At 37.1% G+C, this 112,469-nt stretch overlaps 2 protein-coding genes and 1 long non-coding RNA gene across 4 annotated transcripts; 2 read left to right on the forward strand and 1 right to left on the reverse strand.

The window, feature by feature from the left end:
- The first annotated feature begins 3,393 nt into the window (after positions 1-3,393).
- Positions 3,394-83,487, forward strand: zgc:174164 (uncharacterized protein LOC570656 homolog). Its single transcript, XM_039769401.1, has 22 exons — positions 3,394-3,653; positions 8,379-8,488; positions 9,678-9,754; positions 13,222-13,300; positions 15,538-15,614; positions 19,638-19,851; positions 22,153-22,218; positions 22,317-22,388; positions 28,839-29,008; positions 31,696-31,777; positions 34,512-34,642; positions 49,979-50,150; positions 58,106-58,195; positions 60,998-61,193; positions 63,733-63,829; positions 67,419-67,599; positions 72,166-72,246; positions 75,070-75,175; positions 77,094-77,229; positions 79,268-79,337; positions 81,327-81,370; positions 82,764-83,487. Exons 1-22 carry the CDS (start codon positions 3,584-3,586, stop codon positions 82,858-82,860), a joined length of 2,418 nt encoding a protein of 805 aa, XP_039625335.1. The 5' UTR covers positions 3,394-3,583; the 3' UTR covers positions 82,861-83,487.
- On the reverse strand, positions 55,470-85,296 carry LOC120539405. Its single transcript, XR_005635611.1, has 3 exons — positions 84,687-85,296; positions 80,343-80,475; positions 55,470-56,565 (listed from the first exon to the last, which is right to left on the reverse strand). It is a non-coding gene; the product is annotated as an uncharacterized LOC120539405 (long non-coding RNA).
- Positions 85,297-85,405: 109 nt separating this feature from the next.
- Positions 85,406-98,699, forward strand: LOC120539395 (L-seryl-tRNA(Sec) kinase-like). Of its 2 annotated transcripts, none has more exons than XM_039769414.1 (6): positions 85,406-85,876; positions 88,324-88,615; positions 94,435-94,636; positions 95,529-95,604; positions 96,047-96,140; positions 98,158-98,699. In XM_039769414.1, the coding sequence occupies exons 1-6, from the start codon at positions 85,688-85,690 to the stop codon at positions 98,349-98,351; spliced, it is 1,047 nt and encodes a 348-aa protein (XP_039625348.1). In that variant the 5' UTR covers positions 85,406-85,687; the 3' UTR covers positions 98,352-98,699. The 2 variants fall into 2 exon arrangements, with proteins under 2 accessions (XP_039625348.1, XP_039625357.1); XM_039769423.1 differs by lacking the exon at positions 85,406-85,876 and adding an exon at positions 85,883-86,762.
- Positions 98,700-112,469: the final 13,770 nt, after the last annotated feature.

Raw genomic sequence — 112,469 nt, forward strand, 5'->3', positions numbered from 1 at the left:
CACAGTGTCTTGCAATATGGTTTCATCTTGTTCCACTTGTTTTTTTTAGATTTTATTGTAAACTTATACAATTTAAAAGGATAATTTGATAGATATTTTTGTCAGCACAGATCCCCCCCCAAAAAAAAGATATTATTTACTTATTTAACTTCACAGACTCTCTTCCACCAAAGCATTTCAGTTTTCATAGATGACACAAATTACCCTAACAGTGATATAACTGTCTTACTCAAAAGCCTCTGCAATTTTATGACTAATTGTTTTGGATAAGCAAATGCATCCATTTAAAAATCATTGGTAAATCTGAAAGATGAGAATGTACATAAACCCAAAGTGCATTGGAAGGAAGTCCATGGAAAAATCATTAAAAACATACATATTATAGTAAAGAGATATATCAAAGTGTTTTCGTCTTCATTTTTGCATTGTTAGCTCAGTTATGAAGAAATTAAATTTGCATAACAACTGTAATATTCTGGCTCGAGAAGGATGCCTCACAAGTATATTTGTGAGAAAAGGCACTAGGAGAAAGTATATTATAGGGAACATCGTGCTTTGAAATTATTTCTCATCAGCATGAACTGGCAGCCTGGTACAGCTAAAGAAAAATGGAAACATTGCTGGAAATTATAGATGAAGCTGGGGGAGAAACTTTTTAGCAGGACAACTGTCCCAAGGAGAGGGCCAAAACAATACAGGAGTATGTCAAGGAATAAAAGATGAATGATATTGAATGGCCTAGTCAAAGTCCTGTTCTCAACCCAGTCAAGAAGGCCTGGAACAATGTGAAAAAGGTAGGAAACAAGTACTGTTTTTGAAAATGTAGATGAGCCTGAGCAAGTCTGCCAACAAAAATATACAAAAATCATCATATAAAACATACAAAGATGATACAGAGTAATTCTAAAAATGCTTAAAACTTTTATTACATTAAACAAGGCTAAACAACATATGAATTGCTTTTTGTGTGCATATATAAGCACTAGCGCTTTATTTTCAGTTTTGGCAGAATAATGTTTGACAGATAATTTTGTTTTTTTTACATGAGAACCTCAGTGTAGTAAAATTACAAAAGAAAACAAGATTTTTGGCTATCATTTGTAATACACCAACAATTCAAAAATAATAGTCTGAATATTTTTGTATGTCCATTCTGATATGGGTCTACTAAAATACTAATATTGCGTGCTTCATACAGTAATTTGCTTTTTATTTCTCAGTAGTAATACATATATGTTTCAGGTCTATCATCTTGTATCACTCAAAAAATATTATTTGCTGGATGAAGTTATTTCAATTATATGTAAAATGTTCTATGTATAGAGTGCACATATTAAGAAATTCTAGAGAGATTGAACAACAACACAGTGTATGAAATTGTGTTACCGTAACTTATATGAGATAACTAGCACAGTTCAACTATGATGATTTTTACTTTTGGATTATGTGACAATTTTCTGTCCATCAATATTGTGAAACTGTAGCATACAAGTAATAAATCATAAAATAGCAAATTTTAAATTGTAATTGTAGAAGTTACATTTTGAGGTATTATAGCATAATCTAATAATCCTTTTAAACAACTGCTTCATTTTATTTGTGCCCAATTATATGATGTCATTTTAACATAGCATAAACTCTTGTCTGAACATGGAAAAAGAGTGCCCATGAGATGTGAGCTGTATGTTTTCCATTATATCACACACAAATCAGTCCAAAGGCAGTTAGTTTCATAATGTATAGATTTTGTGGCAAATCAAAAAAGTACCATTAGAAGTAGTGTTTAACTTCCTCTCAGACTACAAAAGGTGGTGGGAATCCCCAAAGCTTCTTGCAACATTTCCCCCTAAAGGTGTCTCTGTAATGTATATTAGTTCTCTTTATGCTAATGAAGCTTTTTCACCAAAGTATAGGTGTAAAACAGCAGAAAATGTCCTGAAAAAAAACCCAAAATAGCACCATACACAAATCTTTTTTTTCTTATTGGAATGTGTTAAAAATAATAAAGTCTGGGGGGGATTTGTTGTGTACAGGGCAACACTGCTGTATGACATGTGAATGGATGCCCGAAGACAACTAAAATTGCTTCCTTTATTACAGCATAAATAAAGTAAATAAGTAAATTAACCTGATATCCAGTAAAATTATGTCAACTGTGAAAGGCATACATAAAACCTACCATCATGTTCATTTTAAGTTAATTCAACTAAAGACAGCTGGGAAATGGCAATACAGTATATCTGAAGTTTCATCTTTAAAACCTTATATCATGCTCAGTTTGAGTAAAGTTAGCCTAACTGAAATTAGCAATGGCAGTATACTTCAAAATAGTTTTCTGCCACTATCATCTTAATTTCAGCCTGTTTCTTGCTATATCTACGGCTTTTTTCCTTTTTATTCAATGCAAGATTTATACCTGTTGAAGAATTTTACCAATAGTGATATACAGGATTACCAAAAAAAGGCCTTTTGTCATACATTAAGGCTCACAAAATATTAAGCAAAAGTGGTACAGCACTTCTGCCACATAGTTCCAATGTCCTGGGTTTGAATCCAGGCCCGATCACCGTTTGTGTAGAGTTAATTTATTCTCCCACTTGCAGCATTATTCATTGAGTGCTCCATATCTCAAAGACCTCAGTGATTTCATTTGCAGCACTCAGTTGTCCCAGTGAGTTTAATACGATCTCAAGTTGGTTCATGTTGTACTCCCAAAACTGCCAGGATAGGTCCCTTCTTCAGGAGTCCTGGAAATGATCAAGTGGATGGATGCATCACCTCTTTAGAATGTCTTGTCAGTAAAAATATCACTGCATATACACCAACGTTTAAAATAAGCTTCAAAAATAATTCTTTGATAAAATTGTTAATTTCCATTGTGCTGCATTATTTTCATGTTGCAAATGGCTTATCTTGTTTTGTCGTCTTACCTTCTCTTTTCACCACAAACAGCCACACTTCTCTATATTATATATTATTTTGTGAATTTCCCCTTGGGATTAATAAAGTATCTATCTATCTATCTATCTATCTATCTATCTATCTATCTATCTATCTATCTATCTATCTATCTATCTAGCTTCGTCTAGATATTTTACAGTGTGATTGATCATGTAATGCAACTCACCTCACCTTTCTCACTGATTATCCGTATGTGCAAAGCAAACTGTATGATTATTTGAGATTAAGTAGTATATTTACATTTCTTATTGCCTTTTCTTATGCCGATTTGCGCAACTGTCGCCACGCCTACACCCTTTATTTTTCAAAGGTCTGAATTCTGAAGTTTTTTTTAATATGTTGTAGCACTATAGGAATAGTAGTTTCTCACTTTTTTTATTTTTTCGCGCTCGATAACAGAAAGGTGTTGTATTTTTCAGTGCATTTGTAACAGTTGGTACTTTAAAAAATAACAGAATTATAAACAGTTTATTCGCACTAGAGCAACTCTGGTTTCTGGGGAAGGTTTCTCTACCTTTTTATTGTAGAACAGGTCAGGCCGGTTTCCACTTATTAATAGCTTCAGCTCAGCGACAAGTTACTTACTACCTGTCAAATAGCCGGGCAAAGGTAATCGAAGATCATGACGAAACTCTTCACTCTCCACATTATTTTATTGCTAACTTTGTTTTTTAGTGGTTTCTCCAGAGCAGGTGAGTAGAATTTTAAAGTGTTAATCGTTATTAACCTGCCTCATCGTAGAAATTATTGCAAGTGATTGTGTTCCATGAGGATAGTTAAGATATTACCTGTGCTAAAAACCTTTAAAACAATGCATCGAAACAAAGAAGAACCTTCCCGTCCCGAAGGGGTCGCTTGGGGCTTTTTAAAATAAAGTTTTATAATCTTATTTATTTTTAATGGTTTCTGTATGGTCGTCCTCCTCAGGATCCAGCAATTAACAAAATAAACAAATAAAACATATAGGGTGTGAACTATTTTTTAGCTTGTACATGTTTAGTATTGAACAGGGAAAGGGTTTCAAACTTTTAAAATTAACGGATAAATCAATTCTGATACCATCCCACATTGTGCACAGGTCGTTTTTGCCAGGGGGACTTGGGGGACAGAATTGGATACAACACTGGCAACATCTCAAAAAACGATCTCACTGAAATGTTTTCTTTACACAATATAATACTATAACTTAACCTAAATGATCATATTGGCTGACTTTACGTAACACTTTCAGTGTCATAAATCTACTGCATATCACATTAACACATTTAATTTACGTTGAAATAAAGCCAACGGATTTCATTTCATTAAGCAAAGGGAGTCACGAGGTCTTTTGACATTATACCTTTATTATGTTAACTGTACTCAAAATTAACATCTACAAATGTAACGACTACTCCCTCAATACATAGTAGTATTAAACTGATTTAATATAAACATGTTTTGTACGTTTTATGTACATGATGACGTCACACCATGTCCTGGTGAATTCCACCCCCGGCTTACGCTATCCACTTGGGGATAAACAGGCTGAGACAGATTAAAAAGTCTTAAAAACACAGAGGTCGGGCATTCTTAAGTAATTGTCTTAATTTAACAAATGGTAGTTTTGCTGTTTAAAGGTAATATTTTAGTGTTAAGATAACCAATGGCAGTGTCGTTACAGTAACATTGTTAGCTCCTTTGCTGTAACTAAACTTATTTACGAGGAACCTGTCAATATAACAGTATCAAGGTATTTTTACAGTTTATCTATATTTGCTTGCTTTCCCTAGTTTTATTTTAAATCTGTATATTAGTTAAATGCTTACAGTATCTTCATAAAGACACCTCTATTGTTAAATAGATGCATGGATTCTCACTTATAGTCCTCGTAAAGGCGATCCATATTTTGGATCTGGTCCAACAATGTACTGATAATCTGCCTTTGGAAAGTTATTATTGTCTTGTACGCATGCAGTGCTGCCAGGGTAGGATCTGTCTTATAATTCTGAACTAGGTTAAGTGAGTTCTATGTCAAATTTAATTTTCAGAAGCACTGAGATTTATATTACTATTAACACAATACTGTATGCTACAGAATTATGTAATTTATTATTTAATTTTGCATCAGGTTTTAGAACTTTAACACTTGATTACAATGCTTAAAATTCAATTCTAAAAAAGCATTTATTTCTCACCAAGTACTAAATTAAGATAAATCTAAACTTGGAAGGGGAAGAAATATTAGATACAAATCAATTATTAGTATTCTGAAAAAGTAAGCTAACATCCTATAAAAAGCTATACATAAAAAAAATAACTACACAGTTTCTGTTTTGATCAAAAATATAATTAGACCAGGTGCTGCTTATGAAAGTACTTAATCAGATGATGATCAGGTTGGTTGGCAACTTGGTCTGAAGTAAACACCATGCCAAGGATAAAAGGTCTCTGCAATGATCTCAGAGAAGCCACTGCTTATCAGTCTGGAAAAGGTTAAAATGTTATTTCGAGACAATCTGAAGTCCATTATTCTACAGTGACAAGGATTATTTACAAATAGAGATCAGCCCTCCCAAGATTGGACATATCAACAAGTTCACTCAAAGATCTGAAAAATCGAAAGAATAGAAAAGATATTCTACAGCAAGGGGTTAATAGGATTCTACTAGCATGACATCAAGAGGCTGAACAAGTTTGGATCTCATGGAAGGGCAGACAGGAGAAGTCTATTTTCTAGAAAGCACACAACAGCATAACTTATCTTTGTGAAGATGTACAAAATGTCTGGAACAATTTCATCTGGACAGACAATGGCAAGGTGGAGTTGTCCAATGCTTATTCACAATTCTATGTTTGTTCAAAATCAAATGCAAAATATCACCACAATATCTTAATACCAAATATCAAGTACTAGCAGTGGAGCTATAATTCAAACTTGTTATTCAACCACTGGACCTGAACACCTTGCAAGCACTGGTCCACCATGAACCTCTCTCTATACAAGAGTATTCTACACTTTTAAAAATATTGGTTCCTTAATGGCATTTTATGGTTCTTTACTGGGTTGAGTGGTTCCTCGTAGAACCATTGCTTGACAAAACACCATTTCGTTCTGGGAAGGTTATTTGCATATGAAGCAGGTTCTTTAAAAAACCTCCTAATGTGTAGAGAAAAAACATAAAATCCTTAATGTATGGCAGGCTATCTAGCAGGTCACTAACAGATTAAGAAAAAATAATGTAGATTGTGTTGTTGTATGCTTGAAGAATCCTTTTAAAATAATGACATATTGGTATTTGCAAATCTGTTAGTCTGTTTATTGCTATTTACTGTGTGGTGCCTGTTACAGATCTAAAGGTTCTCTCAGAAACCTTCATGTGTATTTGTATTTTAGGAACCAAATGTGGTTTCCTTTTGGCATTGCTCTGAAGAACCACTCTGGTATCTTTATATTTAAGAGTGCAGAGGGACGTGTGTGGGTGTTTGTCTGACAGCTGCAACTTGGATGATCATACAGCTAATAATGATGCTAGGCAAACCAACAAATGTAAAATTGAACAGCTTTGGAATTCCCAAGTCCTAAGTCTATCAGTAGCACCATACAGAGAATTATACAGTGTATAAATCAATGCCCTCAGACTCCCGTAAACTGAAGCAATATTATAAGCAGGACCTAGTTACTCCAAGTATAATGTAGTAGACAGTAACTCATACAAAAATGACTTCTTCAAATTCTTGCTGTGTAAAAGGGATATCCTTCAAGGGCATATTATGGAGCAACTGCCAGAATATTCTAACACTTTAAAGCAAATATTAGGGCTGGGGCTTCGGGATACTAGAAGCCATAAGGTGAAGCTTAGCCTTCTGTTCCCTGGTCCAAATGAAGACCAGCTCCTGACCCAGAAGTAATTCTGAGGTGAATGAAAGTAATCCCTGGCATACTAATATGATAGGATTTAAAAGCTCATTCTGGCTAGAAAACCACCAAGCCTGTAGAGCATGTGCTAATGGAGTGTAATAAGTACTCTGTAAAATACGGGAAAATGTGTAAGCGAGTATCAGAAGGAGTGATTAAAATCAGAGATATTTTAGAAGCAAAGGAAGAAGCAGTAAGAGAGGGTATGACTTTTACTTAGTTTTTAAAGAATACTATTCTGAGCCTGTCATTACTACTTAACACTCCATACTTTTAGGTGGTGATAATGCACCTCCTTCTTAGGTTCAAGTAGTAAAAAAAAGTCAAAGAAAAAGAAAATGAATTTGTGGGCTTAGAATTGTGAGGACGAGGTTCATCAATAGTTTGACTAGCTAGAGAATGACCAAAGGCGGTGAGAAAAAGGTTGGAAAATGTTAATGGAGTTTTTGGTTTTGGACATTGTGGACATCTGAGTTTGGCATCCCACTGGTATTACAGTCTGTTGGTCAGGCCCAGCAGGGCAGCAGGTTTGTTGTTTCTTTGCACTATGCTGTACTTTTGATCTGTTTTGGTCTTTATATTGTTTTGGGTATTGTTCAAGGGATCCCCTTCAGGACAGAGCTGCTAAACATGATTCTAGAAAACTCTTAATCATAGTACATTTGCAGTAATGGCTGCATTTTGGCTTCTTTTTTGCTGAAATAAGTATACATAACACTGATATGTGTAAGTGTCACATCAATTATCTAATTTTAGGACCTGGTGAAAGCAAGAAGATTGCTGGTTATGTTTTAATAAAATGGGTATGTTTATCAGAATATTGTGACATGTTTGTACTCTGCCCACCACAGGCTATATGTCCTTGGACTCAAAATTTCAGTTGCCAGCAGGTCCCGTAAAACAATATTATGAATGCTTGTTTTACTTGCACGTTTCATTTTTTACAATGCTAATGATCTACACCACAGCATCTCTTCCTCTTTTATGGCCCACATAATGGCAGATTAATTCTTGTCATCCTCTATAGACAATCACACTGAGATTTTAATTACTTTTTTATATATAGCCTAAAACTGTAAATATATCTATGAACTATGAAGACAGAATAAAGTGATATCCTACCATTGGTTCATATAATTAGCATGTTTGAAATTATTCTACTTTCTTGATGGATTTGAAAGTCTAAAACATGTGTAACATTTTACTGTATCAAAATAGATATGGGCTAAAGGTTGTATGGCCTGGCAGCTGAAGTGATTAAATGAAAATAATAAGGTTGCCTTTTTGTCATAATGACTGATCATCTGTGCACAGACAGTAAAAATACATAAAAAAAAGTACTATTCATTTCGATGTGTGAATCACGTTGGGTTGAAATAGAGGTGAATAAGTAACTATTTCCTCAAGCAGAATGGTTATTTCATTATCAGATTATATGTTCATTACTTCAAAAATTAATGACAACAGAGTGACCCTGCATTTATTTTATCACTATTCTAACACATATCTTTATTTACAGAAGCTCTGAAAGAAAATGTATCAAAACTGCTTAAGTACACCATAGTTATACCAGAAATTGTGACTGAGAGGGTGAGAAGGGACACAAGTGATTTTTCAGATTTCTTCAAGGTATGTACCAGCGTTTGTCTATTTCTCCTTAATTTTAATTTTAAAGATAAGACCTCTTTAATACACTAAAGCTCATTTTCTGTGTACCTGCAAATGTACATCTACTGGCAGGGAGAAAAAAACAGAGTTGAATATCAATAATGTCTGTTTCTCTTTCTTTCTATTTCATACATTCATTGGCCCTAGTGTGTGCTTGGTGTGTTTGTGTGTGCCCTGCGGTGGGTTGGCACCCTGCCCAGGATTGGTTCCTGCCTTGTGCCCAGCGGGTTGGAAAATGGATGGATGGATATTTTCTAATGTCCACACTTTGCCAGAATCCAGTGTTCTAGCAAGCATGGTGTTTCACCAATGTAGTATTGTCCATCAATTCTTTCTCTGAATCTATTTATTCACAATAAGAACAGTACTGGGCACAAGGCAGGAACCAACTGTACACCTAACACAAAGGGTATGAATATAACTTCTTAGGTTCTAGATTCTTTTCTTAATGGGGGATAGAAAGAAATGTCACAACCAGTACTTGATCTGGGCTGGTACTCAACAAGTGGATGGACGGTCTTCCTGGCTGGGTTGGTTAGGGATACCTTACTTTTCTAGTGGCACCTGAGAACCCCAACATAACTGCCCTCCAGAACTGCGACTCTCATGCAGCCCTGCAGGAGTCCACACAGGGGCCATACTAGAGAGATGTTGCCATCCAACCTGTTGAGGAAACACATGCCCCCAGAAGGCAGTTTCCTTTTGTCCTTCCACTATGACAACTTCCTGAATGGGGAAGGTATGCCTAACCAACCTAGCCAGGAAGACTGTCCATCCACATCCTTCCATTATATAGGCTTCCTGGCTGGGTAAGGAACCATCCATCCCAGTCTGGAAGCCAACCAATCCATGCTGTTTATAACAAAACAAACATGTTTACTATGGATTAAGTCTGGTGGGTCAAAATTGCTTGCTGTGTGAGTGAGTGTACCCAGCACAGGACAGAAACAGAGCCCAAAATTATTATCTACCTTTACTTGATGCTGCTTGATGGGACTAGATACCTGAATTGAATTATGCAGGTTCATTATGTACATGATGTACATTTTCACTGTTTTTAAATATTTGATGTATTGTGTTTTGTATTTTTCAGTGACAGATGATTAATGACAACTAATGCTAATTTTAGTCTGGATTTGTAATCTTTCAGATACCTGATGAGGACAAGCTGTCGTATTCTCTTCCAATTGAAGATGTTACTCATCTCATTCACTTGGGCAAAAATAAGTATGTTTAATTTTATACCAAAGTAAATATATGCTAAATCTGCTTTTTAAATAAATGCATACATTTTCTGAACTTACTTGTTCCAGTACAAGGTATCAAGTAGCCAATTACTATCCTGGGCACAAGGAAGGGTCCTGCTCTGGACAAAATGCCAGTCCATCAAAAGGAATACTTATACCAATCTATGCACCTGTAATCGATCTGGAAAGTTAAAACACAAATATCATTTCTTATCAAAATGAATTATACCAATCATTTGCAAATTATTTTTGATTAGTGTCATGATATTGATATAGTCAGTTTCTTATTTTCGAAATGTTCTTTTTTATTTAAGGTATAATTAAAATGTGTTTTGGTGGTGTAGTGATTAGTAGTTCAGCCTTGAGACTCAGAGACATGGGGTTCAAATCCAAACCTAGTCAATGTCTGTATGGAGTTTGCACATTCTCACTATGTCTGTGTGTTTTTTTCCTCTGCATACTCTGGTTTTCTCCAGACATCCTAAAGATAAATAGTTTAAGTTAACTGGTGAAATTAAACTGGGTGGTATGAGTGACTGGGGCTTCCTCTTGGGTTGGTTTCTAACTTGTACTTTGCCAGGATAGCTTGCAGTGCCCCAAGATTCTAATTTAAATTGGTGGGGAAAGACATTTAGTGCTGTAAGGGTGGCTACTTGCCTTCAGTCCTTTGCTTTCAATTCAGGAAGTTGTGCAAGTTGTGAAGCTATTATGGATAGATATTATTTAGATTTTGAAAGCTAAGCTACATCAGAAACAAACATATTCCATTATGGTTCTGAGTTCTATATCATAGTTGAAAGGTCCAGCTAAAAATGTCTCCTGTCAATGCTTAAAGTGTAGTGTATAGGAAAAAATACAAGTGTGTTGTGTTCTGTTGATGATTTTAGATAATCAAATTTGTAATAGGTTTGGGATAAAGGAATTTAAAACTTGGATGTTTGTTTTTTAAATTTTTAATTCAGTCTGATTGTTCAAAGCATAGCTATTCATACCAGCTGTTGTGCGCCTTTATACTATCTGGAACTTGTCTATTTTCAATGTTCGTGTGTACAGTTATTTTTTGAGACACTTAGAATATTGTATCATTATTCTGGTAGTACCATTTTGTATTTTATGCTGTGCTTGGCCAACTCCATTTTGTGCTTATTTCCGTATGGCGGTGTCCAGAGTGCTGCTTTCAAAACTTGGGAGTCAAGCGTCATATTGCATCATAACCTCTTGTCTAATAAAGATGGTGATGTGTAGCTTCTGGTATTTTTGGTATCTAATTCAGTTAAAAACGAATTGCCTTTTTAAGTAATTCTTAGGGAGAAATTATCCAAGGTATTTTGACGGCTTATGTCTTCGTTCTTTTTTGACTATGAGTCTGTTTTTGTTTAGTCTTTTCTTTTTCTTGATCCTTAATAAATCACATTTCCAGGTTGCATACTTGTTAAATTATATTCTAGCACTGTCTCTGAGATTACAACACCTGACCTACAGTATGTCTGTCATATGACTATGGAGCCTTAGAGGTAGCAAACCAGATAGACAACTTAACACAGAGGAAGCAAGTATTTTGTAAAAAAAAAAATAAAAAACAAAATAAAGGAAGAAATAGGAATCAAATGTAAAATCAAACTTAAAAAATACAAGTCTTTTTTCATCATTCAGGGTAGATAAAAGTTCATTTATATAATTTATGAATAACAGTTTATGTCAGTTTATTCTAATATAGTCAGGCTGCCAGAGGGGGTCCATACCTCAAACAAGAAACTCATAGTGGTAAATAATTTGCACATGCAAGTAAGAATTTAACTGTGCTCTGTACGTGTGACAATAATGCTCCTATAGACCTATAAACTTGAGATATCCTCAAAGTACCAGTGTAGGTCTAATGCGGCCAGTGCTGGTATGATATTCATGCGTAAAAGTTTGCTAGTAAGTAATTAGGTGGATACACTGAAAAGAGAAAGAGATCACTATGGGTTGTCAAAAGGCAGGATGAGTACTTCCAAATAGTTAGGTGATTGCAAAGGTCTTATGTACTTACAAGATGTGGTAAGTTATACAAGTTATTGAGAGTAGGTGGTATGTCATATCCCATTAATTGTGTATTGGTTAATAGGAATACAGGTATGCCTAGGGTCAGTAGGGGAACCTCAGAGGACATAGCTCAAGGACTTTCATGTGACTTTCCTAAGCACATAAGTGTTTCAAGGGCTTGTCCTGGAAGTAAATATATGGTAAGATTCAAAGGACTATTAAGATGACTCAGGGTGAAGTCTCAACAGGTAGGTGCTGTGAATGCCATGGACGACAGACAGACATCCCAGCTGGACAATGGCATGTCCTCAGGTCAAAATGGAAGGTTCAGTGGATTGACAAGCAGAAGCTGGCAGCCAAGAGCAGTTCCACCCCCCATATGTTAACTGTCAGTGGTCCACTGGAGGCATCCCAAGCTTAGACACCCACAGGGGTTCATGGGAGCTGGAGTCCAAAAGTGCAGCCATGTCTAGGTCCTTGGATGCCTCAACAGGGTGCTGTTGGAGGGGCACTACCCTAACTCTCAAACAACCTAGAAATACCTCCCACAAGTCATTCCGGGTCACCAGAAGCTGTTCCGGGCCCAGTATAAAAGAAGCGTGCTGCCTTATGTCTGGGAGTCAGAGCTAGGAGGCATCAGGCAACACTCAACTGGAGGTGGAAGGACAGAAAAAAACTTTATTGTCTGTATGTTTTTTGGGCTGTGTTTTATTGTTTTGGTGCTTGTTGATTTAAAAAATCCATTTCAATCCATGACTGTTTTAGACATTATTGTGTCTGGGTTTGGGGCTCAGTGGCACCCCATACTGGTTACAGTGCACAGTCTGGATGCAATTGATACTTTTATTTGGTTTTCCCAGTATTACACAGTATACTGTAGGTCTGTTATGAAATAATATACTTTTTATTGCTGCTTCTTTACAGTTGGATGTCACTTGTTTATGACTTTAGACTGAATTCTATCTACTTGCTCTGTTCTGTTTTCCATTGCTGCTATATAATGCTGCATTACATGCAGCTGCTTGTGATATCATGGCAGCCTTTTTATTTAGGAGTAGGCCATATATTACAGGCTTGTTTAATTTTTATTGTAACATGGTAAAGAAAACACTTCTGTCAGTGAAAATGTCCAATCTCTGCTCAATTAAGTGGCTAAGAATTTTAGATTACCCCTTTAAACAAATATACTTATGTCTTGTCATGTACTAACTTCAATTAACCCCATTTTTAATGAAGATTAGTACTGCCATAAACGTTGTTCTAGTGAGTAAGTGTGTCTATTTGTATCTTATTAGACATACCTTATACCTCCTCCTCTAAGGTTTACTTATTTAAAAGCCACTCTATTGTACAGAGAAGCATTTTGTCTAAAACATTCATAAGCAAAATATATTAAAATGCTTTTTCATTTACCTTTATCAGAGGCTTTTTATCAGAAGATTATACAAGGTATACATATGATAAAAATGGAAACTTGCAAACTTCCAATCCAGAATTACAGGTAAGATATTATACAGTATGTACAATAAAGTTGAAAGTCTATCAATTATATGAGGTAGACAAAGATGCACTATGACATACAGTATGTGCAGTAAGCACTGGTAATATATGTTAGCTTTAATTAGTTTTTGAACAATGCAGGATTTTAAACTTTTCATTTGTGTTGCATTGCATGTGGAACCTTGATGTACTTAATAGGGACTTTTTGTCTTTTATTAATAAAAAATCTCTGCAAAATGAAAAATATTTCAGTGGGAATTTGTAAATTAATTATAAGTGAGACAAATAAATAAATAATACCATAAATATTTACAAAATGGAGTCAATCTATGAGAAAGATACATTTGACTTTTTTTAAAGCCACCCCATGATGGCTTTGGAGGTACTTTAGTTCTTTATCCTGCTGCAAGATCAGTCTTCAGTTTAAAGAAGGCACTAGTTCATCTTTAAGGACATAATTTTTAAACACTGTACAGCTGTACAGACTTTGTTGTACTGTAGATTTTATGTATTTTCTTCGTCTTTGAGCTTTTTATATGCCATTGACAAGTTGATGCAACTCAATAAGCTTATATAGTATTTATTTTGGAATGTTTCCTTGACTTCATGAAATATTTTGTTAGATGGGTACGGACCTAGGATGGGACTTGCCAGAGATAGTTGAATGGTAGTTAAATCATTGTGAAACAGCTCTATTGTATGCAGATAGCTGAATACTTATGGAGTTGTTCATTTTCTGTTTTTTTGTGGTCATTTGAAGCTTATATAGAATTTACCTTTCACTTTGACATATTTGTGTCTTATGTGTTTGTCATAAGGAAAAAAAAAAGAAATACATTAAGATTACATATTATAATACAACTAGCTGCATGTGGTCTTTGGGACAAAGTACAACCCAAAGACTCTATAGAAGTTTTATGATATTCATGAACTTGGAGAGGCTTCAACTGACTGTTAAGAATTACCCAGTGCAGAGGATGTGGACCCACATGTGCTTGGTGCCCTACGGGCTTTCGTAAGAAGACACTAACGATATCATATCCTAGCCGTATTGCTGGCATATGAGTCCTATTAATCTTTGTCTTAAGAAAATACCTCCAGAAAGACAATGTTTTTAATGAAAACATCAAGCCTTGCCATCTGTTGCTGAGGTGTTTTACTTGCACGTTGTTGAACCACGCCGTTTGCTTTCTTTTAATATTGTGTCACTTCATCATTAACACCCCCCCACACACACAGAGGTCTTTGGTTTAAATATGTCTAATAATTGAAATAAAATTCTAAATTAATATTTTTAAAGCCACTGTAAAATAAATAAAATAGGACCTGATTGTGGCACTTTTGTTGTGAATTTAACAGTAAGTAATTTAACAAGGCAGGAACCAATCCTGGGCAGGGTGCCAACCCACCGCAGGACACACACAAACACACCCACACACCAAGCACACACTAGGGCCAATTTAGAATCGCCAATCCACCTAACCTGCATGTCTTTGGATTGTGGGAGGAAACCGGAATGCCCGGAGGAAACCCACGCAGACACGGGGAGTACATGCAAACTCCACGCAGGGAGGACCCGGGAAGTGAACCCGGGTCTCCTAACTGCGAGGCAGCAGCGCTACCACTGCGCCACCGTGCCGCCCTAACAGTAAGTAATATTTTTAAAATTTGACATCACCTATTGCAAAATGTCTATCTTTATTTAAAATCTTATACCTCTAATTTTTTAAATGGATGGTAGAGAGGTGGGGTGGAGAGCATAGATGCTACATACCTCTAAGAGACAAAAGTTGGCTATGTCTTCCACATTCTCTCCATGTCCTTTTAGTTTTTTTTTCACATACTTCAAACTTCCTCCCAAAACCCAAAGATGTATGTAAATGACTCCAATGTGAATGAGCGTGGGTATTTGTGTTGTGTTGGGCTGGTAATATCACTTCAAGAGAGGCTCACCAAATTAACAAGGGCAGGCCCTGTTATGGGATACACTCTGGACCCCCTGGAGGTCATAGCAAAGGAGAGAATTAAAACAAAATTGAGCACCATTATGAACAATGCTGCAGACCCTCTCTGTGACATACTAACATTGAGTACTTTCAGCCAACAAATTATTCAGTAAAATCTGTCTATCTAATTCATGTTATGCCATTTTAAATTAGATTAGACATAAAAAATGCACCAAAATATCTAACCATGTCCGGGAATTGTATATTTTTGACATTCTTATTGTATTTTCAGAGGCACTGCCACTATCGTGGTTTTGTGGAAGGTGTTAAAGACTCTTTTGTCATACTAAGCACATGTGCTGGCCTCAGGTATGTTCAAAATGCTTATTTGATTGTCTGATATGTTAATTGTTCCAGCATGATAACCAGTTGACTTCTAAACAATAACAAAAAACACTAACTACTGTATATGACTGTGTAGTGTGTTCCACGATTTACACCTAAAATGCACTACTAATTACAGTATTTTTCCATTTCTTGTGTTGGTGAAAGTCTTCTACTGAGATACCCATGTCAGTTCCTTTAATAATTCTCAAAACCCGAAATAGAGGCCTCTAAAAAACTCTGCTTATGACTGATGGGTTCCCTAGTCTTGCTATAACTTTCTGTCCAATTCTTAAGGGAACTATCTTTTGTGGAAAATAGCCCATATACAATGTCACTTGTGCATGTTTGCCTTTAATTCCTTTTGTTGTGTAACTAGATGAAATATCACCATCACCACTACCCTTTGACAATGTTTATCCTTCCCAACATCTTTATTTTCAGTAGCATTGCAGGATGTCAGAATGTGTCTTAGTAAATGTTATAAAGAAGGATTAAGTGTTCTGTATAGGGGCATATACAGTAGTCCCTCGCTATATCGCGCTTCGACTTTCGCGGCTTCACTCTATCGCGGATTTTAAATGTAAGCATATCTAAATATATATCATGGATTTTTCGCTGGTTCGCGGATTTCTGTGGACAATGGGTCTTTTAATTTATGGTACATGCTTCCTCAGTTTGTTTGCCCAGTTGATTTCATACAAGGGACGCTATTGGCAGATGGTTTAGAAGCTACCCAATCAGAGCATGTATTACATATTAACTAAAACTCCTCAATGATATAAGATATGCTTCCCGCGCGGTGCTTCATTGTTTGCTTTTCTCTGTCTCTCTCACCCTCTCTGACATTCTCTGCACCTGACGGAGGGGGTGTGAGCAGAGGGTCGGTTTGCACAGAGGCTGTTTTCCTAGAGGATACAGACGCTCCTCTATAAAATGCCGCTTTATCGCGGTGCTTCGGCATACTTAAAAGTACGTATTGATTTTTTGATTGTTTGCTTTTATCTCGCTCTCTCTCTCTGACATTCTCTGCTCCTGATGGCGCTCCTTTGAAGAGAAGATATGTTTGCATTCTTTTAATTGTGAGAAAGAACTGTCATCTCTGTCTTGTCATGGAGCACACTTTAAACTTTTGACTAAAGAGTGTTATTTCATGTCTAAAGGGCTCTAATAATGTTAACAGTGTGGGAGAGTTTATATGGGCTTAAAATATATAAAAATAACCATACAAACATATGGTTTCTACTTCCCGGATTTTCATCTATCGCAGGGGGTTCTGGAACGCAACCCCCGCGATCGAGGAGGGATTACTGTATATATACAGTATACTAGTGACTGGGAGCCCGATCGAATCGGGCTATAAATTCTATGTTTGTGAAATCCAAACTTTCTCTGCAAAAAATTATTTGTATTTTTAATTCCTTAAAATGATTTTGTTATCATGGCACTGATTTGTGCTTAAAATAGACCTTTACTATACTCGGCTGTCCAGCGGCGTCACTGTACCATTCAAACATTCTTAGCCAATCATACAATACTGGGTCCGCGTTTGCTACGTCATGTTCTGACTACAAAGACAGAGTCCCATTGCATGATCCTAACTTGTATTGAGTTGAGGTATTGACGTGAACACCATACATACGGATAGTATCAAGTTATATATATATATATATATATATATATATATATATATATATATATATATATATATATATATATATATATATATATATATATATACAGTAATCCTCCTCGATCGGGGTTGCTCCAGAACCCCCGATAGATGAAAATCATAAAGTAGAAACCATATGTTTGTATGGTTATTTTTATATATTTTAAGCCCTTATAAACTCTCCCACACTGTTAACATTATTAGAGCCCTCTAGACATGAAATAACACCCTTTAGTCAAACGTTTAAACTGTGCTCCATGACAAGACAGAGATGACAGTTCCTTCTCACAATTAAAAGAATGCAAACATATCTTCTCTTCAGGAGCAGAGAATTTCAGAGAGAGAGAGAGAGCGCTCGCAAAGAAAAGCAAACAATCAAAAATCAATACGTGTGCTTTTAAGTTTAAGCGTTTAAGTTTTTAGAGGAGCGTCAGTATCTTCTAAGCAAACAGCCCTCTGCTCACATCTCCTCCGTCAGGCGCAGAGAACGTCAGAGAGAGAGAGAGAGAGAGAGAGCGAGATTAAAGCAAACAATTAAAAAATCAATACGTGTGCTTTTGGAAGCACCGGGATAAAGCGGAATTCTTAGAGGTGTGTCCGTATCCACTAGGCAAACAGCACCTCTGCTCACACCCCCTCCGTCAGGCGCAGAGAATGTCAGAGAGGGTGAGAGAGAGAGGCAGAGACAAGCAAACAATCGAGCACCGCGCAGGAAGCATATCTTATAGCATTGAGGAGTTTTAGTTAATATGTAATACATGCTCTGATTGGGTAGCTTCTAAGCTATCCGCCAATAGCGTCCCTTGTATGAAATCAACTGGGCAAACAAACTGACGAAGCGTGTAGCATAAATTAAAAGACCCATTGTCCGCAGAAATCCGCGAACCAGCGAAAAATCCGTGATATATATTTAGACATGCTTACATTTAAAATCCGCGATAGAGTGAAGCCGCGAAAGTCGAAGCGCGATATAGCGAGGGATTACTGTATATATATATATATTATTACACACATTAAAACACTCAAACACAAATGCAATCTCCAGATACAGTTGTCTATTTATGGAGACAAGATGTTTCTGGATATTGGGTGGTAACCAAAGCACTCAAAAGGAAAAAGGTAAGAGTATAACTGGTGTGGAGGCTGGCCTGGACATAGACAGGCAGACACGTTAATGTCACCCACAACACGTTTATTATACATTATTTATAAAAGTGCACCCCACAAGTCCCCAAAGTCCTGGCCAAAACACCAATGCCTTGCTTCTTCAGGCCATCTCCTTGTCTTTCCTCCTGAGCTCCGTCCTACTCCACTCCCGACTCTTGCCATCGTACGAAGGGAGGTGGCCCCTTTTATAGCCACCTGGATGTGCTCCAGGTGCTTTCCAACAATCTCCCACCGTCACGCCCCAGTGTGGTGGAAGTGCCGGCTGCGTACCCGGAAGCACTCCAGGTGTCCCCAGTCTTCTTCCCCCCAGCACTTCCGGGTGTGGCGGAAGTGCTGAGTTCCAGGGCTCCAAAGGCATAGGAGTGCCTCCTGGCGGTGACCACGGGCCCCTACAGGGTGAAGCTTCAAAGGTACCAGGGCGGTTGCCCCTACATGGTCTGAGGAAGACGCAAGCCTCCATCCGGTCCTTCTGGGTGTCCCAGCTGGGTCGCCACCCCAGCCATCTCTGACACTGGTTTCTGCTTCCTCGTCTTATAGTACTGTCTACAAACAAGATGTGCAGACAGCAACATAAATCATAAAACCACTATAATGCTCAGCTACAATCCATCTTTAATCTTTTAGAAAAAGTACCCTTCCTCACTTTTAGGATACATTAGAAACACTATACCTCCTTTTGGCCAACTAGTTAAAGAATCTCCTACTTCAGTGCTGTGTCCTGGCTGTCACATCTTGCTGTTCAGAGAGATGACATCATTGCATTCCAGATGGGTGTTTCCATCGACTGCTATGAGGAAGAATTATGAACAAAGCATATCCTTTGTTGATTTAACCTGTAAACTATAAGGCAAGTAGTGTCAGTTCATTTCAAAAATTAATTCTTCAGAATCCAGAGCTGCCTTGACATTAAACTCCAGTCCAGGGATAGTGTAGCCACTGCCACCTAGTGCCACCCATAATGGATATCAACATTCCTGGATATGGTTCTGAACCTTTTGTTTGCTGTGTTAAAATAATGGACCCAAATCTTTTAGCCAACAGTCTGAGCTTAATTTGCTCCACTGGACATGCTTCAGCTGATGGATTATTGATTACTTTATATCAATTGAAGCATTTTTGTTTAATATTGTGACTGAATAAACATGTTATTATGTGTTTATGTCTTACAGTGGCTTGATTTTCATTGATGATAAAACATATGTGATTGAACCTATAACTGAGTCTTCAATAAATGAGCACCTTTTGTATGAGATGCAGCAAAAGAAGCACAAATACTGTGGGACCACCAACATTAATCCTGAAGTAAAACATAAGGATGAATCCTCAGTGCATGGCACCACAAATTACAAAGATTCATTGGATTTCATTACTGAACATCTCAGGGTACAGTTTATTTCTGTTAAATTTAAAGTATCAGTGTAGGAGGTATTCCTTCGCAGGTTATAACTTCCTAGTCCTGGTCATTGTTTCATTTGCCCTATATTAAATAACGGGTTAATGTGTATGTGTGTGAGTGTAACTGTACCCTTCTTTCAGACAGGGATCTTGTTCATGTGCTATGGCACAGAAGAGAAATATAAGCTTCCCAGTGGTAATTTTACATTAATACATACTATGTGGTAGCTACAGAAATTTGCCAGCCTGTGATGTAATGTTGACTTCTCACACCTTTCAATAGTATGCAATAAATAGGACAACAAAGTCAGTCAGAAATTACCTGTTTGTAGTTGTATTGTATTTGGAATGGCGCAATACATGCTTAATGTGTTTAGTTTGCATTTTATATCCACAAAAAAAAGTTTATTATATTGTGGACCAAGCAACAAATCAACAGTGACCTTATGTTTCTCCTCAAACCCAGATCTGAAATTCAGGTAAAGTACAAAGACCTGAAATTCAGGTAAAGTGCAAAGATCAGTCATCACAAATGGTAACTTTGCAATTCCCATTACATGAGAATTGCCTTCCATTCAATGCTCCCATGACAGGTTCCAGTTCTCCATTACACTGACATGGAGAAAAATGTCTTTGAAAAATTCATTCAAAAGCCTATTTCTCGATTGTTGTAACGATAGGTCACAAAAAAGTCTCAACGCAGTCCAGTAGATCACAGTAGATGTGCACAGCCACTGCATCATGTTACAGCCAACAACACTGTTGCTATATAAACAGTATGACCATAACTATAGTGATTTATGTGAAATGACAGGAAATTTAAATAAATAAATAATAATTCAGAACACAGAAAAAAAATCATACAAATGACATCAGAATGTTCCTGAGCTTGAGGTCACCAAAAGCCTAAGGAAAGAGCAAAGCACTGCAACCAAGCATATAACAAAATATCTCTAGCATGTGCACACACATTCCAATAGTTACTATATAATTTTACATTTTTTTTAAATATTGTTTTTGATATACTTTGTTTCTCTTCTTGGTATCTCACTGTAGTACTTGCTGCCACTGCTCTACATCCAAGCTTTTTTCCACCCCGTGGAAAAGATACCTGAGATACTGGGAGTCAGGGAGTCAATGGAATAAAATATTCTGCTGTCAGACTTCATGGCCCATCACAGACTCAATTGTAGACTGGCCAGGAGGATGTGGCAGGCAGCAGGCCAATGTTATTTGGGCCTGTGACTGTGTCTGACTTCAGCTTTGAAATTTCTGTTATGAGGACTGTGGATCTCCTGGGGGTTTATTCTCTTCAGGGACGCTGCTGACTGGATTATTAATTTTCCTCTACTCCAATGTCAACTAGCCATACTCCAACAATTAATTAATGGATAAATATTGTTGGGTTCCACTATATGTTAATCACATTCTATCTACTCTGTTTTCCTGTCTGGTTAAAAAAAAAATCTGTGCTTTGATGTGCGCTCATTATGCAACTGGGAATTTGTAAACTTTGCATTTGCATTTTACCCAAGGACTTGTCACAGCACTCTGTACCTGCAATCAGTGATGACTGCTATGCTGTCTGTATTTAATGTACATATAAAATGAACCATTTTCAGAAGAGGTTAACTGGCATCATCTAAGTTAATGTGGCTATATATGCAGGTTTGTGTTAGGATGAATTGGTACACATCCAAGGTTTTGTTTCTGCCTTAAGATTGATCCTACCATGATATGCTCTGGATGCTGTGGCCCTGATCTGGACAAAGCATATTTGATAGTGGATGATTAGATGAATGTTATATATATTTAATTGAGAGCTTTGCTGTATTTTTAAAAGAAAGGAGGAGTTACTGTTGTGAGGTTGCAAAACATGTAATTAGGAGTACGATTTGATTGGTGCATAATTGTTTTTACAAAATAGAAAAAACATAATGTTAACTTGCAAAAAATAAAGAGATACAAATAAAAATGACCTAGTTGATACCCAGATTATCAAATGAAAATTTCAAACAAAAATGAACTGAAAACCTCACACGCTTAATAATTCTCTCATAATAAAGAAATGGCAAAAATGTTTCCATGTAGACTATTGTTATACTTTACAGTTTACTGTCTGGGTGCTGGTTGCAGTGCAGGACATGATTAAGCATAAGCTAGAAGTTTTGATTCATAGAGCTTATTTTCACTATTAACTATTTCAATATTTGTTAGAATAAGGAATGTTCATTATTATTCCTTAATACCTCATTAATAAGTACATCATTTTTTCTTTTTGATTTTTAGAAAAAACGTGAAGTCTTAGCACAGACATATTATGTGGAGTTTGTATTTGTGGTCGACAATACAAGGGTAAGTTTATATTGTAACATTTTAAATAAATTAAATCTTTATTTAACAAAAAGCTCAATTTAATTTCCTATTGCTTTACGTAATATTTCTTTTGACAGTATAAGTTTATGAATTCCAATGTGACAGCCGTAGAGAATCAAATGACAAGCATGGCCAATATCCTTGACGGGGTAAGTAACATACATTTTTGTCATGCTGAGTTTGATCTTCTGCATTTCTTAGGCAATGTTATTTGAGTAATATATATTTTTTTTACTCCACCACCTTATTTATATGCTGATTCTGAGTGAGTATTTTGAGGTCCTAGGAGACTAATCAAAGTCTTCAGGCAAGACAAATATCCTGCAATGATTTTGCTTGTAATATCTGGAAATAACTCAGAGGGTAATGGCATATACTTTGTCTTTTAATAATAGACAGGAAGAAATTTAAAACTAGAAACAGCCCAAGATTTTAAGTTTTCTTAATAAAGATTATTTAATCCAATCAGAATATGGTCAATTGATTGGTTAAGTATTGTGTGAGTATACAGCAGAAATAAATGGAAAGGAATCCAGGATTACTTCAGTTTTAAAAATAATAGGATTGTCATAATGACTTATTCTGGTGTGCCATGTCAGAAAAAGTTCAAAAACAAAGGTGTGGTTTGTCTTTAGTGACCACAAGGAGACATTATAACACATGAACAGAAACATAGGATGGTCTTTTGCCCCTATTGCAACATTGCATTTCTAATGTTCAGAGGTTGCTGGCAGAAATACAGAATTTCTGTATTGTATATGGAAATTTGGGCATTTAACCTGAAGTATATTACAAGTGATATAAATTGTAACTGAAGAAGACAACTGAAATTTTTTTTTACAAGGTAACCTAACAACAATAAATATATATATTATTTTTACTGTATTGAGTATTAATCTATTTACAAATTTGACTTTTTCATAAAATGTTGTTTATATTAAGACACTGAAGTTGATACATTTTTCCCAATCAGTTGTGGTTGCCTAACTATACCTACTTTAAATGTCAGTTATGAAGTATTACTTTTACACCTGAACTCAGATGCCCCCTTTTTTACCAATTTGCATTAAACCTTTATATATTTAGTTAGAAATAAAATGAACATGTGTAATAAAGTGCACACTGGTGTATGATGGTGGTTAGTTTGGCTGCCTTACAGATACAGAAATAACTAAGTGCTTCATATTATTTGAACAATTTGGGTTTGTTTTTTATGTACTGCATTATTATTTATTTTTTTTGAAGTTTTATTAATTTTATTGCAATCCATACAAATCAATCAATTTTTATTTTTTATGTACTGCATTATTGAACAATGCATTTATATACACACATGCATAAATGCATTATATATGCATACAATGTAAATATATTCTCAAACCCCATTTATGACTATATTTTTACATTTCACATAAAAAATGTGAAGGGTTAGAAATAAGACAAAGTTAACTTGCATTGGCTGTTCATTTGATTTCACGAGTTAAGAAAAGAGATCAATAAGTTGATTAATTAATTGTAAGACTTATGCATTTATTACAAAATTAATATTTTGTGTACATACAGTATGTAATATTTTATGTACATATGCTTCTATCATACTGTTTTATGATGAAGTGGCATGTGTCTGTCTGGTTAATATGTGAGTCTTATCTCAGTGAGCAACTAAAAAAGCTTTGTTCTTCCATCAATGACCACAGTACAATGGAACTGGTAACAAGCTTCACCAAACTCAGAATGATCACAATGAAGCCAGCACAGCATTTACAGTATCTTTCATGTGTAGTGACATCTATTATTTTCCATTGTTCTCTCCTCTCTTCATCTTATACATTAAATGTGGTAAAAAACACATATACAGTAAACATGAATATGCATAAGTTTTAGTTAGACTGGTGCACTGGCACAACTTGAAAATAGATCAGAAACTTTCAGTTTATCAGGAGGTGCTCAACTGGTAAAAGACTGGCGCAGGGCAATGCTAGGTGTCCTTCAAACCGCCAGGAGAGAGTGACAGACAGACAGACAGTTCTCAAATGCTGGAATGCAGAGCACACAGGGGTAGCATACCCCAGGATGACAGTGTGGTCTGGTTGATAAGGCATTGCAACAGAGCATCTCACTTGACCTTATTGTTAAAAAAAATACAATTACAAATAGACAGTGCAACTGTTTGTAACACATGTTGGGATGATGTTAGCTTTAAAAGATGCTGCATGACCACAGCTTGGTTGAGGTAAAAAAAAAAAACAGAGAAAGAGAGCTGAGCTATGCATATGCATTCTCTCTGATGACACTAGGGAAAATGAAGACCATATTAATGATGTGATGTGTGTGCTTATACATCAGCTTGAAGTGCAGATTACTCTTATTCATAATGAAGCATATGCCTGATGTAATGATTAATAGGCTTCTCTCAGCAAGATGACATGCTTCAGGTTTTCACAGTTGTTTCTGTCCATCTATCATCCCCTTTCAAACCAATTTTGCTCTGACCCATCTAAATAGATTCTGTCTTGACTACAAATGTTAATAAATCACATTATTATTGAAATGGAGTCCACCTGTGTAAAACTAAGTTATTTCACATATGAAAACACCACCTCAAGAAATCTCTGCTTTCAAGAATTTGCTTTCAAACTTAAAGAAGCATATCGAAATAAGCATTTTTTCCTCTCTTTAAGCTATCTTGCTTGGAGCCTCTGAAGTCCCAAAAAGCAGTCTCTTTTTAATCTTGTGCAAACAAGATATTATGGGAAAAAGTATTAAAATTTATAAACTATGAAAACAATATCTTATTTTTAGTACACAAGATATTGTGTCAGATTCTTATAAGCCCAAATACTGAAATGCTAGAGTGAGCCCAGCCATAAAAGTCACAGGTTAACCTACGAAGACAGACTTGTGGTTCCAGAGGGATCTCGCAGCCTGTGAGGGTGAAGGGAGTGACACCAAGGTCTTGCTGTCACCTGTTATGTTAGAGCTAATAAAAGGGGCATCAGCTTTCCTTCAAGCAGAGATAAGTATTTTTTTATTGCAGCATTTAAATTTAACACAATTGACCCATGTCCAGAGCATTCATCAGTAGAACACTGACTCCCCCATTTGTTTGCCATTTTGTTATTTGGTATTGAAGTTGAATTACTGTGTTGTAATATTATTGCCAGTTGCTTTAATGCTTACATGTGGGGGACAATGTTATTCTGTAGAATTTTAAATGGGGTCTGTAGAAATGCATTAAATATATATTATGTGACAACCAAGTGATATACATCTGGTTATTCTGTACAGTTAATAATATACCTTGAGATTAATTGTGGTTAATTCTATAGTATACATGAGTAAACATGAGTATACACAAGGGCTTGAGCAGGTAATTTAAAGATAGAATTGGGTACTAAACTGAGCAAAGGAAATACAGCTTTCTTAAGAGAATTCTTGTTAAACATAAACAATTCTGAAATTGTTTTATTACTATTTAACTTAATAATTGCTTTTCTAAAACCCATCTATAATAAACCAATTGTGTGTTGATCGTCATTCAATTTTTATATTGTGCATTTATTCAGATGATAAGGTTATCAGCCATTCACTTCATTTTTTATTCTTATTTTTATATCTTATTTTATTATTCTTCTCTCTGGAGTAGTGATGCCTCACTTACTGCTGCCAGTATCGCAATAGGGCACAGTGTAAGTCATATCCACACTCACTAGTACCACACTTTCTGGTCGACACCACTGTAGTTATGTACATGATTGCATTTGCATAATTCCTTATTCTTTAGTTAATTACTTTAGCAAAAATATTTTGTGAGTGTTGTTTAAAAAATAAAATAAATATGTTGTTGAGACAAAGCCTTGCATTTTTCATTATTAAAAAATTTACTTTAGGTACTTGAATACTTTTGATTTTTTTTTTACTATTACTCAAGTATTCTTTGACTGAAATACTGATGAAGTACTTTGTCTTTTACTTAAGTATCATTGCTGAGTACTTTTTTGCAACTCTGTCCAACCGATTGACCTTCCTATAATATGGCACCTTGACAACAGTTATACAGGGGTCTCATAAAACTGGGCTTCATATGAGAAAAGTATAATGAAAGTCACATCAAATCTCAGGAACATCTGGCCAGAAAGCATGTGGGAGATTCTGATAAGAGCAAAATGAACCCCTTTTGACATCAGTTTTAATCACAATCATACCACTGCAGATAATTCTGAACAGGCTATCTGTGCCATGTATAGATAGCTATAATAGCATAATGCTAAAAGAGTTGCAAAGACAAAAGGCAAAACAGATGCATTGAAGTACAGAACAACCCTTGACTATTCAGTCTGTAAGCAGTCTGAGAATTTGAAGATTTGTTTTCTGGTAGGAGAAATTCACAGCCACACTGAAGTGTCCTAAATGAACAAACCATTCTGGAAAGGTCTGGTGAGAGCCCAATTTCATTACAACTGAAGATAGTTAAGAGGAGCTAAAATCAGTCATTTATCAACTCTTTCCATTTAACATGAGGGAGTATGGGCAGTTTTGAAAAGACAAAGAATAAGGAATCCAGGGACACCAAATAAATGTTTGAAATTGAGTATTGATGTGAGAAGAAGAATTGATTGATTGTTACTTAATTGTCAGTTTTACCATTGGCAATGCCAGTAATTAATTAAATAATCTGATAAGGCTCCCACTTTGCCTTCCTTACCTTTCTCTGTAGGATGTTACTGAAACAAACTTATTTTAAGAAACAGAATAATAAAATTTATTGATAAACCCAAGGAGTACAGAAATATGATAACTGCATGTATATCAACATAGAAGACAAGGTGCAAGACAGACTAGACAGTCAAATATATAAAACAGACGTGGTTGGCTGGCTATTTAGAGATCTAATTTATCTTGGCACAGTTTTATAATACCAAGGCGTTAAGGATGATGTCTGATGCTGTGTGGAGTTGTGTGTTGTTACTCCGGGTTCAAGTGGAAAATTCTGATTGTGTTGGAGTGCACTCTTTGTGTTTGCAACATGGTCCTTTGTCCATGGTGTGATGTGATTTCGCTTTCCTTACTCTGCTGCTAAGCTCTTTGCTGTGTCCTCTGTAACTTCACAGAAAAAAAGGTTTCTCTTTCTGGCAAAAGAATATAGGCACTGAAGTTCCCTTCTTGAAGTAATGGCTTTTCAGAGAGGGCTCAGTCACTGGCATGGAGCTTTACTTGGAAGAGTGGATCTTAGAACTAGTTCACGGTGTCCAGCTTCAAGGTTCTATGAAGAGTGGCATCCAGGCCAAAGAAAGTTAGTGAGCTTTTTGTTCCAACTCAGTCAGCTTTCAAACTATCAAAGAGAACAGATTGTCAGATTTCAGCTCCCCCCAAAGAGAAAAGGTCATTAACTTTCTGGCCCCACAGATGCAGATTAGATTAATGCAGCTAGTTTTAAAGAAAGGTGTAACCTCTGGTGATTGGATCAAGGTTACTTTGAGTTACAGAACCAGTAGCTACTTAAGGGTGCTTTACCACAGCCATTCATTGTTCAGTTACCAATTACAAGCCTAAAATGATTGTCCATTTGGTGCCTCTTTGTTTGAAGGAGTCTCTAAAGAGGTTTTAGCTCAACCCTGATTTACAACTTTGTTATCAGATTATCAGATTAAGTTCAGAGGTATTGATTCAAACAGCAGTTCTACCATTCACTCTGGAATGTATTTGGGGATGCAGCTGAATTTTTATATCATTGATAAATCTGTTGTCTTAACAAGTTTTTTGTCCCACTAAAAGCGTAGCAAAATGGGAGATGCCTAATTTGTCCTAGACAGAACATGCAAAAATTGAAAATGCTTATAAAATCAAGACACTTAGAAAATCTCTAAACAAACAAAGAACAGCCAGTGTCTTCTATGTTTGTTAGTCGTGTCTGTCTTAAAACCTTTTTTATGTCTATATATGCAGTTATCATATTTCTATAATCCTTATGTTACCAATATATTGTATTGGTGAGATATTTAATTAATTGCTATTGCCAGGACAAGTTTTATAATTAATGGATTAATTAATGTCAAATGATCAAGTCTTCTGACCTACATTTTCCCACACCCATTTAATTACGGAACATGATGCCAGTTGACAGGATAACAGATTAACAGAATGACAGACCCATGAAGTACAATATGTTCCAATACATGAGCATCTTGCACATAAATGTAACTTTAAGAGTATCTTTCCTGGTCAAAGAGAAGGACAAAATTTATTTGGTGGTTAAAATGCTTAATTGGCTAGTTTCCCCATGTAAAAGGAGGAAGTGCACTACCTTAGATCATGCCCATTTTATATCTTATGGTGTGTCTTGTGAGAGGTATTAATTGTTTAGCCTAATAACATACTACCATCAGAACATACCATAAGTCTGTGGTGATAGGTGATAGGGTAGGGGATAGAAACCTAATAGGCTGGCCTGGACCAGGGTTAAAAGGTTTAATAATTGATGAATGGAATTTTTATATGCATGTACATGGACTACCTTTAGCAAATAACAGATTTATGAAGTTGAAACAGCTTAATTCAAATATGTCAATTAAGAGCACTCTTGTTATGTCATCTTTTAGTTGTATCAACAGCTTAATATTCGTGTTGTCCTGGTGGGCTTGGAAATATGGCAGGAACAAAATTACATCAGTGTCACAAACACAGCAGGCAATGTACTGGGGTCTTTTGTCAAGTGGAGAGAGAATGACCTACTACCCAGGAAAAGAAATGATGCTGCACACTTGGTCATGTAAGCTTACTTTATATTCCATGCAAGAAAATCTGTTCCATCAACTATTTCCATTATGTCCCATAAATGAGATTGTGACATTGTTTTCCTCTTCTAGTTTTGCTCTTATCCTATCTTTATCGCAGGACCCTCTCAGGTTGTTGGATATCATGACTAATCTATACACTGGTACTGTGAGTGTTGTGCAGAGTGGAGGCAGAACCTCTGCATTTTCCCCAGTTGATTCTGGGATTCATCAGGGGTGTGTTCTTGCTCCTACACTGTTCAATGCTTGCATGGGTGTTGGGCAGGGTCGTGGGGTTGAGCGACTGTTGGGCATCTGTTGGTGAAAAAAGATTCACTGATCTTGATTTTGCTGACAATACTGTGATCTTCGTGGAGTCAAAGGAGGCTCTGATCAGGGCTCTCAGGAGACTAAGCGAGGAGTCTGAGTGGGCTTGCGAGTGTCCTGAATAAAAACCAAGATCCAGGCCTTCAATTACCTTTTAGGCACAGCTATCAGCCATGTGTCTGTCCGTCTTTTCCTATGAAGTCAGTATACAGATTGGGAGAGCATGGGGAGGTCATGAGGTCGCTGGAAAGGGTTGTGTGGCACTCCCGATACCTATGCAAAAGGAAGAAGGTCCAAGTCTTTTCAAGTCCTGGTGCTTCCTGTCTTGCTATATGGTTGTGAGACATGGATGCTATCCAGTGACCTGAGACAAAGACTGGACTCCTTAGGTACTGTGTCTCTTTGGAGGTACCACTGGTTTGATTTTGGGTCGAATGAGCAGCTATTTATGGAGTCCCAAATCAGACACATTACCTGCATTGTGAGGGAGTGTCAGTTACAGCACTACGGTCATGTGGCGTAATTTCCAGAGGGTGATCCAGCTTGTAGGATCCTCATTGTTGAGGACCCGAGTGGCTATACCAAGCCAAGGGGATGCCCATATAATACTTGGCTGCCGCGGATAAAGGATCATTTCTGGAGGATGGGACTGGACTGCGTGTCTGCCTGGGGGTTGCCAAACAGGATCCCTAGCTGTTTGGTCATGTGGTGGGTGTGGCAACACGCTGTACCAGTGCATGCTCTCCAACCTGACCTGACCTGTGAACGAATAGACAAAATGCAATCTGAGGGTAGAAAGGAGGTCCTTAGTGTGCAAAAATAAATAACATCAAATGATAAATACATCAAATAAAGTCAAAAACAGTCAAAATACAAACAGAGGGTATAACATTATTTATACAGATGATCTAGTTTGTATTTAGTGAAGACAGAAAGAACCATCCATTTCTACATCTGCCTAATCTAATTTATGATTGTGAGGACCTGCACTAGAAACAAACACCTAACAAAACAAAAGGACCATAATTTTAGTGCAAGTCCCCCAATCTCTCAAATAAGTAGAATGAACGTCTCCACTATTAAATGTAAGGAAGATTAAATGACTTGTTGGAATGGGATTGGCTCCAGCAGACCCCCGTAACCCTGTAGTTAGGATATAGTGGGTTGGATAATGGATGGATAAATAATATCAAATAAAGTCAAAGACAGTCAAGATACAAACAGAGGGTATAACATTATTTATACAGGTGATCTAGTTTGTATTTAGTGAAGACAGAAAGAACCGTCCATTTCTACATCTGCCTAATCTAATTCATGATTGTGAGGACCTGCACTAGAAACAAACACCTAACAAAACAAAAGGACCATAATTTTAGTGCAAGTCCCCCAATCTCTCAAATAAGTAGAATGAACGTCTCCACTATTAAATGTAAGGAAGATTAAATGACTTGTTGGAATGGGATTGGCTCCAGCAGACCCCCGTAACCCTGTAGTTAGGATATAGTGGGTTGGATAATGGATGGATAAATAATATCAAATAAAGTCAAAGACAGTCAAGATACAAACAGAGGGTATAACATTATTTATACAGGTGATCTAGTTTGTATTTAGTGAAGACAGAAAGAACCATCCATTTCTACATCCGCTTAATCTAATTCATGATTGTGAGGACCGACACCAGAAACAAACACCTAACAAAACAAAAGGACCATAATTTTCGTGCAAGTCCCCCAATCCCTCAAATAAGCAGAATTAACATCTCCACTATTAAATGTAAGAAAGATCAAATGAGTTGTTAGAATGGGATTGGCTCCAGCAGACCCCCGTGACCCTGTAGTTAGGATATAAGGGGTTGGGTAATGGATGGATGGATGGATGGAATGTATGTCACACTTAAGTACTATACTGAAAATTATATCCTGAGTTTATAGTAAAGTTACATTTTCTAAAAATTTAGTCACTGGATAAACTGAATGGATTTTGTACTATTTTGTACTAATGAAAATGTGAAAAAAATGGTAGTATGTTAGCTTTTTATATGCAGATGTTGACCTTTTGCATGATAAGACATATGGAAAGTAGAAGTACATACAGTACAGGTTATTATACTCACTTATATTTTTTTAATCTGGATGGCCAAATTTACCCAATATAACTAGATACAGTATGGGACAACCTTTTTTTTTAATTCAATTTAATGTCATTGTATCAGTATCTGACCTATATGTTGCAAGTCCTGAAATCTATATAAAATTATAATAAATTAATGGTAACAATGTGTAATTATTCAACAAATTAAAATGTTAAACTTTATGGCAAATATCAATTTTTATGTTTTGAATTGTTTTTGTTTCAGAGCACAGTCATATGGAGGGATTTTAGGAATGGCCTTTGTTAGTTCAATTTGTTCCCCAAGTACCTCTGGAGGGATCACTTCTGTATGTACAGGTTTTCTTACTATTTATTTACAAAAGCCAGTTCTGAAAAGGAAATGGTTTGAAATTGTGTATCATTCATTTTTTTTGTTAGAGTCTTTAGAAGTATTCTTCATTGTATGAAATGTTATGCTATATTAAGGAGAATGTGATTTTATATGTAACAGAGATTAATCATCAAAATACTTTCTGCTTACACCATTAATAAGAATGTTTTCATAGATGTATTTTTTTATTTCAAGGCTGTTATGACATTACTTCATGTCTAGGTATGCTCATATCTTTTTCTAAGAGATATTATATGTTATAGCTTGCTGGAAGCCCCACCTGTCCTTGCAGCGGAAAATTTTTTCCTATCATTGTAGGCTTGTCTCTTTTAATGCCTTATGGTAGTATCCTTTTGTATATGTCTGTCCTAACTCTGGGCTTAGAAAGGAGAGTTCTGAAATTCAGAGATGTGGGATCAGATTCTCAACAAATTCCACCTCATCAAGTATCACTTAGTGACAACTTCAAGAAAGAAATAATTAATTTGGTAGAATCATTAAGGTTAATCTGCTGATAATCACATTAATTATTCTCTATGCATCAAACATGTATTCCTGAAAACAAATGGCAAGTCAAATTAAAAAATGTAAAACTGATGTGTCTGTTTTGACCCTATGAGAATGATAAATAAAAAGAATTTAATTTATAACCTCAAAGTTATGACTAACATTATACAGAAGCCAATCAGCTTGAAAAATACTATTTCCAAACATATACATTACATCTCATTGCATTACAAGATTTAGAATAAAGGCATAATTATTTATGACTTGAAAATGCTGTTAATGGCATCTAGGTTTGGTTCATTCCATGTGTGTCATGGCTGCAACTCTGAACTGGAGTTTATTTCAGAATGTTATATATGTAAATTACCTTATAAAAAATACAGCCAATATTCTGCAGACATTTTAATGTTTTTTAGACACTTCATCAGTCTGATGAGTCCTAACACCGCCTAAAGAATATGCCTCAGCTTTAAAGAGAGATTTGTCTCCGGAGATATCCTAAGAATGTTTGTTTTCCTAGTGTCTATGCGAGTTTTCCTTTGGGTGCCCCGGTCTTTCACATCTTCTTAACTTTCTGCTGAAAAGTACAAGTCAGCAGAAGGTTTCATCGTTTTTTTAGAAAATTGGAAACTTCTAACCAACAGTAAATGGAAAAGATAAGTAATGGTATTGAATTACTCCTTCCCTCATTTGGTCCATAAAGATAGTTGATTTGGAGTAACTGTGTTAAATGATGTGAACTACCAGCTGGAGACCCACATAAAATGCATTTTGTCAAAAGAGAGTATAGCAAGCTTCAGTACAAACGAGGTTCCACAAACGACTGTTATAAACCTGCTCTTAACAGAGTAAAGGAATACTTAATGGATGAACCACAAATAGCAATCGCTAATCTAAGCAGTCTCGAGAACACTGATTCAAAACACCCAACCCCAATATAAAGAATGTAAGTTTAAAATAGGGCTACAGTTAAAGAAATGTTTATAATAAAAAAACCACAACACAAACATTGAAATAACAGCGAAACACAACAACAACAACTGTAGAGATGCCACAAACACACTAGCTTTAAACATATTTACCAGTCCCATGTGATGTCCCAAAAGTACTTTGCCATTGCATCCAATTGTCGCACTGAGGATCATCTTCACAAAACCAATAATAATATTAACAATCCAACTGGTTCCTGAAAAGTCAGCATTTCAGTGCATGTTTGGTTCAGAATGGTCCCTGAAGTCCCCAGAAGCATACCAGACCTTGATCTGATCTTGGTTACCAATTATCTGAGCACAAGATGATTCCCCAAATCCAACCACTGATATTTCCCTCAGATGCAGTAAGTTGCTACTTTTAGGCTAGGTCACCTTTCTGTTGATTACTTTCTCTCTCTCTGTTTATCTCTCTTTCTCTCTCTCTCTCTCTCCCTTTTCTTTCATGGTCCATGTTTATAAAGAAAAGTGTTGAGATGGGAATAAATTGATTGGATAAAGTCACTCTACCTTAATTGTCACAAGGCAAATTAGCTGGTAAGTCACTGCTAATATACACAAAATGATAATTTACACAGACAAACATTACCGCAAAATACTGTATATGGCACCACTATAAAGTGAGCCTACTGCTTTGTAATATCATAACTTTCAAATTGCAATGGACATCAAAGGCCTACTTGCTCACTTGGGCATAACGAGTTATGGTTAAGCTGCTACTTACTGACTTAGAAGTCCTATGTTTGAGACCAGGCTGTCTGTGTGAGCACATGAAATGGAGAGCAAAGAGGCTCTAATTAATTTCTTCCCATTATAGTCATAGAAGAAATCTGAAAAAAATAATGGCTATATTATCCAGTGTATTTAATCAATCTGTTTACAGCTCAAGCTTCAAACTGTGAATCTGAAAGCCATTCAAAAACATAACATGAACTACTGAAACTATCTTAATCCAATTCAGGATCACTGGAATAAAGAGTTTTTCTTAACTACATCAGGGACAAAGCAAGAACTCACTCAAATGGAATTTCCATATGTTTTTATTGCGCCATTGCAGTTTAACAAGAGTAAAATTTACTAATTGATAATATCACAGGTTGTGTTTTACTGTTGTAACTACTTGTTTTAATAATGGTCTTGCTACTAATACAGTTATTAACATTGTGATTTCCTCTTTTTCTTGTTTTTTTACAGTTCACTGGTAATAATGTTGCCTTTACTGCTACTGTGGTTGCCCATGAACTTGGGCACAATCTAGGGATGCTGCATGATAATACTAATGCCTCATCCTGTTCTGGAAGCTATATTATGTCTCCTTATGCAACGTAAGTGTCATTCTAGTAAACTATTTGAATTACATCATTGTCATAGCCTAATAAACACTTTTGTTTGACTAAATTAATAAAAATTAGAAAATAAGCGTAGATAATTTAATTAATTTAACTTGCACTACTAGTCATTAATTGAGCCAAATGTCTCACCCAGTTGCTTTTATGAGCACTGTCAATCACAATGCAATAGGGTAAATGTTAATTTAAGGGTATACTTCCTCAACCAACTACACAAATTCCAAATCCCTTCAAAACTTTTGAAAAATAGTCTTTGTTTTGTTTCTCTGGTTTATGAACTTTGGTTCATAATGGTTTATGGTTTGAGGGATGCCGTCAAGCTGAAGAAGGAGTCCTATAGGACCTTTTTGTCCTGTAGGTCTCTGGAGGCAGCTAATAGGTACCGGCAGGCCAAGCGGAATGCGGCTTTGGTGGTTGCTGAGGCAAAAACTCGGGCATGGGAGGAGTTTGGGGAGGCCATGGAGAACGACTTTCGGACGGCTTTGAGGAGATTCTGGTCCACCGTCTGGCGTCTCAGGAGGGGGAAACAGTTCAGTGTCAACACCATATATGGTGGGGATGGTGCGCTGCTAACCTCGACTCAGGACGTTGTGGGTCGGTGGGGGAAGTACTTCGAAGACCTCCTCAATCCCACTAACATGCCTTCCAATGAGGAAGCAGAGCCTGGGGACTCTGAAGTGGGCTCTTCCATCTCTGGGACCGAGGTCACCGAGGTGGTCAAAAAACTCCTTGGTGGCAAGGCCCCGGGGTTGGATGAGATACGCCCAGAGTTTCTCAAGGCTCTGGATGTTGTAGGACTGTCTCTGCAACATCGCATGGACATCGGGGACAGTGCCTCTGGATTGGCAGACCGGGGTGGTGGTCCCCCTCTTTAAAAAGGGGGATCGGAGGGTGTGTTCCAACTACAGATGGACAGAATTTCTAGGTGCAGCCAGGGTGTTGAAGGGGTCCGGTTTGGTGGACTCAGGATTGGGTCACTGCTTTTTGCAGATGATGTTGTCCTCTTTGCTTCATCAGGCCGTGATCTTCAGCTCTCTCTGAATCGGTTCGCAGCTGAGTGTGAAGCGGCTGGGATGAGAATCAGCACCTCCAAATCCGAGACCATGGTCCTCAGCCGGAAAAGGGTGGAATGTTCTCTCAGGGTTGGGGGAGAGATCCTGCCCCAAGTGGAGGAGTTCAAGTATCTCAGGGTCTTGTTCACGAGTGAGGGAAGAATGGAGCGTGAGATCGACAGACAGATTGGTGCGGCATCTGCAGTAATGCGGGCTCTGCATCGGTCTGTCGTCGTGAAAAAAGAGCTGAGCCGTAAGGCAAAGCTCTCAGTTTACCAGTCGATCTACGTTCCTACCCTCACCTATGGTCATAAGCTATGGGTAGTGACTGAAAGAACGAGATCGCGAATACAAGCGGCTGAAATGAGTTTCCTCCGCAGGGTGTCTGGGCTTTCCCTTAAAAACAGGGTGAGAAGCTCAGTCATCTGGGAGGGGCTCAGAGTAGAGCCGCTACTCCTCCTCATCGAGAGGAGTCAGATGAGGTGGCTCCTGGACGCCTCCCTGGTGAGGTGTTCCGGGCACGTCCAACCGGGAGAAGACCCCGGGGAAGACCCAGGACACGCTGGAGGGACTATGTCTCCCGGCTGGCCTGGGAACGCCTTGGGATTCTCCTGGAAGAGCTAGAAGAAGTGAGAGGGGAGAGGGAAGTCTGGGCCTCTCTGCTCAAGCTGCTGCCCCCGCGACCTGACCTTGGATAAGCGGAAGAGGATGGATGGATGGATGGTGCAACTCTTGCCTGCCATCAGCCTTTACCAGTACAGGCTGGCATCACCACCATGAGATATCATAGCTATGCAACTTATCATTCCCCCTGTAGGCCACCCCTAGGGTTGTTTGCTCACCATATGCGAACTCGCTGTGCTAAACACCTCAGTTCAGAATTGGCCCATTGGTCCTCTGCTTGTACCACAGATGACAACCTCAGCAGGGCTTCCGTATTTTCCCAATTGAAACTATACCTAAACATCATAGCCCATATGTCTTGCAAATGTACCAGCTACACCTGCTTTCCTGAAAGTTCACCAATTTTCTTAGTATACATTTTCCTTAATAATAGTATTAATTATATTAATTATCCCACTTAATTAATTAATACCCAGAATTATACTTTATGAGCCCAAAATTAATCCCCTTATTTTGGCATTCCTAACTGGTTTGTTCAGTTTCCACCCCTTGGAATATAAATTTTCTGCAGTAATGAACAAACCTTTCCTTTTAAACTATAGATATGTGACTAGCCTTATTATTGCATGACTTGTGGACTTATTACTCACTTAAATCCCAGTAAATGTCTTTTTCTTGCTGTCTCTTCAGTTCTTCTTTTCCACTTTCTTTCTTTTTTTCATTCCACTATTGTAGGCAGGTCTGCAAAATGGAAGGTGACAAAGCAGTTTCTGTCCATCTCATTTTCATGGTTGTCGACCTGGTGCCAACACTCAAACTTTGCTTCCATGCATTCATTGGAACAGCTTAGCCGCTAGTGCCATGCCGCACCATTGTGCTAGTTGTAACCCAATCTCCTGCATGGATTTTATTTTGCTAATTGCCTTCACTATTTATTTAAAAACCTTACAATAGAAGTTGCACTATTGCAAAAGGCCAGAAAATGGAAACAGAAAGAACCATTTTCCCTTTCCTGTCTTCCTGCACTACCCTTCTATTTTTTTCATTGCCTGTGTGTCCTTTTTTATTTTATGGTAACTGCTACCTGAAAGTGTGGGCTAAAACCTCTCCAGAATCCAAGTGCCAGATCCAGCATCTCTCCTAAAGCTGACCTGTTTTCTTTACTCAAGACAGCTCATTTTTCTCCATTTTATTGCATGGAGATTCATAGGCTGTCTTTTAAAACAACTGGTCAGTCAAGTTTCGAATTACTGAACCTAAGTGTGTGTACTTTTTAATTACTGCTGGCCCCGGCACAGCTGTTAGGACCCTCACGCCGCTGTGCATTCCTGACTTGCTGGCTGAGCTTCCTGCTGCACCATCCCCTATCCTTTGTTCTTTGGCTTGTCTTGGTTCATTCAAACCAACTCCTAAACTGGTGCACTTTTTTCCAACTCAGTCATTCTTGCACTAGTACTTTCAGACCTTTCACACACAAACACTTGAATTCCCTTAATTTCCATTGTTCTTTGTTTTAATTCCACAATTTCTTTACTCAGTATCCTTAAGCCATCATCCAGTTCATGCCCTCTATTCAACAATTGCCATTCACACTCACCAGCTCCTCTGCCTTCTATCTGATCTCTTTGTCCTAAATCAAACTTCAGTGCAGCACTGGTTACCTTTCCTAACAGTGGTGAAATATCTATCAGTGTAACATGTTCTTTAAATACTGGACAGACCTCAGAATTACCTGGAGATTGTGGTGCAGTGGAGAATAATGAAAGAAAACATCCTTGCTGTTTTCCCTTCCTTTCATCTCCCTCCTTTTCCTCACAGTCACATTCCCACTTTTTATCTGAGCACTCATCTGTCTCATGTAAGTCACCCTCCCATATTTTAGGGTTCCAGTCCGATCTGGTTACTATTGCCCTAACTTTCACCATGGGTGGTTTACATTTCTTTTTTCTACTGCTTTCACTGCTTTCTGCTTTACCAGTGGGTGTTCTACATGCTAACACTTCACAATTATCACACCAACTGTTACATTTTTCAAAACTCTCACACATTCCATAACTTTCCCTTTCATTCACTTTGCTATTTTCTTCCACATCATGATCTTCCTTATTACAAAATAATGCAAGCTAGTAAACCTCTTATAACAACAGCTGTCTTCTTTAAACCTGATCTCTGTTTTCTTGTTTTTAATCCTTCCAGCCCCCTTCTATTTTGTGGCACACTCAGCTCAGCTTCTGCTTTCTCAACCTTAACTACAGGTTTCCTAGCTTTAGCCTGCTTGCCTCTGCCACTCCATTGGAAGATGGCTGACTTTAATATAAATTTAGGCATTTCTGAGTCCACAATGCTACTCTAATACAATTTGCCACCTTCGTTATGGGTTGGCCTACTTTTGGCCCTGTAAGCATACAACATACACATACATACACAAAGATCCTAAACGAATAAGTACTATATGAATGACGCATGCATCTTTTACCACTCCCTAGCACTTTAATTAGGGACTCACTACACCAGCACTAACAAACATGTGGGTGTCCTTGTGATACACATGAAGTCTCTACACTTTGTTGGTTATATTCCATTCAGCAACCAAACAATGTTTTACTTCCACCACATGTGTACACTGGGTGCCCTAAAATTCACATGCATAAACAAACACATACATCAAAACAGTATTTGCAAACAGGGTGCAAAACATGGTTACCCCAATATCCTGCTGACTACACCAATTGTTTTATTTATTGTTTTATATAAATTATCCCCACCTTCCCTTCTATATCTATAACCTCAGGCAATTAGATGTATTAAAAAGACAAGCAGGAGTTAAGTTACACATAAAATAATATATTACTGATAATAATCAGAAATAATAACAAAATGCAAAGTACATTTAAATATTGGAAACCATACAACCTGATAAAATGGTGATGTGTAGTTCAGGTGGCACACAGACTTGTAGTTGTACTTAAAATGTCTCTAGTTAAGGCATCATTGGTGCTCAGCTTTCTTCAGAACAGGCCTCAAGCCTGTTCAATATGTTTGCTGAGGTGTGCTCTTCATTGTGCTGTTCTTGTCAGTTCATGGTGTGATGGTCTTCATCAGTTGTTAACAAGAGAAAGATACTTCTACATCATCACAGGTTAGCAAGAGAGATGGAGTAAGATAAAACAAGCAAATTTCTGGGATTTCTGTCCAACCCCTATAGCAAATAGGACATCATGGTACTTAAAGGCCTCTGAGACAAGCCAATTCCAAACAGCCATGCCTCAGAACAATGGGGGAAATAGAACATCTTAACACCAGCCCCCAAACCACATGTTAAACATCCTGACATCCTTGCAGGGGGTTGAAAGACTTTAGCAGAGAAATACTAACCAAACTGGTTTAAGACACATCCTCTCCCAACTCTGTCGTAAAATTCAAAAACACTCAGTTGTAAAAGGGGGGGTTGGGAGGGGGTAAACACTAATACATTGCTTTGCCTAAATTACAAATAAAGACGTACAAAATATTTATCAAGTTATATGTAAAATCTGACATCACAAAACTAAATTTATTATTGTAGTATTTCCTTCTACTTACCCTTTACCCATTTTCTCAAGGGTAAATGTTCTCGTCAAGTTCGTTATCGGGTTGGTCTACTGTTGCACTTTAAGATGAACACACACACACACAGACCCTAACCACAGTGCCCTATGAATGACACACACACGCTGATTAACACTTAGCACTTTAAATCACACAATAGCCTGTCACTCAGCACTTCAAGAGACTTACTTATTATCGGCACGAACAATATACAATGTTTTAGTGATATCTCAGACCTAAATATTACTTTTGGTCTACAAGAATACATTTAAACATACAAAGACTCAGCACTCTTGACTATTGGGCATTTATCAGCCAAGAATACCTTCTTTATCGTACTGTCCCTAACTATTGAGTGACGCCCTCACTCTCAGCCTTATAAACCCTGCAGCACAGAAATAATGGCAAAAATCCGGCTGTCACCAAGTGCTCAAAGAAATCTAACTTATTACTTCAGTCACTCTAGACATTAAGACAAAGCATAGAAAGTTAAAAGCAGCATGCTATTTATTACAAGAATAATGATAATACCACTGGAAAAAAGAATAATAGAAAAATAGGTACTGATAGGAAAGTCTAAATATATAGTCTAGAAAAAGCTTACGAAAAAGTTACAGATGACAAGGATGAATGTCCCAGGGAGGCGTTTGATTTAGCAATTAATGTTCATGATGCCTTTCTGACGACCAGTGCCATCTTCATCCGTTCCTCTTCTTCTCCTTCTTCTCTTTGCTTCTGATGTTGCTTTCAAAATGAGGCATATTTATTATAAAGTTTCATGCCGTGGTTTCACAACACATGCACCTGATTGGCTGGCTGTCAATATGACGGATGCATTTTGCTCACCAGGTAAAAGTTCTTTAAAATTGCCTCAGTTTTTCCTTTCCCAGGCTGTAAACCCAATTGATGCCCCAGATGTCCATCCGTAAAGTAATCAATAGCCTGAGGCTGTAAACCAAATTAGCACTAAGCTATGAACAACTGTTATAAAAGTGAGGTATAAGGAAGAGGATATGTCTTTTTTATTATAATGCCTCCTACATCTGAATTCATCTTGTTGGGATTGAGCAAAATATAATACAGAATAAGATGTAGATTTTATACACCATAACACCATCTATAGTCTAGTGACCCACATTCTGCTTACAGAGAAACTTAAGCATTACACACATTTGAATTTATTCCTTGGAGAGTCGCAGTCAGGGCGGGTGATGGAACGGTCCTTACGGATGATGCTGGACTGAGCAGATGTTTAAAGCTGATCCTTAGGCTAGGATGTTGGACATCTCTGCGTCCACGGTTCTTGAGGCTGACCTTCCAATTTGCTGTGAACCACACAATCTCACTGAGATTGCACAGGTGATGAACCAGCTGAGGGTAGGGAAGGCTGCAGGGATCTGTGGTATCTTCTCCAGGTTGGTGGTAAGGGTGTCCTCCTTGCATTGCAAGCAATCTTTGCTTCCATTTGGGACACGGGCATCATCCCAACTGACTGGAAAAGAGGACTTATCGTCCCTTTCTGGAAAGGGAAGAGTGATCACCTGGATTTCAATAAATACAGGTGGATAACACCGCCGTTGGTGCCAGGTAAGGTCCTTACTATGGCCATCCTCAATAGGATCCATGATCACTTGCTCACCTACCTGCGACAGGAGCAGTCTGGTTTTAAGCCTAAGAAGTCTGCCATCAACTGCATACTGGCACTGAGGGTTTTTATGGCGCACAAACACGAATATTGGCACATTTTCTTTATAGCCTTTGTCGATTTTTGTAAAGTGTTCAAGCAGTTGATCGAGTTGCCCTGTAGGACATCCTGAGACTTCGCAGGATCCCCAAGGTTGCTGAATATCATGACTGGCCTGTACACTGGTATTGTGAGTGCCTTGCAGAGTGGAGGCAGAACCTCTGTTTTTCCCAGTTAATTCTGGGGTTCATCAGGGGTGTATTCTTGCTCCTACTCTATTCAGTGCTTTCATGGACTGGGTGTTGACCAAGGTTGTGGAGTCCACAGGCTGTGAGACATCTGTTCGTGAAGAAAGATTCACTGATCTTGACTATGCTGATGATGCTGTAATTTTTGGAGAATCAATGGAGGCTCTGATTGGGGCTCTTGAGAGACTGAGCGAGGAGTCTGAGTGTCTTGACTTGTGAGTGTCCTGGATAAAAATTAAGATCCAGGCATTTAATGACCTCTAAGGCAAAGTCATTGGCAGTGTGTCTGTCTGTAGAGAGAATGTCGACCTTGTTCAGAGGTTTACTTACTTTGGCAGTGATATTCATGTCTCTGGTGACTCTTCCTATGAAATCAGTAGACAGATTGGGAGAGCATGTGATGTCATGAGGTCGCTGGAACGGGGTATGTGGCGCTCCCAATATCTTTGCAAAAGGATTTCGAGTCCTGGTGCTTCCTGTTTGCTATATGACTGTGAGACATGGACATTATCCAGGGACCTGAGACAAAGACTGGACTTTGGTACTGTTTTTTTCGGAGAACCCTTTGGTACTGATGGTTTGACTGTGTGTCGAATGAGCGGATGCTCACAGAGTTCCAAATGAGGCACATTACTTGCATTGTGAGGGAGCGTCAGTTACGGTACCATAGCCATGTGACCGGATTCCCGGAGGGTGATCTGGCTCACAGGATCCTCATAGTTGAGGACCAGAGTGGCAGGACCAGGCCAAGGCGACGCCCATGTAACACCTGACTGCGGCAGATAGATGGCCATTTCTGGGGATGGGACTGGACCGCTTGTCTGCCTGGGGGGTTGCCAACCAGGATCCCAAGCTGTTTTGTCATGTGATGGGTGTGGCAACACACTGTACCAGTGCATGCTCACCAACCTGACCTGACCTAAGTTAATAAGCTGAAATAAAATGAGAAATAAGTAAAAGATTACTTGCCTTAATGCTAAAAGTATTAAATATTAAGCAAATGAGTTGGAGTTACTGCATATGCAGCAGCAAATAATTATGATATTTGACATAATTTGACTTTTTTAAAAATATTTTTCAGTCATGTTCTGGCCTCAGAAAATCCTTGGGCATTTTTGACATCAATGAATTCTGTGGACTTATTCATTTTTTGTTCTGATTTGTTTATAAAAATGTTGAATTCAGAAGAAAATCAACCATGGGGTCATGCTGTTTTTATTACGGATATCACCATTTTGCATCATTGTTGTGCCTGGATTCCTGGTGGTTACTACGGATGATACTTGGGTGTGTGCAATTTGTGACGTCATCATCACTTTGGCTTAGGGTTCAGTATTGAGCAGATAGTGATACAGTTCTTAGCGTTTTTATTTTGTTCAAGATTACTGGTTTTGATTTACTTTGTTCAGGCTATGAATTATGTCTTTTTATTGGGCTATGGTTGTGTTTTTTTATCTTACTCTGTTCTGTTTTAATTACTTTGATTTCTGGTTTATAATGCTTGGATTATTGTTTGGTGTACTTTCCAGCTTCTGATTCCTAATTAAAATAAACCAATGATTACTTTCTGTAGTTATTGCAATAGCATTCATTATAATGTTAGAAGCCTGACCAAATCTAAAAAATGGGGAGAATTATAATAAAGTTAACATATTATTTAGGAAAGGTGGATAAAATTGAAAAGCTGTAAATTTACTTTTAACTAAAAGAGAAATTGAATGTGGGTCTTTCTTTAAAATTTTTATGTGAGGGTAATTCAATGCTCAGATAATAAGTAGCTGTGCTATATAAAGTGTGGTGACATACAATATCATGCCACATGATTTTTGTGTCATTTAACCAGCAACTGGCATAGCACCTATAAACAAATGGCTAAGGCCATGCAAACATAGTTATTAAATAGAGGCAATGACTAAAAACAAAACGGCTTTCCTAGAATGACTGCATTTTAAATAAACAAGTAAAACTTTACCTACTTAACACAACTAGGCTGATCCCAGAACTGCGAGGTATGGGCTATGGGGATTGGCTGAAGAAGCTGAACCCTTTCAGTTTAAGCAATCAAACATTAGGTGGTGACATGACTGAAGTGTTCAAAATTAAGAAGAGAAAATTTATATGGTGGATCCAAGTTGTTATTTTAAAAGAAGCTCTTCCACAATAACTTGTTAAGTGCAAGTTTCATACAAACATTGCCCCATAGTGTTATACAGTGGTGTGAAAAACTATTTGCCCCCTTCCTGATTTCTTATTCTTTTGTATGTTTGTCACACAAAATGTTTCTGATCATCAAACACATTTAACCATTAGTCAAATATAACACAAGTAAACACAAAATGCAGTTTTTAAATGATGGTTTTATTATTTAGGGAGAAAAAATCCAAACCTACATGGCCCTGTGTGAAAAAGTAATTGCCCCCTGAACCTAATAACTGGTTGGGCCACCCTTAGCAGCAATAACTGCAATCAAGCATTTGCGATAACTTGCAATGAGTCTTTTACAGCACTCTGGAGGAATTTTGGCCCACTCATCTTTGCAGAATTGTTGTAATTCAGCTTTATTTGAGGGTTTTCTAGCATGAACCGCCTTTTTAAGGTCATGCCTTAGCATCTCAATTGGATTCAGGTCAGGACTTTGACTAGGCCACTCCAAAGTCTTCATTTTGTTTTTCTTCAACCATTCAGAGGTGGATTTGCTGGTGTGTTTTGGGTCATTGTCCTGTTGCAGCACCCAAGATCGCTTCAGCTTGAGTTGACGAACAGATGGCCGGACATTCTCCTTCAGGATTTTTTGGTAGACAGTAGAATTCATGGTTCCATCTATCACAGCAAGCCTTCCAGGTCCTGAAGCAGCAAAACAGCCCCAGACCATCACACTACCAACACCATATTTTACTGTTGGTATGATGTTCTTTTTCTGAAATGCTGTGTTCCTTTTACGCCAGATGTAACGGGACATTTGCCTTCCAAAAAGTTCAACTTTTGTCTCATCAGTCCACAAGGTATTTTCCCAGAATCTTGGCAATCATTGAGATGTTTCTTAGCAAAATTGAGACGAGCCCTAATGTTCTTTTTACTTAACAGTGGTTTGTGTCTTGGAAATCTGCCATGCAGGCCATTTTTGCCCAGTCTCTTTCTTATGGTGGAGTCGTGAACACTGACCTTAATTGAGGCAAGTGAGGCCTGCAGTTCTTTAGACGTTGTCCTGGGGTCTTTGTGACCTCTCGGATGAGTCGCTCTGCGCTCTTGGGGTAATTTTGGTCGTCCGCCACTCCTGGGAAGGTTCATCACTGTTCCATGTTTTTGCCATTTGTGGATAATGGCTCTCACTGTGGTTCGCTGGAGTCCCAAAGCTTTAGAAATGGCTTTATAACCTTTACCAGACTGATAGATCTCAATTACTCATTTGTTCCTGAATTTCTTTGGATCTTGGCATGATGTCTAGCTTTTGAGGTGCTTTTGGTCTACTTCTCTGTGTCAGGCAGCTCCTATTTAAGTGATTTCTTGATTGAAACAGGTGTGGCAGTAATCAGGCCTGGGGTGGCTATGGAAATTGAACTCAGGTGTGATACACCACAGTTAGGTTATTTTTTAACAAGGGGCAATTACTTTTCACACAGGGTCATGTAGGTTTGGATTTTTTTTCTCCTAAATAATAAAAACCATCATTTAAAAACTGCATTTTGTATTTACTTGTGTTATATTTGACTAATGGTTAAATGTGTTTGATGATCAGAAACATTTTGTGTGAGGTTTAAAAATGTTTTACATGTAATGCAGGACAGATACATACCTAAATTTGGAATTAATAGGAAACTAAAAAAAACTCCACGATGGATTAATAAAGATTTAAAAAGAAGTTGCAAAGGAAAAACTGCTGTATAAGGCATATAAGACTAATGACTGCAAAGAGAATCGAGCGCGTATGAGAACATGAGGGCAACCATTAAGAAGGATATCAGAGAGGCTAAAAGACAGTTGGAGAGGAATATAGCAGATAAGGCGAAAGAAGACCCCAAGAGATTCTTTCAGTATTTTAGTAGTAAAAGAACAGTTAAGGAGGAGGTCAAGTTCATCAGGAATAGTAAAGGGGAATTAAAAGATACAGACAATGAAATAGCAGATGCCCTAAACTTACATTTTTCTGAGGTGTTTACAAGTGAGCAAGTGGATAACCACCCAGAGATAAACACGACTACTAAGGAGGTACTGAGGGATTTGGAAATTGTAGAGGGAGAAGTGCTGCTCAGATTAAATAAGATGAAATCAAACAAATCACCAGGCCCAGATAATATTTATCCTCGTGTTCTTAAGGAGGCTAGTGAGTACATATATAAACCCTTGACACATATTTTTAGGAAGTCACTGTGCACTGGAGAGATTCCAAGGGACTGGAAAATGGCAAATATCATCCCATTATATAAAAAAGGGTGACAGGGCAGATCCAAGCAACTATAGGCCAGTAAGCTTAACATGCATCACAGGAAAATTAATGGAAGGAATTATTAAGGATAAGATTGAGCAACACATGGCAAGGACAGGAGTTATTCTGAACAGTCAGCATGGGTTCAGAAGAGGGAGGTCGTGTTTTACTAACATGTTGGAATTCTATGAGGACAACAAAAGGATACGATCAAAGTGGAGCTTATGATATTATTTATCTGGACTTTCAGAAAGCATTTGATAAGGTGCCACATGAGAGGTTGGGCATCAAGTTAAAAGAAGTGGGAGTTCAGGGTGATGTTTTTAGATGGGTGCAGAATTGGCTCAGACACAGGAAGCAGAGGGTGATGGTGTGAGGAACCTCATCAGAACTGGCCAATGTTAAGAGTGGTGTTCCACAGGGGTCAGTGCTAGGGCCTCTGCTATTTTTAATATATATAAATGATTTAGATAGGAATATAAGTAACAAGCTGGTTAAGTTTGCAGATGATACCAAGATAGGTGGATTAGCAGATAATTTGGAATCCGTTATATCATTACAGAAGGACTTGGATAGCATACAGGCTTGGGCAGATTTGTGGCAGATGAAATTTAATGTCAGTAAATGTAAAGTATTACACATAGGAAGTAAAAATATTAGGTTTGAATACACAATGGGCGGTAGGAAAATCGAGAGTACACCTTATGAGAAGGATTTAGGAGTCATAGTGGACTCAAGCTATCAACTTCCCAACAGTGTTCAGAAGCCATTAAGAAGGCTAACAGAATGTTAGGTTATATAGCACGATCTGTGGAGTACAAGTCCAAGGAGGTTATGCTCAACCTTTATAATGCACTGGTGAGGCCTCATCTTGAGTACTGTGTGCAGTTTTGGTCTCCAGGCTACAAAAAGGACATAGCAGCACTAGAAATGGTCCAGAGAAGAGCGACTAGGCTGATTCCAGGTCTACAGGGGTTGAATTATGAGGAAAGATTAATAGAGCTGAGCCTTTACAGTTTAAGCAAAAGAAGATTAAGAGGTGACATGATTGAAGTGTTTAAAATTATGAAGGGAATCAGTACAGTGGATCGAGACTTGTATTTTAAAATGAGTTCATCAAGAACACGGGGACACAGTTGGAAACTTGTTAAGGGTAAATTTCGCACAAACATTAGGAAGTTTTTCTTTACACAAAGAACGATAGACACTTGGAATAAGCTACCTAGTAGTGTGGTAGACAGTAAGACGTTAGGGACTTTCAAAACTCGACTTGATGTTTTCTTGAAGGAAACAAGTGGATAGGACTGGCGAGCTTTGTTGGGCTGATTGGCCTGTTCTCGTCTAGATTGTTCTAATGTTCTAATGTTACAAACATGCAAAAGAATAAGAAATCAGGAAGGTGGCAAATAGTTTTTCACACCACTGTAGATGGAAATGCTTCAAAACTCAACTTAGTCTTATTTAAGTGAGGTGAATAGGATCAACAAGTTTTGTTCAGCTGAAAGGTCTGTTCTTGTTAAAACTATTCAAATGTTGTATAGGACTGCATAGTGTCTGTAATAATAATTTCATTATATTACTATTTTAATGATTTCCACTAAAATGACAAACAAGGAGGAGTGAAACAAGTAAAATTGTGAATATTATTAAACTGCTGAAATCAACAGTGGTATTCATTGAAATTGTGCAGATCCTGTTTATCATGTTGTTGACATTCCTATGTGTATATTAAAAATTCTTGAATCAAGTGTTTTTCTTGTTTGGGTGTGTTTGTGTGTGTCCTGCGGTGGGTTGGCACCATGCCCGGGATTGGTTCCTGCCTTGTGCCCTGTGTTGGCTGGGATTGGCTCCAGCAGACCCCCGTGACCCTGTGTTCAGATTCAGCAGGTTGCAAAATGGATGGATGGAAGTGTTTTTTTTTCATCTTAAAGCACTAGGGAGCTTTGCCCCCTGCTCACTTCGCTCGCCAAACCCCCCGGCCTACGCTACGCGCCAGGAACTTTGCATCTCTGCCGCTCGCGTATGTGGATTTCACTTTCACCAAACAACAAGTCTTTTAATTCTCATGGATAGGCCTCTTCATTGGGAAGAAACACTACTTTTCCCTGATGGCAACACAAATTAGATGATCTACAAGTCTCCGAGTTAAAGTTTAAATCTGAACAATATATTCAATCTCTTTTTGCTATTCCGTTATTTCACAAAGCAATAATTTCCATTTGTTTGCACTAATGTGATCTTTTCTATCATTTTTCTGAAACTTTTGAATTTCAGTACTGTCATTATCTCTAACCTGCTCAGCATGTGTATCACACCATCATTTTTGAATTCTTTATGACGTTCTACTTTGTCATCTACTCTTTATCTTTTATTTCTGGCCCCGGGCATGGTTAAATCTCTTGGCATGTCCAAGTCCAAGTCTTATCTCGTGGGACATGAAAGTATCTCTCTGAAAAAGTCACATCTCGTCCCAGGCTAAAAAGTCTTGTCTCGTCCCAGGATTTTTTATTATAATAGAGAGATGTGAATGTTACTTAGAAAAGTTTTTCAAAAATATCTGTAATCTGATTAATTTTAGTAACTGCAATGAATAGCAACTACAGTACATTTGGATGTTCTGTATTTTAATGTGACCATTGTTATCTAAAATATGTAAGATAATCATATACATTGAGTTATTGCTTAATGTAAAGTTTTTATAGCAGCACAATTCAGTAGCAGATGGCACAGGGAGTAATGTGCCTCACAGGTCAAACATCCCATGATCAGATTCTACAACCATTGGACCCATGTTCATGGCAAGTCTTTAGGTGTGCCATCTAGGGATGTCCCCTGCCTTGCTCTAACTGCTCCTGGGATTGGTTTCATACTCTAAACAAGCCTGAATTGAGTTAAGTAGGTTTCAGAATATCATACACACAGTGATATAACTACAGGCAGAGTGGGGCCCATGGTGCTGAGGGGACCACGGTGACAGGATTATTATTGTTTCAAAAGGCATTAGTTATTATTAACATGCTTGCCTGCTTGGTCTAAGAATGAAAAGGGTTAATGGTGTTAACATTGACACAATTCCATAATGCTTAATTATGACTATTGACTATTTTTTAGCCTTTATGCTTGATATTTCTCTTTGATGGCAGTCCTTTTTTAATTAGATTTCATTTAATTTCACATGAGGAAACCCAATTTATTTATTTATTTTTTTCATCATGTGTCAATGTATTGATTCAATAATTGCTTTTAATTTTGCTGTCAATTTTGCACTTTTACTTTTTAACAAAACTTTGAATTTCCATAGGGTTGGAAAAATACGACAGAAAAATAAAAACATGACTTTGTAGGTTACAAAATAATACATAAAGCAGATTGTTTAAGTAATCCAGGGGCATAGCCAGGAATTAATTTTAGGAAGGTGGTTCATAGAGTGAGAAACATGAATAATATGAATAATTCTCCTGTGTATGATTTATCCTTTGAAACTGACATAAAGTATATTTCAAGGGAGGGTTCAAATCTGAAATCCCCACCCCAACTACTCTTATGAAATAATAAACATATTAGACAATTTAATTAAGCTGTCTAGTTGAATGTACAGTATATCTGGGCATAAATGTCTATGAAGTTATTGTATGAGTTTACAAGAAAATAATGACGAATAACCACTTTTTGTCCATGTGTACCTCTGTTTAGTGGTTCACAGATATTTAGTAACTGCAGTGAAGATTTTTTCCAGACCCTTATAATGAATGGGGGTGGACTATGCCTCAAGAATATCCCCCCACCATCGGAGGTATACACTACTCCTTCCTGTGGAAACAATATATTGGAATCCGGAGAGGAATGTGACTGTGGTACACCTCAGGTACTAATTCCTACTTTCCTAGCACTGAGATGGTAGAAGAATAAGTTAAAATACAATGGTTTGTTGCTAAGGTTCACATAGTTGGTTATTAATTGCAATAAGGCATACCTGTATATATTGTATTTTAAAGTAGTAATTTTAACTTATATCAAATGTGTTTTTTTTGTACTCCAAATTTATGTAGCTCTAAGTTGCGTCGTTAAGATTTTTCTTATTTTATTTGATACATGGGTGTTTGCATGCAATAGAGATATTTAATTAAACTAGAGGGCTCCGCCCCCTGTTTGCTTCGCTCGCCCACCCCCAGGTTTGGTTTACCGCATATACAATTTAAAGAGATTGTTAATTTCATGGGAATTGTTACATAAGCATTATTTTTCACTTTTACTTTAAAACTTTTGTAAAAACAACACTTGTCCTTTATTTCCAGCCCCAGGCCTGGTTAAATCTTTTTCTCGCAGGACGTACAACACTGCTCGCGTTGTCATTTTCGGGGTGCGGCTGAACGCATGCTAAGGAAAAGCCGTTGGATCAACTGCTGTCTTTCTGCTGCTCTCAGCAGCTCTCCTTTTGCTACTTCGCATTTCTGCTGCTCGCGTTGTGAAGGGGGGGTGGTTAGGGTGACTGAATGCACGCAAGGAGAAGCGGTCGGATCATCTGCATGTTTTGCTTGTCGCTTGTTGTTGTTTTAAGAGCTGGGAGCAAGTTAGGCATTTGTGTCGTGCCAACTTTTTTTCTGAGCCTTTCGAATTCCACTGCTTTCATAATCTCTAACCTGCTCTGTATGTGTATAGCGCCAACGTTTTTGATCATCTTTATGAAGTTCTACTTTGTCTTTTACTCTTTGTCTTTTAATTCTGAGCCTGATTGGATGTGCATTTTTTTCAGTTCCACTTGTTCTGGGCTGATTATTCCTTTCTTTATTTTCAAAATTTGCACCTAGATTATTCTTTTTCTTTTTAGCATTTTTTTCTCTCCAGCGCTTTTGGGTCTCTTTTTTCCGCGCAGCTCTTTCTTCTTCATTTAGTCGTCGATGTTTCATTTATAATGTATTGTCCTTATACTCTTTATATGCGCTGAGAGCCCTGGATCTGTGTGATGTGTGCCTTTACACTATGGATTGTTTTACTGGCCGTGGCCATTCTCTTTCATCTCACGTGTCTTTTAAGTGTCTTCCGTGATCTTAATGTGAAGATCACGTATTGTCTCCTAGTCATTCCCTCCCACAGGATTTTTTTTTATAATAGAGAGATTTTTTACCATTTGTTTCATAAGTTTAAAGTCCCACTGTTATTTCAGGTGAATGTTCAACTGCTGTATACTGCATTTAAATAAAGCAGCACGGCCAAAGATAGTTGGTAATAATAATAACTGATAAATATACAATTTATCAGTTCTTCGTAAAATGTTGTTGCAGCAATCATACAACACTGAACAATGTGACAAAAAGCTAAAGTAAATCAATACACTTCATATAATGTTAGAGATCAACACCACCACCCTCACCTCAACTATAAGGATACCAATTAAAGAGTATTATGGCTGGTGGTGGAAATTATCGCATATAGCTTGGATTAGTCTATGTTGAAGGTGCACCTCTGTTTCCCAGAAATAGCAAGTACAGGGTGAATAACATTGTCTATGATGACTAATGGTTTAATCTGTGTTCACCTCTCATCATTGCCACCAGAAAGTCCAAACATATTCCGAGGGCAGAACCTGCCTTTCTTTCAGGTTATTGAGTAATGCTTTTGCTCCAATAGCCTGCTACATATAACATTGCACCCTCTATAACAAATTAATATCTGCAACAGAAATCCAAGAGCATAAATCTTTTCAAAAAATGCAGGTGACCCTAGTCCTCCTGGACTATGACCACAGTGTTGGTTGCCAACTACAGCCCATTGTCTTGACACACTGTAGGTACTGTACTTGTAGGTTCTCACAACCCTTGAAGCCTCTCCACGAATAGAAACAGAGATGGAGGGACCTCAGACCTCCCGAAATCCACCACGACAGTCTCCCTTGCCTTGCCAGTGTTGAACTGAATTTGATTTATTAAGTGCCACTCAACAAATGTCCCACTCAAAGCCCTCTACTCATCCTTCTGCATCTCCCAATATAGACCACTTTTATCATCAGAGAATATGGCAAACTTGTTTGACTGAAAGTGAGGCAGTGTGGTCAACTTTGATCTGAGACGAGGGAATCAACAGAAATGTGCTTGATCTCCCAGGTACTGTTCTATACAAACAATTATTATCCAAAATGTAACATTGTTACTATATGGTTCTTTCTAATTATTTTTAACATTGCATTATTTTCAGATTTATTGGCTTAGAACAGGGTTATGCAACTTCATGTACCACAGGGGCCAAAAGGGAAAATTCCGCTTGCCCAAAAGGCTTCAGTACAAAATAATTTAACATTTCCACAGGCTTTTAAGGTTAATTGCTTTCAAACAATTTATACTGAAAAGTTTTAAAACTAGTAAGACTAATGGAAACCTTATTTTACATTTGGAATTACATTTAAGAAACAATCCAAAACTTAAACGAATAATAAATGTAGCAAATGGCACTTTACTCAAAGTTGAGCTAATTGAAACCTAGTTTTAATTTAAATTCATTTAACTTTTATCATCCACTTACTTTTGTTTTATAAATAACACTTCACTAATGAAAAACATTTGTAAGTCACATGCAGAATATGTCCTTTTATAAATATAAACAAAAACGTAAATGTAATACATCATGATCTTTGTCACCATTTCCTCTTCATCAAATTGCTCACACTGCTGTAACTCTAAGAAACAAATTCTTGGTAGTAATGTTTTACTTGTTGAAATTTAAATTATGACTGTATGCTTATATATCTAGTCCTTTTGTGAATAAATGTGCTCTTGCAGTTGCTATCAATGACAATCCTTTCTGTCTTTTAAAATGCCTTTTAACTTTCAGAGGTAGGAGCTATAAATAACCAATACAAAGCACAACGATAAAGTATAAATGTTTTTAATGCAAAAAGTGGGTTTACATTTTACTAATTAGCTTCCTTATGGTAACTAATGGTATCCAGTTGTTGCAGACAATTAGTAAGGTGCTTGTCAGTGAGGAAATTGTGTTACTTACAGTATATTTCCATTGCGACAACCTATTCTAGCCAAAATGTTTTTTGCATGTTAGGAGAGTGACATATGCTCCATCTGACATATAACGCTTAAAAAAAGCTAAAGGTAATTCCTCTTTGTGCTTTTGTTTTAAAATGCATTTTTTTTGTAAATCACTTAACACATCTTCAAACCTGACCTTTGAAATACCAAATCTGTCTGTGAGCTCCAATCCAGGTTTTACTTCAGTACTAAAAGGAATTTTCCACTTCGTGAATCATCATTATTAGTGACTTTATGTCATTAAAAAACAAGTGTTAAATTCATTTTCAAGTTTAGCCAGATAAATTCTGCACAGGTGACTTTCCTAGGTACTCAGGGAAGAAAAATGAATAAAATACCCTTGGCAAGCCATTATTGACATAGCTTTTCTAGTGAGGCCAAAAGGCCACTCAGTAAAACAGGCAGAACTTTTTTGGTTCCTTGTAGCCCCAGATTTAATGCCTCATGATATCAGTGAAAAAAGTAAAATGTGGCATATATTTTATTATTGAAATAAGCAAGATTAGTGTGCTTTTTCTGTTAAATAAACTCTTGAATTATAAGGAACAAATCAATAAATCTCAGTAACCTTGACCACCTTTAAGAAGTATCTGGATGAGACATTGGGGTAGTTTTCTATATTTCTGCATAAATATGACCTAAAACATCATCAGATTTTCACTCAAGTCCTAAAAGTAGATAAAGAGAAATCAGTTAAACAAATGAGACAAAAATATTATACTTGGTCATTTATTTATTAAGGAAAATGATCCAAAATTACATATTTGTGAGTGGCAAAAGTATGTGAACCTCTAGGATTAGCAGTTAGTTTAAAGGTAAAATTCGAGTCAGGTGTTTTCAATCAATGGGATGACAATTAGGTGTGAGTGGGCACCCTGTGTTATTTAAAGAACAGGGATCTATCAAAGTCTGCTCTTCACAACACATGTTTGTGGAAGTGTATCATGGCATGAACAAAGGGGATTTCTGAGGACCTCAGAAAAAGAGTTGTTGATGCTCATCAGACTGGAAAAGGTTACAAAACCATCTCTAAAGAGCTTGGACTCCACCAATTCACAGTCAGACAGATTGTGTACAAATGGAGGAAACTCAAGACCATTGTTACCCTCCCCAGGAGTGGTCGACCAACAAAGATCACTCCAAGAGCAAGGCGTGTAATGGTCATCGAGGTCACAAAGGACCCAAGGGTAACTTCTAAGCAACTGAAGGCCTCTCTCACATTGGCTAATGTTCATGTTTATGAATCCACCATTAGGAGAACACTGAACAACAATGGTGTGCATGGCAGGGTTGCAAGGAGAAAGCCACTGCTCTCCAAAAAAAACATTGCTGCTCATCTGCAGTTTGCTAAAGATCACGTGGACAAACCAGAAGGCTATTGGAAGAATGTTTTGTGGATGGATGAGACCAAAATGGAACTTTTTGGTTTAAATGAAAAGCATTATGTTTGGAGAAAGGAAAACACTGCATTCCAGCATAAGAACCTTATCCCATCTGTGAAACATGGTGGTGGTAGTATCATGGTTTGGGCCTGTTTTGCTGCATCTGGGCCAGGACGGCTTGCCTTCATTGATGGAACAATGAATTCTGAATTATATCAGAGAATTCTAAAGGAAATGTCAGGACATCTCTCCATGAACTGAATCTCAAGAGAAGGTGGGTCATGTAGCAAGACAACGACCCTATGCACACAAGTCGTTCTAACAAAGAATGGTTAAAGAAGAATAAAGTTAATGTTTTGGAATGGCCAAGTCAAAGTCCTGACCTTAATCCAATCGAAATGTTGTGGAAGGACCTGAAGCGAGCAGTAAATTTGAGGAAACCCACCAACATCCCAGAGTGGAAGCTGTTCTGTATGGAGGAATGGGCTAAAATTCCTTCACGTCGGTGTGCAGGAATGATCAAAAGTTACCGGAAATGTTTAGTTGCAGTTATTGCTGCGAAGGGGGGTCACACCAGATACTGAAAGCAAAGGTTCACATACTTTTGCCACTCACAAATATGTCATATTCGATTATTTTCCTTAATAAATAAATGACCAAGTATAATATTTTTGTCTCATTTGTTTAACTGGTTTCTCTTTATCTACTTTTAGGACTTGAGTGAAAATCTGATGATGTTTTAGGTCATAATAATGCAGAAATATAGAAAATTCTAAAGGGTTCACAAACTTTCAAGCACAACTGTATGTTAAGGAAGGATACATTATGTGATGAAAGGTTGAGACTACAACTGGTTGACCCCATTAAACTTTCTTGCGAAACTGAATGAAAAAGAAGATGGAAACACTGCAGTACACCACCCTCATCAACACCATCACAGTGTTCCAATAGAAACTGATGTTGCAGAAGTGCCGCCTACTGGCCTTTAGGTTTGCTGGTCACCTGGTAATGTCATACGATGATATGGTCCTTTTATTCATCTGAGCCAAAAGGGACAGGGCTGGAGTCAGAACAGAAGTGACACCAATCCTCTTCCTAGTAGCATTTCTCCATTCTAGAGAAGGAAATGGAAACTGCATGAATAATTGTTTTACCCCTCTAATACTACTACTCTTTAGGTATACTCCCTGTAAAGGTCTACATAAGAGACTCATCACACTTCCTTGCTCAATAGTACAAAATAAGTTTTGTTTGGATACTTTATTCTTTGTATGTGTGCACTATCTTGGTTTTGTGTGCTTACTTGACTTGTTTTACATGTGTAGTGTTTACCATGTGACAAGAAAATTTATTGCAAACTCTCTTCACAGATAATTGAATGTGTATGTTTTGGGCATGAATTTAACTCTAAATAGACTCATATACTTAAAGACACTATTTATTGCCAATGCCTGGGTGGCAGACAAAATGTATTCTGTGGCCATAAGCACCTTCTCAAAGTGCATGTTTAAAAGCCTTGGCTTAGAATACTCAAAATACAGTTTGAAATTAAATATTTATCCTAGGCCTACATACTGTTTATGACAATCTCTACGTTTTAGCAGTTGTAAAAAAAGAGAGGGTTTGGGGTTCCACCCTGCATATTAATAACAAAATCGCAAAATGATGAATGTAGAGCAGTCTCAAATGACTGAGTCCAGGACAGAACTGGGAAGGAAAAGGCAGGCGGTTGTTTTTATTGGCTGTGGGAAGGAAGGGGAGGGTCCAGAGGGGGCAAGCAGAAATGAGGTCACTAAGAGGATGTGGCCTGGAAACAGTAGTAGAACTTGGTTGGCTTCAGGTGGGTTTTCCATCAGATGATCTGCAGATGGAGGAAGAAAAGACATTAGTGCTCTTCATCAACCCCTGACCCATCATTCCATCTTTAGTTAAGCCCATTTACTGCCTCCTATGTGCATGTGTGCATTTGCTAACAACATAGGTAGTGTTGGTTTAATTAATTTTACCATACTTTTATGAAGTTAAAAAAACTTTACATTTTAAGTAATTTAGAAATCAGTAACCCTATTTGTGATAGTGATATTATTGCTTTTTTGGTGAAAAGTTGCAGCTTCTTACAATCAACATGAATGTGGACACAGGCAGATATATAGGTACTGAGATTGGAAATCATGACTGCTGAACACTTCATTATTTCATTGATTTAACATAGATATGTAGATGCATTTCAAACTTTTTTTTTTTAATTACAATGGTGTATTATTATTTTACTAGCTATGCAACTTATCTAAGACAAGTTGAAATCTAAGTAATCCAATGTACAGCATTAACATTTGCAGTGCACCATCTATTGGAATATATTTTGTAATGCATGTAGTAATAAAATATGCGGTGGGCTGGCGCCCTGCCCGGGGTTTGTTCCTGCCTCGTGCCCTGTGTTGGCTGGGATTGGCTCCAGCAGACCCCCATGACCCTGTAGTTAGTATATAGTGGGTTGGATAATGGATGGATGGATGTAGTAATAAAATGCCATGCATTTTTCATCTTTTTGGATCACTACAAATGTTTGTGATGTGCCATCTGTTAAAATGGAAAATGCATGATATTACTACAGATGATTCTAATGTCCCACCTGTTACAATGACAGAGACATTGGAACCGGACAGACACACAGACACTTACCCTTTTATTAAGGCAGATTATCCTATGCAAATTTGCATAAGTTTACAATAGCTAAAAGGTGTAGTCTAGTTTGCCATGTATCTGTTTACTTTGAGTTATCCAGTGACCACTCACTTCCCACTATTCACTCTGTGTAATAGGCTGCCTACAAAATACAAAAATAATCTAACTTTTTAACTAGTCTCAAGACAAATATTTCTGCTTATCAAAGGGGGTGAACACACACGTGAAGGACATTATCTCCCCCAAACTGCTGTTTGGCAGTCTCCCTGGGGTGTAACGGTCCCTCAGAGTCCTACCCCTGTTGGGTTCCATTGATGCCACCAGGGGGAGCTGTGGGAGTTGGAGAGACCTACTTTGGGCTTCTGCCACACCTGGGAGAAATTCCAGGTCTCCCTAACAAACCACTCTGGAGGAAAGGGACTGTGTTTAACTCTACTTGTGATTGTTGGTATGGGTTGGGGTGCCTTTCCCTGAATAAAAGGCTTTTAGTTGGACTGAACCCCTTTTGTTGCCTGTTTGTGTTGGGTATATATACATGTATGTTTATATATATATATATATATATATATATATATATATACAGTATATATAAAATGAGTATTTTTCATTTTATTCCTATTAGGTGTTTTAAATTTGTGTTATATATTGTTTTAAACAATGACATTTATTATCATCCATTTTTTGATATTTTTTCTGCTTTCATTTATCTATTTTAGGAGTGCCAAAATGTGTGCTGCAATGCAAAAACTTGCAAATTCATGCCTGGAGCATATTGTGCAGCAGGGGCTTGTTGTCAGAACTGTCAGGTAATACTTCTTAGAGCATACTTTTATTATGTTACATATCTCATGAGTGTATCCGTAACCTTGTAAAATTGTGACTGATTTGATGAAATTATTGTCAATGCATACAGTACAAATATACAGTCCAGTACCACAATAGTTAATAATGCTGTCTCATAGCTCCACAAGTCTTATTTCAAATCCCAGTCTAGCTACTATCTGTGCTGAGTTTGCATGTTCTCACAGTGTCTACTTGGGTTTTCTATGGGTACTTGGATTTTCTTCATTTCGAAGATGTATATATTCATTTGCTATACTAAACTGAATATAGGCATGTGCATAAAGGCTCCCTGTCATGGACTGGCAAACTGTCCCAAGGTTAACTCCAGTCTTGGCCTGCTGCCCAGGACCGGCTACATCTCCCTGGCCTTGAAGTGAAATAAGCAGTTCAGAAGATGGATAGAATGCAAATAAAGCCTGCATGCATTTCAAAAACAAGATAATTACTTTAGCGTATTGTCCATCTAGCTAAATTCTGTCACAGCATTATATCAAAAAAGTAAATAAGTAAAAAATTAACAAAATTTCATTACTATAAAACTCAAAACAAGATACATTCAAATGAATTTGGAATAGCAGATAAGTAGTATGTCACCTTTACAAGTTATATATCACCTTCCACCAAAGACACAAATCACATACAGTACAATTCTGTATGCAGTATATTATTTTTACTATGTCAGTTTCCTAATATCAGCAGGTTAACTGACTTTATGAGTGTTACACAGTCAGAAGTGACGTTTATTCATCCATTATCCAACCTGCTATATCCTAACTACAGTGTCACGGTCTGCTGGACAACCTCCACGTACCCCCCATCCCTGTGCTTTGCGACAGCTACTTCCCGTCTCTGCTGCTCGCGTTGTCACTCCAAGGAGACGCAGTCGCTCCTCTAAATCCCCTTCTTAAATGGTGATACAATGGGAAACAAACAGTTTTTTTTTTTTACCTCCTGGCTTGCTGCTGCTGCCGTGTCAAGTGATCTGCATTTTGCACAGCGCTTTGAACATTTAAAAGCCTGTACAGCAGCTGTCCTTTTGTCTCACTACCTTGTCTCTCTTCTCCCCCAGACATCCTCTGCTCATGTTGGGGGTACCACTACAGAGGCGTGCCCATATGAAGAGGAAGATTTTCAATTCTTTTAATTGAGATACGGAACTAACCCCTCAGACTACACACAGAGCTCGATTCACTCCTAAAAGAGACTTGTATTTGTTTGAAATGTTTGAATAACGTTTCTGTCTCTAAAATCTCCCTTGTATCTGTGCAACTCTGTGGCCCAAGTGTGACAGTGTATATGAATTTCACTTTCATCAAACAACAAATCTTTTAATTCTCGTGGATACGCCTTGTGATAAACCCTGGGTGTCTGAGACCCCCAACACGATCATCAAAACAGAGTTTTTTATCAAATAAATGTTTTTTATTTAAATATCACCAAAATATTACCAATTCTGTTCAAACACTGGTTCTTTTCCTCTGACCCCTGCACTGCCCTCCTCCAGTCAAGTGTTGCCTCTCTACCACCCAGTTCTGACTCGCCTGAGTAAGGGAGTGCGGTCCCTTTTATTACAGACCTGAGAGTACTTCTGGTGCCAGGGCAATTGCCCGATGGAAGTATTTCCAGGTCACACGGAAGTCCATTATTTATTTATGGAGCTTGTTTCTTTGGAACGCCCTCTTGCGGCACCCCGTGACTCCAACAGGGCTGCCTTGCCAGACTAAATTTCCCAGCATGCCCTGCTGGCTCCACTGAGTGGAGATATCTGGGACTGCTGCCATCTAGCGTACTGGGGGAATAACAGTTCTTTAGCAATCTCCCTGCTTTTATAAAGATTTTCTGTCCCTTTCTTCCTTCCGGTTCCACTTCCTTTCCCTCCAGCCTGTGTGGCATCTACAGCCTCTTCATTGGGAAGAAACACTACTTTTCCCTGATGGCAACACGAATTACACGATCTACAAGTCTCCAACTTAAACTTTAAATCCAAACAATATATTCAATCTATTTTCGCTGTTCCATTATTTCACAGAGTAATAATTTCCGTTTGTTTGCGCTAATGCGATCTTTACTATCATTTTTGGAGACTTTTGAATTTTTGTACTTCCATTATATCTAACCTTCTTTGCATGTGTATCTTGCCAACATTTTTTAATTGTTTATGATGTTCTACTTTGTCATCTACTCTTTGTCTCAAGGAATGTGCAAGTGTCTCTTTGAGAAAGCCACGTCTTGTCTCTCTGAAAAAGTCTTGTCTCGTCCCAAGATTTTTTTATACAATAGAGAGATGTGTCTCCTCTCTCCATATGTTTATGAGCCAGTCCCCCAAATACTACACATCTCTAAGAGAACCCCAAGCTCTCATATACTCCCATGCTACTGTCCAGAGCGACACAACACACTATACCCCCCTACCTTCCTCCAAATAAGTACATCTGCTCTTAGCCATTTATTCTCCCATCTATAAACAGTTAAAATACAAAGTGTGGCTCAAAAGGTTTAATAATAAACAGACATATGTTTTTCTCAAAACTGCATTTTGTGAGTATTTGTAATGCTTTCAATACATACCTTGACATGTTCATTTCACGCTGAAGCCTTTTAATATATTACGGTAGAAAATGCCTTTCATGTTACCTGGAAAAACAGCATTTTTGAGTCCCACTTTTTACTCACACTATGTTGTAATGTCATTTTATAATTTTGAGTGTATAATATGTAATTTCACAATAATAAGCAAAAATATTTTTTTTCTGTTGGGTTTGCAGATTTCAGTGGCTGGGACACCCTGCCGACCTGCAGCAAATGTTTGTGATTTCCCAGAATTCTGCAATGGAAGTAGTGCATTTTGTCCATTTAATACCTATGTAATGAATGGATATCCATGTGACAATAACACAACTTATTGCTATAATGGTATTTGCCAGACCTTTGATTATCAGTGCCAACAACTTTTCACAAGTGGTAAGTTAAGTACAAATATTTTATTTACTATTAACATACCAATTTCATCATGGGGAGTGATAGACAATCAGCAGACACAAACAGTGAACCAAACTTAAATGGAACACCAGCCCATTGCAATGTGCCATAATACATAGCAGGCCAATTACTCTTGGGGATTAATAAGGAATACCAAAAAAATATATATATTGTGAACATTCCAGGCTGGATCACAGATAGACACCATGACACACAGAAGTCCCAAAGCACATGTGATTTATTTAGGGTCCCAGCAAGCACAAATACACTTTCTTTACTTTCTTTTCCTTCTCTCATTGTCTGTCACTCTTTCTTTTCTCTCAGTCCTTCTTTCTTCTCCACTCCTCCTCAGCAAGCTTAGTCTTCCTCCTCCAGACTGTGGCTCTCGGAGTAGTGTCTGCTGGCCCGATATATAGGGTGCCCAGAAGTGCTGCAGTTGTCTGATGATGTGTTTCCAGTAGCACTTCGGGTGTAGCGGAATTGCTGTTCTCCAGGGGTCAGTGGTAATTGTAGCCCCCCCGGCAATAATCGCAGATCCCAACAGGCCTACACCAAACTGCAACTCCCATGAAGCCCTGCAGGAGTCTTCTATCTAACGTTCTGGTGGGAGGTAATGCTCTGGCCACACTTGCTTCCCTGGTGCTCCCAATGTGGAGGCATCCCGGCTGGGCAAGGGTCCCAGCTGTCTGCCACAATATAAACACACAAATTAATTGAAACATTTTGTCAAACTAATAATGAGGTAGTTGCACTAAGTTTCAAAATTCATTAGTTGAGCTTGACCATACAAAGTATCAAGCATAATGGCAAATTGAAGCCTAGGGTGAAGCAGAATCAGTTTGTATTTATAAGTGTAGCTTGTAGTTCCCTGTTTTTTTGAGCCAGCACTAACCACTGCAACAAAGTGTTTCCCTGAGAAAACATAATGAAAGAAAATAATAATAATATGCATATAATGTGTTAAATACACGTAAGCACCGAACAATAAAAAATGTAATGGTCTATAGTATACTATGGATAGGTATATTTATGTGTAATATATGTTCTTCATGAAGTTCAGTCAATTAAGCTAGTGCTTTTATGCTTTCAGTCTAGCCTAGTTATTTTTTGCTCCTCTTTTTTATTCATATTTATACTTATTGAAATGACATCCTGTTAATGTTTGGCTATTCTCTTGTGCCTGATGTTTCTGTGATCGATTCAAGACCCTTGAAACCCTGAATTGAATTACTGTAAGTAGGTTTGAACATGAATGGATGGCTATAGGTATTACAAGTATTCCTCTAAAAATATTTTTATATATATTCTTCGTTCATTGCTTCAGAAGCTTCACATGAAAGTCTTCTAGTTATTGCAATCCACTATACTATTTATTTATTGTAAGGGAATTATTTTATATTTATTTTATCTTCTTGTTAAATAAAACAAATAAGGTGAACATGTGGATCTCTATAAATTGAGAGTAATCAGTGCAAATCATAACTACTAAGCCTTTCTGCCTTTTGTCAATGTTAGACTTATCACCTACATACAGAAAAAGTATAACATTTGTTCTCAGAACACTAAGAATGAATAAGTACAGTATAAAAAGTAAAATACATAAAATAGAAGAGATGCAAATTATAACACAACGAAACTTCATTTTGCATAATGAGAAAGCTGGATAATTCTATTCTAGCCACATATTCAGAGATATGTTTCAGATGAGGAAATAAATCTTTTAAGAAAATCAAAAGCCTTCATTCGTCTCCATTTGCCCTTTTCATGAGGTCCTTTGATTTTTTGACATTTTTGTTCCACAGTTTTATTACATGTAGTTGAATCAGAAACCTTCACAACCTTTAAGAAGAATCTGGATGAGATACTGGGACAGTTTGTCAAATTTCTTATGTTCTTATTACATTTCTCACCTTTTGATATATGGAAATAGTAGATCAGGCAGATAAGTCTCAAGATAAAACAAATACTTGATGTGGTAACCTTGCACACAAATTACAACAGTCTCAAAGGCATACAATTATAAAATATGCTATTGTAATGGAGTAATTTGTGACAAAGCTATTGTTGGAGCACAGTATTTTTGAGCACAAAGAGAAAGAAGGCCCATGTGAAATGGAAAGATTTCCAGGATAGGGAAATCCATAGTAACTGTCGTTATTGAAAGAGTATCACTAGAGGATGTGCTTTTTAATGGTGTATCTCAGTATTCAAACTGGTTGTTGCAGGAATTGCTTGAGTAAATTTTAATCAAGAAGTCAGTAGCTCTCCATTATGAACTGGGTCCTCAGAGAAAAGCTGGGAGGAAAGGACCCTTTGTTTGGGAAAGCATGGACTCAAGATTCAGTACCACAAGGTAATGGTACAAATATAAGCACGCTGCCTACAGCTTTGAAGATATGGATAGTCTCAGAAGAGATAAGCCTAGTTTTCATCTTTCACATAGGTGGTAGCAGAGATGCCAAAAATAAACATAAAAATAAATGAATTAATAACTGAATTCCTTTCTATCATTCTTTTACAGCAGCAAAAAAAGCTCCAGATACATGTTACCAAGTTATCAATATAGGAGGGACCAATTTTGGAAACTGTGGACCTGGGAATGTTAAATGTGCACCTCAGTAAGTATTTCCTACATAACGTTTTAATTTATACATTTCTTAAATATTTTTTCTGCGCTTCATTTCCTCTTGCTTGCCTGTGAGGATATTTGGCCTAGTGGAGTTCTTAAATAGCATATTCTTGTTAATATCTTTTGGATAGCTTAGTTTCAGAGATGGGGACAGCATGATGGTATAGTGTGAATCACTTAACCTCAAATCCCAAAAGATCTGGGCTCAAATCCTAGATTGCTTACTTGGTTTGTTGAGTGTGTCTGCTTTCTTTTCTTTTCCTTCACTGATTTTCCGCCACAAGTAAAAGATATGCATTGTGGAAATTTTAATATTTAATTTTTTGATTGGATAAATAAAGGTATTATATTTTAGGTGGCTCAGTGACTAGTGCTTCTGCCTCATATCTCCAGGATGATGGCTTTGAATCCTTGCCCAGTCACAGTGTGTTTATAGTTTTCATGTTCTTCCTGTGCCCTGTGTAGTTTTTTAAGTCTAAACTTATCTGGTAATCTACCATTAAATAATTGTTTTCACCTCTCTAAAAGATGTTTATCTAACATAGAGTTTTGGTGAACAGTTTCTCCAAAGAGGGCACAGTGGATTAAATCCAATATAATGTACTCTTTCTCAACAGTAAGAAGTCATAATCTGAAATGAGAGGCTAAGTGTCTGTTATTAGCATAGCATTCCTACGGATGTCAGAGAGTGCACTTTATATGGGAGTGCTCACAAGCAGCAGCTTATATCCTGTACACCATACACCAAAATTTAGATAAATTACCCAAATTGTGTGAATGGGGTTAGAATTTCTAATATGACAAATGTCACAGCAATGACTACACTATACTAGCCTGTAAAGACTGCTTAATCTCCTTTTTTCATTATTATCTTACAATTTATCTTGATTGTAGTAAGGGGAAAATAATGAACAAAACAGTAGTATGCTCCTTTATGAACAACAAAAAGTGTTAAGTCCACATTTTTTTAATTTAAAACTAATGCATTGATGAAAGAGTACAATCTCTATTATGCCTATCTTAGCAGACCTAAACCAGGTTTGCCTTGCATTCAAAATTCACAGTAGAGACTAAAGAATTTTTTGTAATCAAAAAGGGTAGTTATTTTGTTTACAGAAAGACAATATGGCACAGTGTCTATGACACTAGACCTAAAGCAACAAGGTTAACCAGTTCAATTCTCACCTCTGACTCACTTTGTGTCCTTGAAAAAATAATTTAACCTCTCAGTAGTCCAATTGTGAATAATAATATATGTTAAAATTATTTAACATAATCTGATATTGTAAATTCCATCCGTCATCCAACCCGCTATATCCTAATTGTCTTGCACTATGTCAGTATGCATTTTATGTTGTATGTTGCAGCTGGATCAAGTCAGTTTCCCCTAAGAGATCTGTCAACCAATCAACCAACCATTATCCAACCCGCTATATCCTAACTACAGGGTCATGGGGGTCTGCAGGAGCCAATCCCAGGCAACACAGGGTGCAAGGCAGGAAACAAACCCTGGGCAGGGCGCCAGCCCACCACAGGGCGCACGCACACACACACACACACACACACACACCTAGCACACACTAGGGAAAAAGTAGGACCTAAACTGCATGTCTTTGGACTGTGGGAGGAAACCGGAACACCCGGAGGAAACCCACGCAGATACGGGGATAACATGCAAACTCCACGCAGGGAGGACCTGGGAAGCAAACCCAGGTCTCCTAACTGAGAGGCAGCAGCACCACCCACTGCACCACCGTGCCACCCGATATTGTAAATTGCTTCGGATAATGGCAAACAAATAATCATAATATTCTCAAACCAGTTTATCTAATCCAGGGTTATGGGAGCATCAAAGCAAGAAACAGCCCTAGGTTCGGTGCCAGTCCATTGTAGGGGCCTACTCATGCACACACATACATAAGAATTGGCAATTAACATTACCTGCATGTTTTTAGAGATGAAGGAGTACCCAGAGGAAAGTCAATGCAGACATGAAGAAAACATACAAACTATACAATGGCAACAGCTAAACTTAGGATTCAAACCCAGATTGTTGGATTAAAAGATAATAGTGCTAACCCCGTGCCAAGTTCCACAGAAGCCAAATACATGGACACAATTTCTGAAAGACTAAACTGTACCATACGTTATTTCCTAAAAAAATCCTCAACAATGAAAATCACTGGTGATTATCAGATTTTGGGGTAATAACTAATAACCACTGTGACCACCAGGGATCATCACAGAACCCTCCCCCATCTACCCAGATACAATTACAGTGACTCAGTCCTGGGCTCAAATCAATATTCTTTTATTACACAAAATATGTTCTTACAGATTTTTCCAGAGAATATAAGTATAATACTGTCCTTCTTTCTTCCTTCACTCTGCTCCACTCAGACAAGTGTTATCATATTCCACCTGACTCCAACTACCTTGGGTGAGACAGGGTGGCTTCTTTAATGTTGGATCCGTGGGTACTTACACTACTAGAGCACTGCACCCGAGAAGCATGCCTGGGTCAAGTGGAACTGCCATAGAATATAGGAATTCTTTCCCTGCATTGCCCGCGGGTAGGTTACGAGAAACACAACAGTGCTGCCTTCCCAAAGTACAAGTCCCTCACAGTCATTTGGATGTCCAAACTGGAGCCAGATCAGAGGAGCACTGGCACCTGTCGTACTGATGGAATGACTGTGTCTGGCACACAGTTGTCCTCATTCCATCCCCTACACTTTCTGTCTGGGAAAGGAAGCAGGACCCATCAAGGGTAGATACCACCCTACATCCCAGTCAGGATTCCAGTTCTTCCATTACAGCTATCACACAACAAAACATTATCAATAATAATTTTTTGATCTTCAAATAATTTTGCTTTACTCAAAATACACAATGCATTAAGTTATCCAAAAAGCACAGAATATTCTGAATCTGCAACTAAATTCCATTTTGTATGCATGCAAATTTCCGTTCAACAGCAGGGCATAGATGGTCGATAATTTCAAAGGTCTAAGTCATCCACGCAACTACCCATTTCAGTTATTACCCTAGGAGAACCCTCAGAACAAGCACTACTTTTGATGTCAACAGTTTATTTTCAACAGCTTTTACTCTGGTCCATCCAATGATATAATGCACTTCCGTCCTCCTACTAGCTACAACCCTGCCACCTTAAATGTTATGGACTGATAGATATTGCAGACTAAGCTAACTTATACACTCTGTGCAATTTAATTCCTTATGTATTATGCAAGTGTACTACTGTATATGCCCTTTTGGTGTGTTGCATATGATATTGTGGCTGACAGGTATTTCATGACATAATGTCTGTATTAGTGATTTGTTGTAATAGAAGTACTGCATCAGTCCAAACACCTAAATATTTTTTTGCATGGCAGTATTTTCAAGCTTAATTTCAAGTTCTGTACAGATTTTCTTTTAGACTTTGCACTGATGGATAATAAATGTTTCACTGATATAAAAGTGCTAAACCTGTATTATTTTTTAACAACTAGGCTATTCTCATGTAACATATACTATGAAATAATCATCAAAGCATGTCTATCATTATTTTGCAGGGATGTTTTTTGTGGAAAAATTCAGTGTATCAATGTTGATGCCAACAATCCTCCACCTGGAGCCTTCATTACTACATTTAACCAAGGTGGTGTGAAGTGTGTCAATGCCTTTTTTGACCTTGGTTCAGATATTCCAGATCCTGGGTATGTGCATACTGGAACTGGCTGTGGAACTGGGAAGGTAAGGAGCTTCGGTCAATAAATAGTGCAGTGTGCATTTGTTGATCTGTGGATTAAGTTTAGAATAACAAATAACAGTATGGGGTGGATATGGTTTGGATAGAATAGCTGAAGTCAGACTTTGGAAAGGTCGCATTTAGTGCTGTAATGAATCTCAGGTAGGGCAGGTATGTCCTATAGATTATCTGCTAACAGTACATGCTATGGGATGGAGCTAGAGTTAACACATTTTTTCTTTAAATTTTACTCACTACTCTTTTAAGCTTGAAATAAGGATGACCTTGTTATAACTTTCGGGAATGCTCATAGTGTATTTTATCTACACAAACAGTATATTGACTTGATCTGTTGCATAGATTAGACAGGTCGCTGATTGTCAGAAAACTTCTCCTAAAACAAACAACGTATTGAGATGTAATAGAAAATATGAATGAGTTGTTTCATCATCCTCCACCCAAAACATGACCTCTGGCAGTTGAAACTCCTTAACATAACTGGAGATAACGCTGAAATTATTTTGATTAATTGAAATCAAGATATATACATTTATTTTTATTTCCACATATTGTATGTTCCTACTGTCTTTTAGAATGCTTTACACTCTGAATGATTGTACAGATTACAAAATTACTGTGCAAGTGAACACAAATGCCATTATAATTCCATTGTTCAATAGCTCCTTCTTGTTACCCATCTTTTGAATGTTGCTTTCCACATTTGCATTCAAACTTTGTTAGGACAGTATCTTAAAACTTCTTTGATTCACACTACTTTTACACTAGAACACATTACTTTTTCTTACCACACGGGATAGTGGCATCTTTGACTGATGCTATTGAGTGTTCAGTTTCTCCTTTCAAACCACAGTTGTTGTATGATTATATACAATCTTATGGTATCATTCCAGAGGATACGAATGGCGTCTGAATATCTTATTGTTGGATTTTCAATTCTATCAGTGAACAGTTCATAACTGACCTGAATTTTAATTTTGTCCTTTAACACTAGTCGCATTACTGCTTATTGTGTGCCCTAGGAAGCAGTTAGAGTGTTTGCAAGGAAAAATTCCATTACTTTCACTAGACATTTTTCTCGGACTAGAATAATATAATGCTTAACCTTCTCAAACCTGTTTAATCCAATTCAGTGTTGTAGCAAGGTTGAATCCTATCCTGGCAGCACTGGGGACAAAAGCAGGAATTAAGTCCATAAAGGGTGCCAACCTATAATTAAGCTCACTAACATGATGCCAGTTTTTCACTGTCAGTTAACCCAAACCTGCATGTCTTTAGGATTTTTTAAGGAATGGCCATACCCATAGAAATAATCATAAAGGGCAAAGGAGAACATACAAACTTTACACAGATAGTAACTGGGCATGAAATTCAACATTAGGATGCTGGATCCATGAGACAGCAAACACTCACCACTGAATCACCATGCCACCCATGTAGAATTAATAATATTGCACAAATTAAATCTCAATAGACATTGCTTGAGAAAGTGCATCAATCCAGAAATTACAAAGAGGTTAGGCGAAATATTTACTGAATGTTGCAATAATTTAGATGCATAAGAATACTTTTTATGCATTTTTGTATTCTGTTCATTTTCTGGTTATTTATGCCATTATTTACTAGTAAGCACGTAACTGATTAACACCAAAATACCTATTAAAAATTGTTCCATTCAGCTATCAATGTTACTTGCCCTGGTATCTACTATGTCTGTCATTACATATGCAATTATGAGATTAAACTCAGAATTAGAAAGGGAAACGACTGAGTAAAGCATCTAATGATATTTCTTATAAATGCAAATCTAACAATGACATGCTTTTCTGAATGGAAATTAATAGAATAAATAAAATGTTCAGCTAATTAAATGGTGAGATCAATTAATGGTTAATGGACTACTGGTTACAACAAAAAACTGCCACTGAAACAGTTGATGTACAGTAAAAGAAGAGTTGATCTCTCTGCACTTAGAGGAGCAGAATTTTACAAGTATTGCACACTAAGACACTGCTATTCATCCAGTGAAACCTCTAACAATAGACTCTGTAAATATGTAGAAATAAATTATTTGCAGCAGTTCTTGCTTTAAAAAACAAATTGGTTATTATAATTAAAGACAATGAATTTGGAGATGTACAGTATGTATTTTACATAAATTTTCCAGTTCAATAAATAATTTTCTGGGCAAAATGAAACTTACATATCTAACTGCAGATAAAAAGTTTTGTTGGCCAAATCTATTGCCAAACTTATGAAAAATTAATTAATTGCTGTTTCAAGGACTACCTCCAGTGCTTCATTTAAACATTTCCAACAAATATTTACAACACCTGTTTTTGATATTTTAGTTCTCCATAGCTAACTTGTACACAGAGCTAGAACAGTACCGGCACCTTTTCTTAGTGTACTTTTTCATGAATCTTTATGGGAGGACCCCTGCTGTTTGATCAAATGTTGATATATCCTGGCATTCTAAGCTTCACAGGGATTCTCCCCCTCCCCGCTCTTTGATTGATTTTTGCAATGATCAGTTTCACCACACCAGCGAGTACCCCCCCACTGTTTGATGTAGTGTTGATGTATCCTCGTTTTCAAATTCCTCAGCATTTTTCATCAAATGTCAATGTTTTGCCATAAAAATGACTGCTAACCCCTCAAAATAAAGATCACAGTAAATATGGCTAAACAAAATATAAACCTTCAGTTTAGCACAGGACTTCAAGCCATTATCACCCAACTTAAAACTCCTTGCTAAATGTTTTGACCCAAAGATTATAAAGTGTAATTCATAAGTTGATCCACCCAGACCAAACTACCTTTATCTGATCACATCTTGAACTGATAATGCCCCATGCTTTCTTCATATCATTGATGTGGCACCCACTCTCTTCATTCAACTGTCTGAAGTAGTTTTGCATGTAGGAAGATGCATTCTGACAGAAGGATAAGGCAGAAAGAGAAATTCTCAAAAATGTCAGGAGAGAACCTTAGTAATTCAGCTGGGTTGCAGTGTAGGCAATCCCATCTGCTTTTTTAACTTCAAACTTCCCAGCTACAGAAAATTTGGAAAAAAAGGAACCAGGAGACTGACACTGTCAAAAGACACATGCAAATGTCAAAACCAGGAGGGCAAAACTACAGACAAAACCAGAAAAAATTCCTAAATCAAAATTAAAAGTCAAAGCCAAAGAGTCAATTACCAAGAAATATAGAAAAAATGAAAATCTCACCAAAAAAAAAAGTCTTAATGAATTACTTACAATTGCAGATGACTCAGAAAATTCCTAGTACTGACCTTTTATCCCATTGCAATGATGATGTCAAAAGACTTGCATATCTACATCATTTCCTTAGTGATATTATGACAACTTTAAGCAAAATAGCAGTGCCTGAGAAAAACAACATGGCACCAAAAATGAGGTGAAAATAGTTTGACTAATTTAAATAAATTTAAAATAAGAAAGCCCTCGTCACTTCTGCCTTATGTAAAGTAATTTTATCCAAAACTTCAAAATGACATTAGAGGAGGTTGTCCAAATTATTCTTTCCTTTATGTGTTATAGTTCTAAATATTTTACACTGTTAATGTAAACAAAATGATGCACTTTGTTTAGCTTTATGTATGTGACATTACATTATTTGCTTTTTGTATGTAATGCTTTTACAGGCCTTCTAAATGTTGTGGACTTATTCTCAACATCTGAAAAAACTACTGGGTTCAAAATCAGTTTGGCAAAGCCTGGTCTACTCTACTTACCTTAGAGTCAAATCTCACTTCTCTTCAGTTACACTGATCAAACAATGTTTTACTTACAACGTGGACTTTTGCAGATTTCTAAACAAACTAGCCTACTGATTTATTTGTCTATTTTTCCAACCTTCCGATTGGTCTGGGAACCATAAACTACTCTTAAAATTCATGAGGAAACTGTCAATTTGTTGGTCAGTCCATATCCCCATTTTCACCCTTGGTCATGAGTGAATGAAAAAATGAGATCCTGGGCACACACAGCTGAAGTGAGGCTCCTGTTCAGTGTTGTTGAGCCCACTATTTGTGATATGATGCAGAGCACAGCAATATGAGAGAAGAACATTGGAACAGAACCATTGCTTCTGTTCCAATGTTGGGATATTTTAGGCATGAAGTTAGGATGCCCCCTGGTAAACTTCCACAGAAGTTGTACAAGGCATTGCCCACAAGGAAAAGATCAAGAAGCAAAACCAGAATACACTGGAGAAATTATATCTGTTTATTGTCCTGGGAGCATCTGGTTATTGCTTAGAAATATCCAGAGGAAGCTTATGTAGATAGAGAAGGCCTGATCAGCCCAGCTCAGTGTGTTGACGCTAAAAACGCTCACCAGGAAAAGCAGAAACAAAATGATGATTACAATAATAAATGACTCTAATATGCTTGTAACTTTTAAATTTACAAATTATTAGAATTTAACCCCGATATTAAATTTCAGTATAGATGCACAGCTGACATGAAGTATGAAAAGGATAATAATGTGTGCAAAATGATGACAGCGTGCTTTTCATTTCCCTAGGCCTGTGTAAACTATAAATGTACCAACGCCTCTGCTCTTGGATTCAACTGTGACATAAAGAACACTTGTAGTGGGAATGGAGTAAGTAAATTTAGATTTATTTTCAAGATAGTACTTTACATAATATGTGCTGTAATCACTATGAATATATATGTACTGTATATATATATATATATATATATATATATATATATATATATATATATATATATATATATATATATATATATATATAAAATGCAGTATATGATTTTGTTACAGTTCCATTGTAGTGTACACACAACCACACATACACACACTCATTTTTAGGCCAATTTAGAAACACCCATTAACTTAACACACATCTTTGTGATCTGAGAGAGAAACACACTGCACAGAAATAAACTTGCATGAAAGCAAGAAGAATGTGCAAACTTACATGTGGTGATAAGGCTAGGAACTGAACATCTGTCGAAAAAGCTATGAGGCAGCAGCATTAACACTAGAATTGCCAAAGCCTACGGAAAAACTCTTAAATCCGTCCCACCTTAAATCCCTTCGCACCTCCCTGTCAGCGTCTTTTGTCTTGTTAATGTGCTGATCAAGACAAGCAGCAAGCAGCCTACTATTCCATCCCCCACCACCGCAGAACGGGCACAAAGTTCTTCCAGTTCCTGCCTTAATTGATTACCTGGGAGTGAAGTTTTAGAATGGAAATAATAGATCATTATTTGGAATACATGCATTTCATGTGTGTTCTGTTTCTACAATAATCTGTGTAAACACATCATTAAAACAGAAACGTTTTTCATATTTTAGTAATAAATAACAAACTGTAGACATAAACTATATAATGTGTAAAACCTGAAGTCCAAAAATCAAATAAACACTTTCACAGAAGGTTCAACAATGGTGCAACAGCTTCCGTGGTGTAGTAGCAAGAATTGCTGACTTGTAATCAAGAGTCCCCCAGTTCGATCCTCAGTGTGTCGTATATTTACCGTTTTGAGTAGTGAGCTGCTCTTATTGTTAATATTATACAATAAAAACATACATTTGATTTGCGTTTGTAACAGCTGGTGTAAATTGATAGTACTTGTAAAAGTACAATATTATTTGAAACGACCCTAAATAACAGCGGCAGCATAAATTCACACCCAATCTGATGCTGTTCGTTTTCAAATAATATTGCATTAGTGCGATGATGTCTTTTGATTGGTACTATTCAGGTCATAAAATGACTTCTTCAAGATGTCACATATATATTTGTCTCCTTCTTTTTTTCCCCCGGTGCTGTGTTGACAGCATGCACCAGAAGGCGTGACCTTATTCAGTGCGAGCAGGAGCATGTAGGTGGCCGGTTGCTTGTGCTATAACAAGCTTGACCTGGTGGCGATCAACACGCATGTACTGTGCAAGGCATGTACGGGATCCACTAAGAAAAGAAGAGTGTTCATGGCTCACCTTGCAGAGGAACTTTCTTTCCTCTGCATGTCCTGGAGTACAAAAGAAACACCACCATGCACCAAAATGTGGAGAATGCGAAAGATCTGGAAAAAAAAACACGTGGTCACTGATTTCAACCGCAAGATGTTATGCGAATGAATATGAATAATGTTACATCAGTGCCACAATGTTTTCCGAAATGTAATGGTTATAAAATGAATAATTCCAAATATCATATATACCTATGTCTCTGTATATACCATCATATCATATATACCTATGTCTCTGTTTTTATGTCAGTGTGGCTTTGACATCACGGGCCTTAAGGCGCATACTAATTCAGTGTAAGCAGGAACATTCAATAAAACTGAATAAAAAAAGGCAGATTCCCCAGCATTTTTGTCAGCTTTTATCCATCCAGATTAGAGAAATTCCAGCTCTATTGTCTCAAAATACCACCACCCCCATAAAGTTAATCCCAGTTTCAAATAAAAACTAACAGAGTCAGATCCCTGGGGGGGTAGGGGGATGTAGTATGTATCGTAATCATGACTGAGAGAATAAAACTGAAAAAAAAACTAACTTTTACAAGTACTGTATTATCAATTTACACCGGCTGTTACAAACGCAAATCAAATGTATGTTTTTATTGTATAATAATAACAATAAGGGCACTTCACTACTCAAAACAGTAAATATACGAGACAGTGAGGATCGAACCTGGGGCCACTACACCACGGAAGCTGCTGCACCATTGTTAAACCTTTTGTGAAAGTGTTTATTTGATCTTTGGACTTCAGGCTTTACACATTATATAGTTTATGTCAATATTGTGTCATTTATTACTAAAATATGAAAAACATTTGTGTTTTAATCATGTGTTTACACAGATTATTGTAAAAACGAAGCACACATGAATTGCATTTCCATTCTAAAACTCCAGCACTTCACTCCCAGATAATCAATCAATGCATGAACTGGAAGAACGTTGTGCCCATTCTGTGGCAGTGGGGGAATGGAATAGTAGGCTGCTTGCTGCTTGTCTTGATCGGCACATTAACAAAACAAAAAATACTGACGGAGAGGTGCGAAGGGATTTAAGGTGGGATGGATTTATGAGTTTTTTCGTAGGCTTTGGTAATTCTAGTGTTTGTACCACCATACATTTTAGCTTTTCTATTTTTGGGGCAATTTAAATTAAACTGAGAATTTTATTGTAAATAAATTGTATAGCAACATCTGGCCCTGTCATTTAAGACCGCAAATTATGTTTAGGCAGCAACAATGGCATTTCTTGGCTTTAAAGGTTGAAAATATCAGAATATGAAAAAAGTTAATTATTTTTCACCCTGTACATACCACATAACCAATGTAACAATATTCAGTACTATAAAATTTAGGCAAAGCTTATGTATTTTTATTGTAATGGGGAGAGGACTGGTAGAAAGAAAACTGAGGCCTTTTAAATTTTTTTTTTAGGTGTGTAATAACTTAGGCAACTGTTACTGCAATTATGGCTGGGCTCCACCACACTGTAACACATGGGGTTATGGTGGAAGTATTGACAGTGGTCCTACCCATATTGGTAAGCTTGTCCAAAAAACGTTTGTAGTCATAAACAAGTTATAAGAACTGAAAGTTGAGCTGGGAATGACTAGCTGCACTGATTACAAGTACACATGTTGTATATAATATTTCTCTGGTTCTGCTTTACACATTTTCCTCCACATGTTTTGGAATGTGTTGACTTCCTCTAAGACAGGTTGAAATCTAAGTAATCAACATAGACTTCAGCGTTAATGTATGCAGTCCACCATCTATTGGAATGTATTTTGTATTGCATGTAGTAATAAAATGCATTACATTTGTCATTCCAGCAGATGGCACATCATAAACATTTGTAGTAATAAAATGCATTACTAAAAATTGATGTGCCATCTGTTAGGATGAGAAATGCAATATATACATCTTTGTTGTGTGGAAGAATATATGTTCAATTTGTATATATCTATTCAGGGTTTGTATTGTGCTCTGTTAACTTTAAATCCTATCACTAGGAAAATATATGTAGTTGTTTACCAATAAGTATGTGGGTTTCATGTATATTAAATAGTTTTATACTAATTATTTTCTTTAAGCTGTAACCAAATCTTCATCTTTATAAGTATTTTGGAGTTACAAGGGTCAGGCAGAAAATTAATGATTTCTGTAAGCAATAAAACTGACAATTGTTTGCTAACTAAGACATGACCTAACTCTTGTTGGCATGAAGCAAGTACGTTGACATTAATTGATGGAATGGCAAGAGTGGAAGGAAGATTTCCAAGCTATAAAAAACTGGAGACTGCTTTAACTGACATTCAGAACCTAAAGTTCTGGATCAGCATTAATATTATTGAAGACCTCCTTTTGTTAAATTAAAATATTGTCTTATTTTCTTCCACAGTTATATGCCACTTGGTATGGGAATCTTAAAAGCAGTGTTAATGTGTGAGATGTGCCATCTGTTGGAATAAGAAATGCAATTTATTTTATTACTACAAATGCTTGTAATGCATTATTTGTTGGAATGACTGAGACATATCTATTGGACAAACACACACTTTTCCTTTTATTAAGGTGGATTTTGTTGACTTAAAATTAATCTGATGTTCTCATAATTTTTTTTTACGTCTTTGTACACCACCATCCTATATCATTAGTGTTGCTCTGTTACTACAATATGGCAATTGGAAGTTGACTATCTCCTGGTCAACGTTAATATACTGCCTCTGCCTTTTTTCCCAGGAAGAACAACATGTGGTGATTCGAGTACTTCAATTTTTACATACACTCAGATATTTTCCTGGACTGTGGTCCTTCTTTAAAATATATAATCTGTTTCCTTCAGATATAATTAGTGCAAAGAGTTAAGATGTCTCAGTTAACTTTTTTAAATTGTGCATTGTCTTAAAGTAAAAGACAAAAACAAAACTATGAATATGAAAAATGTCAATGTTGACACAATAAATTAATTGTAGACATTCTATCTTGTCTTTCAGAAATGGTTGTTAAGTATGCATTGTGATTTGCATTTTTAATTGAGTATACTCTAGGGAGCAGAATTAGGTTCCATCCTTAACTCTTCCTTTTGCTTGTATTTTTTCCCAATCCACAGACCCTAATTTGGGATCCTGAGATGGTTCATCTTATGGTGGGGTGCTCTATCAGTGCATGCTCCCACCCAATCAACCTCCTGTCTTTGTTTGTTGCTGTGTAGTGTTAGCCAGGCTGCAGTCAAATGATGGAAAAGGGCAAAAGAAATAAAATAGAGAGTCTAATGACAGGTTTTCACAGTACCAATGTGTTCTTGGATTTTTTTTATGTCAAATGTCTAAATGTTTTTTTATGTTGTTTTATGGACTCTGCCTTTATTTAGTGTGCTTGTACCTCTTCTTGATTTTTGTGGTTGCCTGATTGTGATTTCCCAAAGTGTCTTAAGGTTGTCTTGTGCTTTTTCATAGACACTTCAGTACGAGATGGATTGCTAATCTTCTTCCTTCTTGTGGTTCCTGTTTTGAGTCTAATTGCTATCCTAGTCTTCAAGAGGAATGCAATAAAAGAAAAATGTTGCCAGAAAAAGAGTTCTAATCGATACAGGTGAGTCCAATGAAGCAAAGATCCCAAATTATGTAACTCTTTAAACCAACGAAGAGTTTGATTTCACACTAATTTTATGTTAATAAGAAATATATTCTAAGAATTCCTCAAAAGGCTGATTTATAATCCTCCAATTTTTTTAAACCTTTCCCCTATATTTCTCTTGGACAATAAGGTGGATCTTCCCCAAAGTGCAACCCTGTTGATAAGGAAAACAGTCCTACTCTGTTGGCACAAAAAGGCATGTAAACATGTGCCACCTGTTAAATGTGTGTATGATGTGTTTTATAAATAAATGAACACTGGAGCCTAACATAAACACTCACTGAATGTTGAAATTGCTTTTTTTAGCTATATATGCAGTTAGCAATTTTTGATAGATTAATAAAAAACTATTTAATTGAAAGTATATGTAATTTAAAGATACACTACCAGTCAAAAGTTTTAGAACACCTCATTTTTTTCCAGTTTTCCTTCAGATTTAATCAGTTGAAATGCAATGATTGACCTAAAATGATGATAAGGTTTATGACATTAAGGTTAGATAAGATTAGGTTAGCAAAAACTGAAAAAGGGAAATATAAGAATTTTACAAATGAGCCCTCTTCAGGGAACAACTAAAAGGTTACAAACTACAGATCTTCTTCAGCAATTATAGTAAATTAAGCCTTGCAAGCTGAAGCAAACAATTTGTACAGGTGTCCCAACTTCTGTTGATTACTTAACACCCCTCTGTCTGAGTTGAAACACAGTGTTACTATGCCCTCTGAAATACTATGTGGACAATATTCCAGTGATAATGGCAAGAAAATGGCAATTAACAAGTGAAATGAGACAGAGCATTATTACCGTTAGAAATGTAGGCCTTTCATTTAGACAAACTGCAAAAAAATCAAAATTTCAGTGAGTATGGTGCCCTGTACAATCCAAAGGCAATTGGAAACTGGAAGAAACTCTGATAGGAAAAGATCTGGCGGACCCAAAGTCACAACGCAATTAGAAGACAAGTTTCTTTGAGTCACCAGCTTTCGGGACAGGTGCTAACCTAAGTTTTAAATTTAAACCTCTGGTAGTTTACTTCTTACATTTTCACCATTTTAGGTAATTCATTGTATTTCAACTTATTAAATCTGAAGGAAACTGGAAAAAAACTGAGGTGTTCTAAAACTTTTCACCGGTAATGTATGTGAAATACTTTTGAGTCATCCATCTAGGTTAACCCAGGATGCTAACAGGGCTAAATCTACCCAGAATTAAAAGGGAAGTTTACCTATTTTGTTCTATAGATCCATTGCAGCATGTACAAGATTTTATAACCCTTTTTTGTATTTTTTATTTTAATCTGTTGCTTAGATTTTTAACAATCTGTATTTTTCTCCAAACTGCAAGTTATTAAAAGTGCTAAAATGTGCACTAACATACATTGTTTGCTATCATCAATATTACCCTTTGTAAAGATCTACTCTATATTACTTTAAGGCATCCTTTTTCATTCATAAAGGAGGTGGGTTGAAGAAGTGACTTTTATCATTGGCCTTCAAGCAATAAAAATCACATTAAACAGAAAATCCAATTTATCCAATATATTTTCCTAACTGGCTTGTTACTGCCTAATATATAACAGTAGAGTGTTGTACCATGTTAGCCATTGATTGATACAGGAGAAAGTAGGGTGAAATGACACCTTTTATTGGCTAACTAAATAGACTAAAAATGCAAGCTTTCGAGGCAGCTAAGGCCCCTTCATCAGGCAACCTTCCCAGATGAAGGGGCCTTAGCTGCCTCGAAAGCTTGCATTTGTAATAAAAGGTTTCATTTCACCCTACTTTCTCCTGCCTAATTTATGTCATATATGTTAAAATATATACAATAAAAATTGACATTTTTAATTTAAACTACATAAATGAGAATAATAATCAGTATACAAGGTATATTACATTTACTAGAAAGAATAAGATGTGTTTCTAAGGATAAGACTGATGTTAAAAAGTACTCTGTTCTTTTCTATTCAATATTCTTCTCCTCTTTAACAATATAGGGCAAAAACCCCAGAAGCAAACAGTGGGCCACAGACAAGACCGCCACCAAATAAGCCAAGCCAGAATACGGTAATGTTCTCTTTAATTCATTTTAACACATCGGCTTTCTTCCTGTCACAACATTTCACAAGCTAATTTTAGCAACGGCTTAAAACTGAGCAGAGACGTGATGTTTCAAAAACTTCATTTCGTTTACATTCAGTAGAACACTATAACCATTTACAAAAGCTGGCCATAATAAGGCAAAGAAGTTATAGATCTTGATCTATAGATATTGCTCAGATGAAAACAGAGTGTGCTGCTGCTCCACAGTGTTGTATTGTTGTAAGAATTTTACAATTCATGATATTTATAAACAGAGTGTGCTGCTGCTCCACAGTATTGTATTGTTGTAAGAATTTTACAGTTCATGATATTTATGTTTCTTTTTAGGGATGCTTATTTCTTCAGTCCACAACAGTCCAAAACATATAGTTCAGTTAATTGATAATTATAATTGACCCAAATTTGAATGTTTCTTTCTCTTTTTACATGTGCCCTATACTAACTCTATGCAGGCAAACATCTAATAGTAGGCTATGCAGGGGACCCCACAAAATCCATGTTTTAATAGCTATTAGCCTTCAGAGAATTATAAAAAAAAAATAAATGAATACAGACTTGGCAACATTCATCTGTGCAAAAATATTTATGTTCCCCTGTCCTGATTAGAATAGCCTCTATGGAGATATACACTCACTAACACTTACTGTACACATGCTGTCTAGAGTCTCTGTTCTCTTCTCTTTCTGAGATATCACTGAGCTACTTCATCCTTCCTGTTACTCTCTTTTAAAAAGTTAACTCAATCACTTTTGTTTAGTACAAGACAATTATCAGACTATGTAGGTTAATTTCCAAGAGAAGAACTTGTCTATGAATACTGTATACTGGCACTCCATGCAGAGTTGGTTCCTAACTTGCTTTGAGAGAAACATATTTTTAATAACATAATAAAAGTAATTCAGTTTAATAATAATTGGCTTTAAAGAATAGTGGTCATGAAGGAGTTTTTTTTTTTCTGTTCATACTTACTTTACTTAGTTGTTGTGCAAACTGTGCTAGCACATTCTCTAAATGCTGCTTGTTTAAGACGAGATCCATAACACAGAAAAACACTTTCTCTGCTATTCATGTAGTGCCATAAGTTGCCATAAATCCTGAGTAGCTATGAAAAAGAGAGAAGTTATAATTTGGATGAACAAATTTGGTAGAAAACACTGGAACAGTATGGAGTTCACATTCTTCTTACAAACCACCAGCCTCCTTACATTGCTCCAGGAAAATGTGTTTCAATTTTTGACTTTGTACAGTGTGAACATTCCCCTAGTGTCTGCGTGTGTCTTTCTCTGTGTACTAATACTTCACATGACGACTATGCCAATGTTCATATGTAAACTTGCCATGTAATGGACTGGTTCCTAAAGTTTCTGGGACTAGCTCTAGTTCTCTGTTATGGTAAACCTGAATCAACATATTTAGCAAATGTATAGATAGATGTGCATTTATCACAGAAGTGCAAACAGTCAATTGTGCTAGTTATACATTTATACAACTCATACTGAGCCTGATTACTTTAACTCAAAATTCAAGTGCAACCCATAGCTTATAAATGCTGTGCTCTTATTGATGATTAAGACAACTGCATACTCTCCTTGTGCTCAAGGGGCTTTGTACACAATTGAAGGAGATGCAATGTGTTGATTATTAAATTGAAAGTACACTGGCATGTTGCACTCAAAAAATTTAAATTAAAGTCTATAAAACAGAAGGATGTGTTTGTGCACTTAATAACTTTGACACTAAATGTTAATAATGTCCCCTGAAAGAGGGGCTTTATTTAGGTGCTTTATCTTTTAAAAACTGAAAGAAATACTAATTCAAACCTTATATAATTATCTGTCAATTTGAATAAGAAAAAAATCAGGATTATGATGGAAGCTTGGAAATTTGCCCCAAGTTAACAGAAATTTTGTTTACTACAGTCTGAATAAGTAATTGGATTTATTATTTCCACAGGTTATCCAAACTTCACAATCAGCTGTTTTTGATCCTTCAAAAGAGTAAGTACAAAACAGTTTTGCACAAAGGTTAATTTAATGGCTATCCCTATTTCTAAACTAAAACCTTAATTTAGAAAATAACTTAAATGAATAAAATATAATATTTAATGTTAATCAATATTTGAAACTTGATTTTTAGCTGTAATCTTTAATTGAGTAGAACTTTATTGCAATTTTAAGCCCTAATTATAAAAACCCCATGTTCTGTTTTTGTTAAAGATTTTTTTTTAAGTTAAGCCCATCCCATCTTTTTTTTTTTAAACAGTTTGTATACTGTACACCATAAGTGTTTCATGGCAGAACCTGCAAAATCCTAACACTGGTTCAACCATTCCAAAACAAATCTAAACTGTTGCTGCTGGGTCTTAGAACTTCTTTTTGTTCGGAGTGAATGGAATACCAGCAAGAAACCTGTGTAGTCCACCACAACATGGTAACCAGTGTGACTGGATAAAAAAATCTAGTCTAGTATGGAGAACAATAAAACTGTTAGCAAAGATGATATTATTTGTTTATTACGTAGCACAATATTTAACATAATAATAAAATTGCGTACAAGAAATTTAAGTTACAGCTCAATGCCAGATATCACAAAAGATAGCAATAAGACAAATGATGAAAATGAAGAATGTATTGTAATGAATTGTAACATACCAAATACCATACAGATACGTAAAGACAGATGGAAAGATCAATACGTTTGATAGAGAGTACTTGACAGATCTCTGAGGGGAAACTGACTTGATCCAGCAGCAACATACAACATAAAATGCCTACTGACATAGTGCAAGACAATAACAAAGTAAAGTGCAAATCAATACAAAAGTGCAGGTCCCATAACTAAACACACAGTATACCCAGTGCACATTTCATATATATTGCCTTTATATGGTGTCCATTACAAAATGTCCATTATACTGTAGCCGGCCCATGAGGTGAATAGACATTATATGGAATGATTCAGGCTGTGGACAAAAAAGCTCCAGTGGGGCCTTTTACCACAATGTGATATGATGAGCTAGTGGCTAAAGTTGCTTAAGGACAACACATAAGAAAAAGGGCAGCATGAGTTTTGCCATCATTTTATTCCCTGCAATTGTCTCCACTCAATCCACAGTAATGCTATAATACAGATGAAGTTTTTAATCAGCTAATATAGGAGTTTGGCATCCCATGATCTGCCTTCAGGAAACATCTATGGTACTCTGTTGGAGATAAATGAAAGACTTATTTTGCATCTTTCTTTCAATATACAGTAGATTTGAAACATGTGTACATATAATTCAGTAAATGTAGTATAATGATTAAGTGTAATTATGCATGATACATTGTATCACTTTTCTTTAATAATATTAAAGTGCATCTGGTAAAGAAACATCCTTTCTTTCTTCAGACATACTGCTTATGCTCCACGACACCCACCTCGGCCAGCAGCACCCCCAAGACCTTCAGGATTTAACCCTCATTATGAAATGAACATCCCAACTTGACAACTTGATAGAAAGACTGCTGTGTTTATATTACTCAGGGGTGAACTCAGAGAAGAGTACATGAAGTTCCTTCTTGAGAAATTGAAAAGACAAATTCTACAGTATACAATGCAATATGTCTTTACTATTTAATGTTTGGGAGGTGATGGTGTTTTATAGCACATGAGATTTTGGATATTCTCATAGTATATAAAGTGCATCTTAAATACACAATTCTAGGTTTTATCTTTTAACAGCTTTTGGAGGGGGAATTTTGTTTTTCCCTTAAAACTGGACTTGATTTCATTATGCAGCAATAGTACAGCATACACTGGAATGTTAAATACATGCATATAAACATTCTCAAACTTGCTTATTATAATGAAAAATGTCAATAATGAACAATGGCAATCACATATTTATGCTGCCTTTTGTACTGTGCAATATAAATTTATGTAATTTTTAAAACTGCTTAGGAAATAATACATATACTGCATTACATTAATGCAATTACAGTTTTTTTAACAGACTACACTGTACCGAATGAAATGGAACTGAATGATTGGTCATTTTCTGTTAAGTATACATTTTTGAAATTGTAATTAAACCTTCACTGTGTATAACTGTGTGCATTGTTTTAATTTGTATTTTTTTATACAGCATATTGGATTATTTCAGAATTTCTTTAAACTAAGAGCCCATTTCTAACTAATAATTGTAATAATAATAATACATTTTATTATATAGCACCTTTCCCATGCTCCTGGCGCCTTGTCCTGTAGTATACCCTAAAATGTGGAATAATGTTTTTAAACATTTACTTTAAATGTTCCAATAAAAAAGAGTAAGTCTCTTTCTGTCTTGGAATAACTGCATTTTTGGTTTGCATTGTACTCAAATTAATCTTTGATTTAATGGGTAACATTGTCCAGTTTGTTTAAATAGAAACCTTTAATGAACATCTTAACCCTAACCCTAGCTGGAGATTCTTACAGTTACCTTCCTTAACTATGTATTTCAAATGTTACACTAAAAAATAAAAGAAACAATATGCCTAATTTATTTTGAAAGAAGTAGTAACCTATTACTTTTTTTTTTAACTGACAAACTTTCCACACAATATGATTACTGTTTGCATTATACCATCTCCAAATGCATCCAAAAGGTACTTAAATCCTAGTTTTAAAATTGTACTTATAGTTCTTCCATGTTGAATTAAAATAAATGAATTAGCATCTTTAGATGATGTTGCAGAAGTATCTACTAAGTATTTAACCGAAGTAAAAACATTAATTACATATTTCCTTAAAGAGCCTTTAGAAATTATTTGCCTCCTTGTTTACTTTTTTCATATTTATGTATTCTGAATTCAAACATATCTTATGAAATATAGGCTCCTATTAAATTGCCACTGGTATATCATCCTGGATTGGTTGTCATTATACGTTAAAGAAATGTTCCTAGGATAGATTTTGGCCTTCATAATTCAAGGAAAATTGATCATTGGACATCAAAATACTGTAGAATATCCACAGGTAAATAAAAATTGTAATAATTATTCTAACATATTTTTGAATATTTAATTCAAAGTGTGGGTCAAAGGGGGGCCTAGTGTATTCCAGTGCCATTAAATGTAAAATAATAATAATAATAATTGATTTTAATTATATTAAACCAGTCCGGTATTAAACTGCAAATCATGTTGTTGCAACAAATACTCTTTTCATGCCACTCTGAAACTTGAAAAAAAGCCAGCTGTTGTCACAATAGAACTGTACACATTTTTTCAAAATAAATCTACTGCTAATATACTATATAATCTATGAGCTATTAATATATTAACTTACCAGCACTGTTGTGGGAAGCCAGTGTCATTGATATGGACCACAGTGTTAAAAATTCCCAAATGGTTATGCTGTTAGGAGCACAAGTCTGTTACTGAGAACAGAAAACTCAAAGAGAACAGGCTGTTCTCCAAATGTGCAACAAGAGCTGAATGATAATGGTCGAAAAAGTAACCAGCAAGTCATACAGTAATGGTATGCCAGAAATTAGCAAGCAATATGCTTCGAAACGAGAAGGTGTGTTCAGAAGCCCATCTAAAACCTAAACTTGAATACAAATAAAATATTCATTATTTAGAACGAGTTACATATTTCTTTTTTATGCACAGCGTGGAAATCAACTAGTGCTTCGCATCTGGAATTACTAAAAGATAACAGAAGTAGCCGATCAATGACACATCGTTTCTAATCGTTCCCATCAGTGGTTTACAACACAGTTTCCAGTAAATTATAATTCTGGGTTATAAACATTGGACCAGAAGCTCCTATATTGTTTTGTTTTTCTCCGTGCGACTCTTTATGCCCGAAAAAAAAGCAGAGTAACAGTGACTCTCAGATTCTCACTTGGTCCTCAACAGTAGGCGGAGCACTCGTCAGTCATATTTCAGTAAGCCAATCACCTGAAAGAATCTTATGTTCAGGCGGAACAATTCGCTGTCATTCTCAAACTAGCCAATCGCTTGAGAAGACGGGGAGAATTGCTTGTCAATCGTCATACTGTAAAGAATCCATTTGGAGAGTTGCTTGTCAATTATTTTAGTGCCCTAATCGGCTTTAACCAAGCGTAGAAATGGTCCGCCTCGTAATGTATCGTGCATCTAGGAAGTGGATTTGTGTTGACGAAGTGCTGCATTTCTGTTTAGTTACCGATTTACCCGTCTATGCTCTTTTGATGTTTTCACTCAGAAAAGCATGACCTTGTCTTTTCAGGAGTAAAATTTAATTGTTTCTATTTCGCAAACTTCGACTTTTTGAACATTAGCAGCACAGAGGTCTCTGCAACAATGCAGCCATCAGCAATTCTGTGTCTGTTATCCGGACTGCCGGCTGCCGGAAAGTCCACTCTTGCCCGGTGCCTAGTCAGTGCGCTTCGGAGCAGATCATGGCCATGTTTTTTAATTTCTTATGATGATATAATTCTCGAGGAAGCCTTTCCATCGGTGAATGACGAGACTGGTAGTCCGGATGAACAGGTTAGACGCTCAGCCTTATGATTGTATTGTGTCCGGAATGTAGGCGAATGGAATGCCCGAAAGTAACTTAAACTGGATCATGGATCAGCAAGGCCAAGCCAGCCAGGATGTTGATTCACAGCTTCCTTTCGGCTCTCGGGTACCTAACAAGCCAGCCCACCCGTAGTTAGAATTACCGGAGATTTAAAGCCTAGCCTGTTTTTGTAAATCGCCTTTTTCCAATACAAAGTTACATTCTAACGTGCAGATAACGCCCGCTGTTATAGTCCACCATACAGCAAACAAATTCACTAATCAAGCCCGTATTTTAAACAGGACTGTATCGTAAATTGTCATACAGATACTTGCAAGTATCTCGAGAAGTTTCCCCCCCCCCCAAAAAAATTCACCTTACAAATTAATTTAGTCATTTTCTGTAGTTATTGAAGGACAGAAATAGCATTTATGACTGTATTACTTTAGATTATTTTTGTATATATTTGAAATATTTGCATTATTTTGCTTTTGTGCCTAAAAGTGGATGATGCCACACCCCCTCGATGTCCAGTGCCATTTGCATCTGTGTCAACTTTTTTATGTTTTCTTGTGGATTTTTATCTTTTTAATACAATCTAGATAATGACATCAGATAGACTGACTACCTTATAATTAAACTAAAATATGCAGCTTTTTAACATTTTTAAACCTGCCAAGTTCAATCTAGGCTTGCAGGGGGGCTGGTTGTTCAAGTTAATCTTAACTTGAAACAAGACGTTGCAGTTTATAGTAGCACAAAAAGCAAGGTGCTTAAGTAAAGTATTCGGCTTAAGAGATCAAAAGGTCTTTGACTACAGTTTAAGTGAATCTTGCTGATATAGGGGTCCCATTTGACCAAACCTTGGAACATGTGAGTTTGAACCTTAAATGCTGCCAAAATGTTTGCTTCACTGGTTTGTGGAGGGGTTTAATCAAAAACAAAACTGGTTGTTGGAATCCTCAAAAAAAAAAAAAGTAAATGCCTCATAATATCTTGGATAAAGTGTTGCTGCTAATTATGATATCGACAGAATAACTTAGAAAAATGTTGAGAAAACAATTTCAGTGAGTAACAGCAACTTTAAAATATTGTCAGAAGATTTTTTTTTTCTTTTCCCTGCTCATAACAGTATTCTGATATAAATGTGTCCTTCAGTGTGGCACTCAGTACGATCCTTGACAACTGAAGTTATTAAATTATGTGGGGCTGCCAGGAAGCCATTTCATGAATGTGTAAACCTTCCATCCCTCTGAATTCTTCGTTACTCAGGGTCAGCACAATGAAGGTGTATCTAATTCTATTTACAGTCCTTTCCTTATCACACCCAATCTCTGAGTTCCACCTTATCCCTTTCACTTTTACGACTTCTGTTCTACATGATCTGTTCTGTTATCCCCACACATTCTTCTTATCTCTTACCTTCAATTCTTTCAGTCTCCCTCCTGATTGTTTATCCTAAGTTTTGGCACCATGCAGCATTGCTAATGTCACTGGCATCTTGTATATTTCTGCTTTTATCTTGGTAGCTATATTTTGTCACAGAGTATTCTGTTATATTTTCTATCGTTTTTCCATCCCATTTCAATTTTCTGCCTACTTTCCACTTCTCAACTGCCAATCCTTTGAAGCATTGATTCTACTTAAAGAGTTTGATCTAAACATCTTTATATGATTTCCCTGCAGAAGTTCTCCCCAGTTCTATAATTACAATTCCAGTTCTTTACTTGTTCCACGGCATGACTCAAGATTATCTGCAAAAAGCATTAACCACTGAGACTTTTTCTTCACTTTGTGGCTGATCTCATCTACTACTATTATAAATAATAATAAGTCAGTGTTGGACCCACTTTCACACTTGCATACATAGTTTTAATGAGTCAGACTGTATGGACTGCTCAGGTTCCTCTTTCCTATTATCTGCAAAAAGCATTAACCACTGAGACTTTTTCTTCACTTTGTGGCTGATCTCATCTACTACTATTATAAATAATAATAAGTCAGTGTTGGACCCACTTGCATACATAGTTTTAATGAGTCAGACTGTATGGACTGCTCAGGTTCCTCTTTCCTTTTCAAGCTGTAACAGATCTCTTACCTTGGCACTTAATCATAGGCTTTCTCAAGGCCTACAAAAGAAACCCTTCTCTCTATTTCTGCATTACACTAAATTGTTTATATTTTGACAGTTTTTATTGCCTCCATAATATTTGTTGTTGCATAATTATATTAATGTTATGTATATTATGCACTGAAATGGAGTAAATAGATTAAATAATAAATTATACTCCTATTCTGTGTTGCTGTGATGAGCTGTTGGCATCTCCTGATTTAAAAAAAAAGTGTGCTCATAAAATTAACTCATGAACACGTTGAAAATCACTATAAAAAGGTTTGTAACAACAAATATTTTTGTGTGCTTTGTTTTTAATAGTCCAGTTGGAAATTACATAGACAGAAAGTTCTCCTGTGCCTGGAACATTTCTTACAAATGCTGAACAAGACGCCTCACGCACTGTGCTCTCCGATTGAAGATGATGTCATTTGGAAGCGATTTATGTGCTGTCTAAAGCATGAAGATGGACAATCACCGTCTGCATCAATTAACAGTGAAATCCTTCCAGATTCTCTTTGCATGCAGTTTTTAAGAGCACCACTTGTTGTTTTAGATGATAATTTTTACTACCCGAGTATGCGATATGAGGTTTTCCAGCTTGCAAGAAAATGTAAGTTTTGACATACTCTTCCACTAAGAAGTTAAAGGTAGGAATACTACAAAAGTGTTAAGACCCTAAAACCATGAAATCCAAAAATTAACAGGTCATAATTTTAAATTTGCTAGATGACTATGAATAAATTGCTGGTGTTTTTTGTATAAGCATTATACACAATTTGATAATATACAGTATGTATCTGAATCATGTCGCATTTTTAGTTTCACTCATGTGTCACGTGCAATACTAAACATGTTATGACCGGATTTCTAATCTGATTTTCTTCATTCAGGCAGAAAGATGTACAGGTTAGGTGAACTGGCAACTCTTTATTGTCTTCAGTGAGTGTACAGTCATGTGAAAAAGTTTGGGAACTCCTCTCCGCCTGCATAATAATTTACTTTCAACAAAAAAGATAACAGTGGTATGTCTTTAATTTCCTACAGACATCTGAGTACTGGGGTGTTTTCTGAACTAAGATTTTTAGTGAAGCAGTATTTAGTTGTATGAAATTAAATCAAATGTGAAAAACTGGTTGTCCAAAAATTTGGGTCCCCTTGTAATTTTGCTGATTTGAATGCATGTAGCTGAGCAATACTGATTACTTGCAACACCAAATTGGTTGGATTAGCTCATTAAGCCTTGAACTTCATAGACAGGTGTGTCCAATCATGAGAAAAGGTATTTAAGGTGGTCAATTGCAAGTTGTGCTTCCCTTTGACTCTCCTCTGAAGAGTGACAGCATGGGATCTTCAAAGCAACTCTCAAAAGATCTGAAAACAAAAATTGTTCAGTATCATGGTTTAGGGGAAGGCTACAAAAAGCTATTTCAGAGGTTTAAACTGTCAGTTTCAACTGTAAGGAATGTAATCAGGAAATGGAAGGCCAAAGGCACAGTTGCCAGGTCTGGCAGGCAAAGAAAAATACAGGAGCGATATGTGTGCAGGATTGTGAAAATGGTTACAGACAACCCACTGATCACCTCCAAAGACCTGCAAGAACATCTTGCTGCAGATGGCGTATCTGTACATCGTTCTATAATTCAGCGCAATTTGCACAAAGAACATCTGTATGGCAGGGTGATGAGAAAGAAGCCCTTGCTGCACTCACGCCACAAACAGAGTCGCTTGTTGTATGCAAATGCTCATTTAGACAAGCCAGGTTAATTCTGGAACAAAGTGCTTTGAACTGATGAGACAAAAATTGATTTATTTGGTCATAACAAAAGCGCTCTGCATGGCGGAAGAAGAACACCTGCTACCTACTGTCAAACTTGGTGGAGATCCATCATGCTGTGGGGCTGTGTGGCTAGTTCAGGGACTGGGGCCCATGTTAAGTCCAGGGTCGGATGAATTCAACCCAGTATCAACAAATTCTTCAGGATAATGTTCAAGCATCAGTCACAAAGTTGAAGTTATGCATGGGGTTGGATATTCCAAAAAGACAATGACCCAAAACACAGTTCGAAATCTACAAAGGCATTCATGCAGAGGGAGAAGTGCAATATTCTGGAATGGCTGTTACAGTCCCCTGACTTGAATATCATCGAAAATCTATGGGATGATTTGAAGCAGGCTGTCCATGCTCGTCAGCCATCAAATTTAACTGAACTGGAGAGATTTTGTGTGGAAGAATGGTCAAAAATACCTCCATCCAGAATCCAGACACTCATCAAAGGCTAGAGGAGACGTCTAGAGGCTGTTATATTTGCAAAAGGAGGCTCAACTAAGTATTGATGTAATATCTCTGTTGGGGTGCCCAAATTTATGTACCTGTCTAATTTTGTTATAATGCATATTGCCTATTTTCTGTTAATCCAATAAACTTAATGTCACTGCTGAAATACTACTGCTTCCATAAGGCATGTCATATATTAAAAGGAAGTTGCTACTTTGAAAGCTCAGCCAATGATAAAAAACATCCAGAGAATTAAGAGGGGTTCCTAAACTTTTTCATGTGACTGTATGTTTGTGTACAAAGCAGTGGACTGGCACCAGGTCCAGAGTTGTTTTCAACCATGTGTCCAGTACTTGCAGGACAATGTGTTTTCTATGGAAGATTATTTGTGCCAAAATTGAATGCAATCCAACATGTTAACTACATCACAATTCAATGCATATGCATGTGGTGCTTTTAATTGTGGCATTGTTTAATTGCGTCATAAATGAAAACATACCAACCAAATGATTGATTGCTTTTTAATATAGCAAACAATTTTTATGTCAGTTTAAAATGCAACACAAAAGCAAATTGTATTTTAATTGATGTCCATAGGTGGTTTGTCATAACTAAAAGCACATGCAATGCATTTTAGTCAGCGTCTTCTCAGAGTGTATTGCATTTCGATTCACGACCATGCGTCCAGTTAGTCTAATTGCCATTTTTGTCAATCAAAGTTGTCATTAATCGACAAGAGTATGAATACCCCAAAACATGTAACTGGTATGTTTTCATTTTCAACACACTTTCATGAGTAAAGAGAAGATTTCGAGCTGTTGGTTTTAGGAGTTGAGCGGAAGTAAAAAAAAGCTACTATTAAAATAGTCAAATGTTTCAGAACACTCCTGCATTTCTAGTTTTTATTGACATTTATGCATTTTAATACCTCAGTGCATTCTGTAATTAAAGCATAGAAAGTGAGACATGCTAACTTTGATTACTATTAATCTGCGCTTGAGACTGTTGTCTTGTGAAGTGCCTGTCACACAAGCTGTTGACTCTCAGAAACTCGTGTTCTGATTCTGTTGTATTTTTGGGCCTGCCAGACCTCTCCCTGTCAGAGTTAGCTTACAAGTTCCTTTTGATGATGTATGAAACTGCATTCACTGATATCTTGGCTTTCTTTGCAATTTCTTTAAAGGAAAGACCTACACTTTTAGGGGTTATAATCATCTGTCTGTTTTACTTTGTTAACTGCCTGTTTCTTGACATTTTGATAGCAATATACAATGCAATATTTTCCAAATAAAGTTTCAGAGGATGTAGCAACACAGTTTGTTCCAACACTGCTTTTATAAAGAGAGAGGGTTTGTAAGTAATCTAACAAAACTTGGGACACCTGTAGGAATAATTTGCTTCAACTTTCAAGATTGAATTAACTTCCATTGGTGCAGAGCAGCTGTAAATTGTTAACCAATTACTTGTTCTTTGAAAAGGGCCTTTTAATATTATGCTAAAAATCACATTATTTTTCTGTAAACTTTTTTTTTTAGCAGTTTACCACTTCCCTTTGTACTGGTTTAAGTAATTTACTGGAGTTGAACTGCTTAAATTTCAATAAAAACTGGAAAAATTGAGGGGTTCTAAAACTTTTGAGTGGTAGTATATACAGTATGTATAATGTGTGTGTGTGTGTGTGTATATATATATATATATATATATATTTAATACGCTAAAAATCACATATTACAAAAATATATTTTAATAAATATACATATATAGTTTTTGTTATATAATATGTACTATCTATATATATATATATATAATTCACTAAGGCAAGACAACCATGGAAAGCACGCCGGAAGGGGCGTGGATTCACTAAGCCGCCAACAAGTGAGACACCTATGGTGCACGCAGGAAGGAGCCACGCCCACCAACTCCAAGACCATTGGATACGACGACAACTCACAGAGCCACGCCCACCAACTCGGACGCGCGACACAGAAAAACCGGCGCCATTTATATTCGCTGTCGTAGAGGTCACATGCAGCTCCGACCCACGCTGACTGTTAATAGAGGCATGTTTCTCGTGGAGGTGAATCGCCATATGCGGCGTGTAAAACTGTTTGCGAGGGGTATCCCATGGGATCCTTAAAACGTTCCTTTACAACTGAGGTTAAAACACAATGAAGTGAGCAGTCTTTAAAAAATGAGTTTTCGGTTACGACGCACGACCGCGTGCACTATAGGAAACTGTTTTACACGCTACATACAGCAATTCGCATCCACGACAAACATGCATCTTCTTAGATACTCCTGCACTTTGTACACACCCCCCTCCCACCGTGGTTGGGTGTCTTGGTGGATTATATATAGAAAGGCAGGCAAAACCGCACAGAGCGAAGAAAAGTCTACGTGAGTCACAGGTGCATCTGGACTGTACAAAGACGACACATGAGCAGGCAGTGTATACTGAACGAGAAATCAGCACCGCATGACGGAGGGAGCGGAGTGGATGTCCTTCTCCTCTCCTCCCGTTCCACCCTGAGCGCTGCACGGACGATTGTGTGTTGGTTTGTTCCGTGCATTGGTTAAAACCCAATGAAGGAAGCAGTCTTTAAAAACCAATAAGCCCTGTGCCTCTGTTTCATTACCGTCTCACCTGCTTCACCAATGCAGGCCCCGCAACAGGCGATCCGGCGGCATCATTCCCATGACCCGGGCAGCCAACCGGGTAACCAAAGTCTTTGGGTTCAGGGGGGAGTATGGTTACAAAGCTGAAACTTAAAGGAATTGATGGAAGGGCACCACCAGGTGTGGAGCCTTCATTTGACTCAACACAGGAAACCTCACCCGGCCCGGACACGGACAGGATTGACAGATTGGTAGCTCTTTCTTGATTCTGTGGGTGGTGGTGCATGGCAGTTCTTAGTTGGTGGAGCGATTTGGCTGTTTATTTCCGAAAATGAACGAGACTCCCGCCTGCTAAATAGTTACATGACCCAACAGCGGTCGGCGTCCAAATTCTTAGAGTGACAAGTGACTTTCAGCCACGTGAGATTGAGCATTAACAGGTCTTTGATGCATTTGTATGTCCGGTACTGCACGCGCGCTACACTGAATGGATCAATGTGTGTCTACCCGGCGTGGGTAAGCCGTTGAACCCCATTCGTGATGGAGACCGTGGCTTCCAATTCTTCCCCACGAACGAGAAATTCCCAGTACGTGCTGGGCATACGCTCGCACTGATTACGTCCCTGCCCTTTGTAAAGCCCCCCATGGTCGGGTGACTTGGTGGATTATATATAAAAAAGCAGCCGGAACCGCAAAGAACAATGAAAAATTAACGTGGAAACCAACTGAGGCGGTGTTTGGAAAATTAACAGTCAACATGACTCACAGGTGCGTGTGGACTGTACACAGACGAAAGCGACTCAGGTAGGGAGTTGGGGGCGGGCACATAAGCGGCAGTGCGTACTGAACGAGCGCCGTTGAACCCCGTCCTTCGCTTTGGAAGGAGAAAGCGTGACGACGCTCCTCCGGTTTTCAGTCACGGACAATTGTATGTTGGTTCGTAGCGTGCATTGTTGCAATGTTACTTTTCTTGGTGGTTTATTAAATTATGGATTTTTCAAATGTTTATTTTTTCCTCTGTGCTTAAAAATCATTTAAAAAGTGGCCTGATTATGCGGCGTATGCTACGCCGCGGGTTGACTAGTTTATAATATTTTTATGAAATATTTTTTATAACCAAGTTCTATCCATCTACTTTCCAACTAGCTTAGTTCTACACAGAGTCACAGAGGCTGGAAGAGAGGGTGGTAATAGACATTCAAGCAGAGTCCATTGAGTAGCTGCAGAAATACATGTATCGTATGCGTTACTCAGTTCTTCATGTGATAGAGTCTTGCTTTAATATTGAGTTCATGTTGAATGTCAAACAGATAGGTGGTAATGATCAAAGATCTGCCAAACATGTAAAAATACTTTGCACAGGTTGAACTGTGAAAATTATTATCTGTACTTAGCAAAATTGATTTCAGATGTTGTAAAGAAGATTTTAAGATGCTTTTTTTTTTTGGATAATTAAAAGTTTTAGGTGCAGTGGTCAATGACTCTTGTATTTTATTTCCTTGGACACTAAAATAGTGATATACTTTTTTCCCTCATAGATTGCTTAGGTTTCTGTCAAATACATTTGGACTGCCCTTTGGAATTGTGTCTGAGAAGAAATCGGCATAGAGCAACTCCATTGCCTGATGATGTTATCATCGCCATGTCAAACAGAATTGAATCTCCGAATCCAAACAAAAATTCATGGGAGAAGAATAGCTTGGTGGTGACCACAATGGACTTTATTAAGGATAAAGATATGTAGGTCAACTTCCAAGAGTTCTAACACCTTGACAAGGTGTTGTCATCAAATTGCTTAAAATATTTCTTATGACTTCTGCAGTCAGGGTCCCTTTCAGTTCTGAATTATTCACATCTAATTTAAATGGATCATGTTCTAATATTAACAATATTATTTATATGTATTAATTTATATTTATATATTTATATTTATAAATTTATATTATACATTTTTATAAATGTATTTATATTTTTAATTTAGTTTTAAATATATGTTGTAATAAGATGCCTTTTTTGTGTGGTATATAGCATTGATTCATCCATCCATTTTCCGAACCTTCATCATCCTGTTTTACACACACAAATATCCAAAGCTAACTAGTATACAAACCAACACTACATAGGAAGTGCATCTGTTGCCAGGTAAGCTAACACACACACACTCATTCAGATACCCTAACATGCATGATGTAGGGATGTAGCAATAACTAAACTGTCAAAAAATAGAGTGCTGAAATTGCATGGATAACTTCCAGCTGTCTATTCCCGAGTAAACTAATGCAAACACATACATACACACACTTTCTCAGCCAGTTTCTGGGGTGTGTCAGGAAAAACACTGGCAAGCAGTGGAGTGTTGAAATCATAAGGATAAGTTCGAGCTGCCTGTTGTCCTGCAATGAAAAAGAAAGTGGGTTCAAAAATGGAAGGATAGGCTGAGGAATGCTAATCTACAGGGCTGATTTGAAGTTGCAGTTGTTGTCTTTAAGACTTTTAGTCTATCTTTAACCATATTAATAATTTTTAATCTAATTTATAAAGCTGCTGATTACATTATTTTCAGCACACTGACACAACCCTAGTACATATGTGTGCGTATACATGTATTTTTTTTTTTTTTTACTTTTTTTAGAAATACTATAATGGCATTATTTGAAAATGCCATGAACAATCCACCATTACCACATGAAGATGATGCAGGACAAAAGGTACAATTATCAAGACACCTTTCTCTAAAATATACATAGTTCTGTATTTTATTTTATCTGTTATAAATGGTCCTCGATTTTTACCACTGAAAGTAGTCTTTACTCTTGTTTAAAATGTAAAAGAGGGTATCTTTTTCATTTGTATTGCTTTCAAACATTGATCATTACAATAATTCCTTCCTAATTCCTTCAGACACTATTCCAGAAGCTGCCCTTGGTCTTGCCTAGTGCAATGGGTAAACAGTTTCTTGTGATGCGTTCGTAATTTGTCTTTTATAAAATATATTTACTAAATTACATAGACTTAGTAAATTTGATGTCATAAAATAATGTATGTAGTCTGTTAATGTTCTGAATAGATTCTTTGAATGAAATCAAATATATTTGCTTTAATATTCCTGCATGCTGCTGTATTTTACTAAACTTTGCCTTATTAATACAGGAAGCAGATCGTATATGCTGTGCCTCCAGCCTTGTTCACCAAACTGATCGGGCATTGCGTCATGTGGTATCCCAGGCTATGAAGACAGCTAAAGGTTCCTTGAGTTTATTTTTATCCTGCTATTCTTTTTTGGCATTCTTACATTAGCATAATATACAGTATAGAATGTTAGTATTTCTGTTTATAAGCGGATATTTAGCTGGTAGTAATTTATTGAGATTTTTGAACAGTTTGACGCCATTTTATCTTAAATGTATATTTTTCTTGGTACATTCATCCATCCATCCATTACCCAACCCACTATATCCTAATTACAGGGTCACGGGGGGTCTGCTGGTGCCAGTCCCAACCAACACAGGGCGCAAGGCAGGAACAAATCTACGGGCAGGGCGCCAGCCCTCCACAGGGCACACGCACACCCACACACCAAGCACACACTAGGGACAATTTAGGATCGCCAGTGCACCCAAAATTCATTACTCTAATATAGCATAATGAAAAATCTCGACAACATCCTTTTTAGAAGAAAATTAAATGCGATATGATTCTCAAGCCTGAGTAGACAGTAGCAATGTAATGCAGGTCTAATAATATGTTGCAGAAGAGAGTAAAATTGCAGCTATAGCAGATGCCAAGGAGAAAACAACACAAATATTAAAAAAAAAAATAATAAATTATCTTCAAAACTGAGCAAACGTTAGGAAAACTTGTTTTTATTTATAAGAGCGTAGAGTCAATCAGTCAGTCATCATCCAACCCACTATATCCTAACACAGGGTAACGGGGGTCTGCTGGAGCCAATCCCAGCCAACACAAGGTGCAAGGCAGGAACAGATCCCTGGGCAGGGCACCAGCACACCACAGAGAGTGTAGAGTGGAAAAAGAAATATTAAATACAAGATGAATGACACTGTCTTTGGAAAGGATTTATAATTTTCACCAACATTCTTGGTGGACCTTGTGGAAAGATAGACCCAGGGGACTGGGCAGGGTAGGAAAGCTGTCTAGACAGGGTGCCAGCCCACCTCAGATTTATATTGGGGCTCAATCTGTGGCACATAATCAGCCACAATTTTTCTTTGTGGTTAAGTGAATCCCTATCTCTAACCCTAACCCTCTCACCCCACAATGTTTAGAAATGTTTTCCTGTAAAGTTAAAAATCAAATTTTGCAAAGTGATGTTTTATTCTTAGCATATATGGCAGTTATATGATGGTAAGGATTCACAGTCTTTCTGATTAACGATCATAGCAGATAATGTGTCTTTTTTTCTCAGCCTGAAAGTCACAAACTGATAAAAATATTGTTTTATAGGCCAATAACATGTATTTTGTTTTTCAAACAAGATTGGTTTCATGTCAGTAAAGCAGGGCTAAATTTATAAAAAAAAATCTGGTAGTAATAGACTATCAGTGTATTTTGGTGTGATTGTCTATATTTAAAATATTGTCACAAGAAGTTAAACAAAGCATGAACTCATTTACTAGTGTGACAGATGGCAGGAATGGACTAGCATCCTGGCCAGGATGAACTCCGTACCCACTCCTGGGAAAGGAGGCTAGTATAGTGGATGAAAAGAGGGAGAAAGCCTTCAGAGACTGTATGTTCCCCCAAAGTGGCATCATTCCTGGACTGGCTTACCCATACACATACCCACGTGACATGCTTGGAACTGTAGTCTGATGGGGTAATCCTGCTGGGCTCTGCCCGGAGGAGCTGCAGGAAATGGCCATCCTTCTTTTGTGGGACTTTTGTCTGACCCAGAAGTTCCTCCTCCATGCAGTGTCCTGACATTGGATGCCTTCCCGGGTCTTGCATAAAAGCTGTCACTTTTTCTCATTTGGGGAGTTGGTATTGGGAGGAGGTGGACAAGGCTTGCTGGATTGAAGAGAAGAAGCTAGTACAATAAATAGTTAGTACAATAGGACTTCACCATCAATATAATCTTCTCTCACAACTTTACCTAAAATCCATTTCTTATATTTCACATTCATGCTGACTTTTTCTCAATACATTTTATCAGTGTTGATTGCTATGGTGATATTTAGCAATGATCACATTACTTTTTTATTTATATAGCTTAACTCATTTTCTTTGCTGTTAATATGCAGGTAACCAAGCATCTTCACGAAATCTGAGATCTCTTGCTGAACAACTTCACAAATTAAAAGAAAGCCTTTTGGATGATCTAAGACATGGACACTTAAGAGGCAGGGGGGTCAACCTGAGATCTATGGATGAAGTGGTGATAGAGGCTACTGATATGTTTGAACGAGAAACAATGAACATTGTAAGCAGAGACTGACATTTCAGAATTGTTTTTTCTCCATGCTGTGTGTTTCCCTATATATTTGACTGGAACTACAAACCAAGGAAGGATGCACAATACCGTACATCTATGCACTAGTCCTGTTTAAGGCATGCCAGCTTGACTGGCTGTAAGGTCAACAAGGAAGTAGCTGGCATTGAGAAGAGATGCAGTACTTTTTTGAAATACTTTTAATTTTGGGCAAATAAACAATTATGGATGCAAAGTAGACAATGACTTTGATTTAAAAAGTTGGTCTGGAAATGAGAGAAGTGGGAAAAATAGTGTCCATAAATGGATGTATGGCCACTATAAAAACTGGATGAATTAAAAAGATACCACATATTATGGATTTGTGATTTAAACCAAAGAGTATGTGGGAGGATGCTGCTAAGTGTGTTAAGGTAGAAAAAGTATGCATGCTGAGTACGCATCATACGCCCTGTTCTGTCATCAGGAATGGAAACCATTTGAACGACACTCTGCACACCTCACCTGCTCATGATCCACTGTGTATAAAAGTTGACTTGGTAGTTTAATAATTGGTGGACATTTATTGTGAGTTTATTCTCCTGAATAACACAGTGAATGCATGTTAGCAACTGTGTTTCTTTTGAGTGGTATTACAGGGAGATTCACTTGAAAGAGGCCCCAAATATTCTGTTGCAAGTTCTGTTAGGATGAAGCAGTTCGAACCAAAAAAATATGGTATATACCTTGACGTATGTGTAATCGATTACATTACATGCAATGCTGGAAGTGGTTTCCATTTCCTGCCAGACACATTTCAACGCAGCGCTCCATGTTCCTGAACTTATCAGCAAGTGTCGTGGGGGGGAATAGCAGCAATTTCACGTTGGATGTTTTCCTTCAGATCTTCCACAGTGCAAGGCTTGTTCCAATAGACTTTTCCTTTCAACATAACTCACAGGAAGAAGTCAGGTGGTGTCAGATCTGGCGACTGTGGTGGCCAAAGCCCCTTTGAAATTACCCTATTGCCAAAGAAGGACTCAATTTCTGCCATGCTCCTTGCCAATGTGTGGCACATTGCTCCATCTTGCTGGCAGTAACCTTTCGTTAACTCATGATCATCCAGTTGATTCTGACATCGCTTAAACGAATTGGTGACACAATAGGTTCTCACCTTGAAGACGTGCTGCTCAAACTTCAAGGGGCCAAGAATTCTGACATAGATGCCGCATTGGACTGTGTCGCTGACGATGAAGTATCTACCTTATTGCTGCATGTCGGCACTAATGATATTCATTTACAGCAATCAGGTATTAAAGAGGAACTTCATCTCTCTATGCACCAAAGCTAAAAGAAAATGTCGGAATTTTGTTGTATCTGGCCCCTTACCAAGATTATATAGAGGGGGTGGGATTTATAGCATATTGCATATATGGCGTGCAAATAAAAGCATAGCGTTTGTGAACAATTGGGATGATTTTTCAAAACAGATGGTCTTCATCCTAACTGGAGGGGATCTTATGTATCATCCCAAAATATGGCAGCAAAACTGCCTGGTTGACTGATTAGGCCACCATCCAGGCCGCAGTCATGTGATCTTAAATCACAGGCTGTTGTTTATCCCACCTGTTACTATCCTGAAGCTGTTACCCATAATCCCTGTTGTGGGACATCCAGTAAATTTAATTTTGATGCAAACCTTAAATTACCTGATAACCAAAAAATAAGGTGTATAATTAGACCAAGGGATAAAACCAGACCCTCCACCAGGGGCATCTGTAATAAAAAAATTACTTCAAATTAAAACAAAAAATATATCACCAGTTCAGAAAGAAGCATGCAGTTTTAAATGCTGCTTATTGAACATTCACTCTGTTGGCAGTAAAGCTGTTTTGGTAAATAATATTATATTAAGTACAAAATCTGATCTGTGTCTTCTCACTTAAAAACACGGCTTAGTAAATGTGACACTGTTCCCCTAGCTGAGGCGTCACCAGATGGATACTCGTTCCTTCATAAGTCTAGAGATTCTGGTCGAGGAGGAAGCCTTGAAATAATTCATTGTAACAAAATGCAAATCGCGTCTAAAAATTTAGGTGACTTTACATCCTTTGAGGTATTCATTTTAAATATTAAAACAGATTCCAACACAATTATAGTGCTAGTCTACAGACCACAAGGGCCATATTCATTGTTCATGACTGAATTTAGCAACCTTCTATCTGATTTGGCTATAAATTATGATCATGTAGTTCTGATGGGGGATTTTAATGTACACATTGATGTGGAAACTGACACTTTTAGCAAATGCTTTACTTATTTGTTAAATTCAGTAGGATTTTGTCAGATTGTCAAAGGTCCAACTCATAATCATAACCACACATTAGATTTACAGTAATTATAACTTAGAAAGTTGAAATTCAAAATTTAAATATTACTCCATTAAATGAAGTTATTTCCGATCACTTCTTAATTACATTTGATTTAGTCCTGCCCTTGCCAACGCACTCACAGTTTAAAACAAAGACGGTGTGACATCTAGATTGTAAATCTGTTTCAAAATTTATTGATACTTTGAGTAAGTTGAGTGTAATTGTGGAAAACCATTTAGATCAGTTAATATCAAAAGTAAATGTTTAAAACAATTTAGATCAGCTAACATCATATTATAATGTGACCTTGACAGATGCTGTGGACACAGTGGCTCCCCTTAAAACAAAAGTGATCAAAGCACATAGAAACTCTCCCTGGTTTAATGAAAACACTCGAGCTCTTAAATTAGAGTGTCGAAAACTGGAGTGCAGATGGAGAACAACAAAGCTACATGACTTTCAAATTGCATGGACAGAGTGTTAAAACATATAAATAAGCCCTCTTTAAAGCTCGCTCAGAATGCTATTCTACAATAATAGATAGAAATAATATGTGAATTTCCCCTTGGGATTAATAAAGTATCTATCTATCTATCTATCTATCTATCTATCTATCTATCTATCTATCTATCTATCTATCTATCTATCTATCTATCTATCTATCTATCTAATAAAAATCCTTGGGTACTGTTTAGAACAGTGGCTAAATTAACAAATGAAAATTCAGATTTAAAGTGCAAAATACCAACAGATATTAGCAGTACAGACTTTATGAACTTCTACAATGAGAAAATTAAAAATACTGTTTTAGATCCCAGATCTCAGCATCACAGTACAAACCAAATACTAGCTTAGTAGACCCTGTCGCACATTGCATTCAGCACTTTAGTAATTTTAATCCTGTAACTCACCAGGAAGTCTTAACTTTAATATCTAAATTGAAACCCACTACTTGTTCCCTAGATCCAGTGCCAACAAAACTAGTAAAAAGTGCCATGAATGTTCTTGCAGCGCCTTGCATGGTACAGTAGCTGATGCACTAAAAGTGGCAGTCATTAAACCTTTACTTAAAAAGTCAGACCTAGACCCACTCATAGTAAATAATTATAGGCCTATTTCAAATTTACCCTTTCTCTCTAAAATACTAGAAAAGTAGTCGCCAATCAGCTTCAGTCACACCTTATGCATTACAATTTATTTGAGAAATTCCAGTCTGGTTTTCGCACTGGTCATAGTACAGAAACTGCACTAACACGGGTTGTAAATGACATTCTGATATCCTCTGATGAAGGAAACTCCACTGTAATTATGTTGTTAGACTTAAGTGCAGCATTTGACACCATTGACCATTCTATTTTACTGCACAGGCTAGAAAACGATGTTGGGCTTACAGGCACTGTGCTCACTTGGTTTAGTTCTTATTTATCAAATCGATTCCAATATGTACAGAAATGTGCTGACAGTACTCCATCATTATACACAGAAGTTCAATATGGTGTTCCGCAGGGCTCAGTACTGGGACCTTTACTGTTTTCACTTTACATGCTTCCACTGGGATCTCTCATTAGGAAACATAATGTTAATTTTCACTCGTATGCAGATGACACCCAGTTATACCTTTCATTTAAATCAAATGAAGTTTCTCCGATGTTGTCTTTAATTAGTTGTGTTAGTGAATTAAAGGAGTGGATGAATGAGAACTACTTGTCTTTAAATACAGATAAAACAGAGATGTTAATTGTTGGAGGGAATGACGCTGATCACAGCAATATTTTGTCGTCATTTAACTCAGTTGGAATCCCCATTAATTTTACTGAATCAGCCTGCAATCTAGGAGTTATCTTTGACTCTAGCATGTCATTTAAAGCGCATATTACAAAGTTGTCCAAAACATGTTTCTTCCATCTTAAAAATGTTGGGAAATTAAGGCGCTTTCTAAATAAACAGGATTCTGAGAAATTAATTCATGCATTTATTTCTAGTAGGATTGACTACTGCAATGCGGTGTTCACTGGCTGTTCAAACTGTTCTTTATACAGCCTCCAGTTAATCCAAAATGCGCTGCAAGAATTATTACAAGAACAAGAAAATATGAACACACAACTCCAGTTTTTAAATCCTTACACTGGCTCCAAGTTAAGTTTAGGGCAGATTTCAAACATATAAAGCATTAAATGGCCGAGGTCCAGCTTACTTGTCTGAACTTATCATGACTTACAAACCAGAGCGCACATTAAGATCTCAAGATGCCGGTCTGCTTATGATTCCAAGGATTAATAAAATAACAGTGGGAGGTCGAGCTTTTAGTTACAGGGCTCCTAAACTGTGGAATGGTCTGCCTGCTACTATAAGAGATGCCCCTTCGTCTCAGCTTTTAAATCCCGGCTGAAGACTCACTACTTCAGTTTAGCATATCCTGACTAGAGCTGCTGATTAACTGTACAGACTGCATCTCTGTTGTTAGTCATTAGCACTAAAACATAAGTAACATGATTGTTATAATTTGTTACTAACCCTCACCTATTCTGTTTCTGTTCTCTGTACTGAAATGTGGCACTTGGTGCCACAGCCCACCTGCCAAGTTGTTTTGCCTGCCTGTGGTAAAGTCATCCCTGATGGAGGATCGCAGGTATCGTGGGAAAGTGGGGTCCTTTCATCGGATTAATGCTATTTCAGGTGTGGAATTGCCAAATGGGGGAGGCAGCTTGATGAATGAGGTCTCCAGGACTCTAAACAAATCCAAATCATATTATGTGATATCATCTACTGTTAAATTCTACTCCGTACTTCTAAAATTTTTATTTTTTACTGTATTGAGGATTTGTTCTGTTCTGTGTATTGTATTGTATTGTGTTGACCCCCTTCTTTTTGACACCCACTGCACGCCCAACCTAACTGGATAGGTGTTTCTCTTTGAACTGTCTTTCCCAAGGTTTCTTCCATTTTTTTTCCCTACAAGGTTTTTTTGGGAGTTTTTCTTGTCTTCTTAGAGAGTCAAGGCTGGGGGGCTGTCAAGAGGCAGGGCCTGTTAAAGCCCATTGCAGCACTTCTTGTGTGATTTTGGGCTATACAAAAATAAATTGTATTGTATTGTATTGTACGCCACCATCCTGATGAGAAGTCGAATGACTGAGTGAAGGAGTACAGGCGGTATGCACCCAGAAATTGCAAATGGAGGTTAAACATTGCAGCGGCTGTCCGGCGCCTACCTTATTGCTCCGACGCAGGGGTATCCTGGCTTGTTCAAAGCTCCATATACTGAGGAGCACATTGCACATTGTTTTGTTCAGATTGCTTCATCCTAGTTAGAGTTATTACAGAATATTTAGCGCCTCTTTCGAATGAATCTTCCAGTATATACAGTTTATATATATATATATATATCCATCCATCCTCTTCCGCTTATCCGAGGTCGGGTCGCGGGGGCAGCAGCTTAAGCAGAGAGGCCCAGACTTCCCTCTCCCCGGCCACTTCTTCCAGCTCATCTGGGAGAATCCCAAGGCGTTCCCAGGCCAGTCAGGAGACATAGTCCCTCCAGCGTGTCCTGGGTCTTCCCCGGGGCCTCCTCCCGGTTGGACGTGCCCGGAACACCTCACCAGGGAGGCGCCCAGGAGGCATCCTCATCAAATGCCCGAGCCACCTCATCTGACTCCTCTCGATGCGGAGGAGTAGCGGCTCTACTCTGAGCCCCTCCCGGATGACTGAGCTTCTCACCCTATCTTTAAGGGAAAGCCCAGACACCCTGCGGAGGAAACTCATTTCAGCTGCTTGTATTCGCAATCTCGTTCTTTCGGTCACTACCCATAGCTCATGACCATAGGTGAGGGTAGGAGCGTAGATCGACTGGTAAATTGAGAGCTTTGCCTTACGGCTCAGCTCCTTTTTCACCACGACAGACTGATGCAGAGCCCGCATCACTGCAGACGCTGCACCGATCAGCCTGTCGATCTCACGGTCCATTCTTCCCTCACTCGTGAACAAGACCCAGAGATACTTCAACTCCTCCACTTGGGGCAGGATCTCTCCCCCAACCCTGAGAGGGCACTCCACCCTTTTCCGGCTGAGGACCATGGTCTCGGATTTGGAGGTGCTGATTCTCATCCCAGCCGCTTCACACTCAGCTGCGAACCGATCCAGAGAGAGCTGAAGATCACGGCCTGATGAAGCTTTTTTTTTTATATATTATTATATTTTTATACAATATTTTTATAAGCATGTCCATCCATCGACCATCCAACCAACTTAGTTTTACTTAGAGTCACAGAGCCTAGTAGAGAGGCAATAATAGAAATTCAAACAGAGTCCATTGAATAGCTGTAGATACTATATATGTTATCCGTTACTCAGTTCTTCATTTGAAGTATAGCAGTATAGAGTCTTGTTTTGATATTCGGCTCATGTTGCCTCACCGTGAAATTGGGAATATCAGGTTTTTTTTTCTCTCAAACTTTGTACCGAGACACCAAAGAAAAAAATGCATAATCATCCATGATAAACTGGTGCAAATAACCGTAGTAGCAATTACTCGCATAAAACTGTTTGATCCATTCATTGTGTCAGCAAAGTTCTGGCTTCTGGTGTTCCTTAAAAAAATACAAAAAAAAATAACATAGTGTGTGCTTATTGGGTTTAAGCAACCTGAGCAAAGCAAATGTGTCTGGACAAAATACAAAACAGCAACGGTCTCACAATTTCAGTCTTATCTGCAACTCGGTGATATATTCACTTTCCTGCATTATTGAGAGCCATACAGATGTTCAGAAACACTCCATTAAGGCTCCTAGAAATATTTCTGTGATACCTAATATTTGTTGTAAAATTAAATTTTTCTCACAAAGGACACACTCTTTTGGTGTTGATAATTTTGAAGTCTGATATCCATATTTTAAATGATGTATGTTGATCAGATCTTACTGTAAAGTAAGGTCATGAGGTGTCATAAACCTCTTCCATACAATGTTTTGGCGTCAAATATAATGTGGAGGCAGACTGACACTATCGAGTTGTGGTCAAAGTTTATTTTATTGAAAATGTATATGTTATGTTGTCAGAGCTACCTACATACTTTATTTATTTTTCTTTGTTATGTGTGAATGAGACCATGAAACCTTTCAATTGTTTCTTCGCCGTGGTGCACTGTAGTATTTGGCCATGCCTACACATCACCAGTATTCAGGTATTGTATTCCAACAGTAGGTTGGATTCTAGTGTTTCTATTTATTAAAATTTTATACATGCAGTTCTACTTTGTGCAGTGTTTGTTTTCCCTAAAAAAAAAGAGTAAAATCCCAAGAAGCTTTAAAAATGGTGGGGTTCCATCGAGATGGTTTATTGTGGTTTTCACCAATAATACATTTCTCACATTGAATAAGGACATGAAAACTGAATTACTCATTGTGCTATAAATGAGAAAATCCTGGTGAATTAATTGGTTTACAGAATGTTACGTTACATATTTGATCTTCACCACCTTTCAGTAATTTTCAAAAAACGTATTTTTTTAAAATAATATTTAGAAAGTAGTGGAGTCCTGACAGCCCAAAATACAATTAAAATATAAATACAGTGGTGTGAAAAACTATTTGCCCCCTTCCTGATTTCTTATTCTTTTGCATGTTTGTCACACAAAATGTTTCTGATCATCAAACACATTTAACCATTAGTCAAATACAACACAAGTAAACACAAAATGCAGTTTTTTAAATGATGGTTTTTATTATTTAGGGAGAAAAAAAAAATCCAAACCTACATGGCCCTGTGTGAAAAAGTAATTGCCCCCTGAACCTAATAACTGGTTGGGCCACCCATAGCAGCAATAACTGCAATCAAGCGTTTGCGATAACTTGCAATGAGTCTTTTACAGCGCTCTGGAGGAATTTTGGCCCACTCATCTTTGCAGAATTGTTGTAATTCAGCTTTATTTGAGGGTTTTCTAGCATGAACCGCCTTTTTAAGGTCATGCCATAGCATCTCAATTGGATTCAGGTCAGGACTTTGACTAGGCCACTCCAAACTCTTCATTTTGTTTTTTTTCAGCCATTCAGAGGTGGATTTGCTGGTGTGTTTTGGGTCATTGTCCTGTTGCAGCACCCAAGATCGCTTCAGCTTGAGTTGACGAACAGATGGCGGACATTCTCCTTCAGGATTTTTGGTAGACAGTAGAATTCATGGTTCCATCTATCACAGCAAGCCTTCCAGGTCCTGAAGCAGCAAAACAACCCCAGACCATCACACTACCACCACCATATTTTACTGTTGGTATGATGTTCTTTTCTGAAATGCTGTGTTCCTTTTACGCCAGATGTAACGGGACATTTGCCTTCCAAAAAGTTCAACTTTTGTCTCATCAGTCCACAAGGTATTTCCCAAAAGTCTTGGCAATCATTGAGATGTTTCTTAGCAAAATTGAGACGAGCCCTAATGTTCTTTTTGCTTAACAGTGGTTTGCATCTTGGAAATCTGCCATGCATGCCGTTTTGCCCAGTCTCTTTCTTATGGTGGAGTCGTGAACACTGACCTTAATTGAGGCAAGTGAGGCCTGCAGTTCTTTAGACGTTGTCCTGGGGTCTTTTGTGACCTCTCGGATGAGTCGTCTCTGCGCTCTTGGGGTAATTTTGGTCGGCCGCCACTCCTGGGAAGGTTCACCACTGTTCCATGTTTTTGCCATTTGTGGATAATGGCTCTCACTGTGGCTCGCTGGAGTCCCAAAGCTTTAGAAATGGCTTTATAACCTTTACCAGACTGATAGATCTCAATTACTTCTGTTCTCATTTGTTCCTGAATTTCTTTGGATTTTGGCATGATGTCTAGCTTTTGAGGTGCTTTTGGTCTCCTTCTCTGCGTCAGGCAGCTCCTATTTAAGTGATTTCTTGATTGAAACAGGTGTGGCAGTAATCAGGCCTGGGGGTGGCTACGGAAATTGAACTCAGGTGTGATACACCACAGTTAGGTTATTTTTAACAAGGGGCAATTACTTTTTCACACAGGGTCATGTAGGTTTGGATTTTTTTTCTCCCTAAATAATAAAAACCATCATTTAAAAACTGCATTTTGTATTTACTTGTATTATATTTGACTAATGGTTAAATGTGTTTGATGATCAGAAACATTTTGTGTGACAAACATGCAAAAGAATAAGAAATCAGGAAGGGGGCAAATAGTTTTTCACACCACTGTATCTCCTGTTTTTAATTGACAACCCCTTCTTTGGGGAATAGCTTTTTTTAACTTGCTGCAACAATATTTTGGCTGTCACGCCATAACTGATCAAGCAGCTTCTTGTGCCCACACATCCTCATTCTTTCAGCATTTAGTGAACGATGCCCTTCTGTTTTTTCTGTTGTTCCTTTTGGTCTTCTTAGCTGGCACCTGCCTTCATTATCTGAGCTTTGGACTTTTAAGTTGCTGGACTGAGACTTCATCCGCAAACATTTTGATTGATGCCACAACACACCACAAGACACTATCTGTTGTTTACTGTTCTTGGAAACCTTTGTCAGCCTCTCCTCTTGTTAAGAGTAAACATGTATGCATCTCCGTGATAACAGTTACCGTTAAAGTCAGCTTATAAAAAGTTTACAAAGTTGATTCTTTGAAAAGGAGAGAAGAAATAACATCTCTTATTTAATAATGTCAGTAATCTTCTGGTATTTTTTTAACATCACTGTGAAGTGTTCTTATTATAATCCTTACAAAATCCTTTCAGTGACCTCTTTAACTTTTCCTACTTCAATGGGGTTGATGTTTTATAGGTTTCTGCATCATACCATTCATTTGAAACAATAAATACAGTATAATGGAGGGGATTGCACATAAAGATAAGCAAATTACTGCATACTGTATATGCTGGTTATTTATTAAAAAAAAGTAAAATCAGCATGTGTGATTTAAGGTTTTCTCAAAAATACCAGACACATGCACAGTACTCTGGCTACTTTAAAATTGTCCCAGACATGTGTATGAGTGTTTACTGGAATGGACAATGCTCTTGAGCAATAACTACTTGAATTGGATATGTCCAGCGAGACTGGATCAGCCACCTTTTCACATCATCAGGTTGGAATTCTGGCTCTTTTTCTCTACAGAATTGTTTCAGTTCCGAAGGTTTGTTTGCGCAGCATCTCTTGAAGGTTTCTTTCTGGACATACGATCTTTTACAACTGTTCTGTAACATCATCGTATTGCAACATGATCAGCCTTGCCTGTTGTTGGCCTCATATTCTTCTGGTGGATTTCATGATAGATTGAGCCACAGCAAGGCATCTGATTTTGGGGCAGTAAAGTAAGACCAGCCTCTCCTTACCCATTGTTCACAGCTGATGTAAAGTTCTTATTCAAAGCAGTATTTGTTCTTCACCAAACATGACAATTCACATATGTTCAAAAACATCCATTTTGACTCGTCTATTGGGAAGGCACTAATAAAAAATGGGGTTCTCTGAAATGGTGTTTTGCCCACGTATGATTTATGTTTCTGTTTCTGAATATCAGGTTCCTGCTTAAAAACTGTTTTCCACGAAAGCCAAGTCTTATTCATTTATTTCCAAACGGTGAACACATGATAGATACATTTTGACATTTATCAGGCTAATAGACAGCTCTCTGAATGGAACTGAATTTTTTTAAACAATGTTTGGCATATTGCATAAATTAACATTTTTGTGTGCTAGTCATCAAACGAGACTTGGCAAAGACTGGGTAAATTATATATATATGTCAGAACTTGTTCAAGTGTAATATGGGCTGGCCGTTCATTCTCATTTTCACCACAATGGGAAACTAAAACCTTAAAGCATACACTTGATGAAGGCAGATCTTGTTGAGCTGAAACTGCAGTTGACTCATTCTTCTCTTTTAATGTACATACTTTTAGCTGCAGCTACTCTCTGTTACATAGTTTTATCTATTGAACATCATTTTAACAGAAACTTTGATGTCCACGCTGCCACAAAATTAAATTTCTATCCAACAATGCAGTAGTTGAAATAAATAGTTGTACTAGACAAATAGAAAAAACAAGTTTTATTCATGAAGTACAAAATGCCTTGAAGTTTGAAAATGGATATTAGTTGAAGTTATAACTTTTGTCATTGTGTTTTACACATTCAAATGAATAAAGGTGAGGATTACTTCCTTGATTACAGTTAAATGCACACAGATTTCTCATGGGAAATGGTAAAGTTGGCCATCATGAAAATATGTAGTCCTCTTACTCGTAAAATACCATTACTTTAAAACTGAGATTGCTTCTTTGAGACTGTAGAGCATTTAAGTATTATATCTTCAAATTTACATATATTTACATTGGTGTATTTTCTAAATTGTTACAGTTTAACAGAAATGTGAACTGTGGAAACACTTTGACAAAATCAGAATGTTTAAATTTAAAGCAAAGCAACCCAAGAATAAGAGTTTTAACAGAACTCCATACATCTCAACTCTGCATTGCTCTTTTAATATTTGTGCACTGAAAGAATTTAAATAGTGAAACTAACAAAACAAAACAAAAAAGACAAATGCAAATTATCTTGAGGTTCCTGGCACAGATTTCATTTGTTTCATAGATAAAAAAGCAAGTAGTTAGATTCAGGATTCAAAAGCAATCTTGAAATTGAACGACTCTGATGATTTCCTGGCAAATTTGACCATTTCAGTGTATTTCTACGTAAACACACTGGCAACTTCATTTCTAAGAAATAGTGTTTTGATGTACCACTTTGTTGGCACAGCATTGCTATGTCTGGCTTAAGTATAAAACATTACTAAACATAATGAAGTGCACACTCACAGCTATACTCATCAGATGAGGGAATGGATTTTGACAGAGAAATCAATTTTTGAGACACAAGCAATTACAGTAACACTAATAATTGTGTATGACTTGGTACATTTCATGATGTGTTCATTTCACTCTTAACAGATATGCAACATGCATGGCTAACAATAACTTAGAGGGTATTGGTTGACTTACAGATTTCTTCCGATGCCCAATCACCACAGTTGCTGTGCACAAAGGCACCTTTAACAGCAGTCTTGGAGGCAATATGGCACAAGCTGCCCCCCTACCTGCTAAAAGGGGAAACAGTAAAGGTTGTTATACGCAGCGTGTTTTCACAGCACGCACACGGCACAACAGGGGATCTGGACTGGGAGTACGTAACTGTGAAAAATATGCTGTGAAGCTTTTCCTTTACTTCACCTGGTGGTATAAATAAAGACACAGCCAGATATACTGGCAGAAACATGAAACCTGTCGTTTACCAAGACAACCTGCAAATGCAGTTAACTGGAAAAATCACAGAAAAATTCTCACCATTCGTGGAGCATCAGTACGCAATTCACAAGACTGTTTACTGCTCCCAGTCATGGTGTAGAGTTGGCTGGGTGTGCAAGCTAAAGCTGCACACCCAAGGCAGTTTACAACTGGGAGATTCAAGGTGGCACATGTAAGGCTTAGTGTAATAAAAGAAAACTGTTTTAAAGCTGCAGAGCTCATGCATTGTCTGTTTTAAACATTTACACTACTTTTTATGTACAGTACAGTAAATTCTTATCAAACAAAAAGGGAACAACAAGAGGCTGTGATTTTTAAAGTGTTAGTCACACAGAATAAAATAAATATTCTGGACAACTGTACAGTTTCTCAGAAACACATAACAAGTAGGGCACAATGTGTGTTTTGTAAAGTTACCACAATTAATTTTCTTGTATATTAATAAGCCAAATGTATTCACACTACTGATACTGACATGAGACTTATGAATATAAACATCTATTCACCTGATCTCATAACACTAAATCATCCATTTAGATTAACTAAATGATTATTTCAGATGGAAATGTTCATAAAGAAAAGAAAATTATTGGTCAATCAATAATGGATTATCCATAAGAATATAAACATATAAATTTAAATTTCCAGTCTTTATACTGATGTTATGTTATTGCTTTGTATAATAGCTGTTATCTAATTTATGATCACTGCGTATATTCTCTGCTTACTTTTCTTATTTTATGAGATTTGCATGACTAACATTAACTGAAGTGGTTCTCCCTTGGACTAGGGCGATGAATTCCTTCTTGTAATATGGCAATGAAGCAATTACTTTATTAACAGCACCCAAGTATGTTAAACAACAATCTTAAAATAATTAACGATATAATGGATTTCCAAATCACACAATCAAAAAAGGAAAGGTTAATTAAAATGAGAAATTAATAGTATAAGAAAAACTGGAATTACTGAATAGCAAACATTCCAGTGGTACAAGATATCTTTTCCCATTTTAGAAGATATGCTCATAAATGATTTACAAATACTCATTTTAACAATCTGGTGTTCTATGCCCGAAAGAGTTGTAAACATATGATATGCCAAAATGCCACAGCAGCAAGTAGTATACTTTTTAAATATACAGTATAATTTCAAGTGTGTATATGCTAAACAGGTATGCTTTACTATAAGCCAAAACTAGTTATGGAGGTAGAGTTCCCTTAGCACATATGAAGAGTGCATACAGGACCATCATAATTTTTGGTTATTTAGATTTAACTTTTCTACACTTCTTACTAACTGCCATGGCATTTCAGATAATCCATGTTAATAGGTTACACTTTTCAGTGAATTAAATTTTTATCCATCATATTGTAGTTTAGCAAAATTAACTACATATACTGTATATGCCATTTTATCAATAAAAAAGTTTAAGAAGGATGAATAAAAAAGCATTATCAAAAACCAACTGCACATTTTACTGCCAGTCAGCATTTTCAG

This window comes from Polypterus senegalus, chromosome 1 (assembly GCF_016835505.1).
Source record: "Polypterus senegalus isolate Bchr_013 chromosome 1, ASM1683550v1, whole genome shotgun sequence".
Classification (NCBI taxonomy): Eukaryota; Metazoa; Chordata; class Cladistia; order Polypteriformes; family Polypteridae; genus Polypterus; species Polypterus senegalus.

Excerpts from the sequence above, each read along its gene's own strand:
- zgc:174164 (XM_039769401.1), top strand. The coding sequence starts at position 3,584 with ATGACGAAACTCTTCACTCTCCACATTATTTTATTGCTAACTTTGTTT. Across the intron at positions 9,755-13,221 it reads ATTCACTTGGGCAAAAATAA|AGGCTTTTTATCAGAAGATT; the intron begins GTATGTTTAATT and ends TACCTTTATCAG. Across the intron at positions 22,389-28,838 it reads TGGCCAATATCCTTGACGGG|TTGTATCAACAGCTTAATAT; the intron begins GTAAGTAACATA and ends GTCATCTTTTAG.
- LOC120539395 (XM_039769414.1), top strand. The coding sequence starts at position 85,688 with ATGCAGCCATCAGCAATTCTGTGTCTGTTATCCGGACTGCCGGCTGCC. Across the intron at positions 85,877-88,323 it reads CTGGTAGTCCGGATGAACAG|TCCAGTTGGAAATTACATAG; the intron begins GTTAGACGCTCA and ends TGTTTTTAATAG. Across the intron at positions 94,637-95,528 it reads TTTATTAAGGATAAAGATAT|AAATACTATAATGGCATTAT; the intron begins GTAGGTCAACTT and ends TACTTTTTTTAG.